This window comes from Panthera leo, chromosome F3, assembly GCF_018350215.1.
Source record: "Panthera leo isolate Ple1 chromosome F3, P.leo_Ple1_pat1.1, whole genome shotgun sequence".
Classification (NCBI taxonomy): domain Eukaryota; kingdom Metazoa; phylum Chordata; class Mammalia; order Carnivora; family Felidae; genus Panthera; species Panthera leo.
Window position 1 is genome coordinate 67,132,322 of NC_056696.1, and position 135,470 is coordinate 67,267,791.

At 59.1% G+C, this 135,470-nt stretch overlaps 6 protein-coding genes across 9 annotated transcripts in view; 3 read left to right on the forward strand and 3 right to left on the reverse strand.

The window, feature by feature from the left end:
* Nucleotides 1–13,274: 13,274 nt before the first annotated feature.
* Nucleotides 13,275–14,965, reverse strand: HAPLN2 (hyaluronan and proteoglycan link protein 2). Its single transcript, XM_042926033.1, has 5 exons — nt 14,878–14,965; nt 14,312–14,665; nt 14,065–14,181; nt 13,755–13,937; nt 13,275–13,555 (listed from the first exon to the last, which is right to left on the reverse strand). Exons 1-5 carry the CDS (start codon nt 14,963–14,965, stop codon nt 13,275–13,277), a joined length of 1,023 nt encoding a protein of 340 aa, XP_042781967.1.
* Nucleotides 14,966–30,016: 15,051 nt separating this feature from the next.
* Nucleotides 30,017–36,270, forward strand: GPATCH4 (G-patch domain containing 4). Of its 3 annotated transcripts, none has more exons than XM_042925535.1 (8): nt 30,017–30,093; nt 31,790–31,928; nt 32,387–32,460; nt 32,564–32,656; nt 32,739–32,825; nt 34,177–34,268; nt 34,523–34,573; nt 34,987–36,270. In XM_042925535.1, exons 2-8 carry the CDS (start codon nt 31,850–31,852, stop codon nt 35,726–35,728), a joined length of 1,218 nt encoding a protein of 405 aa, XP_042781469.1. In that variant the 5' UTR covers nt 30,017–30,093; nt 31,790–31,849; the 3' UTR covers nt 35,729–36,270. The 3 variants fall into 3 exon arrangements, with proteins under 3 accessions (XP_042781469.1, XP_042781470.1, XP_042781471.1); XM_042925536.1 differs by lacking the exon at nt 30,017–30,093 and adding an exon at nt 31,243–31,329; XM_042925537.1 differs by lacking the exon at nt 30,017–30,093 and adding an exon at nt 31,285–31,308.
* Nucleotides 36,271–36,305: 35 nt separating this feature from the next.
* Nucleotides 36,306–38,551, reverse strand: NAXE (NAD(P)HX epimerase). The gene is made up of 6 exons (XM_042925538.1): nt 38,349–38,551; nt 38,124–38,232; nt 37,917–38,027; nt 37,728–37,841; nt 36,979–37,126; nt 36,306–36,613 (listed from the first exon to the last, which is right to left on the reverse strand). The coding sequence occupies exons 1-6, from the start codon at nt 38,528–38,530 to the stop codon at nt 36,411–36,413; spliced, it is 867 nt and encodes a 288-aa protein (XP_042781472.1). The 5' UTR covers nt 38,531–38,551; the 3' UTR covers nt 36,306–36,410.
* A 3,448-nt stretch (nt 38,552–41,999) lies between these two features.
* Nucleotides 42,000–53,108, reverse strand: TTC24 (tetratricopeptide repeat domain 24). Its single transcript, XM_042925534.1, has 10 exons — nt 53,009–53,108; nt 47,596–48,314; nt 47,198–47,401; nt 46,467–46,595; nt 46,258–46,370; nt 45,840–45,938; nt 44,917–44,962; nt 44,644–44,817; nt 43,920–44,016; nt 42,000–43,336 (listed from the first exon to the last, which is right to left on the reverse strand). The coding sequence occupies exons 1-10, from the start codon at nt 53,023–53,025 to the stop codon at nt 43,255–43,257; spliced, it is 1,680 nt and encodes a 559-aa protein (XP_042781468.1). The 5' UTR covers nt 53,026–53,108; the 3' UTR covers nt 42,000–43,254.
* A 248-nt stretch (nt 53,109–53,356) lies between these two features.
* On the forward strand, nt 53,357–89,455 carry IQGAP3 (IQ motif containing GTPase activating protein 3). Of its 2 annotated transcripts, none has more exons than XM_042925568.1 (38): nt 53,357–53,433; nt 55,856–55,943; nt 60,833–60,989; nt 61,510–61,587; nt 62,875–62,951; nt 63,609–63,676; nt 63,765–63,878; nt 64,100–64,278; nt 64,910–64,988; nt 65,541–65,704; nt 66,125–66,212; nt 67,777–67,940; nt 69,327–69,484; nt 70,751–70,869; nt 70,948–71,111; nt 72,568–72,658; nt 73,447–73,614; nt 73,703–73,842; nt 73,941–74,111; nt 76,888–76,971; nt 77,130–77,201; nt 77,296–77,365; nt 78,594–78,802; nt 79,380–79,532; nt 79,789–79,952; nt 80,282–80,506; nt 81,303–81,443; nt 82,584–82,668; nt 83,013–83,245; nt 83,536–83,668; nt 83,785–83,887; nt 84,490–84,616; nt 85,518–85,605; nt 86,262–86,474; nt 87,092–87,258; nt 87,472–87,570; nt 87,903–88,011; nt 88,868–89,455. In XM_042925568.1, exons 1-38 carry the CDS (start codon nt 53,397–53,399, stop codon nt 88,991–88,993), a joined length of 4,905 nt encoding a protein of 1,634 aa, XP_042781502.1. In that variant the 5' UTR covers nt 53,357–53,396; the 3' UTR covers nt 88,994–89,455. The 2 variants fall into 2 exon arrangements, with proteins under 2 accessions (XP_042781502.1, XP_042781503.1); XM_042925569.1 differs by having other exon boundaries at nt 88,880–89,455.
* A 21,204-nt stretch (nt 89,456–110,659) lies between these two features.
* Nucleotides 110,660–135,470, forward strand: part of MEF2D (myocyte enhancer factor 2D) — a 31,216-nt gene continuing 6,405 nt past the window's right edge. The window contains exons 1-8 of the mRNA XM_042924658.1: nt 110,660–111,038; nt 126,819–127,010; nt 127,581–127,784; nt 128,923–129,060; nt 129,974–130,184; nt 130,364–130,420; nt 131,876–132,066; nt 133,539–133,668. Coding sequence (XP_042780592.1) covers nt 126,957–127,010; nt 127,581–127,784; nt 128,923–129,060; nt 129,974–130,184; nt 130,364–130,420; nt 131,876–132,066; nt 133,539–133,668 — 985 coding nt within the window. The 5' untranslated portion in view covers nt 110,660–111,038; nt 126,819–126,956. The remainder of the gene's footprint in view (nt 111,039–126,818; nt 127,011–127,580; nt 127,785–128,922; nt 129,061–129,973; nt 130,185–130,363; nt 130,421–131,875; nt 132,067–133,538; nt 133,669–135,470) is intronic.

The window sequence follows — 135,470 nt, forward strand, 5'->3', positions numbered from 1 at the left end:
GCAGGCGCTCGGGGGCTGGCCCGCGGCGGACCCCGGTGGGGGGTGGGGGCGGGGGGGGGGCGGCGGGGTCAGCGGGCCGGGGGCGCCGGAGCCTCGGGAGGCAAGGGCGGCGGGGCTGGGGGCGCGGACCCGCCGCCTCCCCTCCAGGGTCCGGGCGGCCCGGCGGCGCTCGCGCTCACCTACCGGCAGGCGGCCGAGGGCCGGGGCTAGGGTGCGGCACCGCCAAGTTTGCCGCCTCCTCCGGGCTCTCCTCCGGGCTCTCCTCCGGGTCCACGCTCGGTCCTGCGGCTGCAGCCGACTGCGGCGGGGACTGCGCGGGCGCGAGGAGAGGCCGGGCCCGCAGGGCGCTCGGGAGAGGGCGCCGGGCCGCCGGGCGCCGCACAAAACCCCCTTTCTTCCCCCCGCCCCCGTCCCGCCCCTCCCCTCCCCTCCCCGGGGCCGCCCCCGCCCCTTGGCGGGGGACGCGGGGGGCTCGGGCAGGTCACGCGACCCGCTGCTTCCTCTGCGTCCGTTCCCGGCGGCGGCAGCGAGAGCAAGGACGTGCGAAGTAGGACATGGTTCTGGGGAGGAGAGGCCGGGGACTTGGAGTCGGGGGGGGGGGGGGGGGGGAGGGGGAGGGGGGGAGGGCAGAGGGGCGGGGAGGGAGGGCTCGCGGAGCTGGAGCAGGATGTTGCAGCGGGAGGGATGGGCGTTAGACTGCCGGCGGGACTTCCCGCGGGCAAGGGGCGAGGAGGAGGGACTCAGACCTGCACAGTAAGGGAAAGGATGACGGGAGCGTAAAAGGGGGAGGGGCGCCCATTCGGAGGCAGGAAGAGGGTGCAAACGACCACGACCAAGGCCACCTCCCTGTCGGAAGCTCTGATTGGGTCCCGTCTACGGGGTGCTCCCACTGCCTGCGCGGAGGAGGGGCTGACTTTGCAGCTGGAGGGACGGAGGTTAGACAGCAGACTCGTGGGTTAAGCCGGGCAAGTCAGGGGCTCTCTAGACGGGCTGTGGGGGAGCGACAGCACGGTGCGTGGACATACAGGTCATGCCAACCAATGTGCGAACCCCCGGCGTTGCCGGGAGCCCACAGGGCCCCCTGAGCGGGGCTGTGGCTGATGAATGTGCAGCCTGGTGCCAGGAGGTGGGCCTCGAGTGCTGCCCAGCCAGCCGTGGGGGACTCCTCGGAATACCAATGATGCCCCCTCCCCGTCTCCAGGGCCTCCTCTTTCCTCTGCTTTCCCAGGCTCTCTCTGCTCCTCCCTCTCTCTTGCCCCCTCCCTCCCGGGACTAGAAGCAGAGCCCCTGGCACCGACCGTGGGCAGGACAGCCAGATGCCTGGATTCCTTCTCCTGGACACCGGTGGTGGCACCAGGGATAGCTTGTTGGGGGGGGGGAGGGGTTGATCCCCATCATCTCCAGCAGCACCCCCAAAATATCCCCAGTAACGTGGGGTGCTTGCAATGCGAATCAGCCTCAGGACAGGTGTCTGTCCTTCCATTAGACTGCACCCAAGTCCCTCCTTCCTGTGCTGGAATCTGGACTGCCCTCTGCTGATGCCCCAGCTGCCCCAGTCACCACCGCCTGGATTCTACGCCCAGTGCCGTAGACTTGGTTCCAAAGGGCTTTCGAGAAGCTCACAAAAAACTGCTCCCTGAATCCTTGAGGATCTAAAGGTAGAATCCGGGCCCCTCCCTGGACGCCCATCTACTGTAGAGACAGGACAGGAACACCTGGGGGTGGTGGGTGGGAGGGTCCTTTAGGAAGAGAAATGACCCAGGCAGGGATGTGGGTCTGGAGAGGACAGAATAGGTGCCTGACAGAGTCTGGGGAGGGAGAGACCTCCGTTTATTCATTTCATTAAATAAATGTTAACTGAATGTCCACTATGGACCACGTACCATTTTAGGACCAAGTCCTCCAGTGGAGAGGGGGGATCTGGCCTTGGGGCAGATCCGGGCAGCGCCAGGCAGCCCTAGGCTCCCTCTGCCCCCTCAGGCCTTGCAAGCCCGAGCCGAAAGATATCCCGCCTCCCCCAGGGCAGCCTCAGCACGGGGGCACGCATCCAGCCTGTCCCCACAAGTGCCTGCTCAGCTCCACATGGGGCTTGAGTCCAGCCGGGCGGGGCCAGGCAGCCAAGGGGCTGAAATTCAATCTCAGTGGTGGTTTGCCCGTAACTACAGCTCTTTGCCGCGGGGAAACCTGGCTGTGATGGAGGAAGAGAGAAAGTGACCTTTCTTGCCATCTCCCCTCATGACTAGAAGTGTGGACACACGTTTTGGTGTCTCCTGGGGGAGTCCAACCTTGACCGAGGCCAGCAGCCTCTGGGTCTGGACCAGGGCTGGTAGCAGACAGTCTGTTCCAAGAGGCAGAGCCCTGGTGGGAAACCAGACGCAGTGCGAGAACAGGCAGCCGCTGCTGAGCAGACTGACGAGGGCCAGGCCTCCGCAGGCGTGGGCACTGAGGTCAGACCCCTGGCTGGCCATCTGCGGCGGCCAGACCTCGGGATGGGCTTCGTTCCTCAAACCGTTTCCTGTTCTGAACGGGCCGCATCTATGGCACTCGGTAAAGACTACCGCCCCTGGCCACGGGTGAGCTCAGCAAAATCTAGTTCCTTTCCTTTGCTAGCCACACACGTGCATGCACACACACACACACACACACCCCGTAATCTGCACCGATCTACTGGCCAGGAGGTCGGCAGGCCACTCCCCTGTGGATGGGACGGAGGGCTCATCGTTATCTGAGAAAGGAGTCCTTCCTGAGGATTGCCCAGGGGAGGAGATGAAGGCCTCCCCACATTTCCAGCGCTGAAGATCTGCGCTGAAGTCTAACCAGCACCTGCTGATCAGGGGCTTTCTTTACTATCTTAACTAGCATCTTGTCCCTGGCCACACGATCCCCCCCACCCCCGGACTTCTGTCCCTTTCTGAGAAGAGGCAAGAACCAAGACCCCCTCGAGGTCTCCGAAAGGGACCCTCAGGGACTGGCTGAGAGCAGGAGGGTCGACAGAAGCAGGAGGAATTAAAGTGAGATTTCAGGGAGAACTTCCTGCCCCAGTAACAGAAGGAGAAGGTGTCAGAAGTCCTCGTACCTTCTGGACAAGGAAACACACCCAGAGGTGAAGCGACTGCCTCGGGTCACACAGCATGCGATTGGCTGACCATGGCCAAATGCAAGTCTTCTGACGGACGTCCAGGCCAGGGTTCTCGCCCGGGCCCCAGCTGTCTCTCAGGGGACAGAAATGGTGCAGGCAGAGAGACAGAAAGAGAGAGGGAGGGAGAGCGAGGGCAGCCCAGCTGGCCGGCCTCCCAGCCTCCTGGGCCCTGGGGACTTTTCCAGTCTCTCTGGATGAGAACAATCCATCTCCTGCCTCTCCCCCTCCCCCTCCCCTGACATCCCCTCCCCTCCCCCCCCCCAGGCCAATGCTGAAGCCGTGACCCAAGTTGAAGAAACAGAGCCCCCTCCCAGGTTCTTGCAGCCTGGTTCCCCCCAGTATTAGCCCCCAGCCTTCCTCAGTGGACTCCCGGCCACGGTGGCCCCTGCAGCCCCTTGGGCACCTGGCCCCACTTTCCCAGACTTGGAGGTGGGGCCCCGGCAGCTCAGTTCCTCCCCAGGCCCTGCAAGTCTTAGAGGCACCTGGGCCCTCTGCCGTGGGGACGCGGGACAGGGGCTGTGCACACGCACTCCGGACGCTGGCACAGCTGTGCTGGGAGAATGGGGGCTTTGATAACTTCTGAAAGGGGCCAGGAAGCACGGGACCCCAGCCCAGACGGGGGAGCGGCCAGCAGTGTTCTGATGGTTCCTGCAGCTGAGGGCCGGGGGGCGGGGTGCCAGGGCAGGCCGGGTGGCGAGGGGGCAGCAGTGGGACCTACAGGCTGAACAGCATCTTGGGAGAGCCCTTGAGCAGGAGCGGACAGATCTCCGCCTGGAGGGGAGCAAAGTCCTGTGTTCAGAGGGGACCACCAGACTGTTCCCCAAAGAGCAGCGGAAGGGACTGGAGAGTTGGACCCTGAGACCATCCAGAGCTCCTTCTAGAGAAAGGGGTCCCGTAGGGAGAGTCCTCGTAGCCCCTCTCCCTGCTCCTGCAGGCGAGAGATTGTTCACTTTTCTGTGGTGCTGGGGCAACGCTCGTGTCTGTGGGCCTCAGTTTCTTCACCTGTAAAATGGTAACAGCATCCTGTTTATGGTTTTGACATTGGTGCCACATAAACAATTTATACAATCAAAACATAAAAGCAGGGCACCTGGGTGGCGCAGTCAGTTAAGCATCTGACTCGTGATTTTGGCTCATGTCATGATCTCACGGTGTGTTGGGATCGAGCCCCGATCTGGGCTCTGTGCTGACAGCATGGAACCTGCTTGGGATTCTCTCTCCCTCTCTCTCTGTGTTTCCCCCCCCTCCCCGGCCCCACAGTCTGTCAAAATAAATAAACTTTAAAAACACATAAAATTAAATTTGAAATAATTAAATTAATTTTGGATTAAATTAAAAGGAACACAGGGATGCAATCCCTATAAATCTGAAACAAAGTGGGGACGCCTGGGTGACTCAGTTGGTTAAGCATCCGACTCTTGTCGGACCCAAGCTGGTTTGACTCAGGTTATGATCTCATGGCTCATGGGATCCAGTCCGGTGCTGATAGCGTGGAGCCTGCTTCGGATTCTCTCTCCTTCTTTCTGCCCCTCCCTGCCCCAAAACAAATAAATAAACTTAAAAAATAAAGAAAACAAAGTGAAACAAGTGTGCATAATTGTGCATAAAAGATGACATTGGAGGCAAAGCCACATGGGGGACTTTTCTTTCAAGTGATTATAAAACGCACCATTTTGACTATTCATCCCTCGGGACAAAAAGAACCACGAAGAAATCATAATGTTGGCATTGTTGTTTCAAAATGCATTATTTCTTTTAAGAAAGCAAATAAGTAATTATGGTAACGGTGTTCGGAACTAGGAGTTTCAGTGCGAGAAGAGGAAAGTCAAGCAAAACTGCCAATGTTTTCTGTGAATTGGAAATAACAGCATGAACTCGCGATTTGTACGGACAGCTCCCGTCTGCTGAAAAGGCTGAGCAACAGTGACCACCCAGTAACACTGCGTGGCCCCGGTGGCCAGATTGTGGTCTCTAAAGAGTACTCTCCACTCACAGGAACCAGGCCTCCTGGACGCATTCCAGTCAGGGACAGGATAGCTTGTCGTACTTGAGAATAAAGGAAGTTTTGAGACTCAGGCCAGGCTCATGTCAAAGGGACCCATGAGCCAATTTGTGAAGATTCCTGTTAGCCACGATGAAATGTCAGCTTTAAAATGAATATCGAGGGGCACCTGGGTGGCTCAGTCGGTTAAGCGTCTGACTTCGGCTCAGGTCACGATCTCGCGGTCCGTGAGTTCGAGCCCCGCGTCGGGCTCTGTGCTGACAGCTCGGAGCCTGGAGCCTGCTTTGGATTCTGTGTCTCCCTCTCTCTCTGCCCCTCCCCCGCTTGCACCTTGTCTCTCTCTCTCTCATAAATAAATAAACATTAAAACAATTTTTTTTTTTTTTAATTTTTAAGGGGCACGTGGGTGGATCAGTCAGTTGAGCGTCTGACTTCAGCTCAGGTCATGATCTCACAGTCTGTGAGTTCGAGCCCCGCGTCAGGCTCTGTGCTGACAGCTCAGAGCCTGGAGCTTGCTTTGGATTCTGTGTCTCCCTCTCTCTCTGCCCCTCCCCTGCTCATGCTCTGTCTCTCTCTCTCTCTCTCTCTCAAAAATGAATAAACATTTTTTTAAAAATCCATGGGCACCTGGGTGGCCTCGGTCGGTTGAGCGTCCGTCCGACTGTTGATTTTGGCTCAAGTCATGATCCCAGGGTCATGGGATTGAGCCCCACATTGGGCTCTGTGCTGAGCATGAAGCCTGCTTGGGATTCTCTCTCTCTCTGCCCCTCCCCTGCTTGTGTGCACCCTCTCTCACTCTAAAATAAAAAAAAATTAAACATGAAATAAACAAAATAAGATCCCTGGTCACCCCTGGGCATTGATGGGGCAGCAACTCACAGTTGTGAGAATTAATAGGGTCTAGTGGGTCCTGTCAGTGTCCACCTGTGTCCCCTTACTGGCCACCCTGACAAGACAAAGGCTGCTGATTGCCCGAGGACTTTTTCTGAGCGTGTGGGTACGTTTGGTCCAAGTCATGCGTGCGTGGGAGTTGGTGCCCTGGAAACAGGCCTCAGCCAGTGACAGAGAGAGAGTTGGTAGACTAGAACCCTGGTCCCCCTCAGGTGGGGACACCGTGAGGCAAGTCCCCCCGTCCCCCCTCACTCCCAGCAGCTTTGGGCTCCAGCTGTCCACAGTCATCACCTGCTCCTGTTTTTTGGGTCATTTACTCAATTTATGGGATTCCTTCCCTTCCCTGTCTCACTGTCCTATTAGATCTGGGAATTCAGGGCGCCCGGGTGGCTCAGTCGGTGAAGCGTCCGACCTCGGCTCAGGTCACGATCTCACAGTTCATTGGTTCAAGCTCCGCGTCCGGCTCTGTGCTGACAGCTCGGAGCCTGGAACCTGCTTCGGATCCTGTGTGTCCCTTGCCCGCTCGCACTTTGTCTCTTTTGCTCTCTCTCTCTCAAAAAGTAAATACAGCCAGCGTTGGTGGTATAGTGGTAAGCATAGCTGCCTTTCAAAAAGTAAATACACATGAAAAGAAAAAAAAAAGATCTGGGAATTCAGAGCCACCAAGTCGTGAGCACGCGTGGGTGAACGTTTGTGCTGGGGTGTGAGTGCATTCAGAGAGCACAAGCAAGCCCGCCTCCCACGTGCCCGGTCTGTGTCGTACCCGTGACTCTCTCTCAGCTCACCCAGAGCGTCGCGGGGCATCTCTGTGACCAGGCTTCAGAGGGGGAAGAAGTCCAGGCCTGCTTCCTGGATGGGTCGCTTTGATGCCCTGATGGGAGCTGATGGGGAGGAGGCTCCGCACGCTGGCCACGCTGGTTTGCAGGGGGGAGAGGTGGCTCAGGGGAGGGGCAGAGAGAGGGAGACACAGAATCCAAAGCAGGCTCCAGGCTCCTAGCTGTCAGCACAGAGCCCGATGTGGGGCTTGAACTCAGGAGCTGTGAGATCAGCACCTGATCCGAAGTCGAATACTTGACCGACTGAGCCCCCCAGGCGCCCCGGATTATGCACATCCTGGATACGGATTTGCCTCCCTGCCCAAGTGCCTTGGCCAGCACCTGTATCCAAGGACATAAAGGAAACGATTTATCCCTATGAGATCCCATAGTATCACCTCTAACCAGGGGGATCCACTTTATAGTGAAGGAAAAGTGACAAGGACACAAGAGCACGGCATCCGTTTGCCCCTCGGCGTACCAGCCAGGTGAGGTGGCAGGGGACGTCCGTGTGGCCTCTTTACAGCACGTCGAAGTACCAGCTCCGGGAAGACATCCTCTGGGATTGGGTCCCGGACGTCGACACGCAGTATCCGTTTTGAGCCAATGGCCATTCTATGGCGCCATATGCCAGACAGCTGGGAATCGTGGGAAACGAGAAGGAAGCAGGAACAATCCTGTCAGCATCAGCCCCGGTGGCCCAGCTCGGGGGTGGGGGGGGGGGGGGTCTGTGCTTCTGTTCCCGTACATTTAGGCCCTGAGGGATCAGAAGCCCTAGGTCCTAGGGTGGGAGGTGGGTCTGCCAGCAGCCTCTGGTCCCTTTGGGCAGCTCACTGCCAACTGACCAACGGGCCAAGAAGAGAATTCTAGTGCCAACGACATTTGCTCCTGACCGTCTTCTGTCCGGTGGTCATCGTGAGCAGGCAGTTGCCACAATGTTGGCCCGTCAGGGGCGTGGTGATGAAAGGCCCTGGGGGGTAAGAGTCTGGGTTCTCCTGTGAAAGCCCCACAGACCAACAGACAACCGTGGAGGAAGGCGAGGCGGGCTGCTGGGGACAGCCCCGGAGCCGACGCCAGCTGCGGCCTCCCCAAGAGATGCCCTGCTCACCCTCCTGCCGTGACTTTCCTTCCTAGAACTAGAAATTGCGCCCAGCCGCCGCCTTGAAGAGTCGGTGACAGGACAGAGCGAATATGGGGACACAGGGTGGACAGAGGCTGTGACCCCATCCTCCGCTGTCATCTCCACAGCCAGGAGGCTTCTCCATAGCCTCTGCGACTCTGCCCGAGGGCGTGTCTGTGCTCAGGGCTCCCAGAAGCGGCCATCGACTTTCAGACAGGAAGGTGACGAGTATGACCCTACTGTCTTTGCCCTGTTCTCCTTCACACCCTTCCCTGCCTCCCCCCCCACCTCCTCTCCAGTTCTCTACCTCTCAGCATGACCCTCCCCCCAATAAACTGCTCCTACTCAAAGCCTTGCCTCAACATCTGGCTTGGGGAAGCCCTCTGGTCTTAGTTCAGGCTGCTGTAACACGTCACCACAGGGGCACCTGGGTGGCCCAGTCGGTTGAGCATCCGACTCTTGATTTCAGCTCAGGTCATGATCCCAGGGTCGTGGGATCGAGTCCCGCCTCGGGCTCCGTGCTGAGTGTGGAGTCTGCTCAGGATTCTGTCTCTCTCTCCCTCTGCCCTTCTCCCCGGCTCGTGCTCTCTCTCTAAAATAAAAACATAAAATAAACCAATCACCACAGACTGGATGGTTTCAACAACAAACATTTTGCTCCTGTCAGCACTGGAGGCCGGCAGATCTGTGTCTGGTGAGGGTCCCTCACTTCCTCATTGTTTTGGCGGGGGGGGGGGGGGCAGGGGGGGCGGGGTGGTGCCAGGAGAGAAGCCAGCTGCCCCAGACCTCTCTGATAAGGGCACCAGGTTCATCCTGGGACTACCTCCTAAAGGCGCCGTGTCCAAAACCATCACCCTGGGGACTGGGCTTTAACACAGGACTCGGGGAGGGGGTGCAAACATTCACGCCGTAGCACCTGTCCCATTAATCCTACTTTCCCTGAGTGCTTCTAAGCCAGGGTAACAATAATCGACAAGGGAAACTTTTCTTTAGAGACTATTCACAGCTAATAATAAAGGAAGGAGAAATGACACAACTGGAGGGTCTGTTTGGGGCTCCTAACGATTGATAGGTCTAGACAATGGTCATCAGCAGCCATTAGATTAGAAGGCGATGGACCTAGAGGGCTGCATGGTGGCCACGAAAAGATATGTCCGCATCCTAACCCCTGAAGCCCCGAGAATGTTAACTTGTTTGGAAACGGGTCTGTGTGGATGTAACTCATTACATGAATTCATTCCCGAAATTCAGTTGACGGTTTTGAGATGAGATCACCCTGGATTAGCAGGTGGGGTAAATCCAGTGACAAGTGTCCTCGTGAGAGACAGATGAAGAGGAGACAGACACTTGAGAAGGATGAGGCAACGTGACCTCAGGGGCAGAGACTGGAGTCGTGCAGCCGGAGAAGCCAACGAGGGTCGCCTGCCACCAGGAGATGGAAGGAGCAAGAAAATTCTCCCAGAGTCTGCAGAAGGAGGATGTCACCCCCGGTGTGGACGTCTGGCCTCCAGAACCGTAGAACACATTCCTGGGGCGCCTGGGTGGCTCAGTCCGTTAAGCGTCCGACTCTTAATCTCGGCTCAGGTCACGATCTCACGGTGTGTGGGTTCGAGCCCCACATCGGGTTCTGCACTGGCGTTGTGGAACCCGCTTGGGATTCTGTCTCCCTCTTTCTCTGCCCCTCCCCTGCACATTCTCTCTTTCTCTCAAAATAAATATTAAAAAAGAAAGAATACATTTCTGTTGTCTTAAGCCACCACGTTTGTGGTAATTTGTTACAGAGGCCGTAGGCACCTAACACAGCAAGGAGCTTTATAATGAATGGACCAGGCTGAAATTACCAGAACTTCCTGATCAACCACGGCATCGGCAATCAGACACCGCGTGCCTCCTGATGGGATACACGGTACTACTTATGAAATATTCCTGGGAAAAAAAGAACGTATGTTTAAATATTTTTAAAGAATATTTTGTTTATTTGAGAGAGACAGAGACAGCACAAGGGGGGGAGGGGCAGAGAGAGAGAGAGAGAGAGATTGAGAGAGAGAGAACCCCAAGCAGGCTCTGCACCGTCAGTGCAGAACCCCACGCGGGGCCCAAACCCACGAAACCGTGAGATCGTGATCTGAATCGGAACCAAGAGTCATATGCTCAACTAACTGAGCCACCCAGGTGCCCCTAAAAATAAATGTATGTTTAATCAAACTTCTAAATATAATTAGAGGGGACAGAGGACCACGTGAATTGTCACTACAGGGGCACACTCAACTGAATCTAGAACATGGGAAACCTGACAGGGAAATAACCCAGTTTCTTTTAATATATATTTTTTTAATGCTTATTTATTTTTTTGACAGAGAGAGAGAGAGAGAGAGAGAGAGAGAGAGAGAGACAGAGCACGAGTGGGGGAGGGGCAGAGAGAGAGGGAGACACAGAATCCGAAGCAGGCTCCGGGCTCCGAGCTGTCGGCACAGAGCCTGACTCGGGGCTCGAACCCACAGACCACGAGATCATGACCTGAGCCAAAGTCGGACGCCCAACTGACTGAGCCACCCAGGCGTCCCAACCCAGTTTCTTTTAAACAAATAAACAAAATGGCATAGAAGAAATGAAGGAGGAAGAAATATCACCATCTAAAAGATATTTTTTTAAAAACTAACCAAGAAAAAGTAATCACATGCAATGTATAGACCTTACTTGGATCCTGGTTTGGGCAAGTCAACAATAAAATGATATTTTTTAGACATTCAGGGGAAATCAATCATGAAATCTGTATTAGAGAACATCAATTGGGGGGGTGGAGTGTGATAATGGCATTATGGTTATTTTTATTTTGTTTAATGTTTATTTATTTTTGAGAGAGAGAGAGACAGAGAGAGAGAGAGAGAGAGAGAGACAGAGCATGAGTGGGGGAGGGGCAGAGAGAGAGGGAGACACAGAATCCGAAGCAGTTTCCAGGCTCCAAGCTGTCAGCACAGAGCCTGACGCGGGCTCGAACTTATGAACTGTGAGATCCTGACCTGAGCTGAAGTCGGACGCTTAACTAACCGAGCCACCCCAGTGTCCTAAGTATGGTTCTTTTTCAAAGTCATCATACGTTAGAAATACATAGTGAACACGTACAGGTGATTTGCTTTGAAATACTCCAGCAGACATGAACACAAGTGAGGGAATTCATGGAACAGGAAAGAATTTAGGGATGGTCAAGCCAGATGATGAAGGGTTCCAATGTTCTATTTTGTGTGTCTGTTTGAAGTTCTCAAAAAAAAAAAAAAAAAAAAAAAGTAACAGCGGCACGGAGAGTAGTTGTAGAAATGAGCGGTCATGTGCATGCGTTTTCCGCGCGGGAAAGAACAAAGCGGTGCTGGGCCCAGCGTCTTGGCTTTCTGACTCCATGACAGGCCAGAACTTAGAAAAGCCAGAAGGGCCCTGGAGGAGTGGATGACTGCTAGCATGTTCCAGAATCTAGGCTGCCCTCCCGGGTGCCTGTGGTGAGGCTGCTGCCAGGTGCTGAACAATAAATTAGTTGCAATGTTACTTCTAGGCCCGAGTAGGGTTGCTCTCTCCTGCCCCCTTGTGGTTGAGCGAGGTCTGTAACTAGTTCTAGACAAACAGCTGTGAACAGAAAGGGACAGGTGTCTCTCTGGGCGGCGGTGGCTAATTGCAGAGACAAGACCCTCCAGAGCTCTTTTTATCTTCTCCTCCTGGTGTGGGGACTGGCGGCATTTGAGATAGCGGCGGCTCTAGCAGCCTGGGTCCCTGAATAAGAAAATGAGAAGGGCCCCCTTGTTTGACCACCATGCACAGGTAGCCTAAGGGAGAAATGATCTTGTCTTAAGTCCCTGATACTCGGAGGTCGTTTGTTACCGCAGCATAACCGAGCTCCTCCTGGTGAACACAGCACCATACAGCAACCAGTCCTACAGGCTACCTGGTAAGAACCTGAATAATTGCTGCGGTTGTTCTGTTACTGTTAGTATTCTTGTAATAACAACCGTCCATCATCACAGGTACCATTTACTGAGCACCTCTATGTGCCCCCAGGACGTGCCACCCATCGTCTCAATTACCGATCCCGGCAGGCCCTGGAGGCAGATCTTCCTGCCCCGTGACCAAGATCAGAAAAGCAAAGCTTAGGAACTGCCACAAACATTCCACTTGCTGTCTGAGAGTCATCGAAGATGCCGTTCATTTGATCATTCGTTGTCCTTTATATAAAACCCCATGAGATGACTTCCCTTTAACAATTACAGCCAAGAACCCTCACGGAAAGCAGTTTTACAACATATATATCAAGCACCATGAGAAAGTTCATACCCTTTGCTCCAGTGGTTAGTCACTAGCCCAAGCTTGTTGCGGTGCAGTTAGATTGCTTGAACAGTAAAATGAATAAACAAACCAATTAGTCAATTAATTAAAATAGTATACATATTAAAGAAAAACGAATTAATGAGAATTGAGCTTGTGTCTTGAGTTCCCGGTCTGTTTCCCGCAGCCGGATGTTAAGAATGCTCCCGGTCCAGCTCCCCGCTTCGCCTCGCGGCTGCCGGACACACAGTCCCCTCAAGGCTCAGCCCGGCAGGTGGCTGGTGGCCTTAGCTGGTGCTGGTGTTGGCCGCCTCCTCCCCGAGCACGGGTCAGCTTCCCGTCGGCGGAACAACGCTACGAGTTTCCTACACAGGGTAGGAGACTGGCAGGATACAAACACATTGTGAAATATGCGTAGGCTCATCTTTGCTCGTTCCGTGGTGCCCAGCGGGCAGGCCTGAGGGTTTGGAGCGCTCGGGCCGAGCTGAACCACAGTCTCCGGTGGGTGCGTGGCGCCCCCGCGTGGCGCCCGGCGCAACAGCACCCCGCGTTCTCCCGCGTCGTCCCCGGGTTCTGCCGCCCGCGGTGCTCGCAGTCCCCCTCGACCTCTGGGGCCCCCTCCTCGCGACCCCCGCCGTCCGGCAGGCTCGCTCCCAGCGGCGGGGGCCCCACCTCTGACCGTCTCCCCGGGAGCGTGGTCGGCTGGATGGGCCCAAGGCCACCCCGTGCCCACCCCCACCCCCGCCCCGCCTCGACACACAAAGTCCTCAAGTTACTTAACTGCTGTGTACAGAAGTGGGTTAATGCCCCGGGCGCTCGCCCTCCCCCAGCAGCGGCCGCGGGAGCGCGCGAACGGCCGCCGGTCCGGGTGCGAGCGTCCGGGGGGGGGGTGTCCCCCCTCTCGCAGGGCGCCGCCACCTCCCCTCCCCCACCCGGGCGGGACCCTGGGACCCCGGGACCCCGACCGTGGCAGGCTGCGGGACGGGGGCCGCGGCGGCCCTACTCCGAGTAGCAGTACGTCCCGAAGGCCGCCTGCTGCGCCCGCGGGAAGCCGAAGCTGCGCACGCCGGGGTCGGGGAGGCCCCCGCAGCGCGGCCGCGGCGAAGTGATGGGGAAGCGCACGCTGCCGTCCGCCAGCCAGCCGCCGTCGCACTGGTCCAGTCCCGAGAACTTCCAGGCGGCGTAGAGGTGCCCGACCTTGGCCACCGTGGCCCCGCGCCGCCGGCACGCCGCGTGCGCTTCAGACAGCGTCAGCCGCCCGGGCACGAAGAACACGTGGCCTGGGGAGCGGGGCGCGTCACCCCCCGCCGCGGCCGAAGCCTCCCCGGGACCGAGGCCGGGCAGCGGTGGGGGTGCCGAGGCAGGTGCGCGGGAGGCGGGGGCGGGAGCCTGGCCCGCGCAGTGACGCGGGGACCACGCGGGTCCAGGTCCCGCCCCCCGTCACTCCCCCCCCCCCCCCCCCGCCGCCCGCGCGCTCACCTGCAGTCACCGAAGTGAAGCAGAAGGCGTCGTAGCGGTCGCGCTTCCGGTCGCGGGGCCCGTAGCTGCGGATCCCGGGCCGCCCCGGGCCACCGCACGGGGCGCGCGCGGTGAGCACGGGGTAGCGCACGGAGCCCTCGAGCAGCCAGCCCGCGTTGCACCAGTCCAGGCCCTCGGTCCACGCTGGCGGGCAGGGGGAGACGGGGCGGGGGTCAGAGGGGTCCCGGCAGGAACCTGACCCGAGCTCGCCCCCCGCGGAGCCGGGTGACAGCCCCGACAGGCCCGGGCGGTGCCCAGGTCGGGCGCTCACCCTGGTACAGCTGGGCGTAGGTGGCCAGACGCCCGTCCTGCTCCTCGCACGCCTGTTTCGCCTCGTAGTAATTGAACTGGTACCGGCCCCGGCTGGGCTGGTACGGGAACACCACACCTGGGGGGGATGCCGACAGCCTGAGGAGGGCCGGCAGACGGGGGAGAGGGCTGGGGGACCCCGGGAGACCCGAGCTGGGGCGGCCAAAGCCCCACAGGAGAAGAGGGGGGCGGGAACCCAAGGGCCTCACCCTCCAGGCGCAGGGTCAGCGCCACGCTCTCGTCCTCGATGCCGTTGATGAGTTCACAGCGGTACCTGCCCTCGTCCTCCAGACGCACGTCCGCGATGACCAGGGAGGCGTCCAGCCGATGCCCCCTCCGCATCCTGGCGCGCCCCCCCAGGGGCCCGTAGCCCCGGGCGTGCAGGCCGTTGGTGATGAGGATCAGCGTTTCCCGGAGCTCCCCCGGTTCCACTTTGCTCCAGCGGACCTTGTAGCTGGGAGGCGGGGCGCCCAGGACGCAAGGCAGCGTGGCCGTGGCCCCACGACGAGAGTGAATGACCTCGTGGATGGGGGGCAGGAGGTAGTGGGGGCCGGGGTGGGGTGCTGAGCAGAGGGGGCCACAGTGGCAGGAACCCCCTGACCCCCACTGCAGGTGCCCAGACGCTGCTCCCCAGGCCACCCCCCCTCCCCTCCACTGCGCACTCAGCAAAGGCTCTCACTCCCTGAACACCTCCGACGGCTGCCCTATCCACTTTACCCACCCCTGGAGCCGCTCCCCCACCTTCCCCAGAGTCTGGGCGGGGCTGAGGTCTTACCTAGGTCCCCCAGCGCTTTGTGGAAGATGGCGAGGGCCCAGGGGAGAAGGAAGTGGCAGAATGTTGGGAGACTAAGCAGGCCTGGCATGATGGAGAGTCAGCCCAGCGCCGTCTGCGGGGCACAAAGCGGGGAGGCAGTGGGGTTGGAGATGAGCTCCCATCTATCAGGGATCCCTGAGGGGACTGTCCAGCTGGAAGGCGTGAGGGCAGAGAAGGGGGCTGTTGGGGGCAAAAGGTGATGGGGGGAAGGGGCAGTAACACACTCCCTTCCCCCAGGCCTGCTGGGCCGCCCCTCTCAGACCGCAGGGCCAGACTTGGCGCCGCCTCCCCTCCCCCTCCCATCCCAGGGGCCATCCCATCTGGGTCCCGAAACCCGGATTGCCTGGCCGGATTGCCGCCGGCCGCCGTCTCTCTCCTCTCCCAACGCTACCCGCCAGCGGAGCCAGAGTGACCAACGAAACCTTGTCACTCTCCTGCTTAAAGCAGTCGCTCCCTTTGCCCTAAGGATAAAGTTTGGTCTCCTAGCCAGGGCTTCCAAGGCCCTCTGGGATCGAGCCTCTCACCGTGCCTTCAATGTCGCCTCCCACCCGCTGTGCCTTCTGCACAGTCTTCCAGACACGTTGCACTTCTGGCTCCAAAAGTGTCCAGATTCACTCTCACCTGGTTCTCCCAGGCGTCACTGCGGGCCAAACCGCCTCTGGGAAAACCTTCCTCTTCCCCGGCCCGCGGCAGTGCACTGTGGCCTACCACACTGGCCTGGACACTTGTTCTTAGAAGGACTTTGATTAGCCACTGAATTAACAGTGTGAATTTTAATACATATGCGCGTGTAGGCCGTATCAGTGAGGTTTCTGGCAATTACAAAGTTATAAAAACTAATTCCAAACACAATTGTCTATTTCAATAGTTGATTTTCCCCTTCTTTTTAAAAAAAAATTATTTGACTTTAGTAAGTAGGCTCTACCCCCAACATGGGGCTAGCACTCACGACCCTGAGACCAAGCGTTAATGCTCGGCCAACTGAGCCAGCCAGGCGCCCCAGTTTTCCCCCTGCCTTATTCTAGCTGTTCTTTATCACCTTGACCATTTTTTAGAAGTTGGACTAAGGACCCCTTAGCCTAGCTTGACTCATTTTCTAAACCTGATTCCTCTAAGTGCTAACTGCGTGACTCTGAACGAGTTCTTCAACTTCTCTCGGCCTCAAAGTCCTCATCAGTAAAATGCGGGTAGTAATTCCCATCGACCTCACTGAAGTAACGTGCACAGTGCTCAAAATCGTGTCTGGTATGCAGTAAGCGCCATGTATGTGTTAGCTATTATCCGCAGCATCCAGCATCGCTTCTGGCACACAGTGGGTGCTAAATAAGTGTGTGTGTTTGTGAATGAGCCCACACGAAGGATTCTGGGAAGGAGAGCCGGCCGGGGAGGGAGAAGGAGGAGACAGAGCTGGAGTCGGAAGAGGTGGAGACGAGCCCCTCCTCCTCCCGCAAACGAAGGCGTGGGCCGCGGGAGAAACGGGGGGCCGGGCACGCAGGGCCTCGCGGTGGTTGGAGGGCAAGTGCGTGGGCCGGGGACGCGCCCAGGGCGGGAGGGCCGCGTGGGCCGAGGGCGGGTGGGAAGCCACGCCGACGCACCTGCGTGAGAGCGCGCCCGGCCCTCCCCTCGTACGTACGAATCCCCTTTGACGCATGCTCAGACAAAGGGCACAAATTCTAGGAGACTTGAGGGAGGTCGCACAGCTGGTAAGAGGAGGGTTTGCTGGGATTTGAACGTGGATTTGAGGTCAGGCTCAAGCCCACCGGTCTGTACTTCTGTCCTTGAAAGCAGGCGCACACATACCCTCTTCGTAGCCCTTACAGAGAACCAGAGAGCCGACAGCCCCAGTTGCCTACCTGTTAGAAGCCGCTCTCTTCTCAGGGACGGGAGCGACAGGGACTGGCGGCGGGTTCCGGTGAAGGCGCTGCCTGGGCCCCTGCGAGATCCAAGCACTTCAGGGCCCTGGGACTTGGGCGCCTGATCAGCGGGGTCCCTCCTCTTGCACCTTTGAGGAAAGGCTGCTGCCCTGAGCTCGCAGAAGCAGCCAAGGTGCCGAGAGCTTTGTTCCCCTCGCCACTCCACTAGGCCAGGCTAAGTGACCTGTGTCCAGCCCGTGACCCGGCACTGTATGCGCACTGCTCACTGTCCTGGGCCTGGGGAAGCTGCGGCGCTTGGGGCCAGGGGTGGGGACCCCCAAAGGGATGCAGTAAAGGAGGCACCCGGGAAGGATTACCTGGAAGAACGTGGAGGGGGTGGCGCCTCGTTTCTTCCTGATGCTCGAGGGCCGGAGAAGGAGCAGACTGCCTGATGGGTATGATGCTGGCCGCTGGGTGTGCGGAGGTGCTACAGGTGAGCTCGAGGACCTGTGGCCAAGCCCCCGCTGTCTCGGGTTTTCCCCCGAGGGCCTCCTCCAAGCAGCACCCTCCCCTCCCCCAACCAGTCCTCACCTCTGTCCTCCGGAGCCTGGGTGCGCATTGCCTGTGGGAGGAGGCTCTCGGGGTGGGACCCAGACTTCCAGGACCTCCAGCTGCTTCAAGAAACCTGACCCCTTCTGTCCAGCCCCCTGTCTGTCCGTCTGTCTGTTCTTTCCCGCTCCGTCCCCACCCCATCGGAAGCACAAGTTCCCATTGTCTCTGTCTTTCCCCCTATTGTTGAATAACAGGGGCCCTTTCTTTATCCTGTGGGCAAGGGCAACGAAATGTCAACAGCTGGGGATGTGGGATGCGGGACCGGCTGGCACACAGCACCGGAAAAAGGGCCGGGGTAGGGGCAGGCTCAGAACAGGACTGGACATCCCCAGGGAGAGGGGAGTGGGGGCGGGGAGAGCGGTTGGTGAGAAGGTTGAAAGGGGGGGGGGGTCCCCTCCACGCCAGGCTTCAAGCCTCGGGAGAGATGTGGTGTGAGGCCAGGGGTGGCGGGGCCCCGTGGAGGGCAGAACGCGTGGTGGGAATAGCACGGGGAGCGAAGGCAGGAGGGCTTTTTGCGCCCGGGAGGGCAACGGGAGTTTCCGAGAAGGACTTCGGAGAGCTCTCCAAAAGAGGGGTCGGTTTATTTGTCCCGCCTCCTCCTAGTGCCAGTGCTCCGGAGAAGGGAGGTCCTCGACCTCCCTGGGAGGACATACGCTTCTCCACAGCGCCCCCTAGAGTCTAAGCGGCTGGAGTTCACGCACCCAGTCCGGACCTTTCTGTCGAGGTACAATCTGCCTCCGACAAGCCGCAGAGACCTCCAGTGGACAGCTCACTGCACTCACCAGTATACACGCCACGGAACTAACCCCCGGATCAGCACATAGAACGTTTCAACGCCCGGGATAAGCCTGTTTCTTTTTTGTTTGCTGTCAGGGCAGAGGGAGGACTCTCTCCGGAAATAGCCATTTAGGAAGGTTCCAGCTTCCGGTCCCTCTTAGCCTTACTTTCTGTCTGTCCGGCAACCCCACATCAGTAGCTTTGGGTTATTGAGATCGTGCGCTTTTTGGAACCGGAGGGGACCTCAGGACGCCCAGCTTCTTCAGTCCTTCTTCACCAAGAGGACCTGGTGAGAGAGGGCCTTGCCCAAGCCCGCACGGAAGGCAGCTGTGGAGCCTGGGACTTGCTGTTCCCGCCAATCCCTCTTCGGAGCCTCAGTCGGATTCTCCGAGTCTGCGGGCTGCGGGCTTTTCCGCTGGGGCCGCGTCTCCTAACAGGGAGCCCACGCCACCTGCTCCCTTCAGGGCTTTGGAGGACAGTCTCCACCGTCCTGCATCACCATCCCCGTCCCGAGCCCTTCCCTCCTCCTCCCAGAGGAAAAGGACAAACGGCCCCTGTCTCGGGCCGAGGACACCCGGATCCCATCCCGCGCATCTGGCTGGCCAACACCCAACTCAGACAAACAGCCCCCTGCAGCGGCTCGGAGGGGGACACGGCGGCTCTGCCACCGCCCGGGCCCCCCGGCCTGCCCTCCCGCCTCCCCAGATCGCTTCTGAACCGTGGTTTGGAAGTCTCAGGTGTGTGGACCCACGAGAGGCTGAGTTTGGCAGGCAGGAAGGCCTGGAAACAGTTGATGGAGGCGGAAAGAGCCCTTTGAGGACGGAGCTGGGGAAGGGACGGCCCAGGAAGAAATGTGCGGTGAGCCAGACTGCACTCCCTTTGCCCGAGGTCCTCTCACCCCCGGTCCTCAGTCTGCCAGACACTCAGCGGACCGGGAGGGTTGGCTGCTGGGCTCGCTCTTCTGGGTGGAGGTCTTTGCCACCTGCTGCTGCAGACTCAGCAAGGTGACGGGAACGAGCCCGCACAAGCCCTGACTTCTCTTCCTCGAGCGCCCAGACCTGGCGTCAGGCAGCCGGCCGACCGGCTTCTTGATCCCTGCTGCGCACAAGCAGGTCCCGTTGGACTGTGGCATGAGGGATGAGGACAGTTGGCAAGGCAGGCCTTTAGGCGGTTGCAGGGAGAGGCTGTGGGTGACTGGCAGGACCCCCTCTCCTTCCAGCGAGGTTCACACACAGCCGCCTCCCTCCTCCACCCTGCGAGCCCCAGGCCACGCTTCTCTCTGGCCCAGGCGGAGCCTCCTGGGGGGCTGGATCCCTGCATCCCCGTGGGAGGACGTAGGGGGGAGGCTGGGGACGCGTCAGTCTTCAGGAAAAGGCGCTTTTTCCACTCAGGACCACTGCCGCCCACTCTCTATACTTCCGTCTGTCTGCGGAGCGTGAGGACGTCACCTCTGTGCCTCAGAGGCCCCACGGAGCCTGGGCAGGAGACTGTTCCTCATCTCGGTGGCCCGGCCCCACCTGGACGTCCTGGACGGAGCTCAGTCTCTTGAGCCCTTTTAAAGCTTGGGGCTCCTGAGAAGTGGGCGTCCCGGTGCCCACTTCAGTAGGACCGGGACCTCGAAACTGGGACTGACCGTGTCCAGGGGGACGACTTGGCTGGCCGCGTGGCCAGCTCCTGCCTGGCTCGGCAAAGTCTCAAGGGAATGGAATGGGGGTGTCACCTGCTGCTCACCCAACCTGGCCAGTGTTCCGGTCCATCAACCCTGTCTATTCTGAGGGCCTGCTGGGGGGCAGGGGGAGCTCCTCCTGTGCGGGAACCTTCTCACGGCACCAGAGGGCTGTCAGAGGAGAGCGGACAGAGCCTTAGAAGGCATGGCTGTCCCTGGCCTTTCCCTGAGGGACGAAAGGCAGCAGTGCTCAACTCAGCATTCTGCTCAATTCGGCCCCTCACCTGGATTCCGCTCCTGGCCACGGATGTACCCACCAGCTAGACAGACACCTGCCCTGTGTGTGCAGGACAGAGCTCCAGGGTCCGAACGTTACAGCCGCGGGGCATGGTTGAGCCTGCCTCTGAGCCGGCCTTGGGTACCGGTCGTGATTCTGCTGCAGGCTGTGTGTCCCCGGGGCACAGCCTCTTCACTGGGCCTGTGTCCTCACCTGAACAACGGGACTGCGATCCATTTAAACTATTTTCTGGGGGCGCCCGGGGGGCTCAGTCGGTTCAGCGTCTGACTCGATTTCGGCTCAGGTCACGATCTCGTGGTTTGTGGGATCGAGCCCCGTGTCGGGCTTCAAGCTCACAGCGTGGAACCTGCTTGGGATTCTCTCCCTTCCTCTCTCTCTGCTCCTCCCCAGCTCTCTCTCTCTCTGTGTGTCTTTCTCTCAAAACGAATAAACAAACGTTAAAAATAAAATGACAATTTTCTGAAGGGCCTCGGTGTGCAGAGAACGCTAACGGATGGAAGTTCCCAGTCTGGGGGTGATGTTTGGTGAAGGTGAGGGTAAGGTCAAATGGCAGGAAGCACAGAGAACAGTAAGAGACAAACATCTAGAAGCTATTTTCATGGTGGCAAAGATTTGACAATTATATTTTACTTTTAATTTTTACATTTAGTTTTTATTTTTTGAGAGACATAGAGAGACAGAGCACAAGTTGGGGAGGGGCAGAGAGGGAGGGAGACACAGACTCCAAAGCAGGCTCCAGGCTCCAGGCTCCGAGCTGTCAGCAGAGCCCGACACGGAGCTTGAACTCACAAACCATGAGGCCGTGACCTGAGCCGAAGTCGGACGCTTAACTGGCTGAGCCACCCAGGTGCCCCCTACAATTATATTTTACTTTTTAATAGTCATGTCACCTGTCATTCTGTTTGTTAATAGTCTGTTCGCCGTTGTGTTCAAGGGGGGCATTTATTTATTTATTATGTTTATTTGTTTATTTTTGAGAGGGGGAGGGGCAGAGAGAGGGAGAATCCCAAGCAGGCTCCACGCTGTCATCACAGAGCCCGACACAGGGCTCGATCCCACGAACCGTGAGATCATGACCCGAGCCGACATCAAGAGTCAAACGCTCAGCCGACTGAGCCACCCAGGCGCCCCACGAGTGGACCATTGAAACTGTATTTCTGTTCAACTACCTCCTGCAAGTACCTTGAGACCCCGACTCCCAATTCATCAGCCGTTCTCATGGGGCGGGGCCTGGGGCTCTCCCACACCCCTGCTTGTGCTCTCCGCCCAGCTGGTCGAGGCTAGGTCCCACCGCACTGTGTGCAGACCCCCACTCCCAGGCTCCCGTGGATCAAACTGAAACCCAGAAGGACGTACCCATCTACCATTCTCAGACCAGAATTTTGATAATTTGCAGAGTGAGCCCCATCCCAGAGCTCCCATCCTTTCCCACGGGAGAGATACTGTCACAGCATCATTCCCGTCTCGTGGACACAAAAACCAGTGTCCAGAGAAGGTTAGTAACTTGTTCAAGGTCATCTAGCCACTAGGTAACCCAGGTAGCTTATGTCCAAAGCTAGAGGAGTTCCTCCCTTCTGTGACAGAATAATTCCTCCAAACTTGGAAAAGGTAAACGGACAAGTGCTTGTTCCGGGTGGTTTTTTGGTATCACTCTGGAGCATCGTCAAAAGCTTGCTTGACAGCCACCGGACTCGCCTGGAGAATGTACCTTCGTTGTTAGTCTACTTGATAAATAGTCCACAACCAGACATTTACAGTTCCGTCCTATTGGTGGTTAACCCGCAGAAGCGGATAAAGTAATCGGCTGTTGTTGCCCAATACAGAAGTTAACCATAAAAGTGTTTCAGTTTGGTTGCCTTAGAAAGTCGACCAGTCTCATGTGTAAATTAGTAATCTTACTTTGAGATTCCTTTTTTGCCTTGTTCCCTCATTCATGAGTTAAATCAATGTTTGTTTTTAAAGTTATTTTTAAGTTTATTTGAGAGAGAGAGAGAGAGAGAGCAGGGAAGGGGCAGAGAGGGAGAGAGAGAATCCCAAGCAGGCTCCATGCTGCCAGCATAGAGCCCAATGCAGGGCTTGAACTCACAAACAGTGAGATCAAGACCTGAGCCAAAACCAAGAGTTGGACCCTCAAGCGACTGAGCCACCCCGGTGCCCCTGCATGTTCTTGCTTTCTTTTTCTTTTTTTCTTTTTGAGAGAGACGGAGTGTGAGTGGGGGAGGGGCAGAGAGAGGGAGACAGAATCAGAAGCGTAAGCAGGCTGTCTCCAGGCTCTGAGCCCTCAGCACAGAGCCCGACGGGGAGCTCGAACCCACCAACCGTGAGATCATGACCTGAGCAGAAGTCCGATGCTTAACCTGCTGAGCCACCCAGGTGCCCTGCATGTTCTTTTTAAATCTACTTGAGATCATATCCTAGGAGCTGTTCCCTGCCTTGCTCTTTTCGCCTAATAGTGTATGGCATGTGTCCCCTCAGCATGGGACATAAAGCTTCCTCTGGTTCTGGGTCTGAATGGTGTCCCAGTGGGTGACTGCAGCATATTTACCCTGACGCCCCCTGGTGGACATTCACGGTGCCACAGGTTGGGACAACTAGTTAGACATCGTGAGGGAAAAAATATAGATGTATATGAGCCACAACCCTCTCCATAAACGAAATCAATTCCAGGAATCTTAGAGAATTAAATGTAACAGTGAAGCCAAAATGAATCCCAGACTAATCAATTTTTCCATTGGAAGGCAACTTTTATTGCTTTTTAAAAACACGATCACGCGATGATACACTTAATTGTATACAACTTAACATCAAAACATTAAAAATGAAAATCTCCCTCAATCCCACCACATAGAGTAAATTGAACATTTTCTTGTTTGTCCTTCCCAACTTCCAGGACCGGGATCACGTGGGTTGAGTCGGGAGTCTGGGCTGCGGTGCTGGCGTGCAGGGCGCCCGAGGGCCAGCAGGGGGCGCGCGCAGGTGTCCGCTCGCCCTTGGGACGACCCTCGCTCTCTCGCGAGCCCGGGGCGCAGGGGGCGGAGTCCCGATTTCTCAAAGTCTGGTTCCGAGGTGGGGAGTTGGGGGTGGGGGCTTGCGGGGTCTCCCACGCCATCCGTTGCAGGACCGGTCCCACTGCTTTTCCACTGAGGTCTCTGGAAGGACTGCACTTTAAAAATAGAAAAAAGGGCAGCTCTCCCTGCCCAGGGTCCTCCCTGTGCTTTAATAAAATCACCTTTTGCACCTAAAAATAAATAAAACAAATAGAAAACAAGCAACCCAAATGTGGATGCATCCGCTCCCCTGAACACTGTGCTTCTCCAGGGTGACTCTAGAGGTGGCCCAGAGCTGCGGAGGACAGAGGCCCCCTTGGCGCCTGCCCCCTCCCGCCCTCCGGGCTCACCCCACCCCAAGGCCAGCATTTCTGCTTTCGGGGTTCAGGCCCCTTCAGGGGGGACATGAGGCCAGGAATAGGTCCACAGAAGCACTTGGGGAGACAGCGATTGGAGTTCAGGCCTTGACCCCGAAGGGACAGGAGGATGGTACCAAGCGCAGGTGGCAGTGGCGTTTCTGGGACACACCTGTCTCCCCCTGAGACCACGGTCCTCTCTCTTCATCCCCGTTTTGTGTGCCCTCTGGCCTTCCGCTGACTTGCCTGCAAATAGGGACAACTACATCCAACGCGGGGTCACGGTGGGGATCAAATATGATAATGTTTGGGAAAATGGCATTTTAAACTGTAAACCACCATTATAAAAACCATTAGTTTTCAATAACAAAGCACTGTACGAAGAGGGTTGTAATGTGTTTATTATCGCGAACTGGGTCAATGAGGTAGAAAAACGAGAGACTGCCTAGGCGAGGGATTAGGAAGTCATCTCGGTCTAAGGAAAACCGAGACCTGGGCGCCTTCTTTTCCACCCGGAAACAAAAGTAAACACAGGCTGTTCTGTAAACATGCCAGTTCTTGTGATACAGGCTTTTCAAAGCCCCGCATTGTACTTGCGACCGCAAGCTGTTTTGTCTAAGCTCGCTCTCAGGTTTTGTTTCATTTATTTATTTACTTACTCATTTTTGAGAGAGAGCAAGAACGCAAGCAGGGAGGGGCAGAAAGAGGAGGAGGAGAGAATCCCAAGCAGGTTCTGCAAACGAACCCTGAGATCATGACCTGAGCCGAAACCAAGAGTTGGACGCTTAGCCTGCTGAGCCACCCAGACACCCCAGTTTCAGGTTTTATCTGCAGGGGAAAAAAAGGGGGGGGGGGGGCGACAAGAGCTGGGGAAGAGAAGTGACTCAGGCGTTCATGAGCCCTCGGGCTTTGTTGGGGGGGGTGGGGCTTTAAACGCAGTACAGAAAATTAACCCAATACCTTGAGGATTTCACTCGAGTCCAGAAACACAGAAAGGAATTCGAGTCGGTAATCCCAGGGTCACGCTCACTTCCTCTATGTTTCTCTTCTCTGTGCCAAATCCCTCAGCACTGACTCTGGGCTGTACCCATTTGCTGCTTTAAAGTTATTTTCCAAGGGGCACCTGGGTGGCTCAGTCAGTTAGGCGTCCGACTTCAGCTCAGGTCATGATCTCATAGTCTGTGAGTTTGAGCCCCGCGTTGGGCTCTGTGCTGTCAGTTCAGAGCCTGGAACCTGCTTCGGATTCTGTGTCTCCCTCTCTCTCTGCCCCTCCCGCACTCACGCTCTGTCTCTATCAAAAAATGAATAAACATTAAACAAAATTTTTTAAGTTATGTTCTGATAAAATAATAAATGCTAACTCCAGAAAATTTGAAATTCGGGGAAAAGGTACAAAGAGGAGGAAACTCTTACCCATAATCCCTTCACCTAGGAACGGCTGCTTATAACATGTTCGTGTTCTTCCTTTGTTCTAGTGTGCCTGTGCATTTTTTAAAGGTATAATTCACATGCTGTAAAATGCAATTCAGTTGTTTTTAGGATATTCACGAGTTTAGCTGCCGCCACTATGTAATTCCAGAACAATTCACCAATCTAAAAAGAAGCCCTGTACCCAGATCAGTCACTCTTCATTGCCCTCTCCCAAACTGACTTGTGTCTACAGATTTGCCTGTTCTGGACATTGTGTGTAGACGGAACCACACAGGATGGGGCCTTTGTCTCCGGTTTCTTTCGCCTGGCACATTGCCAAGGTTTCTCCACATTGTGGGGAGCACCGGCCCTTCACTCCTTTTGATGGTCAAGTAATATTGCACTGCGTGGGTCTATCATGTTTCATTTATCCATCCAGCAGTTGATAGATGTTTGGGCTGTTTTCACTTCTTGAATATTATAAATGATGCCTCTATTAACATTCACATACGAGTTTCCATACAGACATAGGCTTTCAGTTCTCTTTGGGCGCACACCCAGGATGTGGGACGGTCGTGTCCTATGGTAATTCTATGTTTAACTTTCTCAGGAACTTTCAAACTGTTTTCCAAGGCAGCTGCCCCATTTTACATTCCCACCAGCAATTACACGAGGGCTCCAATTTTTCCACATCCTCTCCATGTTGTTATCCTTAAAAAAAAAAAAAAAAAAAATTAGTTATCTTAGTAGGTGTGAAATGGTATCCCTTATGATTTTCATTTGCATTTCCCTGATGACTAATAAAGTTGGGCATCTTTTCATGAGCTTATTTGCCACGCGTATATCTTCTTTGGAGAAATGTGCATTCAGATCCTCTGTCCACTGTAAAATTCTGTTGTCTTTTTATTGTTGAGTTGTAAGAATTCTTTATATATTCTGGATATTAGAACCTCAACCGATACATGATTTGCAAATATTTTCTCCCATTCTGTGGATTGTCTCTTGAATTTCCCGATAATGTCCTTTGGACCACAAAAGTTTTAATTTTAAGAGATTTAGAGAGGGGTGCCTGGGTGGCTTAGTTGGCTAAGCGTCTGACTTTGGCTTAGGTCACGATCTCACCGTTTGTGAGTTCAAGCCTGGCGTTGGGCTCTCTGCTGTCAGCACAGAGCCTGCTTTGGATCCTCTGTACTCCCCTTCTCTGCTTTTCCCAGGCTTGTGCCCTCTCTGTCTCTCTCAAAATAAATAAATAAATAAAACATTTTTAATTAAAAAAAAAAAGAGCCTTAGAGATTTAGCTCCTACATTGAGTTCTCTGATCCATTTGGAGTTAGTTTTTGCATGATATGAGGGAAGGGTCCAAATTCTTTTTTTTTCTTTTTTTTTTTTTGCATCTGGCTATCCATTGTTTCATCACCATTGTTGAAAAGACTATTCTCTCCCCGTTGAATCCTGGCATTCTTGTTGCCAAAAAATTGTCCATAAATTTATGGGTTTATTCCCGGACTCTGGATTCTATTCCATTGACCTGTACATCTATCCTATACCAGAACAACACTCTTGATTGCTGTAGCTTTGTAGTAAATTTTGAAATAGAAAAGCATTAGTCCTTCAACTTTGTTCCTTCTCGAGAATGTTTTGGCTATTCTGGGCTCCTTGGATTTCCATATGAATGTTTGGATCAGCTTGTCAATTCATGCCAAAAAGCTGACCGGGATTTTGATAGAGACTGTGTTGAATCTGCAGATTCATTGTGTTGAATTTGGAGAGGATTGTGACATTAAGTCTTCCCATTCATGAACATGGGCATCTTTCCATTTATTTAGATCTTCCTTATTTTCTTTCAGTAACATTTTGTTTTCAGGTACAAGTCTTGTACTTCTTTTGCTATATTACTTTAATGCTTAACTGTCTTATTCCTTCTGATGCCGTTACTTATGGATGTTTAACAAGGATGAGCCCTTACCTATGGATGCCTAACAAGAATGAGCCCTTCTGTTAAGTTCCTCAAGATCCACATATGAGTGAAAACCTATGTGGATCTTGAGAAACGTAACAGAAGACCATGGGGGAGGGGAAGGGGGAAAAAAGTTACAGAGAGGGAGGGAGGCAAACCATAAGAGACTCTTGGATACTAAGACCAAACTGAGGGTTGACGGGGGGTGGGGGAGAGGGGAAAGTGGGTGATGGGCATTGAAGAGGGCACCTGTTGGGATGAGCACTGGGTGTTGTATGGAAACCAATTTGACAATAAATTATGTTAAAAACAACAACAACAAGAATGAGCCCTTACCTATGGATGTTTAACAAGGATGAGCCCTTACTATGGGCGCCATCTTGTATCTGCTCTTTTCACTTCAATTACATCATAGACATTTCCCCCAAGTTATTAAGAATCCTTCTTCAACATCATATTTTAAGGCTGCATGTTAGCCCACCGTGTGGTCACACTAACTTATTTGGCCATTCTGTTGTGGGCTATTTAGGTTCTTTACAATTTTTCCATTTTTAGATATTACTGTAATAAGTATTTCTATGTGCCGTGCTATGTCTGCAAGCCAGATTACCTCCTTCAAAGTACTCGCGTATTCTTGTTCTAACAGCCTTTGTTTCTACTCTTGTGAGGAGGCGTGAGACTCCACGTCACTTGGAACTCCTTGAGGCCCACTTCCCTTGCAGTCCCACACCGTCCCCAGGGCCAGGCCTGCACCTTCAAGGGAGGCTCCTTCAGAAAGCTTCGCCCCGGGGGCCCCCGAACACGGGCAGGTGCAGCCATCTTACTCCCCACCCCCACCAAAGTACTGTGTCCTAACCTCACCAGAGCTCTTGTTCCTGTGATATAAATGCTTGGCAACTTGTATCTCAGCAAGACTGTGAGGGCCAACAAGACAGGGCTGGACACTTTTATACCTCCAGCCCTTGGTCTCTAGAAAGCCCTTAATGGGGGCACCTGGGTAGCTCATCAGTTGAGGGTCCGACTTGCTTTTGGCTCAGGTCATGATCTCACAGTTAGTGAGTTTGAGCCCCGCATCGTGTTCTGTGCTGACAGCATGGAGCCTGCTTGGGATTCTCTCCCTCTCTCTCTCTCTCTCTCTCTCTCTCTGTCTCTTTCTGCCCCTCCCATGCTTTCTCTCTCTCAAAATAAATAAACTAAAAAATATGTTTAAAAGTATTAAAAAAAAAAAAAAGAAGACCCTTAATAAATGTTTATTGAATAAATGAGTCAGGCAGAACACAGAGCTCAAGGCCTTAGACCAGAATAGGGGCCCTGGGTCAGGGAATTAGGGCCACTCGGTTTTTAGAGTGACCCACAGAGTATTGTGGGCTGGGAAGGGCCCCTGCGGTTCCCTCATTCCGGAGTTTTCAAACCTCTTTTATGACCACAATATGATGTAAGACATTGGATAGGGAGAGGAGAGAGAAGAAATGGAGAGGGAGGTGGTGGAAGCTGAAGCCCGGTCTGGGGATTCCCTCAGTGGTCCCCGAGAGACCACAAAAGAACCAAGTCTGTAAAGGTGATTTAGCTAGTCCAACATTCTAATTTTCCAGACAGGGAAAGGGTGCTCTTGAGCAGAAGTGGCTTGTTCGAGGTCCCACAGTTAGTGGCAGAGAAAAGGACTCAGAAGTGACTCCCATTCATAGAAGATTCCAAAACTGAATCCAGTGTCTGAGGAGCATCTTCGTAGCAATCACGAAGAATTTCACTAGGCAAGCATCTAGAATTCCACTAACCGAGCGCCATTGTTTAAACTAGTGTTCCCATGTAGCATGTTTAAAAATGTTTATTTTTGAGAGAGGAGGAGACAGAGCGCTAACGGGGAAGGGGCAGAGAGAAGGAGACACAGACTCGGAAGCAGGCTCCAGGCTCCGAGCTGTCAGCACAGAGCCGGATGCGGGGCTCCAACCCACCAACCCTGAGATCATGACCTGAGCCGAAGTCAGAGGCGTAACTGACTGAGCCACCCAGGCGCCCCTCCATGTAGCATGTTTAAAAAAAAAAATAAAAAAAATGTGTATTTATTTTTGAGAGAGAGAGGGAGAGGCAGAGAGAGGGGGAGACAGAGAATCCCAAGCAAGCTCTGCCCTGTCAGTGCAGAGCCCAACGTGGGGCTCGAACTCACTAACCGTGACATCATGATCTGAGCTGAAACCAAGAGTCCAACGTTTAACTGACTGAGCCACCCAGGCGCCCCCCCCCCCACCTCCGCACCACATTTAGCATATTTTAAAAGTAAAGTTAATTTTACGGAGAAAATGTGATGAAGAGGAGTGTGACAAAGTGAGCAATTTTGACAAACCTTACCGCCGGTTTTTTCTTTTCGTTTCTGGAGCAGGTGCACCCTTAACTTCCCGTAAATACTGATATAGGGAGGCCGATGGGCGGATTTTTTCAGGTTTTAGTTCTGCGGGGGGCTTGGCGGGGCCCGGGCACAGTGGGTGTGGCTGGGGGCATGTGCAACGTCTCCTGCTAACTTGTTAGCCAAGTGCAGCGAACTGCACAGTTTGCTCAGTGGAGCCACCTTGCAAGTGCAAAGTCCCCAGCTTGGCGCGCATTCCGGGACCCCCGGGGCCCGGCGTCTCGCTCCGGGCCCCACCCCCACCAGCCCCACTCACGGCGTCAACGACCCCGGCCAGGCCAGAGGCTCCCGAGTCAGGGCATCACCAGTACCAAAGAGGCAGGTCCCGGCACAGCGTTTGATGAGCCTACTCAAACCTCCAAACGCCTGTTCCCGCAAGCTGAGCACTGGTCCCGCCGAAACCACTCCCGACGGGCCCCCTCCCGACCCCTGCGCGCTTCCCGGAGACTCCTTCCCCACGTCTGTGGCGGGACTAGCTCAGCGTCGCAGCCAAAGCTGTTCTCGGCGTTCCCGGGGCCAGTTAGGACAAGTCCCTCGGCCGCTCCGGGGCTGTAGGCTGGCGGCGAGTAGAACACCCCCGAACCTCCGGAAACGGGCGCGCGAGTTTCCATGGCAACCATACCCGCCAGGGCGCCTCCGCAACACCCACCAGGCCCCAAGGACCCGGGCTTCCGGGGCCCGAGATGGTCTCTATGGTTTCGGCAGCCTAGAGGGGCCGAGCCCCCCGGCACTTCCGGGAAGATGGCGGCGCCCTGGTCGGAGGAGGCACGTGTTCCTGCGGAGAGGGCCCCGCGGTGACGGTAAGGGGCTACCGCCCTCCGCGACGGTGGCATTCGGAGCCCGGGCTCGGGAGCAAAGGCTAGAGCAGGAGAGTAGCTTTGCCCGGCGGGACCGCGGCGGGAGGGCTGGGATTTAAACCTCACGAGGAAGGAGGCTAGGGAGAGGGTAGCGGCCCTTTGGAACTGCTGTCAGGAGACTGGCCTAGGCCACTTTCCCAAAAAACTCAGGTTGACAGGAGAGGAGATAGTTCGTGAAGGCGCGCTCGCAGACTTCTCAGAGCCTGCGGCGCGCAGCCTGGGATCTGGTTGCTTCTGTCCACGGTTATCCATGGGCAGCGGGCTAAAGCAGCCCCCACCTGTGCCATACCGGCTGGACGCATTCTCACTCCGGGCGCTGCGTTAAGTGCACTGGGGTTGGAGAACAAAGTCCGACTCCGATTTCCAGGGCGAATGGTTTCTGCCACGAGGGAGAGGCTGCGGTAAACCTTTCGTCGGGAAGCACAGAGAGCCGTAAGAGACCGAGAGGGTATTAACACCAGTTCTGGGATGTCTGAGATCCCGGATCCACGACTTGCCAGCTCTCTGATTTGGGCGGGTAGCTAAACTCCTCAGTGCCATTTCTTCGTTTGCAAATGATGGCAACACTTGCTAGTAGGATTGTTGGGAGGAGGAAATAGGATAATCTGTGTAAAGCAATTAGCAGCATGCTGGCATCGAGTAAATGTGTTAGTGTTAGATGTTTTTATTATTGAAATTTGGGGGCTGATACATCAGCGATAACTTCTGGGAGGAGGCAGAGTTTTGAGGTAGCCTTAAAGGCCCCAGTGTTTTTTTACCATTCTTAAAAATTCAAGAAGCAACAGAGAGCCATTTCTTCATTCAGCGCTTTTTTGTTGGGATTCTCGGAGTATCAGGTTTTCAGGTAATCGTCCTTTAATCGTCCTTCAGGGTAAGAACGTGAACAGAAATGGAAGTCATTCTGGGTTTGTTTTCATACCTAACCAGACTGGTCATCATTGTTTTTTTGTTGTTGTTTTTTTTTAATGTTTATTTTATTTTTTGAGAGACAGAGAGCGAGCGGGGGAGGGGCAGAGAGAGTGGGAGATCTAGAATCTGAAGCAGGCTCCAGGTTCCGAGCTGTCGGCACAGAGCGGGCCTCGAGCCCGTGAACTGCGAGATCATGACCCAAGCTGAAGCCGGACGCTCAACCAACTGAGCCATCCAGGCGTCCCTTTGTTGAGTATTCTTATAGCTCAGGTTAAAAGCCTCTCAGCTTTGTTTTTACATGGTAATAAACGGCGGGGGATGTTGTCGGGCAGTGGTGAAGAGCAGGGAGTCTGCAGACAAGATGTCTGGTGGCCGTCTACACTTCAGCTCTGTAACCTGGAGCAAGTTGTCTAACCTCCTTAGGCCTTAATCTCCTCATTTCTAAAGTAGGGAGAGTAATACCTTTCTGAATGCAGAGTACTCTTCCCGGGCTGGGAAGATTGAGTGAACTCATCATGTGGCGAGCTCTCGGTACATTTCGGTATTATTATTGACACTAGGATTTGACTTTTCGACTTGCTGACCTCTCTGTGGTCAGACAGGGAGCTAGCTCCCCAAAGACTGGGCCTCCTTTGTCTGTCTCTGCCCCAGGTTTGGAAAATAATTTTTATGAGAGCAGCCGGGATGGATTTGATGGGTGATTTGGGCACTTTCCCCTTTTCTCTTGAAGGGATGAGAATGATGCCGTCTACTCTGCTGAGGGCCTGAGCTTAGTGACCCTCCCGTCACCATGAGTGTCACGCCAGAGATCAAGAGCCGTGGGATGAAGTTTGCCGAGGAGCAGCTGCTGAAGCATGGATGGACCCAAGGTCATCCCCGTGGCGCCCCTTCCACATCCTCCCAACTTTCTGGCCACTTTCTGCCCAGGGGAGCGGCGGCGTCCTGGGCTACCCATTTGTAACCCGTGCAGCTGGAGGAGGAAAAGCTAGTTTAAAGGGAAATTTACAGGTGAAAATTCCCAGCTTTTCCAGAAAATGGAAGAGTGGAAGAAATTTTACAGTGGGTCCGTGAGAAAGAAGTGGTTGGGAGGACTGGGAGAGGGGGGAAGGGGCACAACCTCTGTCCTGGAGGAAGCATGAAGGAAAAGACAGCTTGAGCTCAGACAAAGGCAGGGACACTGTGTGCAGAAATGCCAGGAACAGCGGGACTGGAGGGCATCCGCCCGGGACAGAGTGTACCCAGCGCTCCGTGTGGGAGGGCAGAGTGGCCCTCCCAGTGGGGGCTCAGGGCAGGCGGCAGAATAAACGGGTCGCTCCCCGTCCTGCAGGCAAAGGTCTGGGCCGGAAGGAGAATGGCATCACCCAGGCCCTCAGGGTGACGCTGAAGCAGGACACTCATGGGGTAAGACTGGGCAGGCTGAGGGAGGGCAGTGTGGATGGGAGAGGGGGACTCTGGGGACAGGGCGGGGACAGGTCCTCAGGGTTCACACTTCTTCCTCTGGCAGGTGGGACATGACCCTGCCAAGGAGTTCACGGACCACTGGTGGAATGAGCTCTTCAACAAGACTGCAGCCGGCTTGGTTGTGGAGACTGGGCAGGTAGGAGTGCTGACAGATGGCCATTGGACCGTGGGGGCCTGGGACACGCCTGTGCCACCCATTGACTGACACCTTCCCCCAGGATGGAGTCCGGATAAGGCATCTTTCTAAGGAGACTACCCGTCGTAATCGTCCCAAGCCCAACTTGCTGTATCAGAAGTTTGTAAAGGTACCAGGGGGTGGGTGTGAGAGGGTCCATCCTTTTTCCCCCGTCCCTGGCCTCCCCCGGGGCCTGAACAGTTGCTTTGCATGCCTTACCTGTTCTGGGGACCACCCTAACGTCGCATTCTGTGACCAACCTTGCCATTGCTTGTCTAGACTGCCTGGCCCTCGGCCAGGACTGAGGTCTGCAGGTCCCGTGGATCCTACCATCTGCCGAGGGGCGGCGATAGAGGGTGGGGGGACAGAGATGCTGCCAGAGCAGGGTGAGAGGGGATGTCCAGTGCGAAGGACTCCAAATCCAGAGGGGACCTGAGAGAGGATCTGACCCATCCTCTGTATTGTGCAGTTGTGGCCCAGAGTGGGGACAGTGGCTTGTAGACAGGACTAGAACCCAGGTCTGCAGACTCCTGCTTTCCAGCATACTGATAGAAGGGAGCATCTGTTATGTGCTGTGGGCTCTGTGTCATGTAGCAGCCCTTTCCCCTGGTCCTCATCACTGTGGCCATTGTCCTTTCTGCTGGGTTTTGTCTCAGCCTTACACGCAGACTCCTCACCCCGTTAGTTCAGTGCCACAGAGCGTCCAGAGTGCTCTCTGTAACAGAGTTCACTGGGGCTCTGGCTCGTCCCTGACCTAGGACGACAGTCCTGATGTGTCACACTGGCTCGTGTGTCCCTGCAGCCTGGTCCTGTACTCACCCTTGTTGAGACCTCTGCACTGTTAGGCGGATAGAATCAGTTCTCAGGAATGTTCCATCTTCTTTCACCTTCAGGGCTTTGCACGCGCTCCTCCTGCTGCCTTTCCCCCTCTGCCTGCCAACTTTTGTTTGTCTTCCGGAGCTCACCAAGGTCCTGAAGCTTCCCTAAACCCTGAAGTCAGCTTGGGTACCCCTCCTCTGGCACAGGCAGCGCTTTCACCACGATGGCCTGTGTTCTGCCATCCTCCCTTCGCCCCACACGTAGATTTCACGTGGGCTGGATCGCTCGATCCTGTTCCACTGTGTACCCCAACCCTTGGCCCGTGGTAGGTTTTCAGTCTGGTTAAATAAAGCCCTGTGTGTAGGTGTGGGGGAGGGGTGAGAAGCACCCTCTTTACAGTCAGCACCATGAGGACCTGCTGGTCCGGAGCACTCCCTCCTCCCTTGTGCCCACTGCCCCCCAAACCCCACAGCTGCAGCCCACCCCCTGCCCGAGTTGGAAGTACGCAGCTCGGCACACCTCCCTGGGGGTCTCAGGGAGCCGTATCGGGGACTGGCAGGTTTGTGCCTATGGCTACCAATTCCTGGGGGGTTCCAGGAGGGGAGAGGGATTGGCAGTGGTGTTGAGCGGGCTCTGTCCACCCCCATGATCACTCCTTCTAGACGGCCACGCTGACGTCAGGTGGTGAACAGCCAGACAAAGACGTGGAGAGCCACAGTGATGATGACAGCCAGGGGTCCAAGCCTCCAAAGATGTGAGACCTCATTTCAGTGGTGGGGGGGGGTTGCGGGAGGAGAGACCTTTGAACCTCCAGAGAAGGCACCAAGTCTCGTGCCTGACTGGGCTGCTTCGGGTGGAGCCGCGTTGTACTGATCTTTGCATCGCCGGCACCTAGAAAGTGCCAGGTCCCGAACAGGAAGTCAGTGTTGAAGGAATGCCTTAGAGGGCAGGAGAGGGCAGGCCTCTCCACGAGCTCTGTGTGTAATTCTTGATCCCCCCACCCCACAGTCTGACCGATGAGATGCTGCTCCAAGCCTGTGAGGGGCGAACAGCACACAAGTGAGTAGCGTTCGGCTCCCCGGGCTCCCTGCCTTCCTCCCTGTCGCAAGCCCACCCTAGAGGATGGTCTGCGCCACCCTGTACTCTTCCCACCCCAGGGGGAAGGGTTCCAGCTGCCCGCAGGCAGCTCCGCGGCACCTGGGGGGCTCAGTCACTTAAGTGTCCAGCTCTTCATCGTGGCTCAGGTCACGATCTCACGGTTCATGAGATCGAGTCTCACGTCGGGCTCTGTGCCAACAGTGTGGAACCTCATTCTCTCTCTGTCCTTCCCCTGCTCACGTGCGCCTCCTCTCAAAACAATAAACGTTGGAAAGAGACAGAGGCAGGTCCTCCCCTGCCAGTTCTGCACACAATCTCGGGACTAGGCCTGCTCCCCCATACCTCACTCCGACCCGGGCCTCCATGTGTTCCAGGGCTGCTCGTCTTGGGATCACGATGAAGGCTAAGCTCGCTCGGTTGGAGGCCCAAGAACAGGCCTTCCTGGCTCATCTCAAAGGCCAGGACCCCGGGACCTCTCAACTACAGTCTGAGAGCAAGCCCCGCAAAAAGAAGAAAAAGAAAAGAAAGCAGGAAGGGGAGGAAGAGGCTACGGCAACTGATGGGGATGCAGAAGAGGAGTGCCCAGAGGACCCAGGCCAGAGCACCAGGAGAAGCCAGAAGAAGAAAGGGCAACGGCGAGAAAAGGCGGTTGCGGATGAGACAGGGGGCACAGCTGTCGGAGGCGGGGACGGGGAGGCCACAGGAACGAGTGAGCTGGGAGAGTGGAAGAACGGGGAGCAAACGGATGAGCCCTTCGGGAAAAGGAAGAAGCGGCGGCACCGAGCAGAGAAGGTGGGGGTGTCGGGTGGAACAGGAGGCATTGGGCCGGAGCAGGCGGAGAGCGGGGCACACGCGGAGCCGGGCAGCAGACGCGAGCAGAGGCGGCGGCAGCAAGACTTGGGCGCAGAAGCCACGGCCCGGGCTGCCGAAGACAATGGGGCCCAGGAGGCAGCGAGCAGAAGGCACGGTGACGGTGACGGTGACAGGAAAAGCAGGAGAAGGAAGAAGAAAAGGCAGCGGCCCCAGGAGGAGGAGGATGTGGGGGAGGGGGAGGGGGGCAGAGCTGGAGTCAGCCCCGATGGGAGAACAAGGAAGGAGAAACAGAAGAAAGACTGAAGGGCAGGTCAAGGTGGGGCTCTACAGATTCCTTTTCAGGACTTGAAGTCTGAGACCCCCAGTGGACAAGGGCTCCTGCGCCCTCCCCGTGAGGAGTCCCTCCCAAGGAGGAAGCCGAGTGCCGGAGCGCCAGCTGCTCACAGGACGGTGTGGGCACAGCGCTGGGGACTGTGGGGACAGGAAGGCAGAGGCCCTCTGGAGGGGCACCCTTGCTGAAGGCAGATGCAGGTGTGGGCAGAATGGACTCCAGCCCATAGCCTGCCAGTGTCAGCACTAGAAAAAATGGTTAGCTTGGGCTCCAGGCCGGGTGGAAGTCCTGACTGGCCTCTCCACGCCCCGCCTGCTAACATCCTAAATACAAATTCGTTTCCTGGGATGCCTCTGAAGGGATTTCTTCTGTTCACCTCCGTCTTGCTACCCTGTTAGTGGACGGAGAAAGCTCAGAGAACCTCACTTGGGTTTTTTTTCAGCATCTGAAAGTCCATTTTCATTGCCCTCAAATGCCACGGCCACCTCCCTTGCCTGCTCTGTTCTCCCAGAAAGGTGGCGCCATGTCTCATTCAGTTTGCTGTCCAGCTCCTGCCACCCAGTAACTTTTATTGCCAGAACAGCTCCCAGGACCCCATGGCGGTAGGAGGGGGGCGCTAAGTCTTTATTGGGAAGGACGCCCGCCCGTCTTCCCTCACTGCAGACGGTAGACACACTCCGTGTCAGGGTAGGGCGGCAAGTTCAGCTGGTACTTCTTTTCCAGAGCAGGAGGCACGAAACGACCTCCCAGGTAGTGATAGCGACCGGTGAAGTGGCTCGCAGACTTTTTGGGTGCAGTCAGGGAGATGAGCAAGTCTGGCTGGATCCCTCCAGAATTTCCCTTCTCCACATCCCATCCTGAAAAGAGGGTGTATTCAGGGAGAGAGAAGAGAGCAGGTGTCCATTCTTCCATACCTTGTTCTGCCCCTGTCCTGAACGAGCGGGGGCCCCGTGTCTCTGCCTGGGGAACCCGCATCCTTGGAGCTCCATGGCCATGGCCATGGCCTCCTAGGCTTTGGTCTCTTGGGTCCAGCACACAAAAGGTGCTCCCAGCCTGCCCCCTGGCCCTTTTGTGGAATCCCAAAAGCTGTGTTCTGCCCCTTTACACTCAGCTTGTTTAGAGCTTGGTCTGAGCCTTGGAAGAATGAGGACTCCTGGGTACCTATCTTAAGACAGGGCAGGACCCAGGCCCCCATCCCACCCAAGCTCCTCGGACCCGGCACCTGAGGGAATGTCGATACTCGCAATGGGCACGGTGAGCCCGCTCAGGACGCTCAGGATGCTCCGGAATGGCTCCCGGACGTCCCCTTTGAAGCTGAAGCCAAAGATAGCATCCACTACCAGCTCGTACAGTTCGTCGATCAGCATGGGCTGTGGTGGAGCAGGGAGAGGAGAGGGTGTGGGAGCCCCTGACCGGACAGGGCTGTCCCCGGCACACACCACTCGGGCACACGGGTCATTTTATCTCCCTCAGAGACTTCAGTGCAAACTGGTCAGTGATTTAGACCAAGCGGAGTCCACACGTGGTTTCTGTTCTGAGTGCCTGTCTGCCTGCCTGCCATTGGGGCGGGTACAGGGTGAGGCCACCTGCAGCTAGAGGCAGGACAGACCCCTTGCTTTCTCTGCAACACCTCAGTCTCTTCACCTGTGAAATGCGTTAAGAAACTTAAAAAGCAAAGTTCTTATTTCCCATCCTTAGGTCCATGTCCCTGCAGAAAGGGCTTAGGATGAGGCAGTCACATCAGCCCCTTCTCAGGGGGTTACTGCCTGCCGAGCAGGCCCTGACCTCAGAAGTCAGAGGGAAAGGTGTGGCCATGGATGTGAGAGGCGGCCTCGGGCACTGCTGGAGCGGGGGCAGGCTCTTCACACTGTTCCTGGTCAAACGGTACACTTAGGCACCTGTGCGAGGCACTTCCCCACCTGTCCGGAGTCTGTCCTCCAGAGAGATGGGCGGGGGAGCTCAGCCACCTACCTCCGGGGGCATTTCACCAAGGAAGGGGATGTCCATTTTCTGGCACTGGGTCACCAGTGCACCGAAGAGTGGCTTGTTAGGCCTTTTGGGGTAATAGATGGTTGGCTGGTAGCCCTAGGGGGAAGGAGAGGGGTCATTCAAGGCCAGACCTCGGAGCCCCCCGCCGCCCAGCCCTTCCCCGATACTCACAAAGAGCTTGAGGTGCCGGGCACAGACCAGGCCGTCTCCTCCGTTATTCCCGGGCCCGCAGATGACCAGGACCGTGGGGGGGCTCCGGGACATAGACTTGGGGGGATAGGCCTGGAGGCGGAGTCAGGGGGCGTCACAGGGGCCCTGGGCGGCCCCAGGCCGCCCCGGCCCCACCCCCACCCCCCGGGCTTGACCGGCGCCACCGACCTTGGCTATGGCTGTGGCACAGCTCAGCCCCGCCAGCTCCATCAGCTGGTCCACGCTGAACTGGTACTCGTTGAACAGCTCCTCGTCCACGGCCTGGGCCTCCTCCTGGCTGCGGACACCCACCGCCTGAGTCCCGCCCCAGGGCGCTCGGAGCGCGGGCGCGCTGCCGCCCCAGTCCCGGCCCCCGCCCCCGCCCCGGAGCGAGCCCGCCCGAGCCTCGCCTACCTCAAGTACTTCACCGCCGGGCTCGCCATGAGCGCCGGGTCCCCGCGGCCGCCCGACTGCGGCCGCCGCGTCCCCCACCAGGCTGGCCTCGCGCGGCAGACCCCGGCCGGGCCCCGGACGCGCTGCAGGTACGAACCGGCGGCCAGCAGACCAAACCCCAGCAGCGCCCGCAGGGCCCTCATGGAGTTCGCGGCGCGCGCCCCTCCCCCCCTCGTCCGGCGCAGGCGCGGCCCTCGTCCCGCCCCCCTGGAGGCGGGGCCTCGGCTCGTCCCGCCCCCTCGCGAGGGCGCGGCCGCCTGGCCTCGCGTTCCCTGGGGGCGGAGCGCCTCGCTCGCAGCGGCGTGGGCGGTGGCTGGTCGCCTTGCGGGTCCTGCCCAGAGGGCGGCCCGGACACGTACCAGCTGCGAGTGCATGTGGCACCCCTGGTGTCAGTGCCCTGCGAGTACGCGCTCCACGGGCGCCAGCGCTTGCAGAGCCGGCCACCGCGCCCGCGACGCGGCGCTCGGTAAATCGGGCTAATGTCACTTACACAGCAAGCGGTTCCCAACGCGGGATGGACTGCTCAGGCTGGAAGAGCAGTACTCGAGAGACAAGTGATGGGGGGAAACGAAAGTTTCCTTTATTCAGGGAGAGAATGCACTAACACCCCAAAGGCCATCTTCCCCATCCGGCCAAGCTGAGGGTTTAAAAAAAAAATTTTTTTTTAAATCTTTTATTTTTGAGAGAGAGACAGAGTGAGAGCAGGGGAGGAACAGAGAGAGAGGGAGACGCAGAATCCGGAGCAGGCTCCAGGCTCCAAGCTGTGAGCACAGAGCCCAACACGGGGCTCGAACCCACAAACCATGAGATCATGACCTGAGCTGAGGTCGGAGGCTTAACCGACTGAGCCACCCAGGCGCCCTCAAGCCAGAGGGTTTTAAACGGGAGGGCGGTGCCAGAAACGTGGGGGCTTGTGCAAGGGAAGCTGGTGCCTGGGCCCTTAGTCGTTTGTGGTCATGATCTTGGGCAGGCCTTACCTCCCGGAGAGCCTGATCCCTCATTCCTCAAGGCCAGTGGTCTAATCCCTAGGAAAGTAGGTGTTCTGCTACAGACCAAGGGACTTAGGTCAAGCAAGCAAGGAGCCCCTAAACTTGAAGTAAGTTAACCCTTAAGAGTGGTTGCAGTGCTGTTCACAGTATAATTTAAGACCCCTCCCCCAAATACATTAGCTGCCCCTACCTCTGCTTACCAGGATAGCATGCTTCATTTCTCTAATCATACATAATACTTGTTCCCTGTCATCAACATAATAGCTATGGAAATACAAAGTTATAAACCTTAAATAGGTTGAGAGTGTCATGGTTAAAAATGTAGTTGAAACCATAGGCTCCAGATTCCAAAAACATATCAAGAAACACCTGGAGGGGAAGACTGCAATTTTTACCCAAGAGGTTTTAAGAACGCAAATACAAAAATACAAAAATAAAAACTAAAAAGAGGGGTGCCAGGGTGGCTGAGTCAGTTAAGCATATGCCTTCGGCTCAGATTGTGATCTCAAATTTGGTGAGTTTGCCGCTGTCCTCTTCAGATCCTCTGTTCCCCTCTCTCTCTGCACCCCCCCTCAAAAATAATAAATAAAATAACTAAATAAATAGAATGCAAACACACACTCTCACATACTTAAGCGGCGGAGTGTGGGGGGGGGAAGTCTTGGGAATAACACACCAGTTACCACTAAGACACTACGATAAAGTAATTAACCAGGTGAAGGTCCTGTTTTTATGTTATTTTTCTGTGCCATGAATTGTATCCTGGCTAGTTCACTGAGAAAGGCAAGAACTCCCCCTGCTTTTAATTACTCTCCTGCTATTCTCCTTTTGAATTATAAAAGATTTATCGTCTCCTGTAAGATGTACCTTTGTCCCCCAGCCATGCTTGTTTTACATGTTTGTTGTATGAAATAGAATTTATCAGACTGCATTTGTGGTGGAAAATTGTTTTTGTTAGACTGTGTTTGTGGCTGGAAATTGTACATCTAAATTGTAATGTCCCTTACAATTGGATAATCTTATCCAAGACCTCATTCATTTTATACCATCACCAGTATGTATAAGTCCTTCCCCTTTTTGTTAGGATCTCTTTTTTTGTTTTTAAGTAATCTCTACACCCAACATGGGGCTCGAGCTCATGACCCCGAGATCAAGAGTCACACGCTCCACCAACTGAGCCAGCCAGGTGCCCCCTGAAGATTTATTTCTAAAACACAATATGAAGCGTGCTTTTTTGACAGATAACATTTGAATACTTACATGTGCCACACGCTAACATGAATCAGCTCATTTTACCCTTGCAGCAACCCTGTTATCGTTCCCATTTTACAGAAGAGCAAACTGAGGCTTCAAGGTGTTGAACCACATGCCCGATGACACAGCGGTAGCTGTTGGTGGAGGGGGAGCTAGGGTCCAAACAGCCTGAATGACAATGAAAGGGTTGTCATTGCTGTCTTCATTCTGATGAGATGTTAAGTACAGGACAGTGACACAAGCATATCTCACCACATGTCCCCAGGAAGTGGAGCCGAAGACCTACTCCATCCTATTTCTGCTTCCAGGCTTCTAGAGTTTTCTTTGAGAAATGCCTTCAAAACCAATTTATTAAAGGCTCATGGATCGAGCACTCCTGAGTTCCGGATGCTTACACATTTCACCCTGTCGATCCTACGATGCATTTTTATCCTCGTGTTATAGATGAGGACGTTGACTAGCACAGAGAGAAGTCATTTGCCTAAGATAATACAGCTATTCAGTAGTAGAGTCAGTGACGGTTGACACGGGGTTGGCCTGACCCCGTGGTATACTCCCGTGTGGCAGCTGCCGCTGCTTGTCCCTCAAGATCCACTCTCCTTTCTTCCTTCGGCAACAGAACCCCGGAGTTTTATGTGGCCACACGGCTGCCCGGCTTCACACTACATTTTCCAGTCTCCCTTGCAGCAGCCGGGCACGTACACGTGACTAAACTCTGACCAATGAGGTCCGAGCAGAAATGACTTGAAACTGCCAGATGGCACCTTCTAAAAAACGCGGGTTTTCCTCCACTTCCTTTTTCCTTCTCACCGGCAGGAATGAAGGTGCTATGCCGCAGGTGGGGCAGCCAGGTTAGGACATGGCATGGGAATGCTGTGTTGGGGACGGCAGCGCGTCCTGCCTGACTCCCTGAGCTCCAGGAAGCCACCGCCTCCATGGGGACTGCTCACGTGAGACAGGAGTAAAGTTCTCTCTGTTTAAAGGCACAGTTACGGGGCTCCTGGGTGGCTCGGTCGGTTAAGCGTCCTGCTCTCGATTTCAGCTCAGGTCACAATCTCACCGTTCGTGGGTCGAGCCCCGTGGCTGGCCTTGCAGAGCCTGCTTGGGATTCTCTCTCTCTCTCTCTCTCTCTCTCTCTCTCTTCTCTCTCCCCCCCATCTCTCTCTGCCCCTCCCTCTCTCTCCAAATAAATAAACTTTAAAGAAAATAAATAAATAAATAAATAAATAAATGGTAGATTACATTGGACTCTGTTACAGCTGGTGAACCTGCATCCAAATCAAGACACCCCCAACACCTGACGAGGCAATAAGAAAGGTGAGCGGCCGTGTCCCCAGTGTCCTCAGCCGCTCGTGGCATGCCGGGCATATGGTAGGCCCTCGGCAGAGATTTTAATGAATCCTCAAAATCTCACGGTGAGGAGTTCCCGGTGTAGTGGAAACCCTCTTCTCGGACACGACCTGGAATGGGTTCTTTTATTTCAACTTAAAACAAAAAAAAATACATTCATCTGCCATCTGTCAAAGTGCGGCCAGGGTCTCTTCTTGGAGAACAGGCCGCGACTGACTTCTTCATCCTTCGCGCATAAATGGACCACCTGCGATTTCCAGTTTGCTCACGGGGGGGCGAACAGCGAGTGGCGTGGTTGAAGCAATCTAAGAGCAAAATTCATCTAGACTTTTATTATTTTGCAGCCAAACGTGATAATTGTCTTGGTCCCATCTAATTCAATAGTAGTTTTTGAATTGAGTCACCTTAATCAAGACTTCTAAGGATTCGACTTAGTTTTCATAGAAACGGTGCTTGTTTTCACACTTGGTTCACCAGTTTGCATGATATTTAATTAAATGACAAATTGCAATAACACATACGCCAGCGTAAGCACATTTGGTACCGACACGGTCAGCTCTTGGTAAGCACCAGCATGACCGGGGCGGGGGTGGAGGCGCGGAACTGCCCCGCGTTCTAGAAGGTGTTGACGGCCTGGGTTTGAGTCCCGGCTTCCCCACTGCCTAGTGGTGTAGCCTGAGAGCACAAACTCATTAACCCTGGTGCTGTCTTCTCCGCATCTGGGAAAGGGGGTCATCCACTGTGAGGACTGCAGGAGGAAGCACCGTGTGGTTTGTGCCCTGTGTGACCGCCGTGTGACCGCTCATCGCGGCTGTCCCACAGGCCTGCGGGGCTGCCTCCCAAACCCCCGACGGTACAGCAGTGCGTTCAGAGGTGTCCTCTCTCGGGCTATATCCCCGTTTCCCATTCGAGAAAATAGACGTCTGGAGACGTCAGTGACTGCAAAGCCTCTTGGCCAACATGTCACAGCTTTTGGAACTGGCAAGGGCCTCAGCAATCATGAGGTTTGGATCCAGAAGGAAATTCACTGTCCATGTTCCTCTTTCCTTTAGCTCCCTGAGCCCCAAACTTCCAGCAAAGAGCAAACTGAACATCTCAGTGCCGAGACCGCCAAGCCCTTGTTCAATGCGCACAACGGCCCATCTGTCGTTGGTGGCACATCACGTGTCCATGCAGCGCTGAACCCCCGGGAAGAGGCTTGGTCCCAGAAACCCGGAACGTTTGAGTGTTGCGGAGGAAGCACAGAGGCCGCGTTCCGGGCCAGCAGAGTGGAGTCACATGATCGTACAGAACCCAGACTTGGCGAGTCTCCTCTGAGGGTTCCTGCTTGGGGTTTCCCTGGGCCATCCGGGCGACCTGCGGGAGTCAGGGAGGGCTTGCCAGGGGCAGCGGCCGGGGACAGAGCAGAGGGCAGCCTTCACCTTGGCCACTGGGCCCCAGGGCAGGAGGGGGCAAGCTGGAGCTGCACGCCCCCCCATTCAGTGGGACTCTCCCTCTCTGGGAGGCCTACGGTCAGGCTGTGCAGGAGACAGGGGACCCCCAGGGCTCCAGAGTTGGGTGAGTGTTGTTAAGAGTGTTCGAGGGCTTACAGAGAACAAACTGAGGGTGGACGGGGTGGGGTGGGGGAGAGGGGAAAGCGGGTGATGGGCATGGAGGAGGGCACCTGTTGGGATGAGTGTTGTATGGGTGTTGTATGTAGGTGATGAACCATGGGAATCTACCCCCAAAACCAAGACTGTATGTTAGCCAATTCGACAGTAAATTATATTTAAAAAAACAAAAAAAAGATTGCTCGAGGGCAGACAGAGAGGGTCCAAGCACTATGCCCCCAAGTACTGGGCCGTATCTCCCCCACCCCCCTTAAAACCATCCAAAGCCACATCCTCTCCTACTCCTTTCATCCGTTCCCCAGGCCTCTTCCCCTCCCCCGGGGACCCACCTATTGACTTGGGGGCCACTGGGGACCAGAATGCCAGGATGCTCCATTCGGAGGGGGCCTTGGCCTCCAAGCGGGAGATGGGCCCCGGATCCTGGACCTGGATGGAGAGGGACGGGCACACTCATCACAGGCCTCTCTGCGCCAAGAACCACATGGTGCAAAGAGAAAACTTTGGGAGAAGAACAAGGAGGGTGCGTGTCGGGGTGCGTTCACCGGGCGCTGGCACGGGGCGCACGAAAGACTACCCTCCGTACGGGGCAGGCGCTTGGCAAAGCTGGGCCGCCCACCGCCCACTGCTGCCCGGAGGACGGCACACTGAACGGAAGACAGGGAGTTCAAGTGTGAATAGCAAGTAGCAAACAGCTCTGGCCCCAGAGGTCGAAGTCTTTGGGGGACGAGGCTGGTACACGGTGAGCAAGGGCAAGAAAATCACTCGGTCTCCGTACCTGGCACGTGGTAGGCTTTCAATAAAACTTGGTGTTCTAAGATGCAAAGTTCTAGAAGTTAGGAAAGCCACGGAAGCGGCCAGGAAGAGGTGACTGAGAAAGGGGTCAGGGAGACTGGGCCAGGGCCTTGAGAGGTGAGCAGGAAGGGGAGGGGGCTGGTCAGGCGTCAGCGGCAGACCCAGGGGGAGGCGGGGCATCCAGGAAACCAACGTGGGGGAGAGAGTGCTCCCGTGTCCAGGTAGGAGATGCACAGCTAGGGACAGCCTGCTGCCACTCACACTCCAGCCTCTGCGCCCAAGACGCCGGGGGGACATCCGGTGGGGCCTGGTCCTCTCTCTCCTCCTGGCCCTCCTCCAATTCCTCTTCCTCCCACCCACCCGAAGACCTGGAGGGGTGGGGAACAGGAGGCAGAGCAGCACCAGGGACACGTCCCCCACCCCTCCCCGGGGTGCCTGCGTGGCCGCGGCCCCAACCCCACCAGCGTCCGCACCCCCGTGGAGCCCCGGAGCCCCGGCCCCACCCCACTCACCTGTGCCTCACTTCCACTCTGCCCCTTCCCGGCCCTCCTGGAGCCTGGGGCCTCCCTGGAGCCCAAGTCTGGGGATGGCGGGGAGTAAAGGGAACCCGCTGTGACATAGCTGCGAGCGTATGTTCCCTCCACACGCAGCGGCCCCACACAGAGTGGTGCTAGACGCTAACTGGGATGGGCCACGCCTCTGAGAGCGGAAATTCGCGACGAGGTCCGTGCTAGTAACGCTCAAGTTAGAACTCGGGCTCACGGACGATCAGACATGGCCAGAGCCTGGCCTCCACCTCATCCTGCCTGGGGCCTCCAGGGGCAAAGTCACAGGAAGTCGGTGGCTGCCTTCAGACGGACCCCAGCTCTTCCCCAGTCCAGTCCTCTGCCCAGACCAGGCTAATTTAGTTTCACTTGCAAATTATAAATACAGTGTCCTAGTCTTTAAGAGAAGACATGAATCCCATTAAATAAATATAATAAATAGTCGAGTATAATTTTAATTCCTGGGTGGGAGGTTCCCCGAGGTTATCTGGAGGGGTGAGAGGCAGGGAGGCCGAGAGAGGGTCGGGGGAGCCAGAGAGCCAGGGGGTGGTGGAGACGCAGGGAGAGCCGCCCCGACTGGGAACCGCAGCACCGCCCCCACCGTGTGGCCTGTTGGAGAACTGCAGCCCGGGACTTGGTTTCCAGCTCCTCTGGGTAGGGCTCAGCCTCCGGGCTAGTGACCACCCGGGCAAAGGCCTGGCACTGCCCAGCGCTGGGAGACGGGCCACCCCCCCCCCCCGCCCACCTCCCTACCAGCAGGTGTCCTCGGAAAAGCGACACGTGTCCACTCTTCGGGCTCTGGGGCAGGTGAACACACACGAGCAGCCCGGGGCAGCAGCCCTGCTTTGCCACCACCCCCTTCTCTGGGCCACCTGTCCCCACCCCCACTCCTTGTCTCAGGTGTCACCTCACCAGGGCGTGCGTGGGGACGAGCCCGGCCCGGGCCAGGTGGGTCCTCATGGCGTCCGCCAGCTTGGCCACCAGCCGGTCCCGCACAGAGTCTGGCTCCTTCTGGAGGGAGGGTGGATAACGGGGGTGGTGGGGGTCCTCTGGGTATCGGGAGGAAAGAGACAGGAGGCGGAGGAGGGAAGAGGGCTTCGTCTTCCTTCTCTTCTACCGCAGCCCCGGGCCTTTGCCAGGATCCTGTCACCGCCTGTGCACAGTTGTGGACAGACGAACCCCTCGTGCCAGCAGTGTCCTGGGGCCCAGCACACTGTGCCCAGTGTGTCTGTCTGGTGGGTGACGAGTGGTGGGGGAGACAAGGCGAAGGCAGGAGTGTCAGCAGAGGAGGGGAGCAGGGAGAGTTAGATTCTGGGGCACGGGGTCTCACCTGACTCCGAGCCAGCGCCTCCTTATAGTACGTCAAGGCCTGGTCGTGCTGCCCCAGTCTGGCTGCGGCAGCCCCCAGCCCCTCGCAGGCCTGCCATTGGCCCTTCGTGTCCCCTGGGGAGAGAGCCCGGGGGTCCTCTGGCGGCTCCCCACGCGACGGACCCTCCCCACCAGCCCCGGGGACCCTCCGCCCGTCCCCCTGCCACTCACCAGTGTCCCGGGCCGCCTGCAGGGCGTGTAGGTAGTTGTCTCTGGCTGCCCTGTGGTCCCCCAGCTGGCTCAGTACAAATGCCAGGCTGCCAAAGCTCCGGCCCTGCTCCCGCCGCTGCCCCCCAGAGCCTGACGACAGAGCCACCCCGTCGTAAGCGGGGGGCCTTGGCCTCTGAGGCGTATCCCCTGGCGGCCAAGGCCGGGCCCCCGGGAGTCCCGGCGCTCAGCCCCAGCGCGCCTCCAGCTGCACCGCGGAGGCCTCTCCTCAGGCCTGCTTTTCGGCCTGAACGCACCCCACCCCCCACCCCCGCTGGCCACCTTGAGCTGGGCAACGACCCGGCGACCTGACCCTGCGAAGCGGCAAAGTTCCCTTCCTGCACGTGCAGCAACCGAAGCTCGGAGAGCGACAGGGACTCACTTGCACACAACCACTTAACCAGAGAGGCACTGGCTTCCACATCAGGCTCCTCTCCCGCCCGGGGCTCTGCCCTCTGCCCCCCTCCCCCGCCATGTCCCCCCAGCCCCAGGCCTCGTCTCCGGGCCCTCAACCCACCGTCCTGTCTGGCCATCCCATCTCCTGCTCCCCCAACCCTCACCTCCTGGCTCTGGACTTCCTGGCCCCATAACCAGTCCCAAAGGTCCGTCCACGCTCCAGCCTCGGGCCCCGGCTGGAGCCCCCCCCCCCCCTTAGTCCTTCGGTCCCAACGCAGCCCCCAGCCCCTGGTGCCCACCATGCAGGTCAGCAGCCTTCTGGTGACACTCCCGGGCTTGCCGGTAGTTGCCGAGGGCACTGTGGGCCGTCCCGAGGTTCCTCAGCACCGTGGCCTCCTCTCCCGGCCCGCGACACAGGGGCAGGGCCCGCAGGAAGGCCTCCGCTGCAAGCGGAAACAGCTGGAGCTGGCAGTAGCTCAGGCCTAGGTCGTTATAGAGATGCCCTGGAGGGCGTGGCCAGGGTCACGGGCAGCCAGGTCAGCTGCAGCTGTCCTGGTGCGGCCCCTGTCCCCCTCTCCTGGGGTCCTCCGGCCCTTTCCCCAGCCCTCGGAAAAGCCTCCGCTTGCACCCCACGTCTCAGAGCATCGCCTGGTCTGATCTCCCCAGACCCCACTTCTCCTCTGCCCGCAGGCCTCACCCAGCAGTCTGTGCTCAGGGCTCCTCTCAGCAAGCCTCCGGCTCTCCTCCAGCACCCGCGTCACCGCGCCCACCCCATGCCGCCCGCTCTTCAGCATACACCCCGCCGCAGCCCCCAAGGCCAAGGCCGCAGCCTGGGGCTGCCCTGCTTGGGCGTAGGCCCGGCTTGCCTCCTGCAGACAGTGGGCTGCCAGCTCAGGCTGTCCCAGAGCCTGGTAGCAGGCTCCCATTTTTGCCTGGACTTGCCCGTGGTCGCCTAGTGGCTGGTAGTGACCCAGGGCCCTGTGGTACCAGGCCAAAGCTTGAGGCAGGTCGCCCAGGGCGTGGTAGGCCAAAGCCACATTGAAACACTGGTCGCCATGACGCCTGCCCTGCGCCTTCTCCTCAGGTCGGGCTCTCAGGAGCAGCTCGAGGCCCCGGGCTGGGTCCCCGGTCTCCACGTAGGCAGCCCCCAGGTTGAAGGCACAGGCCCGGAGAACAGGGGTGTCGCGAGTTTGCGGGGCCTCCGAGGCCAGGACGAAGGCCCTCTGGAAGCTGGTCAGGGCTTCGTGGTTCCGGCCAGCCAGGAGCGCCCCGTGGCCAGCCCTGGTGAGGGCGTGGACGCTGGTCTCTTGCTGTGGCCGCTTTCCCCTCTGTTTCTGCTTGGAGGTTGAGGGTTCAGGCTCAGACTCAGGCTCTCGGGGGGTATCCTCAGGGTTGGAGGAAGACATCGTGCTGACACTGGGGAGCAGGGGGGTCAATATGTCACCCTGGGCTTCCTTCAAAGCAGGCTCCCTCTCGGGTGATTCAGCTCTAACCCCGCCCCCGGGGCCGTAAGGACTTCTCGCTGCCACCACCGCACTCCGCTTCCCCACCCCTCCTGGGCGCCACATCAGCCCTTACTCCAACGTCCCAACTCGTTCTCTGTCCTCCTTCAGGACCCAGTTCAAGTAACAGAAAGCCTCCTCCCTCAGCCATGTGGGTCCTTCCGGACCCCACGGCACCTTGTGCCCGTGTCTTTTCCAGCGTTTATCACACCGGGTGAAAGTTGCTGACTTTCTTGTCTACCTCTCCTACCAGATTCGGAATGACGTTAGGGTCTGGCACGTAGTAGGTCCTAAATAAACGTCCATCGAATGAGATGGAGGTGGCTGGAGGCGATGTTTAATGCATTAATGCGTGTGTACCCGCTGCCACTGGGCTGTGCGCTTAGAAACGGCTTGATGGGATAAAAAGGTATGTGTACCTTACCACAACACAAAAAACATTCACTGAACGAGCAAACGAAAGGGCAGCTGAACGGAGCACACGCAGGGCCTCCCCTCCATCATGTTTTCTTCCACCATCACTGTTCCCCACGGACACCCTCGCACTCACAATCTAGGGGCTCCTAGGTGTGGGTCGGGTCAGCTCAACAGATGCTACACCCCGGGAGCCATACAGGGCGCCGGGGACGTGGAGCTGAGAGGGCTATTGAATCGGCAAGGAGTCAGCTTTCAGGACGGAGGGTGCCGGCCGGCCATTCAAGCCCACGCCCCACTTTGGGGCCTCTTGTTCCACAACTGGCTGGTTCTGGGCCCCCAGCCCCCTGCTCCAGTCATCACATGTGCTTCCCTGTTAGGATCTCTCTCCTAGAAAGGCAAAGCCTTTTCCTGAACTCTCTTCCCAGGGTGGTAAAGACTGGGGCCTGCACGCTCAGCGCCCTCTCCCCCCCATTTCTTTCCTTGTTTCCCCTCTTTCTTGGAAGAGGCAGGCAGAGATGTCTCTCTTTTCAAAGAAATTCCCCCTGCAACTAAGAACACCTAGGAATCCTGCCTTCAAGGCCCTCATCCCTGGGACATTCCGCGCTAACCCCACCAGGTCTCGGGGCCCCAGCCACAGGATACCTTACCTCCCTCGATCCTCTCTGCGGCCGGCTTTCTGGAATGGTCCCTCTGGCTTGGGTTACCTCCCCAAGCCCTTAGCTCAAAGCCCCGGGGTTACCAGACAACCAGGCACCGCCCTCCACTCCTAGGGAATTTTTTGATGGACAGTTCAGACGACCTATCCCAGTGCTGGATCACTGATGGCACTTGGGCAGTTACCTGGATCCCATCCCCCTTCCTGCCCCACCACTGCCCACCTCTGCACACACCCCTCAAGCCCCTCACTTTAAGCAAGGAGCCAAAGCATGATGGGCCTGTGCCTGGTTACAACCTCAGAGATCATCTGTGCCAAACTCTCATTCCGCAGAGGAGGGGACCAGGCTCAGAAAGCAGGTAGGACGTGCCTGAGGTCACAGAACCATGCAGCTGGGGTTAGAGCCCAGGTTTTCTGATTCTGGGCTGATTAGCCCAGGGTCCCTTCCACTGCACTGGGATTGCAAGCTTTAATGAGGCCTGGGCTGTCCTAGAAGTGAGCCCTTTCACACACACACACACACACACACACACACACACACACACACTGTGCTCCTGTGTGGGTACATTCCACATTTGGGAACGAGGGGAAAGGTGATGGTCAGGAAAGGCCTGGAGATCAGAAGAGTCTTTCTGCCCCCGCTCTGATCTGCAACATCCATGTTCTGCTTAATGAGAGGACAGCAGGCCTGTGACAGCGGCCCCTACTGTGCTAACTCGCTGAGGGTGGCTGGCATTAGAAGGCAAGTGTCCTCATTTACCTGGGGCAGAAGACTTTTTATTTGTATTTTATATATTTTTTTAAATTTTTAATGCTTATTTATTTTTGAGAGAGAAAGAGCATGAGCAGGGAAGGGGCAGAGGGAGGGAGACACAGAATCCGAAGCAGGCTCCAGGCTCTGAGCTGTCAGCACAGAGCCCGACGGGGGGCTCGAACTCACGGACCGTGAGATCGTGACCTGAGCCGAAGTCGGACGCTTAACCGACTGAGCCACCCAGGCGCCCCCAGAAGCCTCTTTTAAAGTAGAGAGGCCTTCGCCAGAAACCAAGTTACCAGGAAGTAGTCGGGCTCCCCCGAAACGGCTGGACAGTGTTTGCTGAACGCCTGCGGTGTGCAGACACAGCGCCTCGTGCCACAGACGGGGCCCGTGCCCGCAGGCTTTCCCAGCTGCCTGCAGCTCCCACCCGTGGGCCGGCCTCCAGGACGCTCCCACAGCCCGGCCAGGGCCTGCCAGGCAGCTCCTCTGTGCCCAGTCAGCAGCCTTCCCTCAAGGGGAGAGGTTTTAGGGAGGTACGGGGACTCAAACTACTCTCACCGAGGTTCCAACGACCTCTCAATGACCCAGCGATCATTTCCGAATCATTTTCTTGTTTGATCCCCCACTTTATCCGACATCCCCTTGCAACTCCGTCTCCTCACTAGGGCTTCCAGGACGCGTGTCCTGGCTCTTTCTCTTCTTCGGACAGTTCCTTCTCTGTCTCCTTTGCTGGGCCCTCTGTCCACCCCTTAAATGCTAACGGTCCCCAGTGCTCTGCCCTCTGCCCTTTTCTTACCTTACGCACACTTCCACGAACACTGCATCCACGCCTCTGATTTTCACACCACTGATAAGCCAATAATTTCTTTTATTGTTTATTTATTTATTTTGAGAGAGAGAGAGAGAGAGAGAGAGAGAGAGAGTGAGTGAGCACCAGCTGGGGAGGGGCAGAGAGAGAGGAGAGAGAGAATCCCAGGCAGACTTTGCAATGTCAGCGCAAAGCCCCATGCAGGGCTTGATCTCATCACTATGAGATCATGACCTGAGGGGAAATCAAGACTCAGAAGCTTAAGCTTAACCGACTGAGCCACCCAGGCGTGCCCCCGCCCCCCGCCAATAATTTCTGCATGCACATCTCCAGACTTACTTCGTCCAAGCAAAATTCCTGTTTCCTCCCATCTACTGACCCCATGTTCCACCACCAACCCAGTCCGTGAGCTGGAAACGCGGGGGGCATCCGTGACCCCTCTCCTCCGCTCTGGGTCATACGGTTCTACCTCTGAAACCTCTCCCCAGCGCGCCCTCCTCCGCTGTTTCATAGCCACGGCCGTGGAGGCGGCTTAGCGCACAGCGGTGGAGAAGTCAAGCTTGGGGCTGCACTCGTGTCTTGGTGCCACCAGTTTTTAGCTGTGTGACATTTCTAAGCCTCGGTTCCCTCGTCCCTCTTGTGAAGATTCAACAAGATAATGCTAAATACAGTACCAGTAGGCAAGAACACCGGATGCGTGTCATTCTTGTGTGTTGGTCCCTAACCCTGGTATGCGAGAAATACCTCTCTGCTCAGCCCCTGTTTCAAGCCCCTGTTGCACTGGGATGGTGGAGACAATATGAGTCGGGATCTCTGTCCCCTCCTTTCTCCCAGGATGCAGGGAGTAGGGGACGCTAAGACTCGAGAGGGAAGGCCCGTTGGGTCCTCAGCCACTTACTTACTATCCACCGACACCTCCTTTCATCTCACGGACCTGGTCCTGACGGGGCCAGGGGCCCTCGTCCCAAAGCAGAAGTGAGGGTAACCCACCCGGGTACTTCCTTTCTGGCTCAGCTGGGGAGTTTCTGCACAACCTCATTATGCAACTGCTCCTGGTCAGGGTCCTGTGCTGCCCGGAAAGCAGGGAGTGCGACCTCCATCCCCAGGAGCCTAGATTCTCTGTGCTTTCCTGCTGGTGGGGAGCAAAGGGGATCCCTTCTGATCTCAGGGAGCACCCCCTGTCTTCAAACCCCACATCTCCCAGTTTTGTCTCCGCCCTGAGTCTCTTCTGTCCCTCTGAAGGTTTGGATGTTTCCTGTTTCCTACCCCTTCAAATCCCTCCCCTGAGGCTACGATCCTAGGCTGCCTCCTTGCTTGAATGAGGCATGGGAGTGGGGGGGGGGGGGCAAAAGGAGAAACACCAGATGGGGAAGCCTGCTAGTTAATATAGTAAAAAAATAAAATAAAATTCAGGACAGGTGTCAGAATTATTTTCACGAGTTCAGACTTGACTATCTCCCACCTGTGCTACTGCCTTGCAGTCTCCACTGGCCTCTGCCCCGAGCCTCCCCGGCTCCACGCCCTGCTGCAGAAGGAGTCTTTATAAACTCGGAATCTGGCGCTGCCCTGGGTCCGAGGTGTTCCTCGGCTCGTGACCGCCCCCCAGAGCACCTCCAGGCACGTCAGCGCCCGCCGTGCCCCTCCAGGCTCTCTTCCCGCGTCTCCCCGACCGAGCGTCGTTCTCCGATAAAACCGAACCGCTTCTTATTTCCTGAACTCACCTCCGGGCTCTTGCACATGCTGTTTCCACGGACTGAAATTCCTCTTTCAGCCTGATGAATTCTTGTTCCCTTTCCAACCCAGATCAGCTGCCGCCTCCACTAGGAAGTCTTCCTGACCTTCCCTGCCCTTAGCTTCGCGGCAGCAGTGACCTCGTCCCTCTGCGTATCACTGACCTCTAATTTATTTGACTTTAGGTCTGTCACCGATTCCAGAACAGCGGCTTTTAAGGCATTAATCATGTTGATTTACCTCTGCATCCGCACCATCCAGTTCAGTACAAGCTGGCCCGCAAGTTGGCGGGAACCAAGAATGCTACAGGAAGCGGAGCGGGGTCCGTGGGGACACCGGGGAGAAATGACGGCGGCAAGGGCAGAGGCTACCTTAGCAGCGGAGGAGCCCTAGAGGAACAAGGCGCCCACGGCCGGGCGGAGAAGGGAGGGCAGCTCCCCCCGCCCTGCCCCCACCCGCGGCGGCCTCCGCCTCCGCACCTGGCGGCGCTCCTGCGCCTGCGCGCGCGCGGCCTGGAACTACAAATCCCAGCGCCCCCCGCGGCCTGGCCGGAAGTGCGCTCCGGCCGCGGCGTCGGTGAGGGCGGTGGCCGGGCGGCGGGAGATTCAAACCTGGAAAGAGGAGGAACATGGAGCGGCGGAGAGCGGGCGCGGGCCCGGCGCCGTGTGAGTGCGGAGGGGACCGAGGAGGGCGGCGGGCCTGCGCTGCGCGGGGAGGGAGCCCCCAGTCGCGTCTCCGGCGGGCCGCAGTGGCACCGGGAGCGGCGAAACGCCGGACCCCGCCGCGCTTCCAAGCTTACCGACCTTTCTGCCGCATCCCCACGTTCCGGGGCCCTGGGGCTGAGCGGGTGTAGGTGGCCTGGGTGGCCGCGTAGAAAGGCAGCAGTTACGGATGGCAGGCTTGCACGCCCAGCGCTACGCGGGGAAGGGGGGGCGGGACGCCCAGAGACCTCGGCTTTTGATGCCGCTTTGAGATCAGGCCTCTCAAAGGTTAGGGTCAGAATTACCCAGGAGGCTTGTTTCGAATCCGCATTCCGCAGCCCTCTCCCAGAGCTTCAGCTCCAGCAGGTCTGGACTGGGGCCCTTCCCTGCGTTTGTAGCAAGCCCGCTGCGCTGCTTCCCGCACCCCACGTAATCAGGCAGGTAGTCCGTGGGCCGCGCTTGCAAATACACTGCTTGAGAAAGAGACCGGCGTCAGGAGGTTTGGTGGCAGAAAGGTTTCTGTTTGACCTTCCGAATGAAAGGCGAAATCTCCTTCTTCCGCCTCTTCCCCTTCCTTGCCGTTAGCGTTTAAAAAACAAAGTCCCCGTTCTCCGTTCTGTTGAAGGGAAGCTAGTTTCAGACCTTGGAAGGGCAGGAAGACTGTTTTTAAGACCCATGAGTGTACAAAACCCCGCCCATCTCACACAGCCCTCAGCTCGGGGCTCTGAGGTGATGTCATTCGCTTACTGGTTGATTTTCCGTGCTTAGCAGCCAACACTTGTTCCTTGTACACTCCCTGGAGGGAACCGATGGATTTCCTATGATTGGCTGGGCCTTTCGGATCTGAACGTGGAGGTTTTGTGCGTGCGTGCGTGCGTGCGTGTGTGTGTTTTAACTTGCTCAACTGTCGATTCCAATAAGCCCTGTCCCTCCTCCAAATCAAGTTGCAGGATATGCACGATAAGGAAATGAGGTAAAGAGTAGGATTGGCATGAAGTGTTGAGTCAAAGACAGACTGATCCAGCTCTGTCTCTTTTCAGGCCCTCTGTGTTTATTTCTTGTGTGTGTGTGCGTGCAACTTTGTCTCACCGCGTCTGGTTTTGTATTGTCTTCCCTAAGGAGACTCCAGAGGTGGGGGACAGGAGGAGGGGGGCTGTGGGAGGGCACAATACGTGTGCTCTCTCACTTAAGGGACCCCAATTCTCAAGTTTGGGATCAGAGTATTGTCTACATTTTATTGAGCTTGGAGATTATTCTCCTCCTCAAGTGACCTATGCCAAAAAGGAGAGTAGAGATAGCTTTGTGATCTTTTAAGACTCTCTCTCTTTCCACTTAATCCTAAGTGATTGCCCTTTTCCACATGATTCCCTTTGTTGAACTACCTCCCCCCTCTGCCCCTTTCTGCCTGTTTGTTCTTAAAATTTTTTTTTAATGTTTATTTTTTGAGAGAGAGAGAGAGAGAGCAGGGGAGGGGCAGAGAGAGAGGGAGACACAGAATCCGAAGCAGGCTCCAGGCTCCCAGCTGTCAGCACGGAGCCTGATGTGGGGCTTGAACTCATGAAGCATGAGATCATGAGCTGAGTCGAAGTTGGACACTTAACCGACTGAGCCATCCAGGTGCCCCTGTTTCTTTGTGTTCTTTTTTCAGTTTATTTATTTATTTTGAGAGAGAGAGCATGTGAGCATGCATGTATATGAGCAGGGGAGGGGTAGGAGAGAGGAAGAGAGAGAATCCCAAGCAGGCTCCTCACTATCAGCCTGGAGGGCCTCGATCTCACAAACAGTGAGATCATGACCTGAGCCGAAATCAAGAGTGGGACTCTTAACCTACTGAGCCACCCAGGCACCCTGAGAATCTGTTTCTTGAGAGTGAGGGTCTGCTAGCCCAGGGCCTGACGTGCAGAAGGTAGGGCGTGAATGAGTGGCTGTGGGATGGTGAGTCCCGTTGGTCCTGTTAGCCTAAGTCTCTGGGAGGGTCCTTGGGGAGGATGACACGGGCCCAGGTCTTAGAGAACTCAGAGGCTATTAGGGATAGAATAAGGAGCTAAGTTCCCAGCCACGGAGGGGTCTGGACATCCGTGTGGGGAGACCTCGAGGGAAGGGCTTGAAATGGAGGGGAAGGAGGGGTCAGGAGCCGGCTGGAGAGGAACAGGAGGGAACACCTCTGACACAGGGGAGCCCCCTGTTGCAGGTGCTGACCAGAGCGGCTTTACGGGGTGGGGGCTGGAGACGGGAGCCAGGGCTGTCGGGAAGAGGGGCACCGACGTGTGAGGTTCTCCAGGTCACTGGGCAGAGTTGCCTAAGAAAGTCTGTTAAGAAGCAGCTTCAGTGCTATGGCCCTTTGTCCTATACTCCCCGCCTTGACCTTATCCCCCTGACTCCTCAGATGAACGCCTCACAGCCGAGGAAATGGACGAGCAGAGGCGGCAGAACGTGGCCTATCAGTACCTGTGCCGGCTGGAGGAAGCCAAGCGGTAAGCGGAGGGGCTGCCTCCTTCTGGAGCCCCATCCCCTCCCTGCCCGCCCCAGGCACCTGCCCCCTAGCCAATGCAAAAGGAGTCCATTCTGTGGGAGAGGGAGAGTTGACATAGCACCTCTCTCTCTCTCTCTCTCTCTCTCTCTCTCTTTTTTTTAAGTTTATTTTTTTTATTTAGAGAGAGAGCAGGTTAGCGGGGGAGGAACAGAGAGAGAGGATCTCAAGCAGGCTACTCACTGACAGTTCGCAGCCCGACACAGGGATTGAATTCACAAACCCGTGAGATCACGACCTGAGCCAAGATCAAGAGTCAGATGCTTCATGGACGAGCCCCCCAGGCACCCCATCTTTTTTTTTTTCTTCTTCTTGTTTTAAGACTTTATCTTGCTAGAGCAGTTTCAGGCTCAAAGTTAAGAGGAGGATAGAGATTTCCCATATGCCCCCTGCTCCCACACATACACAGCCTCCTCCACTATCGGCATCTCCAAGAGTGGTACGTTTGTTGCACGTGATGAACTCACCTTGACACATGATCCCCCAAAGCCCGCAGCTTACCTCGGAGTTCACTCTTGGTATCGCACACCCTGTGAAGTGCGTCACAAACGTAGAATGACGTTATCCGTCAGTGTGGTGTGTTGGAGTAAGTTCACTGCCCTAAACATCCTCTGTGCTTTGCCTCTGTGTCCCCGCATCCCGCCCCCTGGCAACCACTTATCTTTTTTACGGTCTCCATTGTTTCTCCATAGTTGGAACCATAAGGTACATGGCCTTTGCAGACTAGCTTCTTTCACTTAGTGATGTGCGTTTGAGATTCCTCCGTGTCTTTTCAGGGCTTGACTGCTCATTCCTTTTTTTTTTTTAAATGTTTTTATTTATTTTTGACACAGAGAGAGACAGAGCACGAGCAGGGGAGGGGCAGAGAAAGAGGGAGACACAGAATCCGAAGCAGGCTCCAGGCTCTGAGCTGTCAGCACAGAGCCCGACGTGGGGCTTGAACTCACGGACCATGAGATCATGACCTGAGCTGAAGTCAGACGCTTAACCGACTGAGCCACCCAGGCGCCCCTTTAAGTTTATTTTTGAGAGCAAGAGAGACACAGAGAAAGCGTGATCAGGGGAAAGGCAGAGAGGGATCACCTACTGAAGGACTTCTTGGTTGGTTCCAAGCTATGCCATTTACCATCAAAGCTGCTATAAACATCTGCCTGCAGGGTTTTTATCTATCTATCCATCCATCCATCCATCCATCCATCCATCCCTCTATAGAGAGCACAAGCAGGGGAGGGGCAGAGGAAGATAGAGAATCTTAAGCAGGCTCCATGCTCAGCACGGAGCCCAATGCAGGGTTTGACCCCAGGACCCCTGGGATCATGACCTGAGCCAAGATTGAGAGTTGGATGCTCAACCAACTGAGCCACCTAGGCACCCCTGCATGCAGGTTGTTCTGTGGTCACATGTTTCAACTCCTGTGGGCAATTACCCAGGGTGAGGGAGCTGGGTTGCATGGTAGGAAAATTCTGGGTTTGTAAGAAAGCACCAAGCCGTGTTCCAAGGCGGCTGCACCATTTTGCTTTCCCAGCAGCAGTGAGCAAGGGCTCCTGGTGCTGCACCTCCTTGCGGCACCGGGTATAGACGGTGTGCAGACTGTGGTCATTCCAACAGGTGCAGTGGTATCTCACTGCTTCTATTTCATTTTTTCCCGGATGACATACGGTGTGGGGCAACTCTCCTGTGCTTTTTTCCCATCTGTGTGTCTTTGGTGAGGTGTTCGTTAATGGGTATCTGTGGCCCATATTTTAATCAGCTGTTCTTTTATTGTTGAGTTTTAAGAGTCCTTCCTTCCTTCCTTTCATTCATTCATTCATTCTTTTTTTTTAATTTTTTTTTTTTTCAACGTTTTTTATTTATTTTTGGGACAGAGAGAGACAGAGCATGAACGGGGGAGGGGCAGAGAGAGAGGGAGACACAGAATCGGAAACAGGCTCCAGGCTCCGAGCCATCAGCCCAGAGCCTGACGCGGGGCTCGAACTCACAGACCGCGAGATCGTGACCTGGCTGAAGTCGGACGCTTAACCGACTGCGCCACCCAGGCGCCCCAATTCATTCATTCTTAAAAATTTTTTTTTTTTTAATGTTTTATTTATTTTTGAGACAGAGAGGGACAGAGCATGAATGGGGGAGGGTCAGAACGAGAGGGAGACACAGAATCCGAAGCAGGCTCCAGGCTCTGAGCTGTCAGCACACAGCCCGATGCGGGGCTCGAACTCACGGACCGCGAGATCGTGACCTGAGCCGAAGTCGGATGCCCAACCGACTGAGCCACCCAGGCGCCCCTCAATTCATTCATTCTTAATAAGCTCCACATCCAACACAGGGCTCAAACTCACAACCCTGAGATCAAGAGCCCCATGTTCTACCGACTGAGCCAGCCAGGCGTCCCGTTCTTTGTGTATTTCGGATACTGGTCTTTTATCAGATGTGTGTTTTGCAAATATTTTCTCCCAGAGTGTGTCTCGTCTTATTCTCTTGACATTGTCTTTTCTGGAGCAGAAGTTTTTCATTTTAATTAAGTCCAGCTGGCCAATTTTTTTTTTCGACGACTGTGCCTTTGGCATTATATTTAAAAAGTCATTGCCAGGGGTGCCTGGCTGGCTCAGTCGGTGGAGCATGCGACCTTTGATCTCGGGGTCGTGAGTTTGAGCCCCACGTCGGGTACGAAGATTACTTAAAAAAAAAAAAAAGTTATCGCCACACCCAAGGTCACCTAGGTTTCCCCCGTGTTATCTTCGAGGGGTTTTATAGTTCTGCATTTTACATTTAAGCTGATGATCCCTTTTGAGTTGATTTTTGTGAAGGGTGTGAAGTCAGCCTCTGGATGGATTTCTTTTGCGTGTGGACGTCCCGCTGTTCCAGTGCCATTTGTTGAGGAGATGACCTCTGCTCCATTGGATCGCCTTTGCTCCTCTGTCAAAGATCGGCTGGCTGTGTTTACGTGGGTCTGTTTCTGGGCTCTGCATCCTGTCCCATTGTTCTGTCTGTTCTTTCACACTGCCTTGATTCCTGTGGCTAAGTTGGGTCTCGTCAGTCTTCCAACTCTGTTCTTTTGCAATGTCGTGTTGGCTCTCCTGGTCCTTCAGGCTCCGCATACAGGCTTTAGGATCAGGGTCTTGCTATCCGCAGCGTAACTTGCTGGCAGTTCGTTCGGGATGGCTCCGAGCGTGTGGATCCAGCTGGGAAGAGCTGGCGTCCTTACAGTGCAGGGCGTGGGGCGTCTTCCACGTAGTTTGGTTTTCCGTTGATTTTGTTCATCAGGGTTTCGTAGTTTTCCTCAGAGATCTTGTACGTATTTTGTTAGACTTAGACCTAAGTATTTCATTTTGGGGGTGCGAGTGGGAACCGTGTGTGTTTTTCAAATCCCACTGTTCGCTGCAGTATATGGGACAGTGGTTGACTTCGGCGTATTAAGCCCGCGTCCCGCAGCTTTGCTGCGCTCCTTACTGGGTCCCGGAGGCTTTGTGTCGCCTTCTTTCCGATTTTCCACGGAGACGGTCACACTGCGGACAAAGACAACACCCCGTCCTCTTATCCCCCTACACACGTCCTTGCCTATCTCTGAAGCGTGTGGACATCTGCTTACATACTAACCACGATGCCATTATAATAGCCAAAGAAGTCATCCATCGATCCTGGGAAGGTCCATACCCAGGCCATTTTCAAATTTTCCTGATGGTCTGAAAAAAATAGCCTATTTTTCAGCTGGCTTATTCAAATAAGGATCTGAAAACGCTCACATATTGTATCCGACGTTGGTGTCTCTTACATCTTCTTTAATCCAGGATGACCCACCTCCCCTCTTCAGTTCTTTACGTCACGGACTTGGTGAAGAAACCGGCTCATGTGCCCCGTAGCTCATCTCCCCTCCTGGATTTGTCTGTTTTCTTCCTTGCTTCAGCCAGCTTGTTCCTCTGTACCCGTGTTTCCTGTAAATGGATGTGGGCTCTAAGGCAGCAGAAAATGCTTCATTCTGTCCTTTTGATCAATAGCGTATTTTTAATCTTCTCCAGGAAAACAGATAGCATGAGTGGACAGGAAAGCAGGCGTCTGTGGCAGGGAAGGCACGGAGTGCAGCGCAGTGTGACTGGCTCGCTCTGGAAACAGACACTTTCCTGTAGACGTCGTACAGGGAGAAGCCTGGAAAGCCCATCTGAAGAACGCTTACGCTCTCCCTTGTGCCCGTCGCGCGACCATCAGTGATAATGATGCTTTACGTTTCTGTCCCCAGCACGTTCGCTCTCGTTAGCTCACTTGCTGCCGAGGCAGAGACAGTACAGGTCGCGTTCTCTTCATTTTGCAAGTTGTACGAGTGAGGCTCCGAAGGCGAAGTGGGGGATGGTGTGGAAAGCAGGACTTCTGACTCGGAGGGCTGTGGCCTTCCTGGCCCTGTGTGCTGCTCCCCTCCCACCAAGCCTGGGGGTTCCCCACTACCCTCATCGTCCTCCAAGCTGGGCTATGAGCTGTGTAGGTCACTGGGGCGGACAGAACCCTTCAGTACCTGGGTTCCCAGAAAACATGCAGAATGACAGATGCGAGCAGGTTCGGTGTGGCCAGCAGGCCTGCGTGACCGGACCGAGTGGGAGGTTCTGGCCCGTTTGAACCACACCGGGGATGCGCGGATTCAGGATCTGACCGGGAGGAGTTTCAGGGGTGCAGGGGGCTGAGGACTGGCCATCCCAGTGTCCGGGGCGGCTTGGGGTGAGGTGGGAGCACCCAGACAGTGGGCAGAGAGGGGAGCTGGTGGAGGGGCGGGAACGGGAGGCAGGAGCTGGGGGAGGGGCGGGAGCTGGGCCAGGGTGGGTGGCAGGCACAGTCCGGCTCTGGTGCTTTCAGCTGGATGGAGGCCTGCCTGAAGGAGGAGCTTCCTCCCCCCGTGGAGCTGGAGGAGAGCCTCCGGAACGGGGTGCTGCTGGCCAAGCTGGGCCACTGTTTTGCACCCGCCGTGGTCCCCTTGAAGAAGATCTATGATGCGGAGCAGCTGCGGTACCAGGTGGGGCGGGAGGCCTCTCCCTTCTACCTGCTTCCTCTTAGCTTGCCCTTCTCCTTAGCAACAAGGGACTCTTGCTACGTGGGCCCTGGGCTGCCCCTGCTATGAGGCTTCTGAGCAAACGGGTCTACCCAAGTCTACGCTCAGAGGCCTGGGGGCTTTGCCGCCGTGAAGCTACTTCCTGGACGCGCTGCCCCTTCGCCACGCTCTGGCCGGCACAGCCCTGTCTCCTTCCCGCCTCACCTCTGGACTCCCCTTTACTAGGAAGCCTTACTAGGTTGTCGATCTCCCATCTGCCGTCCTTCCCAAATGTCCTGCTGGGTCATCCATTCCTGGTGACTTCCGTCTGTGACTCTCTCCTGGAGGGTCAGGGGACGGAGTATGGGAAATCTGCAGGGCAGGGTCCGCTGGCTCCCCACCCCCCACCCCGCCCTTCAGATCTCCAAGCCGCGGTCTGGGCTGTGCCCATGGGGAGCTCTGAGAACTGTAGAAATAGATTCTCTTCTCTTTCCTTCCCTTTCAGGCAACTGGCTTGCATTTCCGCCACACAGACAACATCAACTTCTGGCTGTCGGCCATAGCCCACATCGGCCTGCCTTCGGTAACGCTGGGCCTCGAGACTGGGGAGCATCTTTACTCTCCACCGGCCCCCCACCCCCACCACGCACGCTTTGTCTCCCCGGATCCTTCAGCCCTCGTCAAAATGTGTCTCCTTAGCTAACTTAACCTGAGGGTTTAAATTGCCTGCAGGTGTCTGTCTTTGAACCACGTTGCTTGGTCTCTGCCTCTACTTCCTGTGGGTGAGGGAAGTGGAGGGAGGTGAAGGCCCCCTGACCTAAGCTGCACTGTCCCCATTAGTGAGCGAGGCCCCCGTGCAACGCAGTGGATGCATATTTAGCCAGCCTTCCACCAGAATTTCGTGGCGTGATGTGGGCTTGCTACGGGCCATATCCCTTGGTGGTGGACTTGGAGGCCCGGGCCCGGGTCCCCTGTTGGCCATACATGGCACGTCCCCTTGCCCTTTGGATCTCAGCGTGTTACTTGACTGTAAAATGGGGATGGTGATCCCTGCCCTGTGTACCCCGTGAGGCTGTCAGGAGGACCGGATGATGTGCGTGAGTTCCCTTTATGAATCCTAAGGAACTGTACCAGTTAAGGCATGATAGGACTCTGCAGGGTTCTTCCTACAGGCAACTGTGCAACAAGGAAGCAGCAGTAAGGGGACTTTGGTGGGAGGCAGGAGTAATAGGGGCCAGCTGTCCTCAGTGAGGCTGGAACGCTGTCAAGTCTCTAGATTGGGTCCTTCCTGTGAATCTGAAGTAACCAAGAGGTTTTGAGCTTTGACCTCATGGGAGTCGCCAGGCGGAATGGGACGCCGTGTCTTGGAGGGAGGACTCGGTTCTTCGAGGGGACCCCACTGATCAGAGGCCTGTGGCCCAGAGACAGGGATGAACGCCCTGTGCCCTCGGTGGTCCTGGACAGCGTGTGCCTCTTTGGGCCTTCCGAGGGAGCACGGCCGGCCCCCCAGCATGCCGCCTGCCTGGCGAGAGTCCACAGGGGCACAGGCTCGCTGTGTCTACGGGATGCATAGGGGGCCTCTTTCTCCTGGAGGACACGGCCTGCATCCTCTAACCGCAACAGTCTTGCCTGTGTCCCGTGAATCTGGCGATGTGCGTCTGCGCCTGGGCCTCGGCTCACTTTCTTTAACACTTGGTGTGTGTGGCCACAGTGCTGGCTGTCAGAGGTTGGGGAGGCTGACTTCGAAGCCCCAGGCAACAAAGGAGTATCTCCCCGGGTCAGAGAGGAAGACCCATTCCTCAGCCCCTCTCTCCATAGCTGGTGCTGCTTCACGTTTCCAGCGGCAGTAACCAGCTGCTTTCCCCTCCAGACCTTCTTCCCGGAGACCACAGACATCTACGACAAGAAGAACATGCCCCGGGTGGTCTACTGCATCCATGCCCTCAGGTGAGAGGCCCCAGACTTCCGTCCTCCGGGTGGATACGGGAAACATGGCAGCAGGAAGGAAGGCAGGCACTTCTCAGGAGCGTGAGACTTCAGAGTTTTGCCGTCGTGCGTAGATTTATGCGCACGTTTGTGTGTGACCTGCAGGGGTGAAGGAAAAGGGCAGGAGCGAAGGGTCTTCCGTTTGTGCCTGGGGCCCAAAGCAATCAAAACGAGCCCTCAAGAGCGTCCCATGCGGCTCACCTAGCGGGAACGTTCAGGCTGTTTGGTTCTTCTCAGAACCGGCCATCAGCATCCAGCTGGCTAGAGCTTAAAGTGGCCGACCAGTTCCCGCGTCTGCCGCGTCGTCTCGTCCGGACTTCATTTCCCACGTCCTTTCAAGCCCGCCCGGCTCTGCGGGTCTCTGCTTGCCTTACCCTCTGTGTCCACCTGGTAACCGCAGTGTGCCCTTCTCTGTGAAGTCCCGATGCCCCCTGGCCTCTCGAGCATCGTACTTACCTTCTGTAGCGCTTGCCTCGGCCTGACTTCCAGTAACATCGCTCCCCGTGGACTGGGGGGACTTGGGAGCAGGTGTGGTGGGCTCCCTGTCCAGGTCCCTGTGGCATCTCCTGCAGACCGTGTCAAAATAAATAGGCCCCAACGCCTTCCATTCTTTTCCAGTCTCTTCCTCTTCCGGCTGGGACTGGCCCCTCAGATACACGATCTCTACGGGAAAGTGAAATTCTCAGGTGAGCCCAGCTCCTTCCCCAGCCGCTCGTGCGGGCAGGGTCTTGGGGGCTCTGGCCCTGAGGAAAGGCACCTGTGGTGTCATTGCAGCCGAGGAACTTAGCAACATGGCCTCTGAACTGGCCAAATACGGCCTCCAGCTGCCGGCCTTCAGCAAGATCGGGGGCATTCTGGCCAATGAGCTGTCGGTGGATGAAGCCGCAGGTAGGGGTGTGGCTCTGCCCTGCTGGGGGGTGGGCTCCGTGTGAAAGGGCAGACTCCAAGCCTCCAGTGCATTCTGGTGACCTGTCATCTGTGAGGTGACCTGGTTTGCCTGGCCCTCTGGATGGAAAAAGGGAATGGTGTCAGGGTGGCCTGTGGCTGGTCGCGCTGCGGCGGTCTGGGGTTTGTTCCGGCCTCTGACCTTGTCTCCACGCCCCTCCCAGTCCACGCGGCGGTCCTCGCCATCAATGAGGCGGTGGAGCGAGGGGTGGTCGAGGACACCCTGGCTGCCTTGCGGAATCCCAGCGCTCTGCTGGAGAATCTTCGAGAGCCTCTGGCAGCCATCTACCAGGAGCTGCTGGCCCAGGCCAAGGCAGAGAAGACTGCCAGCGCCCAGACCCGAGTAAGGAGGAGCCTTTGCTGTGCAGGCGTGGAGAGTGGGGTGGCCCAGAAGGCCTCTGGCGGACAGGACTCCGGCACATCCTGTCTCCACGGCCCAGAGTTGCCGAGAGAAACGCTTGTTGGTTGTTGTAGAGAAGCGGAGGAGGCACCCAGGGATGAGGATTCAGGAGAGAAGGCGGGAGACGGGTTCTGGGGACTCGATCTTCTGGCCGGGCTGAGGTGGGGACGTAGAACTGGCCGAGACTGGACAGGAGATTTGACTTAACCGTGTCCATGCCGAGGGCGTGAACCCAGGGGTTCTCCAGATTCCTTCTTCTTCTTTTTTTTTTTAATGTTTATATATTTTTGAGAGACAGAGTGCAAGCAGGGGAGGGACAGAGAGAGAGGGAGACACCGAATCCGAAGCAGGCTCCAGGCTCTGAGCTGTCAGCACAGAGCCCGACACGGGGCTCGAACTCATGAACTGTGAGATCATGACCTGAGCCCTCCAGGCAGCCCCAGATTCCTCCTGACCAGGCTGACCTTTGGCCTGGGAAGGCGCCCAGGGGAGGGAAGAATTGGAGACAGGGAGGGGGGAGCAGGAGAGGACTGAGCTGGTTTCCCGGGTCTCCCTTTCGGCATGGTCTTTGCAGGATGGTGGAGAAAGCTGGGACATATATGACTGCTACCTGACGCAGGCTGAAATCCAGGGGCACATCAACCATGTCAACGGTAAGAGACCTGGGCCAGGAGGGCTTCGGGGTGCTCCCAGGGCAAGCCCCCGCATCGGGAGGTTCAGGGATAGCTCTCAAGCCAGAGGCCCTGTAGCCTCACTTGGGCCAACCCTGGTCTCAGGGAAAGACCAAAGTCAAACAGCAGGGTGTGTGCTGCTTTTCGGCTCTCGCTGTCCAGAGAAGTGACCCTGTCCGGGGGGTTTCTGTTTGAATGGAGATCCATGGACAGGGCAGAGGCAAAGGACAGGCCTTGCAGCTCTTGCTGCTAGAAGGGCACCTGGCCCGGGGTCCTGGGAGAAGGAGCTGTGAGGAATGGATGGGGTGGGGCGGACACGAGGGCAGGAGGGGCTGTTTGGAGACCCAGGATGGAGTGGGCAGCTGCCTGTTGGGGTCAGGATGTCCTCCCGGTCTGGGGTGGGGAAGAGGGGAGGCTGCCAAGATCAAGGTTTAGGGCGGGGGGGTCATGCTGGGCAGGAAGAACAGGGCAGGTCTGGGGTGGTACCGGCTGGGCTTCTGCACATCATTCATTGGGGGGTCTTGGTCTTTGCAGTCCACGGGGCTCTAGAAGTTGTTGATGATGCCCTGGAGAGACAGAGCCCTGGGGCCTTGCTGGAGGCCCTTCATGACCCTGCCCTGGCCCTGCGAGGAGTGAGGAGAGACTTTGCTGACTGGTACCTGGAACAGCTGAGCTCAGACAGAGAACAGAAGGCACAGGTCAGCTGATTACCTGCTCCCTGCTCTGTCTGTCTGCTGTGGGATGGGGACCGCCTCTTCCTTAGGCATCCCCTCCGTCCCCTCCTTGTATTCAGTAAGTGCTGACTATGTGTGTAAATGGTTACATCACCCCAAAGCCTAATGGCCCAGACTGACCAAGGGGTCCCCGGGGGCAGCCGGCGAGCAGTGACGTGCTCCCCCATGGCTGAATGGGGACCTCAGCGACAAGAGATCTCGTCCTCATTGCCATTGGCTTTCTCCATGACACTCTCTTCGTGCTGCCTGTGTTGTTAGTTCAGTGCCTGCTGCGTAAGAAAGAGCCAGACTTAGAGGCAGGGAGGTGGGGGTGGGTGGGCCTGGGAGCCCGTGAGGGCAGCTCCCGTGAGAGCTCTCTCCTACGTCACCTCTTCCCCTCCCCAGGAGTTGGGCCTGGTGGATCTTCTGGAAAAGGAGGAGGTCCAAGCTGGTGTGGCTGCAGCCAACGTGAAGGGTTATCAGGAGCAAGCCAGTAAGTCACTTCCAGGCCGAGGCCTGGCCCCGGGCCCATCACTGCGGCATCTAACCCTCGGCTGGCTTCTGTGTAGGGGTGTGTAGGGCGATGCAAACTGCTGCCCACGTTTCCAGCGGGACCTCTCCCCTCCCTGGTGTGCCCGGGCCCAGGCTGCCTGCGTGCACACTACAGACGGGTTCCTTAAGGCCTTAGGGGTAACGACAGTCACATCAGGCCGGCTCCTGGGGCAGACAGTTTTCTTCAGGGCACTTGCCCTGTATCTGGACGGTTTCAACCTGCTTGAGTCCTTGCCTCTCGACTGTAGTGAGAAACTCATGATCAGCTCACTTTCCCTTAAAAACATTATCTACAGGGACACCTAGGTGACTCAGTCGGTTAAGTATCCAGCTCCTGATCTCAGCTCAGGTCTTGATCTTGGGGTCGTGAGTTCAAGCCCCCCACTGGGCCCCACGCTGGGCGTGAAGCCAACTGAAAAACAAAACATCATATACAAACACAATTTTTTATTAGAGGAGTGTGGCCTGGTGATCGTGTCCCTCCCGGGAGGTCAGCGTGTGGCAGGAGTGAAGTGAAGCAGAGTTGGGGGGGGGGGGGTGCCACAGCCTGTGGCCACCAGCCCCGTTTCAGCCGTGTAACTCCGTCCTGACCTGCCGTTAGAAGTCGCGTACGGGTGTGAGACGCTCACCTCTGTGTCGCGTGTCTTCGGGGCTTCCTGGCTTCTTCCCTGACTCGGCCTGGACTTCGGTCCCATATGCTCCGTGAGGCAGATGAGGCCTCCGGTGCCCCCTCCTCTTGTCACACGCCCATTCCGCCCGGCCGGACAGCCTGTCCTTCCCTCGCTCTCCCGCTGCCAGCCCTTCGGTCGTCCGGGCTGCTTTCCTTGTGCACTTTCACCCGGGGAAAGCGGGTGGTGGCATCCGTCAGCGCCGCCTCTGCCCCTTCCGTCCCCCGTCTCCCACCAGGACCCCTCCTTCCCCGGCTGCCAGAGCTCTGGGGGCGGGAGGCAGCGCTGGCATGGAGTGGCCGGCGTCTTTGGACCCTTTCTTCTCCCCAGGGGATGCATCCTGACACCAGGGCCCGCATCTGCTCGGCACTTCCCAAGCCCCGGGGTTTGAAATCGGAAACCCCCCTGGGGCCCCGTGGCCCCTCCAAGCTCGCTCCTGCCCCTTGTGGCCCAAGCGGCTCCACTTACCCCTCTGTGCTGTCGGCGAGATGTGGCCCCTAGAGCCCTTGACTGACCTCTTCTTAGCCGTGCCCCGTAGCCTCCTGCCAGTCCTGCGTCCACCGCCCCTGCACCTCCCCCCGCCAAGGCGGCCGCTCTGCCACCGGCCAAGCTGCTCCATCTCTGGGCCTGACGCACTGCTTCTTTCAGTGCCCCGCGAAGTGACTCAGCACCCCTCCCTCACAAACACTTAGAAGCTCATTCTGGACCTAGCAGAAGGCAGAACGGTTTTGAAGAGGCGTTTCCCCCTCGGATACCCCAGCAGAAGCCAGTTAGCCAGGAGACTAGGACGGGCCCTGGACGCCCGGCCCGTACAGCCCTCTCCCTCCTCCCCTGCAGTGCTCCAGGCCGTGTGCAGGATCAACGGAGCCATCCGGAGGGGAGTGGCGGCTGACACGGTGGCGGGGCTGATGTGCCCAGAAGCCCGGCTGCCTCCAGTGTGCCCCCGCGCCCCAGCTGTGTACCAGCAGGAGCTGGCAGTGCTCCAGCAGCAGCAGGGAGGGGTGAGCCCCAGAAATGAGGGTCCTGCCCCCGCGTCCTAAGCAGTGGGGGGGGGGGGGGCCCGGGGTGGTCCGTGCAGAGCACCCTCGGAGGGATCCTGAGCTCTCATAGTAGCTAGCACTCTTGAGCGGACGCTGCTCTACGCGGTCATTGATCCTTGCTAGAACCCTGGCGGGTGAGGAAGATTTCCATGTAGAGGTGAGGGAACTGAGGCGCAGAGGTGGATACGGTCCCTGACGGCCGTGGCCGGCAGTGCTGAGAGGGCATGCTAAGCCGGCTGCGTGGAAGTCTGTGCCCGTCACCTCTCTGTGTGCCCCCTCACCCCTGTCCAGACGGCTCCCGAGACGTGGAGGTGACAGAGCCCCCCTGCAGGGAAGTCCCAGTCCCTGCAGGAGGTGGAACACACCTGAGGGTCCAGATAGTCACAGGGAGGGAGAAACGGATGGTGTCAGTGGCAGAGGACTTCAGACGAGGAAATGGAGGGAGCAGAGCTGGGGGTAAGTCCGGGAAGGCTTCCTGGAAGAGAGGAGCCCCGTGGACAATCATACCCACAGAGGGAAGTTTAGAGCATGACCCCAGTCATGGCCTTCAGGAAGGGCACGGTCTCCATACCGGTGACTGCAGTACGAGGCGGAGAAGACGAGCCCTAGGAGGTGACGCACGGTGACCCGGGCCACGGACGGCAGAGCGGGAGTCAGCTTCTGGCTCTGCTGTGTCCTCACTGTGCGACCTTGGGCGTTAGTTCCTTGTCTGCCCCTCGGTTCATGTGTGAAACGGGAACAAGAACATAATTCCCTACAGGATTGTTGTGAGGGCTACACGCGTCACCGCGCGCGCTTAGAAGTGGGCCCGGTATGTGAGCTCCGCTGCTGTGACCCTTATCTGCGGTACTCCTTCTGTACGGGACAGGGAGGTGCTCTAGAAGGAGGGAACAGTACGCGCAGGTGTTTGGAAGGGAGGAGAAAGCTGGGCCGGGAAGTGGGGCGTGTGGTGCCGTGTGGAGGGGCCCTGTGTCCCCCTCTCTGTCTCCCGGGGCCTTGCGCCCTCCCTGGCGTGTGCCAGGAATCAGAAAGGAGTCGGTGCGGCTCTCTGGTTGAGCGTGGGCTCTGGAACCAGGCGGCTAGCTTCAACTTGTGCGGTGTGCTCATCTGCAAAGTGGGGACATTAATGGTACCTCCCTCGCTGGTTTGTTACGAGAACAGAGTGAGTGTGTGGGGGGCATTTACCCCCTGAGCACACGGTGAGCACACTCAGTGTTGGGCACAGTGAATTAGCCAATGAGTTGGGGCTTGGGATAGAGACTGGGATGTGGGAGGGCCTTGGGGGCAGGATAGCAGTGGCCCCAAGCCCTTGACCCGCCCCACGGAATCGGTGCTCCCCTGTTGTAGGAGCTCGGCCACGAGGAGCTCTTTGTGGCCGTGGAGATGCTGTCGGCCGTGGTCCTGATTGACCAGGCCCTGGAGGCCAGGGATGTCGGCGGCTTCTGGAGCAGTCTGGTGAACCCCGCCACGGGCCTGGCCGAGGTGCAAGGAGAGAACGCTCAGCGGTGAGAAGGTTTAGCAGGTGTGAGCGGGAGGGGGCGGAGCCAGGACTCCACCCTCTGCTTGGGACCCAGCCTTCTGCGCGGTTCCCTGCTCCTGGGCCCAGGCCCCTCTCTGGGGCTGTTCGCAGCCCCTGGCCCATGACTCGTCCTGGGAGTGGGGCTCAAGCACCCCCCCTTCCTCCATTCCTTGTGCTTTCGTAGAGGTTTGAGTCCCGCCCCGTGCCAGATACTATCCTGGGTGGTGGGAAATGGCAGTGAACAAAGCCAAGTTCTGGCTCTCATCCAATTCACGTGCTCGTAGAGGGGACAGGCAAAGCCAACGTGCCGGATGACTGGCAGGGAGGAAGAGCCATGGCAGAACCAGAAGGGGCCGAGGGGGTAAAGGCTGGGGACAGGCGGGAGGTTAGGGAAGGCCCCGTCAGTAAGGGGGCGTTGAGAGGGACCTCGGGGCATCTGTGGTTGCGGGGCGCTGCGTGGGGCACAGGCCCAGAGCAGGACATTGCTTGGTGTGCGCAGGGAGTGCCAGGAAGCCGGCGTGGCCAGGCAGAGAGGGCAGAGTGGTGGCTGTGAAGCAGTGGGGGCCACGCCATAGCTTGGGAAGGGAGCCACAGGAGGGTTTCGGTGAGGAGGGGGCGATGTGACCTTTTGCCAGGCTCTCGGTGGCTGCTGCACTGGGGATGGCTCCAGGGTTGATCAGGACGGGCAGGCAGCCTCCAGGCCAGGCGCGAGGAAGTCATGGCCGAGGGCAGTGGGCGTGGGTGGTGGCGGAGGGGAGTCTGGTCCTGGGTCCGTTCCCCAAGTGGACCTGACGGGACTTGGTTGCGTGTGGATGTGGCTGTGAGGGGGAGAGCGTGGTCACCTGTGGCTCCAAGATTTCCTCCCTTAGAGATTGGAGTGTGTGTTGACAGGAGTGGGAAGGACTGGGGCACACAGGCCAAACGGAGGTGCAGAGCTCAGGCGTGAGCGGCAGGCGTGGGATCACATCCGGCATCCGTGGAAGGAGCGAGGAGGCCGCTGGCGTTCACGCACGGGTGGCGGGTTGGGGAGACCTTAAGGTTTCGGCGTCCCGAGCCGTGGGGTCGGGGAACGAGTCCGGAGACCGAGCGGTGGGAGGCTGGGGCACGCAGGGCTTGGGCCGGGCGGGGAGCCAGCACAGGGGCCTCGGAAGAACAGTGGACAAGGGAGAAGAGAAGGAGGAGAGCGCGGCGAGCCCCCTGACTTCCCGCTGGCGGGGCCCCCGCTGCCCGCCCTCTCTCCCTCTGCTGCCAGTTACTTTGATGCGCTGGTGGCGCTGCGGCGGGGGCGTGCGCCAGACGGCGTCTTGAGCTGGAATGACCTGCAGGCCACCGTGAACCAGGTCAACGCTCAGGTGCAGGAAGAAACCGATCGTGAGTGGAGTCCAGGGCGGGCGGAGGCAGCCCATCCCTTACCCGGTCCCTCTGCCCACCGACGTGTGTCTTGCCCAGAGGTGCTGGCGGTCAGCCTCATCAACGAGGCTCTGGACCAGGGCAGCCCCGAGAAGACCCTGTCGGCCCTCCTGCTCCCCTCGGCTGGCCTGGACGACGTCCACCTGCCTGTGGCCCCTCGGTACCATTTCCTCCTTGTGGCGGCCAAAAGGCGGAAGGCCCAGGTGAGGTCTGCGTCGGTCGCTGGAGCAGAAAGAGCGTCCGCCGTGGGCAGGGCTGTCCCAGGATGCACCTGGGGCCAGCCCAGTCTGATGAGAGTCCGCTCTGGGGGTGGAGGGCAGGAGGGGCCGTGGGGGGAGGTGGCCCCCGGCCAGGGCGCTGGACCGAGCTCCGGATGCCAGCATGCAGAGGGTGGTGGGGGCTTGTGCGTGGGTAGAGCCCAAGCCTGGGGGCCAGAGAACGGGGCCGCACTTCCTGCTCTGACACTCGGCGACGTTGTGACCTCCAGCAAATCCCGTGTCTCTGAGCTCTGCCAACGCGTCCGTAACGTACTGCACGCGCTGGTTCTACGTGCCTTCTGGAATGGGGGAAATCACACGATCGGAGAGCGTGGTGGGGTCCTAAGCCTGTAGCGCCCTGAGCCCACGGTGGCGCAGGGGGTTGAGGGCTAGACCTGCTGGGCCAGACGCCTCAGTGTGCATCCTGGTGGGCTGACCCTGCCCACGTCCTGCTGTTTCCTCACCTGCACACACGACATGACAGTCGACGTGTCTCGCGGTCAGGGGTTCGGTGACATGGCGTGCTGGTAAAGCTGCCTGGGTTCTTCCTGGGCCGAGCATCGTTTGTGGGCTTTACAAAAGCCGGTTCCAAAGAAAGTGCTTTAGAGCGCTGCCTGGAGCACAGCGGCCCGTCACGTTTTGTTTAGAAAGTTTGTCCCGTGGGGCGTCTGGGTGGCTCAGTCGGTTAAGCATCCGACTTCGCCTCAGGTCATGATCCCACAGTTCGTGGGTTCGAGCCCCGCATCGGGCTCTGTGCTGACAGCTCAGAACCTGGAGCCTGCTTCGGATTCTGTGTCCACCCCACCCCCCCCCGCCCCTCCCCCGCTCACGCTCCGTCTCTCTCTCAAAAATAAACACATTAAAAAATTAAAAAAAAAAAAAAAAAGAAAGTTCCTCCTGTCTGTGAGGAGGGTTGGCAGGGAGCGGAGTCTGGGGTTGGGGCTGGGTGAAGGGGGGTGGGGCAGCGGGGAACCAGCCTGACCCTGTGGCCTGCACAGACTCTCTCAGCCTGTGGTCACACGTAGCCTGCCACGCCTGGTGGCGTAGAAGGTTCGGAGCAGGGATGGGAAGGACAGAGGGGAGGCCAGGGTCAGGATCGGCCCGAGAAGGTGCGCGATGAGGCACAGGGGCGCAGGAGCAGGGCAGGTGCAGGGAGACTTTGGTCCGGGCTCTCCTGGGACGTGGCTGAGGCACAAGGGCAGGGAGGTGAGCTGCCCGGAGGGCGGAGGCTCTGGGGGTGCTGTGGCCAAGCTGAGAACAGGCCCGGACCGAGCCTTCTGAGCCTGGCAGCAGCCCACCGGAGCAGGTGACAAGGCCATGCCTGCACGCGGGTCCTCGCACAGCTGAGCTTGGGGCCTGCCTGGCCCGGCTCTCGTCTCTCCCACATCTCTTGACATCCCAGGCAACGGGGGACCCCGGAGCGGTGCTGTGGCTGGAAGAGATCCGCCGGGAGGTGGTTCGAGCCAACCAGGACACGAACGCCGCACAGCAGAGTACGTGGGCCTGGGGGCCCTGCAGGAGTCTGGTGGCCGGGGTGGGGTGGGGGCTGGGGGAGGGAAAGAGGTGTGGCTCCCCACCCAGGGAGATGGGCCAGAACCACAGCAGGACCTTGCTGCTTGGACTAGAGGGTGGGCTTCCAGCAGCCGGGCTGGCAAGTCTCAGGGTTGAGAGCCCACAGCCCACCCGTGCCTCCGTCCATGCCTTCCAGTGGGTACTTGACCCCAAAGCCTGAGCGTGTGAAATTGGATGGTGGCCGAAGGTCCGTCCCATACCGCCCGCTCTGGCTGGGGGGTGTTCAGGCGTGGGCGGCGGGGGTCAGTACACAGAGACACTTGCGTTGCAGAGCGCGTGCTGGTGGTGTCGGTCCGTACTGTCTGGAGTCCCTCTGTCTGTCTGTCTGTCTGTCTGCGTGACGGAAGGCAGGTGCTGCACTTCTCGGACTTTATTCTCTCCCTAAGAAACTGTCCTGAGCTTCTCTGCCCGTATCCTGCCCTTGAGCTTCTGTACGAGAGAGATTGGAGCTGTCTTCTTACCCCGCCCCAGCCAGCCCCATGCTGCCTCCCTCCAGGAAGCCTTCCTTGACTGCTACCTTTTCCTCCAGGCACAGCTGCATGCTCTGTTTTCATCTGTGTCTGCATCCATGCTGGGAGGTTCCCTGTCCCCTCCTTTAGATGGGCCTTTTGTGTCCTGTGAATCCCACCCCCGTAGGCAGGACAGGGCGCTTGGGAGGGACTTGGGGGAGGACTAAGGACCAACCCCTGCCTCCTGATGCCCCTGTCAGTGGCTCTCGGTGTGGCCGCCATCAACCAGGCCATCAAGGAGGGCAAGGCGGCCCAGACAGAGCGGGTGTTAAGGAACCCCTCCGTGGCCCTCCGAGGGGTGGTTCCCAACTGCGCCGACAGCTACCAGCGAGTCCTGGAAGGAGCCATGGCAAAGAAGCGGCGCCCAGGTAATGGCCCCAGCCCCTCCCTCCGCCTGTCCCAGCCGCCCGCCGCCTCCTCCTCGGAGCCTCGCGTCCTTACCTGGCTTCTGCTCAGGGGACGCGGCTCTCTGGGTCCAACACGACATGAAGGATGGCTCCGCCTACTACTTGCACCTGCAGACCTTCCGGGGAACTTGGGAGCCGCCCACCGGCTGCCGCCTGAACACGTCCCACCTGACTCGGGAGGAGATCCAGGTCGGCAGAGCCCCTGTGCAGGAGGGGCCGGGGAGGGCCTTCCCTGTAGCTGAGGCTCCGCCTGCCAGGGTACCACAGGCTCTCTCCTGCCTCCACAGTCCGCCATCACCAAGGTCACGGCTGCCCGTGACCGCCAACAGCTCTGGAAGGCCAACGTCGGCTTAGTCATCCAGCTCCAGGCCCGCATGCGCGGCTTCCTGGTTCGGCAGAAGTTCGCTGAGCGCTCCCGCTTTCTGAGGACCTGGCTGCCGGCGGTCATCAAGATCCAGGTGGCGGGCACTGGCCTTGGAAGTCCAGGGCCTGGGGTCTGGGCTTTGGGGTTTCCTTCCTGCCTGCTCTCTGCTGAGTGGGAGGGGGATGATCTTCCGGCCCCCGAGCGGTGGGGTTTGAGAGGAACATGTGTTCCAGAGCCTGGGTTTGGGTCCCGTCTCCGCCACTTAGTCACCACGTGACCCCGCCAGGCACGTACTCTGGACCAGCTTCCCCGTCTGCAGAATGGAAACGTGAATGTCGTAGCAGGGCTGTCGTGAGGGCTAAGCGAGGTGACATCCAACGGGCATCTGAACAGTGCCAGTCACTGTCATCACCGTCACTGTCCCCAGGGCATGAGCTGCTTTGTTGCCTCCCCGTGGGGAAGAGGGAGTGAGGTTTAGTGAGCCATTGGGGTTCGGACGTGAGGGGGGCGTCCCGGGTCGGGGGTAAACAGGAAAGGGTGGACCAGCCCCAAGGGGAACTTTTGTCTCCAGCCAGCCCTTTCTGCTTGTATCCTTCCGACCTGCAGATGGTCCCACGAGTAACTGGGGGCAGGGGCAACTCGGAAGGTGGGCCTCGGGCCCGACCACCTTACGAGCCAGAAAAGATGGGAGTCGAGCACACAGAGACTCCCCAGGTAGATGTGACCTGCAGGTGTCACGGGCACGTGTGCACCGTGAAGATACTTTACGTAACGAACGTGTGCACACCCGGTATCTGCAAGGATGCCCGCTGGCCCGGGGCAAGGGCAGGAGACGGACGGGAGACACACAGAGGAGCGACCACATCTCCCCTGGCAGGGCCAGGAACACAGCTGACATTAGATGCTGTGCTGATAGGGACGCAGAGCAACCCAGAAGAGTCCCCCGGGGCAGGGGGGGGCGAGTGGTCCCTGAGTATGCGCTAGCCCGTGTGGGGGGTGGTAACGGAGGGCTTGGGCTTTAGAGTTAGAGGCTGGAGTTCGCCTCCTGGTCCTGCCATTTCTGGGTCGTACGAGGACCTTGGGCGCCTTCCCTAAGCCCTCTCCGGCACCGTCCCCTCATTCACGACGATGGTCCTGACCTCACGTGCGGATTGTGAGGGTTGAGCAGGACAGTTTCACGTAGCGCTGAGCTGGTGAGCACTCCACTGGTGGTGGCCGTGATACCAGGTTACCTGGCAGGGCGCTGGTCCCAGAAGTCAATGCAGAACCTTAGCAGTTAGCACCGAGTGGTCTGATCGCAGGGATTCCCCCCGCCTGAGCCTGGACTGGAATTTGACCCCAAAACTACAGAGCTGAGAAGCCACGGCAGCAGTGGCAGAGGGGATGGGGTCAGGGCGCATTTGCCACCAGCCCTGGAGCTGTGCGGGTTCCGGCCTAGGTCCTGGGAGGCGGGGGAAGGGAGAGGTGGCCCAGAGCCTCTCGGGCCACCTGTCCTCCAGCCGTAGAGAAGTAGTAAGGGTCAGCAATGGTGTTGGTGGGGCGTACGGAGACCTCCCTGTCTCCCGAAGGCTCTGAGCCTGGCTGAGAGCCAGTCCCTGTCCTGTCTTTCGACCAATCCAGACTGGGGGGGGGGGGGGGGCTCTTTAGGAAGGAGCTGTGTGTGGGTGGGTGGAGGAAGAGAGGAGAGGGGTCCCCTCTGCTTTTCACCGCAGCAGGTATCCAGAGGGACAGTCTGTACCTGCAGAAGGAGAGGATGTAGCACCTGGAAAAGGCCTGGGCTGGGGGCTTCCTGGGCCCGCAGGCTCCAGGGTGGACGGCTGCCGTCCTGGGGCCGCCCTGCCTCTTTTACACCCCGTCCCAACAGGGTGACACGGTCAGCCTCAGGAGGGAGCCCGGCCCGGAGGACTGGCTCTGGGGAGGGCTGGGAGGGCAGTTGGTCGAGAAGGGATACTCCAAACGCACCAGCCCCAGTGTCAGCGACGGGGTGTCGCCCAGGGCCTGAGTGCCCAGGGCGTGCTCCACGTAGGCCCTAAAAGACACGAAGGGTTTTGGGGGCAGGTGGGGCTGGGGGTCGGGATCGGGGGCGTAAACGAAGCGTCGGGCAGAAAGTCAGCAGGCACGTTGAGAGGAAAGTGAATCGTCTGGTGTGGCTGCAATCACGGAGGAAGGAGCCGGTGGGGGGACGTGTGTGTGTCAGATGGTCGAGAACTTCTGGAAATTTGGGGCCGAGAGAGACACAGTCCGAGAAGTACGTTAGGAAACTAATCTACACAGGCTTGGCACGAAAGGGGAGAGGCCCCTGAGAGGGAAGGGGGCCGTGAGGTTTGGTTTTAGAGACCGAAGAGGGCCGGGTGCCCTGAATCGCTGTGCTCTGTGCAGGGGAGGCTGGCACAGGGCTGGGCGCGAGCGGGGTGGGGTCGTTGGAACAGGAGTGTGACTAGGGGAGCGTGGGCGGCCCGCGGCCCCCACGGCTGTGCCTGTGTCTCTGTGCGCCTCCCCAGACTGGGCGTGGGGGATGGCGGAGCACGTGCGTGTGTTTGGGGGGACACGGCGCATGCTCTGGTGACGGGGTGTAGACTGTATGACTACTGTCTTTTAAGCTCGTTGCCTTACAGTAGAGTCCCTGCGAGGAGGTGTTGGTTGGCCTGGGTGCGTGCGTGTGCATACGCGTGTGCCGGGACCAGGGAGGGCGGCAGGTGTCTGGTCTCCCCGTGTGGATGGAAGTTCTCTGACACCAGGGCTGGCTTTCCCTCCCCCCCCTCCCCTCCCCCTCCCCCTCCCCTTGCCTGCCTCCCTCCTGCTTCCCTGGAGGGCCTCTCAGGCTAGCGGGGACCAGCCGGGCTCTTCTCCTTTCCCATCCTGACGCCCAGGCTCACTGGCGGGGTTACAGGCAGCGGAAGACCTACCTGGGACGGCTGCAGTATTTAAAAGCAAACTCGGACGCCGTAATCAAGGTAGCTGTCACGGTTTGGGTGGGTTCCTGTCTCTTGAAGGGCCCTCTGAGAACAATTGTTTAGTCCTCTTGCCTCGTGGCCTCTGGGGACAGCTGGACTGGCCCCGGGCCGGAGGGTGGCCCCCGAGCCTGGAGCTCTGACGCAGTGCGCATCCTCAGATCCAGGCCTGGGTCCGGATGTGGGCAGCTCGGAGGCGGTACCGGAGGCGTCTGGGATACTTCCAGAAGAATGTGAGTGTCCTCCTGCTGTCCCCGTGCCCGGCCTTCATGCATGAGACCAGGGCAGGGGCGGCCAGCAGCCCTTTCACACCTGTGTTCACTGCAGGTTAACTCCATTGTGAAGATCCAGGCGTTTTTCCGAGCCCGGAAAGCCCGGGATGACTACAGAATGTTAGGTACGCGGCTTGGTCTCCTCTCTGTCGTGAGTACACGGCCTGCCCTCCCCTGTCCGCGCGAGCCCATGGCCCCCGAGAGTCAGCAAGGCAGAGGGTCACGCCCCCCCCCCAAGCTTGCAGCCTGGGCTCTGGAGACGTCGTTGGCCCTTCTTGAGCCCCTGCCCTCGTCGACAGCTGATGTCCCCGACCTTGAGCATATGGCTCAGGACCCGGGGTGCGTGTGGGAGTGAAGACATGTGCTCTGCCTTTGGGGATCCCCCAGTCTGGTGGTAGAGACAGGAAATCCCCCAGGCTCAGACAGGTCCAGATGTCCCTCCTGGGGCCACACAGCAGGGAGAGAGTAGGAGACGTCTGTGCAGAACGTCCGATAGGGGTTGTAGCAGAAGCTCCTGCCCGCCAGGTAACATGGCCCGGTCCCCTGGAGGACTCCCTCGAGCATGTTCTTTCTGTACCAGGCCTCCACTATCTCCCCGTAGCTACCAGCAAAGTAATCAAGGGAAAGGGCTTCTCCCCACACTCTTGCGTGACCCGTGGCTCCCCCAGCTCTGGCCTCTGGGCCGTGCATGAAGCCTTCTGCAGTGTCAGGACTGAGTGCCAGCACCTAGGGGTGCTCTGTCATCCTGCCCCTTGTCCCCTCAGCGGGGCACGCACCTAAAGCCTCAAAGGGGTCCTTCTGGGCCGTTCTTGGCTCCTGTCCTGAAAGTCCAGAAGCCCAGCCTTGGATGCCCTGCTCTTTGTGAAGTAGACCCAGGGTCCATTTCCAAGTTTCCTCCAGTCCTTGGGTTCTGGAACAGGTGGGCCCCTTTCCCTTCCAGGCCTGAGGCAGCATTCCTGGGCATCAGGTGGCCTGCACTGCCCTGGGACGTCCCTCTTACCCCACTCTGCCCGTCCTGCCCGCAGGGGTGCCGCCTGCCCGTCTCTGACTCTGGGCACTCAGCCGGTCAGAAGAACAAATTGGAGTAGGGGGTTCGTGGAGGCAGCTAGGGCTCTGACTTGGGGGCGGGAGAGGTCCCTGGCCTGGGCCCAGGGGCGAGGAGAGCAAGGGAAGGACGGTTCTTCCGTCATAGCCGCCCATAAGAGACAAGCAGCTCGGGAACAGGACGGGGCCTGGAGGCGGCCTGCTGGCCCCAAGCAGGCTGGCGACCAGGAGGTGGTAAGAGGCAGGGAGCTGCTGAGGAAGCCCCCGCGAGGGCCCGGCTCGTCCTGACGCCTCTTCCCTTCCCTCCAGTGCACGTGCCCCATCCCCCTCTCAGCGTGGTGTGCAGATTTGCCCACCTCTTGAATCAAAGCCAGGAGGACTTCCTGGCCGAGGCAGAGCTGCTGAAGCTTCAGGAAGAGGTGGTCAGGAAGATCCGGTCCAACCAGCAGCTGCAGCAGGACCTCAACCTCATGGACATCAAGATCGGCCTGCTGGTGAAGAACCAGATCACCCTGCAGGTGAGGGGCCGGGCCGTCCACCGCCAGACCCAGCTGCTTCCAGGGAGGTGGCTACCCGAGTACGTGTTACGTGTCGGATTTCGTCAGCTGGCTCAGGTCCTCGCTCCCGCGGCGCTTCGGGGGGCAGGTGACGGTGGAATTAGAATGCCTGCTTCTGCCGCTCCCCAGTGAGGGGGCCGCCAGCCGCCTCTTTAATCTCTGAGTCTGTTTCCTCCTCGGAGGCGGGAATAATCAGAGCGCCCACCTCACCAGGCCCGTGTAGACAGACAGGAAATTTCCTCAAACCGCAAATTACGAGGCCGCGCCGTGTGGGTAGAAGCGGCAGTGGTGGCCCCAGCCCGGGCGCGCGCCGTGAGAAATGAGCAGAATCCCACGGACGCGACGCCCGGGCTGCTAGCCGGCCCTCCCTGGGGGAGGGACGCACCCTGTGGAAGCAGAGGTGCCAGACGGAGTGGCGGGGCGGGGGGGGGGGGGGCGCGCACCCTAGAACCGTGTGCGGGGGCGCCTGGAACCGCAGAAAGGCCCGGTTCCTCGAGGCCTGATTCTGACCCTGCGCCGTGCCCCCCGGCACCTGCAGGAGGTGATCTCCCACTGCAAGAAGCTGACCAATAAGAACAAAGAACAGCTGTCGGGTATGATGGTTCTGGACCAGCAGAAGGGCCTGAAGTCGCTGAGCAAAGAGAAAAGGCAGAAACTAGAGGCTTACCAGCACCTCCTGTACCTGCTCCAGGTGAGCAGGAGCCTTTGGGACGAGAGGACCCCACCGTCCCCTAAGGGCCTGGGGCCTGGAGGCCTCTCTGTGCCTGTAACCCTAATGCCTTGACCCCGGAGACTGCCCCCCACTGCTGCTTGTCTGGAAGGTTCCTTGCGCCTCCCAGGCAGCGGGCCGGCGCCGCCTCCTCTCCGGGCCCCATCGGGAGAGCCTCTAATGCACCGCCGGCCCTCGAGGCACATCACACGCTTCCTGTTTCCCCCGTTGCTTGCAGACTCAGCCTCTCTACCTGGCCAAGCTGATCCTTCGCATGCCACAGAACAGAACCACCAAGTTCATGGAGTCCGTGATTTTCAGCCTGTACAACTATGCTTCCAACCGCCGCGAGGCCTACCTCCTGCTCCAGCTCTTCAAGACAGCGCTCCGGGAGGAGATCAGGTAGGCTTTCCGCGCCCAGACGAGCGGGAAGGGAACGGGCTGAGAGACGCCACCGTCGGCCCCTTCACAAGGGGGCGGTTTGTTGAGGTTTGAGGGCACAAATGGAATCACGAGACCTCTTCTCAGCCTCACGTGGAGCGTCTGTAAGAGCCTCCGGGGACAGTACGGAGGGAGGGTGTGGGCGGGCAAGTTAGCGCACAGGCTGTCGGGACAGGCCTTGAGAGGGGCCATAGCAGAGCAGGCTGTGAAGGGCCGCAGTCTCGGAGAGGAGCAGCTCTTTGTCCTACACAGAGACAGGAGACCAGCTCCCGTGACCTCTCGAACTACAGGTCAAAGGTGGAGCAGCCCCAGGACATGGTGACAGGCAACCCCGCGGTCGTGGGGCTCGTGGTGAGGTTCTACCGCAATGGGCGGGGCCAGAGCGCCCTGCGCGAGATCCTGGGCAGAGTCGTCCAGGACGTGCTGGAGGACAAGACGCTGAGTGTCCACATCGACCCCATTCACCTCTACAAGAGCTGGATCAACCAGAGCGAGGCCCAGACCGGCCAGCGCAGGTGAGGGGCGGTGCAGGTGAGCAGCAGCAGAGGGAGATCTCCTTTGACCAGCTCCGAAGGTGGCATAGAAATGAGCTGCTGATTTATGCGGATACGACCCCGGCCCTGCGGGATGAAATAAAGTAGCTTTTAGCGCCCCCTCTGGTGGTTAACGTGGAACTGATGTCAATGACGCGGACCTGGGTGTAGAAGGAACACAGGTGAACGTGCAAACGTGTTTAATTGGCGGGTCGGTGCTTGCTTGAGAGTGGCCCGTCCGACCTGCCGGGAGTCGGGATACGGACGCCTCCTTGATGGGGGATAGCTGAGCACCCAGATTTGCAGGCGGATAGACAAGTGAGGTGGCAGGAGAGCTGGGTCGGCCTTGTAGACTGGGGGTGCTACTCGGGGGCACGGTCCTTGGGAAGGGGGCCGCCGAGGAGCCGCCCGCGCTGGCGGCCTCTCCGGTGGCACACGGGCCTGCGTGTTGGGGCTGCAAGGCCGAGGCCGTCTTCCCGATCGCCCCAACCGCCAAAGACTAGCTGAGGGATGACCCTGCCTCCAGCCCCGCTGAGGAGTCCGCGCAGACCGTGGTCGTCCGCTCGTCCCTCCGCGTCCACCCCGTGGGCCCTCAGCTTCTCCTCCTTCGCCTTCCACCCACCTCGCTCCCTTTCCTCTGAGTCCTTTCTCTTATTCCGGCCTGGTCCCCTCCAGCACGCGGGGCTGCCCTTAGATGGAGGGTTCAAAGGGTGGAACTCGGGAGGGGAGGCCGTGGGGGAGGGGCTCTGGCCGATACCTTGTCTCTCTCTGCCCACAGCCACCTCCCCTATGACGTCACTCCGGAGCAGGCCTTGAGCCACCCCGAGGTCCAGAGACGGCTGGACATCTCCCTCCGCAGCCTCCTCGCCGTGACGGACAAGTTCCTTGCAGCCATCATCTCCTCTGTGGACCAGATTCCGTAAGCGCATCAGCCGCGCCCCAGCCCGGGCACGGGACCTCAAGAGGGCCAGGCCAGGCGAGCTGTAAACCTCTGTGTCCAGCGCTCTAGGAGGCGGGAATAGGTTAAATCAGTAGGTGGCACATCTGTGGTAGGAACAGTGACGATAACAGAATCTAACACATTTGAACACTGTTCTGTCATCGTACGTTACTTCCACGACATAGTTTCACTTGATCCTCACAAAATCCCTGAGCTAGAGGGAGGGCACGAATGGCCATCTCCATCTTCCAGACCAGGGAAGGAGTCGGCGAGGGGGAGGGGGTGGTGTAAGCCCCCATCTGTCGTTCTCCTCGGGCCCCGCCTCCAATCCAGCCCCTCCCGGGTGCTCGGTGATGACAGACAAGGTTGGCCTTCCCAGAGCCTCCCAGGCTGTCCTGGGACAGGGTTCTGGCTGGGAGTGCCCCACACCCCAGGTCCACGCTGAAGGTGCTTCTGTGGGGGGAGGCAAAGTGAATATCGGGACCTGGGCTGCTCCCCAGGGGAGACTGGAGCAAAGAAGAGGGTCTCGGGCCAGGCTGAAGGCCACATGCAAACTTAGTGGGCGGCTGGGCACTGACACTAGGGCAGGGGAGGGGGCGGCAGGACCCTGGTCCTTGGGCACTGACACTAAGGCAGGGGAGGGGGCGGCAGGGCCCTGGTCCTTGGGCACTGACACTGAGGCAGGGGAGGGGGCGGCAGGGCCCTGGTCCTTGGGCACTGACACTGAGGCAGGGGAGGGGGCGGCAGGGCCCTGGTCCTTGGGCACTGACACTGAGGCAGGGGAGGGGGCGGCAGGGCCCTGGTCCTTGGGCACTGATACTGAGGCAGGGGAGGGGGCGGCAGGACCCTGGTCCTTGGGCACTGACACTGAGGCAGGGGAGGGGGCGGCAGGGCCCTGGTCCTTGGGCACTGACACTGAGGCAGGGGAGGGGGCGGCAGGGTCCTGGTCCTTGGGCACTGACACTAGGGCAGGGGAGGGGGTGGCAGGGCCCTGGTCCTGGGCACTGACACTAGGGCAGGGGAGGGGGCAGCAGGGAGCGGGCCGTGAGTAGCAGGGGTCACTGCCTGGAGCTCCGGCAGAGACGGGCGGACCGCGGCTCATGCACACTTTGTCCGCAGGTACGGGATGCGGTACGTTGCTAAGGTCCTGAAGACAACCCTGGCGGAGAAGTTCCCCGACGCCCCAGAGAACGAGGTCTACAAGGCGAGTGTCCCCTCCCCAGACTCGCGAGCTCCCTTTTGCCCTGCTGGTGAACCCCCGACTGAGACAAATGGAGAGAAGACCCGACGCTGTAAAAATCAAGTGGGGAAATCTCCACGCTGGCTCACCAGCAGGGCCTCTGCCGGCGGGCGGAAAGGCGCATGGTCGTGAGCTAAGAGGCCGGACAGCCCCGCACGGGCCCAGGGGATCTGGGTTCCGGTCCCAGCCCCTGCCCAGCTTTCGCCGCGTGACCTCGAGCGGGTCGCCAGCCTGGGAGCTGGGGGGCGGGGCAGGGGCTGCCAGGGCGGACCCCCGGACGCTTCTGGGACGGTTTCCTCTGCCCTCAGGTGGTAGGGAACCTCCTGTACTACCGCTTCCTGAACCCGGCCATCGTGGCCCCTGACGCCTTCGACATCGTGGCCGTGGCGGCGGGCGGTGCCCTGGCCGCCCCCCAGCGCCACGCGCTCGGGGCCGTGGCCCAAGTCCTGCAGCAGGCCGCTGCCGGCAAGGCCTTCCGCGGGGAGAGCCGACACCTGCGGGTCTTGAACGACTACCTGGAGGAGACGCACCTCAAGTTCAGGTCTCCGTCCCGGCACCCTGTCCCTCCTGTCCCCTTCTCCTGCTCTCGTCCTCTGCCGTGCCCCCCCTCCCCCCTCTGGGCCATGGGGGAAGCGCGGCACGGCCGGGGCGCGGCGGTCAGGGAGCCGGAGCGTGGGTTGTTGGAAGCATCGCCCGGCGGAGGCAAAGGAGGGCCGTCCAGGGCAGTGGGCTTGAGGGGACTCCGGGAGGGGGGCCGGGCGGCCCCGCGGGGGCGCACGGAACAGGTGGGGGTGCCGCCCGCCCTCTCCCACACCCTTCCTCTGGAGACAGGAGGTTCGTCTGCCGAGCCTGCCAGGTGCCGGAGCCGGAAGAGCGCTTTGCGATGGACGAGTACTCGGACATGGTGGCTGTGGCCAAACCCGTGGTGTACATCACCGTGGGGGAGCTGGTCAACACGCACAGGGTGAGGGGCGCGGCCGGGGGTCGCAGCGGGGCGGGCGGGGGGGGGGGGGGCGGCGTGGGCGGCCCTCGGAGGAAGGTCTGGCTTGATCTGTAGCTGCTCTCTCCTCCCACCTGCAGCTGTTGCTGGAGCACCAGGACTCGGTCGCCCCCGATCACTGCGACCCCCTGCACGAGCTCCTGGAGGACCTGGGGGAGCTGCCCACCATCCCTGACCTCATCGGTGCGCGTCCTTGGCGAGGGGGCCCGGCAGCGGGGGGCGGGGGGGGCCTGCAGGGAGGGAGGGACGGACAGACTGAATGGCGGGCCGGCAGGCTCTCTCCGGAGTTACATAGTCAGGGACGCGTGCCGGAAAGCCAGTCCGCACAGCACCTCTCCTTTCCCTCTGGTCCAAGATGGACACAGGGACCTGGACTGATAGGAAGAAAGGGGACAGACAGTAGAGGGACCCAGTGCCAGCGTGCGAACGGCCAATCGAATCGTGGGAGAGCGGTGTGGATGAATACGGGTCCGTTTGGAGTCTCCAAGGGTTTCTCTGACAGGGCCTTGAGTCCATGGAGTGACAGGATGTGGCCCTGCAGGGGTGGAAGTTCAGGGTGGGGGTGGTGACACATCGAAAGCTGGGAGCCCCAACGCCTGGGCAGAGGGCGTCGGTCAGAGGTTCATCCGCAGGAACCGGGAGGCTGAGCTCTATGGACGAGAGCCGTCCTGTGGGTGCTGCCCCCGGTGGACCCGCCTCTCCTGGCATAGAGGTGCCCGGAGCGGGCACGTAGCACGGCTGTCTGCACGTGGGGCACGCTCGTCTCATCCCTCCCCCCACTTCAGGGGAGGGCGTGGCCGCGGACAGGAGCCTGGACCCGAGCAAGCTGGAGGTGTCCCTGACGCTCGCCAACAAGTTTGAAGGGCTGGAGACGGACCCCGGCGATGCCAGTGCCCGGAGCCTGCTTCTGAGGTGGGTGAAGGTGGCCCCAGCCCCGGCCCCTGCTCGGATGGGGGGCGAGGCCATTCCACTGTCTTCCTGGGCTCCTGTCCTTCGGGCGGGTCCCCCCGAGGCTCACCGGCACTGCCCTCGCCGGGCCTCCGCTGTCCACCTCGGCCTCTGTTCTGTGCCGAGCTGAGGCCGAGGGAGAGCGGGGGTGTTGGTAACACCTGACGTTTGTGTGTTTCTGCGCTGTTACCGTTTGACCCGAGGGACAACCGTGAGGTCGGGGATGGTCTCCCTGCTTTAGTGTAGAGACCCGGGGTGGGTGTCCTGCTGAGAGAGAAGGTCAGGAGCTTTCCGCCCCCGATCCTGTGAAAGCGAGGGGGGCGCCCCGCAGGGCTGGCTGGCCATCTGGGCAGAAGAGAAGCCAAGTCGCTGCCTCGGTCCCGCGCTGGCAGGGCGGCCCCTCCCCACCCACTTGCCCAGTGAACCAGTGAGCTGGGCCCTTGGCCTTGTCTTGCCATCGCACTTCTAGCAGGGCGGGGCCAGGCGTGAGCACACAGCCAGAGCCACCAAGAGGAAGGTGGCCGTCAGGCACCCTGAGAGCTCAGAGAAGGGACACCTGAGCTGGGGAAGGTCTCCCACAGGAGGAGGCACATCCTTTAGCTCGTGGACTCAGGACGACAGTTTGTGGGAGGGCATTGTTGGCAGGGGGCCGGGGGTGAGGGCAGAGGTGAGGCGGCCCGGTGTGTGTGCACACAGGGGGTTCTGTACTCAGGCCCTGCATCTCACCCCGGGGTCTCCCTCCTTGTTTGTTCTCCTGACCTCCCGAGGTCCCTGGCAGCCATGACGTGGGGCAGGGTGCACCCACCCTCAGCTCCTGGCCAGCCCCGGGCCCAGACCCTTCCCTGTCCCTCCCCTCCTCCTGCAGCACCAAGCAGATGCTGGTGGACATCATGCAGTTCCAGCCTGGGGACTCCCTCGAGGAGATGCTGTCCCTCCCGGCGTCTAGAGAGCAGGTGAGTGGCCGGGTAGCTCCGAGTCTGGTCTGTTCATCCCCCCCTCCTGGCACCGCCCATTTCCTCCCCTAGACCCACCCAGGCTCCACAAGCAGACAGATGTGCCCCCCAGGAATGAGAACAGCACCCCCGTCCCGGCTCCCCTTGCAGCGAGAGTGAGCTCTGCAGGGACCCCAAAGCCCCTGATGTCCGTGCTGTGGGGAGGGCGGCTCAGGGGCATCGCGCAGCTACCCCAATGGGCGCTGGAGGGCAGGCATCCTGCAGGGAGAGAGGCCGCCTGAGGCCTGGAGGCAGAGAAGGTACTGGGTGGAGGTCCAGTTGGGCCCCCGGCAGCAAAGACTAAGCCGAGGGCCTTGCAGAGAAGGTGAGGATGGCCCGTAGGGGCAGGTCCCAAAGCACAGGATGGAGGAGAGGGGCGCCCCAGATACCCTGGAGACATCGCGGTGTTGGGAGGTGTGTGTCCAGAACCCCTTCCGCTGCGGCTTCCGCCCCGGTCTCCTTGGGCCACTGCCCCACTGTGGGGACCCCCGAGGCCCTCGCCCGTCTCTGACCTCCCCACCGCACCCACCACTGCCCCAGATGAGCCGGGGTCCGCCCCGGCCTGGGGGCGGAGTGGCGCGGGGCCGGCGGATCCCTGCAGCTCTTTTGTCCCTCAGGAAGCAGCCCACGAGCGGCTGATGAGCTGGCGCCGGGCCCGTGAGAGCCAGACCCCGGAGCCTCTGCGACGGCACCGCTCGCTGACCGCGCACTCCCTCCTGCCGCTGGCGGACAAGCGTCGGCGCGTCCTGCGCAACCTGCGCCGGCTGGAGGGCCTGGGGCTGGTCAGCGCCAGCGACGGCTACCAGGGGCTGGTGGACGAACTGGCCAAGGTAGCGACCCGGGGCGCCTCGGGACATGCCCCCCCCCACCGGCACGTGTCCTCCCAGATCCTCACCAGCCGGGGGAGGCCAAGGCACGGCCAGAGGGTCCGTTTTGAATTTTTTTTTTTTTTTTTTTTCAACGTTTATTTTATTTTTGGGACAGAGAGAGACAGAGCATGAACGGGGGAGGGACAGAGAGAGAGGGAGACACAGAATCGGAAACAGGCTCCAGGCTCCGAGCCATCAGCCCAGAGCCTGACGCGGGGCTCGAACTCACGGACCGTGAGATCGTGACCTGGCTGAAGTCGGACGCTTAACCGACTGCGCCACCCGGGCGCCCCCAGAGGGTCCGTTTTGAAGGCGAGGTCTGAACGTTACTCAGGGCGCTCTTGTACTGAAAGACCAGGAGCCTTGAAACCGTGACTCCTCGGTGGGGGCGAGGCCCCGGCCCTGAGGGTTTGGGCTGGAATCCTCGAGACCCTCCTCCTCGTCGGAAAAGCAGCTGGGAAACCTCCCTTTCCTGCTTTTCCCGGAGACCCTCACAGGGAGTTGTTGTGGGCCCGGCCCGGCCCCGAGGCGCTCCCGTCGCAGGGGGCAACTCCCCCTCCCTTGTCCCCCAACCCCAGGACATCCGCAACCAGCGCCGTTGCCGGCAGAGGCGGAAGGCAGAGCTGGTGAGGCTGGGGGCCACGCTCCGCGGCCTGGACAGTAAGGCCACCTTCTTCGAGGAGCAGGGCGACTACTACAGCCAGTACATCCGGGCCTGCCTGGACCAGCTGGCCCCCCGCCCCAAGTGGGTGCCCCCTCCCGCTCCCCGTGACCTCTCACCTCTGCCCACGTGACCCCTGAAAGGGAGGTCGCCCGGGACGGCAGGGTCCCTTTCCGATTCTGGCCTTCGGTCCCCTCACAGAACCTCGGGGTCCGAGTCGGCCGCCACAGGGAGAACTGGGGTCTTTGGTGTTGAAGACCCGGCTCCATGAACTCCCTGGGCCCTTTTTTAAACCAGGAGCTCCGGGAAAGGGAAGAAGCCGTCGCTCCGTTACACTGCTGCCCAGCTCCTGGACAAGGGGGTCCTGCTGGAGATCGAGGGCCTTCCCACCTCTCAGTACGTGTCTTCGGAGGGCACAGTGTCAGACCCCCACCGGGCCCCAGCGTGGCCCCGCCTTGGAGGGGCTGCGGGGTGATGGGGAGACGGGACACCTCCAGACAGAAAGCCGAGGGCAGCGCACGTGGTCCGGCACAGCCCCGGACACACCCAAGGGGGAGGGCACCGGGGCCCCGTCCTGGAGGAGGGGAAGGCCGTAAGGGCCAGGCACGCCGAAGACAGAGGCAGCCGGGGCCCCGCGAGCGCTGACGGGAAGTCTGGGCTCCGGAGGAGGGGGGCCGGGGCCCTGGAAGGAGGCACTGAGTCCGCGTTTTGAATCCTGTCCCTGAAAGCTTCAGAAATGTGATCTTTGACATCAGCCCTGGAGACGAGGCAGGGAAGTTCGAAGTCAACGCCCGGTTCCTGGGTGTGGACGTGGAGTGGTTCCAGCTTCACTACCAGGTGAGAGGCCCCCCAGGGGCCCCAAGCCGCCGGCCTGGCTCGGGTGCCCGCCTGAGGACAGTGGGCCCGCCTCGCTCCTCTCAGCCGCGGGGGACGTCAGCTCCCCACCCCGCCCGTCAGCACCGTCCGTTCCTGAACAGAAGGGTGAGGGTCTTGCAGCCCGAGCGCCTCTGTCCCCAGGCCCTGGCCCAGACCCCACCGCCAAGCACAGAGCGTGCAGCTGGCGGGCACTGTCAGAGCGGATGAGTCCTGATGTCCCAGCACGTGTCTGGGACCTCGCACACGCCGCCCTGCGGCCCTCTGCACAGCCCTGAAGCGTGACCCCTGTTCTCCGGGCTCTGAGGCTGACACAAGACGCAGCCTGAGACACAGGCCAGTGTTCAGGACAGCTGTGATTTTGTTTGTTTAGGTTTATTTATTTTGAGAGAGAGAGCACGAGCTGTAGAGGGGCAGAGGTCGGGGGGGGGGGGGGGGGCGGATCCCAAGCAGCCTCCGCGCTGTCAGCACAGAGCCCAACGTGGGGCTTGAACTCACAAGCCGTGAGATCATGACCTGTGCCGAAGTCGGACGCTCAACCGACTGAGCCACCCAGGCGCCCCAGGAAGCAGTGACTTTAAACCCACGTCTTTTTGTTCTGCCCTTTGGCCTTTTGAATGAGAGAAGGGGTTTGAAGCCCTGACTCTGCTCGAATTGACATTTGGTCAAGTCCCTGTGCCTCTCTTGGCCTTGATGTCCTCATCTGTGAACTGGGGTTTTGACGGCCAGTGCCCCTGGGTGGGCGAGGGAGGCTCGGGGGCATGAGCGTTGTGTAGACTGGCCGGGCCACCACCAGGAGCCCTCGCGCACCCCACCCCTGCCCTCTCCCCAGGACCTCCTGCAGCTCCAGTACGAAGGTGTAGCTGTTATGAAGCTCTTCAACAAGGCCAAGGTCAACGTCAACCTTCTCATCTTCCTCCTCAACAAGAAACTGCTGCGGAAGTGACGGAGGCAGGGGCCGCTCCGCGAGCCCCTCTTCCCTGCCAGGTTGCGGGGTCTCAACACTAACACTAGCTCACAGCCCTGCGGACGCCCAGGGCTCAGGGCTGGGCCGAGCTCCGGGAGCATCACCACCACCACCCCCCCGCCCCCGCCCCCGCCCCGGCTGGAGCAGCTGGCCCACCGGGCCACACGAAGGCTCCCTGGCGACAGTGAGCCTTGCCCAGAGGCTGGCCGTGTGGCCGATAAGCCCCAGAGCCCCTCGGTGTCCCTGCCGGACCGCAGCGCGGGGACCTGGGCCCTGCACCCTGGCCCACCGAGGCCCTTGCTCTTTGCCCGCTGCTGCCCTCCCGCGGTCACCCCGATATTTGCAAGCACTGCCCCCGCCGCCTCTGCCTCCCTGCTTCCTGCAGGCCCCAAAGCCAGGCTCCCGCTCCCTCCTCCCTCTTCGGCAGCAGCGGGTGAAAACCACCCCCCCCCCCCCCCCCCGTTACCTCAAGTCCCGCTCCGAGGATATTTATTCTCCCCCCCCCCCCCCCCGGCACTGGGGGTCACCGTGTGGCCCTCCCCCTGGGTGTACCCCTTCATCTCTTTGAGCTCAGAGAAGGCGTTGCCATCTCCCATGTCCCAACAGTCTGCCCGCCCCTCCCGCCGTGTGCGCAGGACGCCTTAGGGGGGGGGCAGGAAGGTCCCCGTTCGTGTTTCAGACTCGTCCTGTCCCCTTCCTACGGCACGAAGAGCGTCTTTCTGTTCGCTCACCCTTCCGGGCAGTCCCAGTCCCTGCATTCTTGTCCCTGACACTGTCTCTCCCCCACGTCCACCCAACTTCCTGTCCGTCTGCCCCTGATGTCACTTGAATAAAAGCAGCCGTCACCCGCACATGTGCAGTTCACCCCGGCTTCATTTCCTGCAGAGCAGGTCTCCGGCTTCTGAGACAGCTCTTGCCCGGGAGAGGAGAGCCGGGGGGGGGGGGGGGGGGTCCTTGCTGCAGCCCCCGAAGCGCCCGCCTGGCCGAGCTCGTAAAAGCTTAATTAGACGAGGGTTGGTTCCTCTCCCGCCTGCCCCGGGGCACGGGCACGGGGACGGGGAAGGAGTGCTTAGGTTTTGGTGCTGTTTTTATCGCAGCTCTGGAGGCTAAAGCCAAGAGGAGGAGGGACCAGGCCCAGTTGCGCCCCACCCGCTCCGCACACACTTCCAGCAGCTTCTCCTCGTGTGCTCTGGCCACAGCTGCTTAGGTGTGTTGCGGCCTCTGTGCTCTGAGCAAAACCCCCTTTCCGCGACAAGAGCCCCCCTCCTTTCCTCCCTGCTGTCCGGGAACAGGGACAAAGCCTGGGGACGAGGGAACGGTACAGAGGCACCCGCCCTGACATCCCGCCCAGAAGCCCCCGCTGGGCACCCCCGGTTTGCCTGGCGGGTCTGTCTTCCGCTCCGTCACTCAGGATCTGTCTCGCTGTCACATCGTCTCCTTCCCATAACATGTCACAGCAGAGACTTACGGTACTGCCTCACTCTGAGTGACAGTGACACACACAGTGGATTCGGGTTCCCACACACCATCAGCCGTCGCTGAAAAGCTCACACTCGCCCGACGGCTCCAGCACCGGGTACCACCGTGATGCTCCCCGGCAGCCGCGTGGGCTCAGCCACGTGGAGCACGCGCTGGCTCGTCACCGTGGCTACTGTCACTAGGGCCTGTGTGGCTGGGCTCTTTGCAGGCACTTCTCACGGCAACTCCGCAGAGGGGAGCGCCCCACCCCCGCCCTCTGCAGGGCAGGTGACAGAACCGAGGCGGGCGAGGCTCGGAGTTCTGGGTCACAGCCGGCAAGGGGCAGAGCAGGGCTCTAAACTCGGGCCCACCCCCTCCGGGCTCACCTTCCCCCACCTCGTGTCTTATCTGAGAGAAACATTTCCACTTCCTTCAGCCCACCCTCTCGTGCCGCCCTCTTTCGAGCCCACTGCTCAACCCTCCCGGTGGCCCCTGACACGCCCCGGTTCATCACTGTCTTCCTGTCAATGGCCAATGTGACACAGAGGCACGTAGGTCCTATGGGGGAGGGCACTCTCTTCAGGGACAATTTGACAACATCAGAAATGGGGAAAGAGAGGTCTTTCTACCAAATGTTGTTGGGGCAGCTGAATATCCACGTACAAAAGAATGAGGCCGGACCCCTACCTCATACCGTATACCAACATTGAAACAGATCATAAACCAAAACTAACAGCTAAAACTATAGCATTCTTAGAAGGAAACGTAAATTTGCATGACGTTGATCGGGCGATGGTTTCTGAAGACACCAGAACCACCAGCACCAGCGGCAAGAATTAGATACACTGGAGCCTCGGCAAAGTCAAAAACTTGTGCTGTAAAGGACACCTTCGGGAAAATGCAGACAGGGGCACCTGGGTGGCTCAGTTGGTTGAGATCGGTTCAGGTCATGATCTCACGGTTCGTGGCATGGAACCCCGCGTTGCGCTCTGTGCGGACAGCACTGAGCCCGCTTGGGATTCTCTCTCTACCCCTCCCCTGCTTATGCTTTCTCTTGCTCTCAAAATAAATTATCTTAGGGGTGCCTGGGTGACTCATTCGGTTAAGCATCAGACTCCGGCTCAGGTGATGATCATGCAGTTTGTGAGTTCGAGCCCTGTGTTGGGGCCCTACGCTGACAGCTCGGAGCCTGGAGCCTGCTTCGGATTCCGTGTCTCCCTCTCTCTCTGCCCCTCCCCCACTCACACTGTGTCTCTCAAAAAAACATAAACGCTAAAAAATAGTAAAATACACTTTAAAAAAGTTGAAAAAAATGAAAGGACAACCCACAGAAAGGGAGAGATGTTTGCAAATCATTTGTCTTTTTTTTTTAATGCGTATTTTTGATAGAGAGAAGCACCGGTGGGGGAGGGGCAGAGAGAAGGGGAGACACAGAATCTGAAGCAGGCTCCAGGCTCTGTGCTGACAGCAGAGAACCTGACACGGGGCTCCAACCCACAAACCACGATATCACGACCTGAGCCAAAGTCAGACGCTTCACCGGCAGCCACCCAGGCACCCCACAGATTGTGTTATCTTGTAAAGGACTTATTTCAAAAATAAAAAGACAACCCAATTACATGGGCAATTTTGGTGGCCATTTCTCTAAAAAAGATACACAATTAGTTAATAAGCACATGAAAAGATGCTCAGCATCGTTAGTATTAGCATAATGCAAATGGATTTTTTTAAATCTTTTATTATTTATCCTCGAGAGAAAGACAGTGTGTGAGCTGAGCGGGGAAGGAGCAGAGAGAGACACACAGAACGCGAAGCGGGCTCCAGGCTCCAAGCCGTCAGCACAGAGCCCGACGCGGGGCTCGAACCCACGGACCACGAGATCATGACCTGAGCCCAAGAGGGACACTCCACCGACTGAGCCACCCAGGCGCCCCCGCAAATGAAATCTTAATGAGATGCCACTTCATCCCCAACTAGGATGGCTGAAGTAACAGCTAACAACAAGGGTTGCTGAGGATGGGGAGAAACTGATTGCTATAGGGCCCGGGTGGTTGGAAAACGGTGGAGCCACTTTGGAAAACAATTTGGCGTTTCCTCGAAATGTCAAGCATACGAGCCAGCAACTCGCCCTCCTGAGCACGTACCCGAGAGAACTGGAAGCCGACGTGTCCGGGAAAGTCTGGGCACAAATGCTCACCAGCTGATGAGCGGATGAAGAGAGAGTGATATATACGAAGGGAGTACCGTTTGGCCGTCGAAGGGGATGAAGTCACGACACACGCTACCGCACAGAGGGCACTTGAGAACACACAAGGTGAAAGACACGAAAGGTTGCGTATGTCTGACTCCATTTGTATGAGGGTCCAGGACAGGCCAATCCACAGGAACAGAAAGTCGATCAGTGCGCCAGGGTCTGGCGAAAAGGGAGAACAGAGCGAGTGCTGGTGGGTGTGGGGTTTCTTTTAGGGGTGGTGAAAATGCTCCGTAATTAAGTAGTAAGGCTGAAATTCCTTTTTCTTTTTTTTTTTTTTTTTACATTTATTCATTTTTGAAAGACAGAGAGAGAGCATGAGCAGGGGAGGGGCAGAGAGAGGGAGACACAGAATCCGAAGCAGGATCCAGGCTCTGAGCTGTCAGCACAGAGCCTGACACAGGGCTCGAACTCACGAACCGTGAGATCGTGACCTGAGCCAAAGTCGGACGCTCAACTGACTGAGCCACCCAGACGCCCCTAAAGGCTGCAATTCTGACCATGGTGAAACCACTCGATTTCATATCTTCAAAGGGTACATTTTATGGTATGTGAGTTATATTTCAATAACGCTGTACTTTTTTTTTTTAATGTTTACTTATTTTTGAGAGAGAGAGAGAGAGAGAGCAGGAGTAGGGGAGGGGCAGAGAGAGAAGGAGACAGAGAATCCAAAGCAGGCTCTGAGCTGACAGCGCAAAGCCTGATGTGGGGCTCGAACCCCTCTACCGTGAGCCGGCCTGAGCTAACGTCACTGAACCAATGGAGGCACCCAGGCGCCCCCAAGCGGTTACTTTTTAAGGCTGAAATTGCACACGCCCAGCAGGGGATGCTTCCTGTGAAGGCACCTGGATGGGGCAAGGATTGTGCGTGGGGGCAGAGCAGCCCCACGATGGGACATGGCACGGCCAACGGCGACGATGAGCACACACGAGCGGACTGGTGTGAAAAGCGGCCCGCCGTGTGTGCTGTTCCGGACGATGCCCGGGGACTCGGCGGCGGCCGCCTTCGGGGACTAGAATGGGGGGGGGGGGGTGTGTGTGTCTGTGCCGCTACTTTGATGAGCTTCCGTCACTCTCAGGAAGGGGAGAGCCAGCACACGCTGAGGACGAGCGCCCCTCGTTCCAGAGCGGCAGCTCCCCGCGGGCCCCACAAGCCGTTCCTTCTTGGCCCCCAGCCGCACGCAGAACCTGAGACGGAGCGCTCGGAAACTGACAGCCAGCTGGCAGGGGCCTAACCCCCGAATCTACAGAGAGAAGATGGAGCTTGTATTTCACAGGACTTCTTCGCTGCATTTTTCTAGTAACTAGCGTTTGTGGTATTTCACAAAAATGTCGGCCCGGCGGCGCCGGGCTGGCTCAGCCGGTGGAGGGGCGGCTCTTGGTCTCGGGGTTGTGAGTCTGAGCCCCACGTGGGTGTGGAGCCTGCTTAAATAAGAAAAATAAAAATAAATCAAAAAGTTAAAAAAAAAAATATATGGGCGCCCGAGGGGCTCAGTCGGTGGGGCCTCCGACTTCAGATCTAGAGGCTCAGGTCAGGATCTCACGGTTCCTGAGGTCGAGCCCCGCGTCGGGCTCTGTGCGGACAGCTCGGAGCCTGGAGAGCCTGCTTCGGATTCTGTGTCTCCCTCTCTCTCTGCCCCTCCCCTGCTCACGCTCTGTGTCTCTCTGTCTCGAAAAGAAATAAACATTTAAAAATAAATAAATAAAATGATTGTCGCTTTTTCCCAATTACATATTCACTGTAGAAAGTTTGGGAAATATTTACAAAGCAAAAAAGGGGCCATAACAATTCATGACACTGTCACAAAATGATAACCACTCGTAACATTTTGATGTCTTTTCTCCCAATCGTATTTGCAGTTAGAACCACGCCATGCATCTCATTTTATAACCTGCTTTTTCTATTTACATTGTAAACAGCCTCCCATATATTTTTTTTTAATGTTTATTTTTGAGACAGAGAGAGAGACAGAGCGCAAGCAGGGGAGGGCAGAGAGAGAGGGAGGCACAGAATCCGAAACAGGCTTCAGGCTCCGAGCTGTCTGCACAGAGCCTGACGCGGGGCTCGAACCCACGAACCGAGAGATCATGACCTGAGCCGAAGTCGGGCACTTAACCCACGGAGCCAGCCAGGTGCCCCCGCGCCTCCCACATTAACTGAGACAAACCAGGGGTGCCCGGCTGGTTCACTAGGTGGCGCGTGTGACTCTGGATCTCAGGGTCGTGCGTTCAAGCCCCACACTGGGTGCAGAGATTACTTAAAAAGAAACAACTATCTAGATGCTTTCTGTTCTGGCAGACGAACGCTGTGTTACAAACCCTTTGCCTGTCGGCGTCAGTCTCTCTGGGTCTCCTCCTTCGGGGAGCTGATCCCCCTCCCTCCACGCAGCCGTGGGGCTAACAGTCAGCGGAACTGCCTCCCACCAGGACGTTGGGCTCAGGACTCCAGAGCAGACACTCAGACTTCCTTCCCCTCGGCCGTGGGAACTTGAATTCTGAACTCTGAGGGCGGCACCCAGGAAGCGAAGCCGGATGGGGCTGAGTCACCCGCTGGCAGCACCCTGCAGAGACGGCCACCAGCTTCTGGCACCGGGGTCTCCGGCGGGGGGCGGGGGGCCAGACCGTCCCCTCTCCCGGGTCAAGTCGCTCCGCTCCAGACAAGCCTGGAAGCCTGTCGTCACCTCTTGCTTGACGTTCCTCTCTTGCTGCTAACCAAGACTGCTTTCCTGATTCGTCCTGGCACCTAGATCCGCGTGCCCGTGCGTATCTCCTTGGACTGTTTCTGCTTCGCAGGGTGTGCGCTTTATAAAGGATCTTCTTACCTGCGGCCAAGCGTCCAGAAAACCTGCACCAACTCATGGAAAGAGGGCACAGGAGGTGAGAGGAAGGGGTGCGCGCCGCGGTCAGCTGTCCAGAGTCCGGAAAGGAGCCCAGCCTGACTCCCGCGAATCGACAGAACCCGCCCTCGCCGGGTCTTGTGAAACCCGTCCACTGCCTTTCCGCCAGGGAGGCATAAGAGGACTCCTTTCTCTGCGGGGGACACACACGTCTAAGAAGGGCGGCTTGCCAGATGCACTGTGGGACCCTGGACTGGATCCTGGGACGGAAAAAAGGGCCATTAACGGGAACACCGGTGACACTGAGCACTGGAGTTGAGTTGGTCAATACTGGTTTCTTCGTGTGGACAGACGGACCGCAGGAACGCGGGCGCTAACCTCGGGGAGACCGGGGAGCGCTGTCCGGGAACTCTCTGTCCTGCTTTTGCAACCTTTCTGTAAATGTGACGCTGCGCCCAAATTGAAAGTTGACTTAAAACGACAGTTTGCACCGATTTGTAGTCCCGCCGAAAGGGCACAGAAGTGCTAGTCTTACCGCAGCCTTGCCAGCGGCAAGTATTTTTAAGAAATTCAGTCCTTCAACAAATATTTAGTAAGTGCCTGAGACGGCGAGGCCACGTAGCACGCTACACTGCCACGCGCTCCGTGGCCTCGCGATCTCAGGCACTTGGGACGCACAGTAAACAAAGCCAACCTGAATCAGTGTCCTCACGGGGCGGACGGTGGTGGGGGGGGGGGGGCAGATACTCCGGTATGTCCAAAGCAGTAAGTGCTTAGGAAAACGGAAAGAGCAGAACAAGGGACATCCCGGGTGACGCACGGGAATGGGGGGGGGGGGGGGGCTGCAATTTTAAATAGCATGATCAGGAGGGGCTTCCCCGCGGAAAAGACATCTCAGCACTGACAAGGAGGGAGAGGTAAGCCGTGGGGACGCCTGGAGGAAAGGTGGTGACACAGACCACGTGTGGCCTTGCAGGTGCCAAACAGGTTGGGGCAGAGGCCCCCCCTCCCCCCGCCTACTCTGCTTCGTCTCCCAGCCTGGTGCAGTTAGGCGGGGCCGTGCCACCGGCCCGGCCACGGAAACGGGAGTGGAAACGCAGCAAGTTACCTTCGGGCTCAGGAATAAAAGTCCCGCTTGTGATTCTCTAGCCTTCCTTTCCCTGGTGTGGGATCTGTGCTCCAGGGGGAGCAGCGACGACAGCCCTGGAGCCTCCATCAGCCTGGGACCCGCCGTGTGACCCGTGTCCTGAGCCCAGTCACCGGCCGGTAGCACCCTACAGAGACAGCCACTGTCTGGCACTGAGACTTTTTTTTCTTTTCGTTTGTGTATTAATTAATCAACTAATTAATTAATAGTAATCTCTGTGCCCAGTAATCTCTGGCTCAAACCCACGACCCTGAGATTAAGAGTCGCACACTCCCGGGGCGCTCAGCAGGTTAAGCATCCGACTTCGGCTCCGGTCATGATCTCACGGTCTGTGAGTTCAAGCCCGGCGTCGGGCTGTGTGTGGACAGCTCGGAGCCCGGAGCCCGCTTCGGATTCTGTGTCTCCCTCTCTCTCTGCCCCTCCCCTGATCACATGGTCTCTCTCTCTCTCAAAAATATAACAAAAACATTAAAAAAAAAAAAAAAAAAGAGTCGCACAGTCCCCTGCCTGGGTCAGCCGGGTGCCCCCGGGCACTGAGGCTCTTGCTCTGGGATTCGGGCGCCTCTCACTGGAGCACAGCTTAGCTCATGGCCTGACACAGAAGGCCCAGCTTTTACTGCATTAACTGAGTCCACTGTTCGTTTGAAAAACACAAGCATCACTGTTTACCTTTAATTTCCTTGATAATTACTGAACGTAAGAGACTGTATTTTCTGTCTTTAAAAAAAAAAAATTTTTTTTTTAATGTTTATTTATTTCTGAGACAGAGAGAGACAGAGCATGAGTCGGGGAGGGGCAGAGAGAGAGGGAGACACAGAATCCGAAGCAGGCTCCGGGCTCTGAGCCATCAGCCCAGAGCCCGACGCGGGGCTCGAACTCATGGACCGTGAGATCATGACCTGAGCCGAAGTCGGACGCTCAACCGACTGAGCCACCCGGGCGCTCCAACGGACTGTATCTTCTAAGGTGGACAGGACAGAATCCCCGTGCCCGTGCTCTTGCTGTGACAGCAGCACGGCTGCCACTGAGAGGCGACATCGGTGCTCCCTCCCCTCGAATCTATATTCACCCTGAGAGCGAGGTTGTTGACTTCTATGGCAACGTCGTAAGAAATGTGGTGACTTCCGTCTGGTCCTGGGGGACATCCTCTTTTGGAAGCCTCCGGTCACGCGGTGAAGAAGCCGAGGTCTCGTGCAGAAGCGTCAGTGTCCAGGGACGTTGGCGGTGGACGCCCCAGCTGGCAACTGAGCGTGAGCGGAAGCCTCTGGGGGCCCTCCAGCCACCAGAGCGGCCCTGGGAGAGAGCCGCCCGGCTGAGCTCGGTCAGGCCCAGAACCATAATCATACCCATCACGCTGTTATTGTTGTTCTGAGCCACTACGTTTTAAGGCGGTTCGTTACATAGCAATACACGATCGCCAAGGGTGAAGAGGAACATCGTCACTCCTTTTATCTCATATGTACGGACACACGTTTAAAGATTTTTTAAAGTAGTCTGTGCCCCCGGCGTGGGGCTCGAACTCACAACCGGAGATCGAGAGTCGCTCTCTCCACCGCCAGCCAGGCGCCCCGATTTTTATCTAATACGTTGAAGTCTTTTTACATCCTGACGCCATCTCCTCGACAGGACCCGCTTTTCTCTTTCCACGTAAACGTGGGGAGCGGGACCCGGCCACGGAGGGACCTAGAGAGATGTCCCTCAAAGCTAACTCAGACCTGCTAACAAGATGTCCCGGGTACGGCCGCAGCAAGCAATAAATGTTAAAGGACTGAATCACACTGTTCTCGGGGGCAGGGGTAGAAACGGCGGATGTTAGTCAAAGGGCACAACCTTCCGGTCAGGAGAGGAGCCAGTGCTGAGCGTGTAACTCACAGCGTGGTGACTACAGTTAGCGACACGTGATAGTTGCTGAGAACAGGTCCTAAATGTCCTCCCCACGCACACCCGTGGGCACACGATGGTGGTGGAGTGTTAACTAACCTTCTGTGGTGATCCTTTCTCAATAGGAATTCGCATCGAATTGCTACATTGCACACCTGAAATTGATATAATGTATTATATGTCAATGATATCTCAATAACGCTGAAAAATAATAATAACTCTGTCCGCATTTCTGCATCTTACTTAAAATGTAACCAACCTGGGGCTCCGGGGTGGCTCAGTCGGTTAAGTGTCCCACTTCAGCTCAGGTCACGATCTCGCAGTCAGTGAGTTCAAATCCCGCCTCGGGCTCTGCACTGACGGCTCGGAGCCTGGAGCTTGCTTCGGATTCTGTGTCTCCCTCTCTCTCTGCCCCTCCCCTGCTCACGCTCTGTCTCTCTGTCTCCCCAAAATAAATAAACATTTAAAAAATTAAAATAAAATATAATAAATAATAAACAAAACAAAACAAAATAAAATATAACCAACCTGAGGCTACTGGCCGGCTCGGTCGGAAGAGCCTCCAGCCCTTGATCTCGGTGTCGTGAGTTTGAGCCCCACATCGGGTGCAGAGATTACTAACAAAAATAAACTTAAAAAAATAAATAAAATATAACCAACCTAATGAAATGCGTTCATGAAATTCAGATGCCTGGTGCCACAGTCTCCAGAAACACCAATCTATCAAACCTGTTATGATGAAGGGCTTACAGCCAACTTTTACCTGGTGTCTCTCCCTTTTTTCTTCCCTTTCCATTCAACAAAATAACGTACATATCATCTCAAAGTAAAAAACTCGAGTAATGCATACGAAGGTAGACAGAAGACACCAGCACCCCACCCCCTCCACAGGTAAGCCTTGCTGATATTTTCGTACAGACCCTCTGGGGCCTTTTTTCTATATATTTGCATCCACGTGTGCAAACATACTGTGGCAGAGTGCGGTTTCCAGAAACGGGCAGGCCACTTCCTATCCCACCGCTCTTCCAAAACCTTGCCCTGTCCACCGGTGGAGGCTCTGTCCCCACCCGGGAGGGGCCCGTGACCGCCTCACTACCGTGGCCCAGAAGTGACACTAGGTCACTCCCAAGGCCAGGTCCTAAGAAGCAGGACCGACCCCCCCCCCCCCCCGCCGTGGCTCTCTGTGCTCAGACACGTCAATTCTGGAGCCCTGAGCCCCCCCTGGAAGGATTCTGAAGGCCCCGTGCTGGAAAGACCACAAGGACGGGCTAGACTGAGAAATCAGCAGAGCTTTTCTGGAGCCCGCCCGTCTCAGTGTTCCCAGCCCGAGTCCAGACACGTGAGGCCAAGAGGACGCCTTCACCCGCAACCCGGTCAGAACACGAGCCGCTGAGTGAAAACCACCCAGCTGAACCCAATCGATCCCGGAAACCGTAAGTCACTGTAACGACAGTTGCCATTCAGCGGGTCCGGCTCGGCTCCTCGCCCCGTGCGGCCGTGCGGCCTTCCTTCCGCGGCAGAGACATTCCACAACGCAGCACGGCGGGGAAGGGGGGTTGCTTTGGTCTGGGGAGGGGGCTTCAAAGGAAGGCCTACTTGGGGGCCCGCTGTGCCAAACGAACGAAGGAAGCCGCTGGGCCCTGCGTGGAGCTCCGGGAGGGCCCTTGACGAGCCCCGAGCCTTCGAGGCCACCCTTAAAGACCCCTGCCCTGTGCACAGAGTCCAAGCCCCGGGCACAGCAGTGATGCTCCGTCTTTCCTCCTTCCCTGCGAGTCCACTACCCTATAACGGTACATCTGCTTCAGGCGCACGACGGAAGGACCGGGTGTCTGCACGTGCCGTGGCATGACCACCGCGACTGCCCAGCGAACGCCCGTTACCGCACAGTCGCTAACTGTTCTTCTTGTGGCGAGAAGTGTTTCTCAGTCTCAGACACACGCTCCACTCACCTGTGCACTCGTGAGATGCGAGCAGCGACTGGCGGGTGAGCAGAGGGCTTTGTTTCCGGGTGGTTCCCGCACCTGCCAGCTGGCGTCCACAGGCCTGAGCGGTCGGCCTGTCGGTCCGGGGGCTGGAGAAGCCCGGCCCGCTCTGATTTCTTCTCTGACCTTCCCAACCTGTGGCTCAGGCCTGCAGCTGCGAGGGTCTGGCTTCCCCCGTTTCCCTGGAGCCTCCTCTCCCCTCCAGTCTTAGCACGTCTTTCTCCAAAACGCCTCCCAGACCAGGCGAGGCCGCCTGTGGGTTCGGGGCACAGCGGCTGATCCCCATGTTGCACACAGGAAGTCACGGATGACTGGGCTGGGGAGTCTATTGTCATCCTTTCTAGAACTTCCATTCTCTTGTCTCCACTTTATTTATTTATTTATTTATTTATTTATTTATTTATTTATTTATTTATTTTAAATGATTTGCCCAAAGTCATATGGGCTTTCTTTCTTTTTTTTTTTTTTAAGTTTATTTATTTTTGAGACAGAGAGAGACAGAGCATGAACGGGGGAGGGCAGAGAGAGAGGGAGACACAGAATCAGAAGCAGGCTCCAGGCTCTGAGCCATCAACCCAGAGCCCGATGCGGGGCTCGAACTCACGGACCGCGAGATCGTGACCTGAGCTGAAGTCGGATGCCTAACCGACTGAGCCACCCAGGCACCCCTCTTGTCTCCACTTTAAATATCTGTCTTGGGGGCGCCTGGGTGGCCCAATTGGTTAAGCATCCGACTTCAGCTCAGGTCATGATCTTGTGGTGCATGAGTTCGAGCCCCACGTCAGGCTCTCTGCTGACAGTGTGGAGCCTGCTTGGGATTCTCTCTCTCCCTCTCTCTCTGCCCCTCCCCTGCTCTCTCACTCTCTCTCAAAATAAATAAACTTAAAAAAAATCTGTCTTAAAGGTGAGAAACAGGAATGGACATTGTGTCCCCTCTGTCACCTGTGGTCATTACTCACCCTTCCAGCAGAGGACAGCTTTCGGGCCCTTTCTTGATAACTCTTGCTTCATACGTCACTTCCCTGCTGCCCCCGCCACGAGAGGGGGAGACATCTCAGAGACCTTCCACAAACCTCTGCGAGGCTCCCCCAAAATACTGTTGTCACTCGGCCACCAGGTTTGCGTGGGCCTTTCAATGTGCCCTTGGTCACCCGCGATCTCCTCCTGCAGGGAAAGGAAGGAGAGGAGAATTATTGCAAGGCACCACACATAGCCCTATCTAATCTCTGCAGTTTTCCAGGAGTGTCACCTTCACGCTGAGGAAAGTGAAGCTCAGAGAGGGTCAGTGGCGTGCCTAAGGCCACACAGCTAGAAACGGCCGAACTGGAACTCAATCTCCGGTCTGCCCGACCCAGCCTTCTGCACTGGCTTTCTCTAAACCTGAGCGATTCCGATGTCCCCGTGTGACCACGCAGGATTTCTGAGTGCCCGCCGCTTCTTTATTAGTTGATGGGGGTACTGCCTAACTGTGCTCTGAGGTCTCCCCTCCCTCTGGGGTCCTGGGCCCCTCCAGTGTCCCTGTGACCACGTAGTCAGGGCAACAGGGAAAGCGTTTTCTCCCTTGATCATTTACGGGGCAACAGACAGGCCTGGCTTGGAATCCCAGAGCCATTTCCTGCTGTGTGACCATGAACATGGCTCCTCAACCTCTCTGAGCTTCTGTTTGGTCATCTGTACAAGGGGGATGAGGATTCAGACATCCGTGGGCTTGTGGTGCCATGCTGAGAACATACGCCTCATGCCTTCCGGGGTGCCCCCGTGAGGCGGGCATGAAAACAAAATGAGCCTGTACCCTTTTATTCCTAGGTTTTTCTCTTTCTCGTGGGTCAGCAACCAGGAGGCCCCTGTGTGTTCCCAGCAACACGGCCCTCGGGGGTCAGTCCGGAGCACGTGCAATGGCGGGGTGGAGGGGGTCTCGCGACTTGGCAGCACTTATGCAGAGGGGGCGAAGCACAGGCGGTCCCCCGCGGGGTTTGGGGACCATCCCGGGAGAGACCGCAGGTGCGGGGGGAGAGTCCACCGGGCCCACCTCTCGCCGCTTCCCCAGGACCCCGGCACAGGTGCACAGCGAATGCTCGCCCCATGAAGGTGCGCTTTCTGGATGGGAGCTGGGGAGCCACCAGCCACGCGCGGGGGCGGTCGTGTGTCCACACTGCGGATGGCCTGAGCGGCTTCCTTAGCCTGGCAGGGATGCAGGTGTGTGGGCCACAGGGCTCCCTTCGGTGGTTACCTCTGTCAGTCTCCAGCCCGCCCCCAAATATGCTGAAAATGATAGATTAGAAACGATGAAATACGGTGGACCACACGGGCCTTGAGGGCACTTGGACCTCAGGCGGCCTCTCCTGTGCAGCCTGTCTCACCCAAGCTGCCCCCCTCCGGCCGCAGCGTCTCCACAGGGCCGCTACCTTCAACGGACAGGCAAGCCCTCCCCCCTCCCCTAACCAGCGAGAGAGGCTTACACTGGCTTTCGGCCCCTACCCCCAGCCCGGGCCCCGCCTGCCCTCAGAGAGAGTCCCACGGGGGCCGTGTGCAGCGGCAGCCCCCCGGAGAGGGGCCACACGCGCACACATTCATTAACACACTTACTGGGTGACAAGGGCGTCCCTCCTCTGCCGCTGTCAGGAGGACGATGGCAGAGGGAGCCTTGAGCTTTGTCCACCCACCCAGGCCTTCCGCGGTCTCCCCACCTCCCTGGCGCCCGCGATCCTTGCGGGGGGGCCCCCTCCCATGCCCTCCAGGTACACAGCCTCTGGTTGCTTAGCAACGGCCAGCCTCTTCCCCTACCTCAGCACCTTCCCCTGCAGCTCCAGTAGAGCCGAGGCAGGGGTGGGGGCAGGTTGGACTTCACAGGAACCGCTGCCAGGGAATGTGTGGGAACAAGCCCCCAGACAGGCCGAGGCTAAAGCCCAGGGCCCTCTTTAACACTTGGGTCCCACATGGTCTCTTGGAAAGTCCTGCCGGGCTCCGCCGCCCCCGCCCCCAGCTTCTGGCAGGCTGCCGCCTCCCCTCCCACACTGGACCTCCCGCCGCCCCCCCCCCCAACTTGTGTCCTGGGTCTCCGGGTCTGTCCCTGTGGTCCCTTCCTCTCTTGGGGCTCAAAGCCCTAGTCCTCTTGTCCATCTTGTAAGTCTGCCTCCAACTGCATCTGTCCCAAGGGCAGGCCCGGCCTCTCCTTCGGCCCCTCCTGCTCAGACCGAGCCCAAGCGAGGCCCAGTCCTAACACCCCCCCCCACTACGCTCCCCAAGTTGCCATAGCAACTGTGGCCACACCCTTTGTTATCACCTCTCTAGGAAAGGCCTAAGGGGGGAGGGGGGATCCCAGAACAGACCCCCAGGGGTACCCTGCTTTCCGCACCTCCCACCGCCACCTGCCACCTGGGCTTCAGTTTCAATGGAAACTGACATTGAACTTCTGGGCGACCAGAAGAGGATTAGGCCCAGAAGAACAAAGTCCCTGCGGCTTTCCCTCTGTCCCTTCAGCTACAATATCAGAGTCCCCAAGAGAAGCCCCTGAAGAAGCTCAGCACCTGTGACAGGAACCTGCCCCACCCAGAAAAGCGTCCCCCAGCCCCCCCACCGACAGAGTGCCCTCCAAGGGCCCACTGTCCACCTGACTTGACCTCTTTACCTGCACTTCCTGCCACCCCACCCCCTCAGTCCTGGATGCTTGGGTCTGATAATAGGATCTGTGGGATAAGAACCGGGGCTAGGAAGCCGTGAGCGCACGCTTCCAGAGTGCGGGCTGGAGCCCGGCTCCCCGGCAGGACGGGCTGCCACAGAGCCGGAGATGCAGGGAGGGAGGCCTGGCCTCTGCCTTCTAGCAGAGGAAGCAGGCAAACAGCAGATGGAACTTTCAGGCAGGAGACCGGACCAAGTGACCTCACCCAAACCATGTGGCCCTGTTGGTAATGCAGCCTGGCGAGCCTCCCAGCCCTCCTGGGTCCCCAAGTAGGAGAGCTTTTTATAGTTCACTCCCCAACTTGGGTTTGAATAATTAAACAAGATGGACAGAAATAGCAGCTGGACAGCCAAGTTGGGTTATTTTGGGGTTTTCTGGAACACAGAATGCTCCTGGACAGCACCCTACCCCGGCAGAGGGTGGAGCCGGCACCCAGGCAGCGGGGAGAGTCCTGTGGGGACCCATCCGTGCCCCTCGCGGTTCCTGAGCTGACAGGGTTGCTCTCTCCCAGAGGAGGGTCACCCCACTTCCTCCTGGTCTTCAGGGAAGGAGAGGGCTCTCAGAGCTCCTCCCCTGGCAAGAAGTTCCTTCTGTTGTCTGAACGCCCTTCTACTTCAGAGATGGTGACAGATATTGAAAATCAGATCGATAAGCAGCTACGAGCCAGGCCGAACCAGGATGAGGTGGCTCTTGCTCCTGTGGCCAGCGAGCTGGAATCAGGTGGTAGGAGGCCTTGTGCCCCCCTCACCCCCCACTATAACGGCAGGGAAGCTGTAGAAGGAATGAAGGTTGGGGGTGGGGGATGGGAGGCAGAGCCGGGCACAGGACAGACAGGGCTCCGGAGAAGGAGAGGCCAAAGATGGACCCGTGTCTGGGCTAAGAGACTCTGAAGGGGCAAGAAACTCCCCTCGTCCAGCTCCATTTAGTGTCCTCTGCCCCTGGCAGCCCAGCCTGGGGGTCCCGGGTCAGGGTTCTAAGCAGCAGAGCTGGGGTGGGGAGGCCCCCTCAACTCTCCACTGCAGACCCATCATTTCTGGTTTGTTTGCATAATACTTTTGGTTCAACCACAGTGATGAGGGCCTCACCCCAACCTCTGCCACAGAGCTGAAAAGCTGGGGCACAGAGGGGGGGCATTTGTAATGTTTTCTCCCTTTGGGTAACAGCTTCAGGGGTGGGTTTGGAGGTCAGATTTCAGGAAATACTGAAATCACTCATTCACTCATGTTTATTCACTCAGCAAACATTTTTAAATCACCAACCCTAAACCCTGCATGGTGTGGGTTCTGGGAATAAATTAGTGGGCACGGTCCTCACTCTCAATAAGCACACAGTTTAGTGGGGGAGGGAAGCATCCTAAAACGCACTCCCCACCATCACTGAGCGGCTTACAATGAAACAGATACCATGCAAGAGGGGCGGCCTCCTTCAATCCCGCTGACAAGTATGTGGTCCAAGCAGCGTTAGCCCCATTTCACACTTAGCAGAGGTAAGATGAACACACTTGTTCCAAAGTCCCTCAGCTAGTAAACAGTATAAAGGGGATTCGAACCCCCGTGCCTACATCACTCCAAGATCTGAGCGCTTCAGCACTGCCTCGTGGTCGCTAATGCAAGGAAGGAAGACGCAGGTTCGTTGAATGCTGTGGGCGGTCCGTCCTTAGCAGCTGGGACGCGCTAGCCCGCCGGTGGGGCATTCAGGGAGAGCCTCCTGAAGGAGGCGACTTTGCACTGGATCCCATTGGTTCTACAAATACCGAATACCTGCCTACCAGGAGCTTTGCTCTCCGTGCTGGAGATGCCGGGGAGAACGAGTTCCTTGCGTTGCGGACATGCGGGGCAGGGATGAAGGAAGGACTGACATTATAACTGGGCGAGTCTTAAGTGCCAGCCTCCTCTACCCTCAGAGCTGTTCTCCTCCAGCGCTGCTCTCCCGGGCGCAAACCCCAACCTTCTGGGGAGTCTAGAGGAAACGCCTGGCCCTCCTACTCTGGGAAGGAGCACAACTCCTACCTGTCCTTCCTAACGTCTATCCTGCATGTCCTCTCGCTCCAATAGATTTCCCCACCTCTCATTTCATGCCTCCTTTCCAAGGCCAAACTCACAGCTGCGACCCTGCCGTCCGAAGGCGGCTGGCCCTTTAAGGCCACCTTCTTCCCCCCACGTGCCGTCTGGTTGGGCTGGCGACGCTGACGCACGCGTGACGTCAATGGCAGCTGGCGGAGTCTGGGCACGAGGAGCGAAGTTGGGATGGGGGCGGGGGGCGAGAGCGAGAAGGCAGTTCATTTGCATTTAAAGGGGCCACTCCCGAATTGGTGAGCAGGGCTTTAAAGAAATGTGTATCTGGCAAACTTTCTGTCCTGGGCTACGAGGCAAGAAAAAGGCGTGGTACCGCTGAAGTCGAAGGTGACTTGAGTTTGCCATGTCAATTATGTCCTTCCGCAGAAAGGGAGAAATAGTCCGTCGGTGCCCGGGCTAGAAGCACGTGACTTGGAGGGGGCGGGCTGGGGGGGGAGGGAAGGAGGGAGGAGCTGGGGAGGCGAATGTCAGGCTTCGTTTCAGCTGCCCCCACCCCCACATCCTGCCCACCCTCTTGCAGCTGCCACCACATCCTGCCCAGCCCGGGGCAGGGAACTCTTGTAGGGGGGGCACGGACCGAGGACCCGGCTTTGGCACCCCTTTCCTGCCCCCTTCAGATCCAGGGTGGGGCCTCTGCCCTTTGCCCCGGGCCTGGCCCCAGACAGGGCACCCTGGCACTGAGCTTGGGGCACAGTTTTGCCAGCACAGCCTGGGACAACTCTCTGCTTAACTCCTCCCCCCCCCTCCCGCCCCCCTTTCTGGCCTAGAGCTGGACTTGTCTGGGCCCCAGATCAGAGCCCCATCCCTGGGCCAGCACAGAGTAATCAATGGACAAATAGAGGAGATATCCATTAAAGTTTTTGTAATCTTAACTGAGATACACGGCTACGTACACAGATATGCACAGATTCATGTAACAGACATTGGCTGAACGCGTTCCACTCCAGGCCCTGCAAAACCAAAGCTTATTTAACTGCTGCCCTCAAGATCAGGACCTGGTGCAGAAGAGTAAATTGGAAACCAAAAATGTCAGTCCAGCCCGATGTGTACTGGCGAGGTAGCCACGTGGCTTACAGAGCACTCTACACAAGCAGATGATACACAGGCCCTGGCGGAGAATGTGCGCACAGGAGGGCCCCCAGGCCCCCGCTGATGGCCCCTGCCCCCACAAACAAGGTGGAAGGTGTGGGGAGAGATTGAAAAATGGGGAGGAAGAATGATCAGCCCAGTAGAAGGGATGAAATGGAGGGAGGTGGGGGGCGGGGATCCTCCAAATGGCAGTGAGGAAGGAGAAAGGGGTCAAACCAAGCAGCCAGAAGAAGGCTGGAACAGCAGCAGTGGCTTCCTAGTGTTCTGGAACAACAGGCAAGAAGGGAAGCAGCCCTTGGGGGTGAGGAAGACCTTTCCCAATTCCGATGGCGATGGCGGTGTGAATAAAGGGTGTCCCTTTGTTGTAGAAACTGCGAGGGCCACGCTGTACAGAGGAGTCACACACTTTATAGGCCTTTGGTGGGCACTTGTCTGCCTCCTCGGGGGTTTTATAGCAACTTTGGGCTGTAAGATGACTTTTCTCTACAAAAGATGGGTTGGGAGCCAGAGGGGGAGAAGGAAGAATGAAAACCCAGGCCCCTGAGGCTGCCAGGGTATTCTTCCCCCTAAAGGATCCTGGGATGGGTAGTGCAGGGGCTAGAAGGCAAAGATGCGGTGAGTCAGTTTCAGGAAGTCTTTATTATAATCTAACTCCCAGCAACATTTCTCCCTAGATCCTTTCTTAGTCTTTCTCGGAAATGAAGACCTTGTATTTGTTACTGTTCTTTTCCATGAATTTCTCCCAATAAATATATGTAAATTCTACCCCGCTTGTAACGTCAGTCTCTGCGACTCTCTCCTACTCTGTTCTCTAGCGAATTATCACTCAGCATCGCAGGGTTCGGGACACTCCATCTCCGTCACTGAACTGTTCCCTCGCTCCTTTCTCTCTCCAGCTCCTGGCCCTTTAACACCCTCCCAGGTGACTCACCTTCCTTCCTCATTCCTTTGTTAAGGACCCAACATTCCAAGGCAGGAGGACTAGCCAGCCAATCACAGCCCTGGCAAGCCGGCCTCCGGCTTGAGATTGGCTGGAGCTGTGGTTGGCGGGAGGCTCACCGCGCAGATCTATCAGAGGTTGGGGAGGGGGTTTCTGGGAATCAGCGGTCAGGGAGAATTTGTTCTGGGGGCTGCTTATGTTCTTGGAGAAAATCCTTAAAGTAGAGCTGGGGCCATAGGGGTCTCTGGCTTGGAGAGACTCCAAACTGGAGGCAGGCTGAGAACCCATCTCTCGGTCTCCTGGGGGCTTGGCTGCCCCGTGCCCACTTTGGTTTTTAACTACGATCTTGGGACCCAAAGGTCTGAAGGCTGAGTTCCCAGGCCTGTTCCTAAGAAGTCTTTTCCAGCAGCCCTGGATCTCTCCAGTCTCAACATTCTGCTTTCCCGACGTCGGAAACAGCCGGAAAATAAACACCCTGATGACTAAACGGTTTCTCCAGCGAGAGCCTGGGGAAGCACTAAAAATAGAGGCCACAAGTGAGGGGAGGTTCCCCACTTGAGGGGGGAGGCACTTTCCCATCTTGCTACTGCCACAGCCCCAGCCCTGGCACGAGGCTCTGCTCCTCTCACGGTCCTCTGGGACGGGACAGATGGGCTCCCCTAGCCTCCCCTGAGTGAGGTCTTTGGGGCAAGCTAGCCCTGCCTCGCAGGGAAGACTGACATCTTCTGGTGCTGGGGCCCCATCTCCCAGATCTGATGGAGAACTGAGAAGCTACATTTGGGGACAAAGCAGGACACTGTTTAAATCAGGTTTCCCGAAGGAGGGGCCAGGTGGAAGGGTTGGAAACTGAGGCCAAGGAAATAGGAGCCTGCTGGCTTCCTGTTTTAGGACATTTTTAGGACATACAAGATAAACCTCCAACCTATTGGCAAAGCAGTTCCACTGATCTTGCCTCCTTTGAGGCGCGTATGGGATAATGGGCCTAAAGTTGTCTTGGGAGTCCAACCCTTAAGTTATTATAATGTAGCGTGAGGCACTGTTCTAAGCAGTCTGCTTGCATACGCTCACTTAATCTCCACACCAAACGTGGGAGTTAGGCACTGTTATCACCATCTCCATTTTAGCCATGAGGATCACGAGGCTCAGGGAGGTTAACCATGTACCCGTGTTCACAGGTAACATACATAGGGGAAGGTAACGCAGGGTAAGGTGAGGACTTAGTCTCTTCACCCAGAACTTAACCCAACACTTCACGCAGAATCTCGTCTTTGTTCAGTAAATCAGACCCAGCCAGATAGAAATCAGGGTGTGTGAAGAACTGAGCGCCCCTCTGTTCTGCAAGGTTCTTAGAGATCGAAGCCGGATTCCATCATTTCCTAAGGCTGCAGGTAGAAAGCAGCAGGATCTGGAGGTAATAGGTTTGCTGGAGAAGAAGTCTGCCCGGGTCAGTGGGGTAGGCAGGCATGGCACCCACACTCCTGTTGTAGGGCACGTGAAGATTCACCACGCCCTGGGGCAACTAGGGATTTTTTTATTTTATTTTATTTTTTTTTTAAGAGCTACTACTGCTTCTTTAATAAGATGCTTTCGGGCGTTTCCTGTGCTGGGGGAAATTAAGGTCCCGCCCCTTTAAATTGCCCCCCTCGGCTGTAAGTGCTCTGGGACCGCAGGCACTGGGGATTAGGTCACCCAAGAACTATGAGCTGTCGCTTTAAATTGCTGGGCGTCTGCCGAACCGGGCCCGGGGAGGGAGGCGCCCGTCACAGGTAGAGGGGCGGGCGAGCTCCCCAGGTAACCCCCGGCAGAGAACGTGCTCCTCTGCGCGCGGCTTCGGCGCACACTTAGTGGGGGAGCCGGAATCTTGTCGCCATTTGGCGTCCACCCTGAATTTGTCTACTTAGACCGCCACCTCCAACTCTCCCGGGGCTTGGGGGCCGAGGGGGGCCGCTCGTGTGCGCGGCGGCTGCCGCGCCTGCGGGGAGGACCGCGGCAAGCGCACGGGGGCAGCAGCGCCGAGGGGCGCCCCGCGCCGGCCGGCCCTCAGCGATCGGCTAGCCTCGCCTCCCCGCGCCGCCAGCCCGGCCCCCTCCCCATCCCTCCCTTCGCCTCGCCTCGCCTCGCCTCGCCTCGCCACCCCTCCCCTCCCCTCGCGGCCGGCGGAGGGATCCGCCGCTCCCGGCGCCGCAGCCTAGCCTGGAGGGCGGTGGGTGGGGCGCCCGGCCCGCCCGGCCGGCCACGGGAGGCGCGAGGCGGGGCCGCGGCCAGATCCGCCCCCTCCGGCCCCGCCCCGCCGCCGCGGGCTCCTCCCATTGGCCCCCCTGCCTGCCCGTCAGCCCCGGGCCCCACCCCTCAAGCTAGGCTGAGCTGTGCCTACGTCGGCCTCGACTCCCGGGGGCTGGAGGAGTTACCTTTGGAGCCCGAAAGGAGGAAGGAAGCAAAATATCAACAACGCCGAGGCGGCTCGGGCGCTCGGCCCCGGTTCCCCCTGCCCGCCGCGCGCCTGTCCGCCCCCGCGCCCCCGGCGGGGGCCCAGGCCCCCCGGCGCCGCCCAGGGCCCGCGCGGACGCCGGCCTCATTTGTTATTCCCCCCGCCCGGAGCTGCGGCTGCCCGGTGTTGAAGATCCCCCGGACCGGGGGCGAGGGCCACCCGTCCCAGCCGTGACACCCCCTTCCCCCAGCGGGGCCGGTGAGTAGGGGAAAATAATGCGCCTGCCGCTTTAAGAGGCCCCCTCCCCCACCCCGTCCTGGGTTTGGGGTGGAGGGTGGTCGGGACCGTCCCCCTGAGGGGTGGGATGGGGTGGCCCCCGGGTGGGAGGAACTCGCGGAGCTGGCTGTTTCCGGGCGGCGCCGGTGGGAGACTACGTGGGGGGCTGCTTGTTTGTGTGGGGGACGCGGCCGGGGGACAAGTGCAGGGGGCTCATTCCCCTGCGCGTCGGGGTCGGGGTGGGGACCCGCGCTTGGGGACGCGCCCGGCTGCGGGTGTCCGGGGTTACGACGGCCTCCGAGTGGTCTGCCGAAGGGGCGCCATCCTCAGAGGGGGTCTCCGGTGACAGCCGGGAGCGACTGACATTTTAACAGGCGGCCCTCCCTCCCTCTCCCTCCTCGCGCCGCCTGTTCACTCCTCCTTGGCCCGAAATGGTGCAGAAGGGGGCCTGGGAGGGCGGCGGGAGGGTGGGGGCGGGGGGAGCCGCAGCTGTTTGGGAAGCGGGGGAGGGAGGGGGGACGTCGTTCAGATGACACCGGGGTGGTGGGTTGGGGTGTGTGAGTGTGTGTGTGTCCGGGGCCCGGGTTTGCCGGGTGCCTGTGGAGTTGGGACGCGGGGCCGCCGCGGGCGTGGGCACGCTCGACCCTTCCCGGGGACCTCCTGCCCCCGTTCCGAGACCCCTGATCTGGTTCGGCAGCAGCCCCAGTCGGAGAAACCCTGGCCAGAAGTTTGCAGCTGTTCAACATCTGGGCACGAGTTCTCCAGTCCCTCTCTCCACCAATGGCAGGCTGGACTGGTCTGGGAGTGGGGGTCGACGGAGAGTTTGGGGGGCTTCCGGGGAGGGAGGGCCAAAGGAGACTGGGATGCATCTTGTGTCTCGCGCCCACGCCAGCCCCCTCCTGTCAGGTTGGGGTCTTAGGGGGATGAGCAGAAGGCTCCTTCTTCGTGATTCCAGCCGACCTCTCAGCAGCCTCCGGAGGTCTGTCCCTGTGCGGGGAGGGTCCCGGTTGGGGGCACACTTTGCACCACGACTGGGTTACCTCGGGTTTGTCCTTCCGAGTGGGAGGCTCTCTGTACCTCCTCCTAAACGGTGCATTGTTGGTGGGTTGGGGGAGGGTACAGTGGGTGGATCCTGTGTCCCCCTTCCCTGTGCCCAGTCCCCTTTGTGAGGGTTCCCAGTTGGCCTGGTTTCTTTGGTTTGGGGGGTGGCCCTCCCCCCCTCCCTTAGCCCCTCCGCGGGTCTCCTAGGCAATTCGGGGGCCAGCCTGGACTATGGGAAGTTTGCCGTCTGGGGCGGTGACCTTGGGCTGCTCTGGCCTCAAAGTAGGAGGGGAGCCCAGGCCAGCTGGAGATTGGGTGTATTGAAGTTAGGGAGCTGTCCGCCTCCCACTTGTCCTCAAACCCCGGACAGGGAGGTCCTGGTAGCCAAGGAGAGCATTGAAAAGGCACATGTCAGTGTTCACAGCTGTCCAGCCCGCCTGTGGCCGCTGGGTCACACCCGCCCCAGGACTTAGCCTGGCTGTCCCAGCTCCCACGGCCTGCCTGGGAATGAATTTCCTTCCTGTGGTTTCCCAGTGTGTTGGGCAGGAGGTGGGGGCGGGGTGGGATCAGCGTGAGGGTGGCTGAGGACCCGTTTATGTGGGGTGACTGGGGGGACACTAGAGCTGATGTGTGGCTCTTTCCCACTTTGTCCTAGCACAGGCGTTTGGACCCTTAGGTGTCAGTGGTCATATTCTCTTTGTTGTCTCTCCCCCACCCCCCACCTACTCTGTATGTGCTTGTGTGTGTGTGTATTCGTGTGTATAGATTTGTAAGGGAGGGGTCTCTGGTTTCCCTGGAAAAAGAAGAGTTTTCACTCACACTCCTCTGAGACCAGAGAGGTTGAGCCTTTTGCCTGAGATCACACAGCAAGTCTGTGTCAGAGCTTCAGTCTCACTGCGCTGTTTCAGGCATGGCTTCGTAGTAGGGAGAGGCCATAAGAAGGAAGCCACAATTCTTGCTCTTGGAACCCTGGTCCAAGGGAAGAAGTGGGACCCGGTCAGAGAGCATCATAACCCTTGTGTTGGGGGATGGGCGTGAGAGGTTCCTCCGGGGCTTCTGTGCCCTGGACCCATTGGCTGGAGCAGAGTGGTGGGGGATTTAGAAGGGTGGCTGTTACTGCCCATTGCCCACCCCACTCTGTCCCTTCTGCTTCGGGGCTGGAGGGGCCTGGGCTTCCCAGCTCTGCCCTGGCTCCTGGCTCTTCTCACAGGCTGGGAGATATGATAGTCTTTCTGGCTGCTGTTATATAATCTTTCTCCAGCAGGTTTTTTTTTTTTTTTTTTTTTAATCTTCCCTGGTCTTTCCTGGGAGGTGTGTGCTGGGGGGGGGGGGTGCGTGGAGGATACACTTAGGTGGGGTCTAGAGTATCAGAGCAAGGAGGCGGGGTGGGGGGAGGCCCACTGGCCCCTTAGGGGTCCCGGGGAGAGGAAGCCTGAGGTTAGACCCTCACTGATTGTGACCTAACCCTTCCCACTGTTCCTCCTCTGAGCCTGCCCTGGGAAGGTGTCTCTGAGCATCCTGAGCCCTCGTGCCCCCAGAGAGGCCTGGTCCTCCGCTCATCTTGCTGACCTTCTCCTGGCCACCTGGGCCTGCACTTGTGCCCACCTTCATCAGCCTTCCCGAGGCTGGCACTGCGTCCGGAATCTCGGCGCTCACGCTGGCCTGGCGTGGGTGGGCCCCGTGCGGGACACCTTGCCAGCCCCTTCTCTGCCTGTGTGGGAGCAAGAGGAGGCAGGGACAGACGGGTGGGGCCGGCATTTCCCTACTTGCCTTTGGAGCCAAGGCCCCCGTTTCTCTGCCCTTCTAGTGCGGGCGGCCGTGGCCTTACCAGAGAAGGGGAGCTGATGGGGGGTGGGTCGTGGAGGCCCGACCTCCGGGGCACGGGTCGTAGCTGGCGTCCGTTCAGTTTCCGTGGCGGACGTGAGGATCGGACGTGGGCCTGGAGTCGCCGTCGAGGGCCAGATCCTGGGTCTTGTGGTACGGTGGTGGTGGTGGGTTCTCCCCATCCCTGGGGACCACGGCTGGGACTCTCCGGGCTCTCTGAGGCCACCTGGTCTGAGGCAATTGTCTCCCTTTTTACAGGGAGGAGGAGGAGGAGGAGGTGGCGAGCCGGCAGAGCCTCAGCATCACTGTAATTGCTGGTGGCTTTTATGAGCCAGTCATGGGGCCGGAGTCCGGCCAACCGACCGTCCTTCTGTCCCAGTTTGGTGGCTTACTCATGGCGGGAGGGGGAGGTGTGAGGCGCTAGCCGCTGTGCGCGGGACGCAGGACACCTGGCCGTGCTGTGGCTGATGCTGCCCGGCCTGTCCACCCCGGCAGCATGCGGGGAGGGACCCGTGGGCGGAGCTGGCTCAGGGCACAGAGGTGGCTCTAGCCTGGCCTGGGAGAGACGGGGATCTCCAAGCACTTGCTTCTCGGGCGGTTCTAGGCGGCTCTGCTGGAAGGCCTCGCACGGCGGCCTTGTGAGGACGGGGTATTCATTTTCTCTCCTGCTCCCCTGCCTGAAGCCGAGGAGAGTTTGTCCTGGAGTCTTTCGGCCCCTTCCCCCCGGCAGGGGTGCTGGGGAAGGAGGGTCCCCTACAGACTGCTGTGCCCAGACGCACCTGGCACGTCCCCAGAGTTCAGTGGTGCACACGCATGAAGGTGTGCAAGTACACACGCGCGCACACGAGCGTGTGGACACCCACGGAGCCGCTGCCGGTCCGAGGGGGGCGGGGGAGGGCAGCAAATGGAAAGATGATTAAAGGCTCGGAGGCCCAGGACGGGTGGGGGACGAGGGGCGAGAACGTGCAAGAGGGAGGGCTGACCGGAGCAGGAGGCACGGAGGTTAGACCACAGCTGGGCAGCCCCCCTGGCTGACCTCTGTCACCACCCCTGCAGCATCCCCACGTGCCCCTCCCCGAGGCCCTGGCTCGCACCGCCTCTGCCCCTCATGCTGACCTGTGCCCTGGGGTAAGTCAGCCCTCCAGGGATCCAGGAGTGTCACTAGCCTTGGGATCAGAGCACCCGGGAGTCCTGCTCTGGCTGTGGTCCCTGTCACCCTCCCCACTCACTCTGATGAGCAGGGTGGCGTCTGAGTCCTCAGGCATCGTGGGGGTAGATCCTCAGCCTGGCTGGTCCCCAAGCCCCTTTGCGTCTGATTTTTCCTTTTCCTGAGGCTGTGGCCGCAACCCCCCCCCGCCCCCCCCCCCCCCATTCCTGGGAGCCTAGCTATGCTTCTGGCTGGTCCTGGTTGGCGTGGAGACCTGAGGACGTGTTCACGGACTCTGCGCGGGACCCCAACAGCCTTTGCAGGGATGGGAAGTGCCTGCTGTCTGGGCTGTCTCCCTCTGCTGCAGGCTGTGAAGGGAGGGACTTGTCCAGAGCTTGGCCTGTTGCTGGCCACACCCAGGCGGGACCATATTTACTCATTTAAAGTCAGCCTCCCGGGAGGCTCCGGGCTCTAGGCCTGGTCACTGACCTTGGCTTGGTGCCCCTGGCCGGGTGCTCCGGCCACTCCCCTAGGAGTTGGGCAGACCAGGGAAGCATATAGAAAAGGAGGCGTTCTTGTCCTCTGGTCAAGGGAACTTCACCGTCGGCAGTACCCCTTTGCTCTACTTTCCAGTATACTTTGGAGACCTAAAACTGAAAGTTTTGAGATCCCTGGGGACTGGAGGAAGGAAACTTCCATTTGTCGTGTCCCTGTGTGCCAAGCTCTGTGCTGGGCATGGTGACACGGAGACTTGCGTTTGTCTGCACGACTTCTTCCCAGTTGGGGAGCTGAGTTGGAGGTTGAAGCCACTTGCTTCGGGGCTCGTCTGCTCCACCCCTGTCTCCACATCACTCGATCCAGCTGGAGTAGGGAGACCTCACAGGCCCCTCTTCCCAGTTGGCAAGTGTCAGGGGTCTTGTCTGAGGCGAAGGGAAGGGTCCTGCCCTGCAGCCGGGGCCATGTAGCCGGGGACCCGGGGAGGCCTGGGAGGAGGAAGAGGACGAGTGGAAGGACTCCCTGGCAGAGGTCAGAGGTGCGTTTGGTGGCACACTGAGGGACATGTTGCTTCGGTTCCCTGAGGAGGTGTTGTCCCCCGATGGAGTGCCACGGGAGGAGGGCCCCAGGCAAGGAGTGTGAGGGCAGGCCCCAGTGACCCCCTGCTTGTGCCCCCTCGAGCTGGGCACAGCGAGACACCAGTGCGGGAAGGCGGGCCGGGCCAGAGCTCTGGCTTGTGGGAAGGCGGGAGGCCTGGCTGGTGGGGCCTGTGCCCTGGGAGGGGTTGCTAGAACCCCCAGGGGGAGGGAGGTGCGGTGGGCCCACCTCTGTCGCTCCGCTGCACCGCTGACCTGCTGACCGGGGGGCCTGTCCCTGCCCGGCTCTGAGTTGACTTCCGCGGGGAGACGCGAGGCGGTCCGGAGAGCGGGGGCTTAGACGGTGTGCCTCTTTTCTTCTGGACCCCAGTTGCAGCCTGGCCTGGACCTGCCGGCCCTGGGCGGCCGCCCTGAAGACAGGGTGGGGGCAGGCGGTGTCCTGGCAGGGGCTTGGTTGTGTGGGAGGTACTGAGGGGGCCCTGCGGGGGCCTCCGGGCCTAGGGCTCAGTCTGACTCTGGGATGGGCTGGGGACACTGAGCGGAGCCCTGCCTCCCCAGCCAGCTGCCTCCCTGCCTCGGAACCGGCCCCTCCACCTCCACCTCGCCGTGAGTCCGAGCAGATCCCTCTGGCCGCATGCTCCCTCAGTCCTCAGGATTGCCCCCCGCCCCGCCCCCTCCCAGCAGATACTTGGGGTTCGGGTTTGGGAGAATACGGCGTAAGAGAGCTCATCCCCAACCTCAAGAGGAAACAGTCGGTGGGGGTCGGGGGGGAGAAGAGGGGTCTGTCTCCTTTCTGGAGACTTCCTGGTCCAGGCTGCAGACAATCAAGTAACCTGGAGGCCTAGAGAATGGAGCTGATGACCTCAAACCTCGAGTTTTCTCCTTTAAAGCGTGTCTGTGTTCTGCGTTTGGTGAAGGGTCACGGTTGGGGTGGACCAGGAGGAAGGGCTGATTTTGAACAGGGTGGGGGGGACTTTGGCCTCCCCCCTCACATCTCTTCTTGACCTTTGAGCCCCTTTCCTCCAGCCAGCACAGTTGCGCCCCCCCACCCCGCCTTTGCTGACTCCCCGGTGCACCCCCCCATGGCAGGCCTGTGGGGCCCGGACTGACTGGGTGGAGACAGGTGTCCTGGCCCAGCTGTTCCCTCTTGTTTCTCCCACCTGTCAGCCCGGGGTGGGGGAAGGGGTGAGGGGCTGGCCGGCAGGGGAGGGTAGGAACCCCTCTGCCCCCTGGGTGGGGGTGGGTCCCAGTGGTAAAGTGTGGCAGAAGGGTTGAGAGTGGACAACTGGCCGGACTTCCCCCCGCTCAGAGGAAGGATTGCACCAGATCACAGGCAGAGAAAGCTGGTCGACAGCCAGGGGTCCCGGCCGGCGAGCAGAGGGTCTTTGCCCAGAACCTTCACGCGAGGGCGGGATGCGGGGTAGCAGGAGGGGTGCGACTTGAATGTGGGGTCAAGTGTTTGCATAGCTGTGTGGAGGTACCCCCCTCCACCCGCCGGGCCCCCTCCATCTGGCTGGGCATCTTAGCCCCACCTGGCACCTTTCCTGAAAGCAGCAAGCTAATCCTGTAAGAGCTGCCTGGCTGGCCGCCTCAGCAGGCCCACGCAGCCGCACTGCCCGCCCTCCCCTGCCAGGGGCTTAGAGGACTGTCCTTCCAGTCCGGAGGAGACCCAGCCGCCGCCCTGAGCGGCCCCTTTAAATCCCCTGTGGCTCCCTGAGGTCATGATGTCTCTAGGAGGATTTGCCTTCTCTGATTGGATTGGCCTCTTTCGGCCCGGTGTGTACTGTGACTGTGGGTGGACGGTCACATTCTGACCCCCCACCTCGCCCGTCATCAGCATGGGTCCCACCCGGTGTGAGGGAGGGCCCAGGCCTCGGGCCTTCTCTTCCTCTCTTCTGGCCCCCGGGTTCTGGCAGTCAGGGCCCAGACCCCCTCCGTCTTCTTCAGCCGGGCCCCTGCCCTGTGGTTGGGAAGGAAAGATCTAACCGCTTTAAACAAGGGACCAGGCGCCGCCCTGGAAGAGACTGCCCTTCCGAGACCGTCCACCGCTCGCTTTCCTCCATTGTTTCCTTTTTAGCCTGCTCTCCCTTTGGTCGGGGGCCTCCAGTCCATAGTTACCCCATGCCCTCATTTCCACGGGAAGTCCCTCCCCTGGTCTAACCATCAGCCCACCCGTTTGCTATGGCAGGCGGCCCAGACACGGCACCGGTGGCGTTATGCTCACCCAACGGCTCCCAAGCTGACCCGCCCCCAAGGCCCCAGCTGCCACTTTCACTTCTGTCTCCTGAGACCCCAGAGGGAAGTTGGGTGGGGAGGTGGAAGGTGACACACTAACCGTCCCAACCGCTTCATCTGGCCAGGGGCCCTTGTCCACCACTCTCCTCTAGGCGACTGGAGCGGCTTTAGGTTCCAGTGGAAGGATCGGCCACTGTGGGAGGGAAGGAGGTTAGATAGCAGGAAGGACTGGCCCAGGATAGGAGGCCACTGCTGGGCTTCCCGTGTTTCAGAGGGCAGGGCTGGAAGCGTCGACACTGTAACTGGACAGGCAGAGGTCAGCTTGTCCGACCTCCTCAGGGCAGGCAGGGGACCGGTGGCCCTGGGGTGCCCATCGGTTGGAGTGGTGTACTAGGTCCCCATGCTCTCCTGTACGTTTACCCACTGCCCGTGCTTGGCTGGATGACTTTTTTTTTTAAGCTTATTTATTTTGAGCGAGTGAGCAGGAGAGAGAGAGAGAGAGAGAGAGAGAGAACACAGGTGGGGAAGGGCAGAGAGAGGGAGGGAGAGAGAGAGAGTCCCAAGCAGGCTCAGTGCTGTCCGTGCAGAGCACAGTGTGGGGCTCAAACCCATGAACTGTAAGACCATGACCCGAGCCAAAGCCAGACGTTTAACCGACTGAGCCACCCAGGTGCCCCTGGGTGACTTCTAACAAAGCAAACTTGAGCCCCAGAGACTATTTTGAGGCCAAAACTTCAGCCCTGGGAAGTCCTCTCGGTAGCTTTGCATCTGTCTTGCCTGCTGCGCTGGGCCGCCCCCTCTCGTTTGGAGTGTTGGAAATGGATTTTAGAAATAAGGACAGGGGCGGAAGTAAAGGACAGCCCGCCGCATCCTTCTGCTGCCCCAGCCTTGGGGCCTTGGTGCTCAGCCGTGGGGCAGGGCTTTTCTCCTGGGGAGCCCCGGGCAGCCGTGCGGCGGGCACGCTTCACTGCCCGAGTCTCTCCTGCTGCAGCCCTCACTCTTCACTACACCTGCTCCCTTGTCCTCACCTGGACAGGCACCTGGGCACAAGTGGGGGGCCCTGTTGCCTGAGAACTTAGACAGGACCACCAGGATTATTGATCAATCCAGGAGTGCCTTCTGGAGGAGAAAGATGGCACTGGAGGTCTGAGGTACCAGGAACGCCATCCGAAGTGCCTAGGGATGCTGGGGGCGGGGGGGGGCGGGGGGGCAGTTCCTGGAATGGGAAGTTGAGCCCAGATGGAATAAGGTCAGAGACACTATGCAAATCCTCATGCAAATGAGTGGTAGTGAGTCATTCCTGATCAGTCCGCCCGGTAGAGTGTGAAGCAAGGCTCAGGCTCGGGTTCCAGAACTGACCCCACTTATGACCATGACCGTGACCTTGGGCCAGTCATTACTTAGTAATCAGCAGTAGGACCCCAAGCCCTGGGTCCGATAGGCATTCCAGGTGTGCTTGGGCAGTGCGGTAGCTGACTCTCGGCTGCCAGGGCCCTGGTGTCCCCTCCTGGCGTGCCCTCCTCGTACCCGCCCTGGCTGACCCTGGGCCTCCATCGACCCTCGCCATCTGTTGTGAGGATGACTGTTCAGAAAACACCTTCCCCCTTTATCAGCCCCATCCCTACTCTCTTCTGGCCTCTACGCTGTCCTTCCCTCTAAGCTGGAGGACAGTGGACCCAACCGGGCCATCTCTTCTGTTACCTCCCCATGGAATAAGCCACTCCGACCTCCCTTTTGGGCCTCTCCAAAGGGCACGGGAACCAAATGTCCTGGCTGGAAGGGCACTCAGGTGCCTAGTCCCTGCCACCCACCCATTGTACTGGCCAGCGGTGTAAAGCCTGGAGGGGGCGGTGACTTCTTCAAGGTCACGCTGCGATTTAGGGTCAGAGCAGGGACTAGAACCCAGGCATCCAGAATCCCTGTGTCCAGAGACCCCACGCCTCCCTGGGCTGTTGATTGCCCAACCGCACCCACCCCTGTTCTGCTAAGATTCAGTCTCCTGTGACCCCCAACTTCTTCCTGAGATCAGACTGGGTGGCTCCAGAAACTGGTGAGGAACTGGGTCCTCGGAGCCAGCCCAGAGGCCTCCGGGGAAGGCCAGAGCTGCGGTGGGCGGTGCTGGAGCCTGGGGGGTGGGCTGGCCGCTGCCTGTGTGGGAGCTGGACACCGACAGCTGCCGCAGGAAGGATGGGAGCTAGACTACAGGAAGGACAGGCTGGGGGGAGCAGCGGAGGAGGCTCGGGAGACGGACCCTCACTGGAGAGGCATCTCCTGGGCAGAGAACAGGATGACCCCATCCCGGGAGATTTGCCCAGAGGGAAAGCCTGGGGTGGGGCGCGGGAGAGGTGTCCAGCGCAAGCCGCGGGGAGGGCGCCCGGGGAGCGGCCACTCCGGTCGGTGCTCCTCTGGCGAGTCCATTCCTGTCCCTTTGGCCCGAGCTGCAGAGCCTGCCTCCACTTGCCCTCCTGGGGCGCCTAGGACCCGAGACCACCCGTGCCCGGGGTCCAGCTTTCCCGGACCGCTGCTCCCCCTCCCCCCAGCCTGCCAGCCCGCCCCCAGGTCCCTGTCGGTGAGTTAAAATTAGCTCAGTGCCCAGGCTAAAAATAGCCCCTGCCCAACCCTGAGGCTGCCGGGCTGGGGGAGGGGAGATCCCGAGGGAGGGGAAGATGGTGGGAACCCGGGGTTTGGGAATCGAGCCTGCCAAACAGAACTTTGAGGGGAGGAGGCTAGGGACTGGACGGGCATCGCCTGTGCCTTTGAAAGCAGACGCTGGAGCCCTGGGTTGGACGAAGAGGCTGCCCTGGCTGGGGGAGGGGCGGGACCGGAGAGGGACACCAGAGAGGAGCAGGGGAGCGGTAGGGGAGCCGGCTGGGGGCGTGAGAACTGGGCACTGCCCCCCGCTGCTGGCAACTTTGGAGTTTGCGGAGGAGGGCTCCCTGTGTGTCCCCCAGGGGCCCCGAGCCCCTGCACCCTCTCGCTGTTTGGGGCCGTCACTGGGCTCACCTGCCCACCGTACCTTCCAGAGGGCACTTCCACATGTCCCTGCTTGGGGGGAAGAGGGCTGCAGGGCCAAGAGGGTGGCCAGGAGGGCTGTAAGCTCCAGGTTGGGGTGGGAACAGAGATGGCACCCAGGGGGACCCACAGGGCTCCTGGGCCTCGTGTTCACCTCTGCCCGCCGTGGAGGCCTGCCCGCCCTCAGGAGCCCAGATGCCCCATCCCAGCGGGGTCTGGGCCCAGTCCAGGCCCCTAGGGCCTGCTTGCCTCGCCCTGCCCTTGCCCTGGGTGGGACCTGCCCTTCCCTGGCCTGTCTCTTGGCTGGACTGCAAGTATTCGGAGGGCAGGCCTGGCGGCCCATCCCCTCGTGCCCACGCACCCAGCGCAGCTCCGGGGCGCTGTTGAGCCTGCTTCTGTTGTCTGCCCGCTTCTCTGAGTCTGGGCTCCAGCCTCGCCCTCCGTCCTCTGGCCCTCTGGCCTGTCGCTGCCTCCTGCCTCTGCCCCACACTTGGCCTTCCTCTTGGCCTCTCTGCCTCTTTTTTCGCATCTGTGTGTCTGTCCCCTTCTCCCACCCCCCTCTGTGTCTGCCTCACCCACGCCTCCTCCCTCGTTAGTGAGCAGGCTGCTTGAGGCCGCCTGACTGTGGGGGTGACAGGTGGATTGGATTGTCACCCCCTCCCCCAGCGCCTGCTGCTTATTTCATGCCCTGCAGCCCAGCCACGGGGAAGGGGCGGGAGGAGGGATGACAGCTGTCTCCAGCGCCTCCTGCCTTCCCTTCCAGTCCACAGCCTGCAGCCTGGAGCAGCCTGGGAGGAAGGGTTGGAGGGCCTGCCTAATGAGAGCTGCCTTCCTTGCCGTGCGAAGCCCAGTGCTCTGTGATGGGAGGCCGCTCGCTCAGCCTCTCTGGGCCTCTGCTCCGTTTTGACCTGCACCGGTACGGCAGCTCTGGAGGCAGATAGGGGCCAAGGGCAGGCAGATGTGGGCGGGAGGCTATGGGGGACGCGAGGAGGCAGGAGAGGGGCTGGAGGCTGTCTGCTGGAAGGTACTTCTGGGCTCCCCAGGAAGGCCAGCCCTGCCACAGCTGCCCTGACCACTCCCCGCAACTCTCCCCACTGGCCCCAGGCCACCCTCACACAGGAACTGAGATAGCATCATTCTGAAACCCGAGAATGGTTTGAACATTGCTCAGGTACCAAGAGGTGTTAAATTGGGGGAGGCAGGGGCCTGTTTTTTCTCCCTTGCCCCTTCCAGACTGAGACCCCCTTTGGGGTGCGTTTTGCATATTGTTCGCACCTCGTTTGCATGTAGATACAACCCTCTGGCTTCCCATTGGGTCTGGATCCCGGCTTGGGCCTGGACACATGTCTGTCTGTGGGGTCCTTCTGGATTTCCTACCATCTCTGGTTCCCTTAGCCCCTCCTTCTTGTCTGGGGTGTTGTCAGATGAGCTCCTGCCCTGCGTCCCTCTCTGTTCTCCATTTGCTAAGGCTTCTCTGCAGCCACCCTTCCCCAAAGAAGGTGGGTCTGTGCCTGTCTCCCCAGGGATCAGCCCAGCTGCCATCCTCCCCCTCTGCTCTTTCCATCCTCGCTCCCCACCCCCAGGAGGCCCACCCTGCCCAGCTCGGTCCTGCCAGCACTGCCTCGAGTGGGAGAAGCAGAAGCAGCAGCGGCCGGAGCCTTCCAAGGGCTGCTTTTGGTGACCCAGATGCTGCCAGCCTGAGGAGTCCTAGCTGTGGCCTGAGGTCAGGCGGGCCCTGGGGCCGCTGGAGCCCGAAAGCCATCCTGGCCAACCCCTTGTCTCCTTGGCGTCTTGCTAAGCCCCCTCAAGCTCTGGGCTCCAGGAGAAACAGCCAAAAGCCAGGTGTGGGAGGGCTTCGTAGAGGAGGAGGCCAGAGAGGAGAAGAGGAATGGGGGCAGGCCGGGCCAGGGAGAAAAGGTACACATCTGGAGAACAGATGCCCAGGCCTCTGGCTCCTGGCAGTTGGTGAGGTAATCAGGCAGAGGGCTCATTAAGGAGGTCCAGGTGTTCATTAGGCTCTTCCTAATTGAGTAGGAGGGAAGCAGGACAGGATGGGTCTCCGTACCTCGGGAAGGGTCTGTATAGGGTCCTTTGTGCCCACCCGGGCCCCAGCGCCCTTCTTCCAAAGTGTGTGCCCAGTTCCTCTCCTCGCCCCAGGGCTTTCAGACTGCGGCAGCATAGAAGGGATAGAAAGGATGGAAGGGGAGAGACATTATTACAGACAGCCTGCTCTGTAGGAGGGCTCCTGGTTAGATAGGAGGAAGGACTGCCGATTCAGGGGCATCTCGTGCTCTGGCAGGTGTTGTTGGCACAGAGGTAGGGGCGGCAGTGGGCACGGGGCCCTGGGGACATGGGCGGTTGGTTATAGAGGTGCTTGGGGTCCCTTGGCAGAGACCGGGGATGGATGGAGCCTGGTGTGTTCATCCCTGACTCCCCTGTGCCGGAGGACGCTCAGGGGGTCTCTGGCTTCCCTGTCTTCTCAGCCCTGATCCCTCTCACATCCCAGCTCCCCCAGCATGAAGCGGGGGTGGGGGGGTGGTGTAGGAGATCAGCCAGGGAGCTGGTTGCCAGGCGACAGTTGCCTAAGCAACCCCATCCATGTGCTCAGGGCTGCTTCTTAGAAGACTTTAGAGTCTCACCCTCTGCACCAGCCGGAGGGCCGGGAGAGTTGAGGCCTGGAGAGGCCGGCGTGGTTGGAGGGTAGATGGTATCCAAATGGACGAGTTCGGGGCGGTTGGGGGAAGAGGGGTTCCGCCCCCACGGAGGACAGAGGGAAAGGAGCTGGTCCCGCAATAGGACTGACCGAAGTTAGACCATGAGGAGCACTTCTCACAGGGTCCCGGCAGTGACACAGTCTGCCCTTTCAGCAGACGTTTCCTGAGCTGCTCCTTCCAGGGGTGGAGTAGTGGAAAGGGCAGATGTGGGTCCTGCCCTCACGAAGCCCCAGCAACTTGGGAGCCAGGCATGAAACGGAAGCTCAGACTTGGAACTAACGGACGGTCGTGACGAGCGCTAGAAGGGAAGGAACAGGGCGCCCCGAGGACCACGGGAACAAGGTCAGGCTGCAGGGGGTCGTGAGAGCAAACACAGGGTTCTCTCTCCACTTGGAGGAGGAGGCAGAATTGGCCATAAGCTGATAGAGGCCACGTCTCCGCGAGAACCTGCTTACGCACAAAAGGTGGTGAGAGGGAGATGGGAACAGGGGTGTTGGAGGGAAGGTGGGTGCTCTGAGCCACAGAAGTGTAGCAGTGACAGCATTAACCAGTCTAGACTGGGGTTTTCATGGCCAGGCCCCAGAATCCAGTTGAAAAAGCCGTCGTCTTCGCCCCCTTGTCCTCCGCGTTCCCTCCCCACCCTCTTGCCAAGCCCAGATCACCGGCTCCGGAAGACACAGCCTCGGGGTCGCACGGGGAAGCAGCCTAGCTGTAACCCTTGGGCAGGGGCCTTTGAGGTGGGGCTTTGGCTGAGATGGGCGTCAGAGGCAAAGAATGGGGTGTCTGTTGGGCCCCCTGGGCCGTGTGGGTGTTGTCCAAGGGGGGCAAGAAGGGGGGCAGTAGGAGGCCCAGGGCCCGTGGAGCACCTTGAGGGCAAGGAAGAGAGGAAGAGGTTCTGGGATCCATCTCTGGGGCGAGAGAGGGGTACAGGACCCCTCTAGCTGTTTCCTGAAGGTCTCAGGACAGAGCAGAAACTGTCTTTGAGGCTGGGCTGGAGAAGGATGGGAAGAGGTATCCCTGGCTCCTCCCAAGTCCTCCGATCCCCTCCTTCCCTGCCCTCCGTGGCCGAGACGCCGGCAGGGGTGAACTTTGGTTTCTGCTCTGGCACCTTGGGGGCCACGGTTGAGAGGGGCTGGAAAGGCTCCAGGAAAACTCAGCAGCCGTTGGAAATGGGGGTTGGGGAGGGGGTTCCTAACTACAGGCATGTCCATCACCTGTGCCCAGGCCGGGGGGAATTGAGAACCCACCTCCCTGGACTCTGCAGTGGGGTCTCTGCCTGGGGCTCTATGGGGGGGAATCTCTGGAGGGGAGGCCTGGATTCCTAGGACCTAATCAGAGTGGCCTCAGGACGCACGGGCCTCGTGCTCACTGCCCGCTTGCTCGGTGTCCTGGAAGGCTCCGCCCCCAGTTCTCCTGGAATCACAGAGCTGAAGGGGTCCAGGGGTCGTCAACTGCCTCCACCCCACCCAGGGCCCTTCCAGGCCCCAAGGGCTCACCCAGCCTGTTAGGGCACCAGCCTCTCCCACACCTGAGAGCACGTAGCTTTTCTGGGTCAGGCTGGGTTTCCATCCCCGCGCCCCCTCCCGTTCTGGAAGGGCTCCGTGTCCCGTCCTCCGTCCTGGCTGTGGAACTGGGGCTCCTCGCCCGTGGGCCATGACTGGTTTATGGGTGTGTGAGATGGGGCGCCCTCTTCCCGGTGCCTGCCCCGGCCTCCCCCATGCACACCCGCGGCTGTGAACCTGGGTTCTAGACGTGGCCCGCTCCTCCAGAGCGGGACTCGGCACACTGTGACCTCTGGGCCCTATTTGACCCGTGCCTGTTGTTATAAATCTGGTTTTGCTGGAGCTCAGCCACGCTTACTTGTTTATGTGTCGTCTGCTGCTGCTTTCCCGCCACAATGGCGGTCAAGAAGTTACAACAGAGCCATGTGGCCTGTGAGGCCTAAAGTAGTTGTTATCTGTCCCTTTACAGAAAAAGTTTGCAGACCTCTGCTCTAATCGGGGGGCGGTGGTCACGTATTGACTCATTTTAAGCAGCAGAGCCCTTTCTTCTAACGAAACCGTAGGCCGAGGCCCACCGAGTAGTGCCGATGGGTGTGGAGCAACCCCTGGCGGAGGGGAGACAGCCCTCCCAGCCGCCCCAGCCCCGTCGGGGACTCCAGGCTCCGGGGTTCCGTGAGGCTGGTGCGAGGACCAGCGCTCTAGCCCAGCTCTGCTGTGCTCCGGACCGGGGGCCCCAGGGCCCTGCCATCTTGGCAGGTGCACCGTGGTAGCCGCTCACGGCCTCAGCAGGTGCCCTCTGCCCACCGGGCTCCAGGACTGCAAGTGCCGTTCTCGGCCAGAGGGGCAGCCGGCGAACCCCGATGTCTCTGTTCTGGGCAGGGTCCGGGGAGAGGAAGGGGTGCGGGGCGTCCTCCAAGACCCAGAGCCCTGGACACCGGCTCTGTGTGATCTCGAACCGGAGCGTGGCAGGGCTGGTGTGGACAGAGCCTGGACCGGAGCCTGGGCCCTGGGTGCGAGTTCCAGCTGGTGCCTGGCCGCGGCCTGCCGTCGTCCCCTCAGGACATCACCATTTCCTCATTCTGAGGATGGGGCTGGGCGCTGCCCAGCCTCCCCCGGGGGTGCTGTGAGCCTGGCCTGCGCGCCTGTGTGCTGGCACTCGCCGGGCTGACAGCCGTCTCCTGGCCCTCCTCTCCCAGGAGGCTGTGCAGAAGGTGTCCTGCAGACCATGAACTGAGCCCTGGTCCCAGGCCGTTCATGAGCACAGTGTAAGGCGTGCCGAGACCCGCCACCCAGCGATCCCCTCCCCTCCCTAGCACTGAGGATCCCCGGAGAAGATGGGGAGGAAAAAGATTCAGATCCAGCGAATCACTGATGAGCGGAACCGACAGGTGAGGAGGTCTTGGAGCCACGTAGAGTGGGATGAGGAGGGCAGGGAGCTGGCCTCTGCCTCCACTCCTTCCCGCCAGTCCAAGAGGGCTTCCTGGAGGAGGGGGCCTCTGGAGGCCATCATGGAAGGGGAAGGACTGAGTTAGGAGGAGAGGAGCCCCCACCTCCCGCAGCTCTTGGAACCCCGTGTCTCAGAACTCTGAGGCTCCTCTGTTGCTGCAAGCACGTGGACCTGTGCCCCCCGCTGCCCACCCAGGAGCCATACCCACGCCTCAGGCCATCCCTGGACACACCCTCTCTTCCCCCAGAGGAATTCTTCCCCTCTTCCTACTCCAGGGGAGGAGCTGGGAAGCCCTTCTCTTCTCCTTCCCTGACCTCCTTGTAGCCCCCAGCACAGAGGTGTGGCGTTCTGTGCGTCCACACCCTCTCCCTTCAGCGAGTCAGCTCTAGGCTCCGTCTCGGCCCTGTGTGGGCAGAGAGAGGCGCTGGCCTGTTTCTTCCCCGGGGCCAGGGGCTCCCGGGCGGGCTTTGACTGAGCCAGACCTGGCCACCCCCCTCCCCGCCACCTGCAGGTGACGTTCACCAAGCGCAAGTTCGGGCTGATGAAGAAGGCGTACGAGCTGAGCGTGCTCTGTGACTGCGAGATCGCGCTCATCATCTTCAACCACTCCAACAAGCTGTTCCAGTATGCCAGCACCGACATGGACAAGGTGCTGCTCAAGTACACCGAGTACAACGAGCCGCACGAGAGCCGCACCAACGCCGACATCATCGAGGTGGGCCCGCCTGTCCCGCCCCTGGCAGCCCCTCGCCCGTGGGCACGCCGTAGGGACCCACATCCTCTCTCGCGCTCGCTCGAGCCCAGGCCGGGGGAGGCGGGCGGGACCGGGAGGTCGAGGTCGAGGGCGGGTGGGGGTCGCCCGCCCGGCCTCTCCGAGTTCATGCTCGGCCGAGTTCATGCTCGGCCGGCTCGGCTCGCCTGACGTCTCTGCTCTGGCTTCTCTCGGGCTCGCTCGCTCGCTCGCTCTCTCCTGCTCCGTCTTTTGGGCTACTCCTGCTTCCCACTCTTCTGCCTTTGTCTCCTTCCTTGTTTCTGTCTCCCCTGCTCCGCCGCAGCCCCTTTGTGGGTCCCTGTGGCGCAATTTTCCGTTTCACAAAGAGCCAGTGTTGCGAGCCGGCCAAGGACACGGGCTTTGGGATCCAGCTGTGGCCCTGACTGGCCACACGGCCTTGGCTGGGTCAGCCTCCCAGGGCCTCGGAGCCTGCCCCGCTCAGGTGCCCTCCCAGGGCACAGAACTGCCAGTGAAGAGGTGCCCGGAAGCCACGGGCTTGCCTTCCCCGAGAGGGACTTTAATTCCGAGACGGGGAGGAAATTGCCTTAGTTTTCTGTTCGAGAAAACAGGTTTGGTCTAGGATGGAACATTTACACTCGCTATTGACTTTAAAGACAAACCACATCTGTGAAGATGTTCTGACAGGAAGGCGGCAGCCCTGGGGTCTACTCCAGGCCTACCGGGCGTGCCCCGACCTCGTGTGGGCATGTGCGGGGAGCCCCCGGCCTCTGGGCAAGGACAGCACACGGGGCGTCGCGTCGTAGGGGCTCAAGAGACGCTGCTGTCCCCTTGGCCTTTCTCCCCCTCCTTCCTCTCCCTCCGTCTCCCTCTCTGCTTCTCTCCCAGAGCCCAGGGGCCACGCGGGGCACCACCAGCCCTGGCTGCCGTCCCCCCCCCCCCCCCCCGTGGCACTTCCTTAGGGCCCCTCCCCACCTGCCACCCTGGAGGGAGGGGTCTGTGCCAAGTGCATGCCGAATTCTGGGGTAGGGCCCCCCCCCAGCACGCGTTCACCCCCCCCCCCACCCCGGGGTGGGGTTGGCCGCCCCCCCTCCCCCCAGCTGACACAGTGGTGCGCTTGCAGACCCTGAGGAAGAAGGGCTTCAACGGCTGTGACAGCCCGGAGCCCGACGGGGAGGACTCGCTGGAGCAGAGCCCCCTGCTGGAGGACAAGTACCGACGCGCCAGCGAGGAGCTGGACGGGCTCTTCCGGCGCTACGGGGTGAGCCCCACTCACTGTCTCCCTGTCGGCCCCTCCGGCCCCCCCCCAGGCGCTGCACAAGAAACACAGGGAATGTGAGAGCCCTGAGGTGGACGAGGTGTTTGCCCTGACCCCCCAGACGGAGGAGAAGTATAAAAAGATAGACGAGGAGTTTGATAAAATGATGCAGAGTTATAGACTGGCCGTGAGTAGTCGCGTGGAGGAACGCCTGCCCGTGCTGCATGGTGTGGCTTCGCGCCGGCCCTCGGCTGCCCCCGACGGACGCCCGCCCTGCGCCGTGGGGGGCGTCGGTCGCCCCCGAGCAGCCGCCGACCTTGCTTGTGAAAACCCCGTGACCCTGGCCGAGACGCGCGTCGTGTCGGACGCAGCACAAGCGGGAGAGGCCTGGAGCGTCCCTCTCCCCGGCGAGGCGTGTGTAGATGACGTGAGGGCTTCAGCCGACAGGAAGTAGGGACCGCGCTCCTTGTCCACGGCGCCGGAGGGCAGGGACCCTGTCGGGCCTGCGCCGACACCCCCTCCAAGCAGGGAGGGCGGCGAGCGGGGTGCCGGGAGACGACAAGGGACGTGGTGGCCTGGCCGGTGGTTGCGGGCCCTTCCCGGCTGTGCGGGTGCGTTCGGGGCTGTACTCAGGGCCTCTAACCTGCTCCCTGTGTGTCCCGCCTGGCTGAGGACTAACCACCTCCTCGGGGGGCCTCGGGGCATCCCTGGGCCTGTCTGTGGTGAGCGCAACTCCACCCCACGGCACCCCGCCCGCGTACTTCCCCCGAGAGGGCCCAGGGCAGAGAGGTCGAGCTGCTGGCCCTCGGACACACAGCCCAGAGACAAGAGGAAGCCTTGCCTGCCCCCCTCAGGCAGAGTGGGTCCGGGGCGAGGGGTCACCTGGCCTGACCCTGCCTCTCCGTTTTGTGTCTAGTCAGCCGTGCCGGCCCCCAACTTTGCTATGCCCGTCACGGTGCCCGTGTCCAACCAGAGCTCACTGCAGTTCAGCAATCCCAGCGGCTCTTTGGTCACCCCCTCCCTGGTGACATCATCCCTCACGGACCCCCGGCTCCTGTCCCCCCAGCAGCCAGCGCTGCAGAGGAACAGCGTGTCTCCGGGCCTGCCCCAGCGGCCGGCCAGCGCAGGTGAGGTGGGACCGAGCCGTGCCGGGGACCTCAGGATTCCGTCTCTAGCACTGGGTATTTCCCTGCACCCAGTGCAGCATTCTGCCGTTTGTGTGGCTCCTCCCGCTTGCGGGGTCCCTCGGGACACACCGTGGAAGGGGGCGTCCTGCCGACTCATCACGGTTCTGCTTGTCCCCCAGGGGCCATGCTGGGGGGAGACCTCACCAGTGCTAACGGAGCCTGCCCCAGCCCTGTCGGTGAGTGCAGCTGCCTGCCTGCTCGCGGCCTCGCGGGCCCGGGGACCAAGAGGGACCCCCGTGAGATGAGAGGAAGATGCCGGGGCCTGAGTTGGGTGGGTCTCTTTTGTCCGTAGCAGTGACTGGTGTGGACGATCATCAGAGACGCAGGCCCGGGGCGTTCTGGGCAAGTTTCTAGTTGGATGAGAATATCCAAGTCCTTTCAGTTGAGTGGCGGCACCTGGGTGGGATCTGTAGCGTACGGTGTTGGCGATGGACTCCCACCCAGACCCCCGGCAGCCGACAGCCTCTCCCGCCCTGTGCTGTTGTCCGACTGGTGACTGTGACTTCGAATGTCACCATTGACGTCACCCTGACATTCTTGCCATTCCCAGAGTGATCCGGGAATTGGGATGAAGGCAGCCCCACACTTCCTGGGGAACAGTGTGCTCTCAGGGGACAGAGCAAGGTGACACGCCTGACTGTGGTCATCGCCACTTCTCTGGGCCTTAGAATCCCCCAGCTTAGCCCCAGGCACCACAGAAACACCTTGGTGGCAGTGATTGTGTGTTGGGGTCAGAGGCGGGGATGGCGACTTCCTTTTCCTCTCGAGGAGAGGGCCAGAGAAGCGCCCGCAGACTCCCGGGCACCCCTGGTGGTCCTTGCAGGTGCCCAGGCCCAGCGTGTGGGGTGCGGGTGCGAGCCCTGGCTTGGCCTCCGCCCGGCCGTGCTGCCCCGGGCCAGTCCTCACACCTCTGGCAACCAGGCCTCGAGTCTGGTCTTTCGTGAATAGGGGTGATGGGCCACGTCCGGTCTGCCTCGCACGGCGGGCGTGAGGATTAAATGAGATCGTGTGCACGTGAAAGTCCCGTGCGGTGTTGAGCGTGGGGCAGACGTAAGAGGTAGTTATTATGCCTGTTGTTGCCAGTGTAATTATGGTGGTGGCCGTGTCGTCCGTTCCCCATTACCAGTGACGCCACCGCCGCCAGCGATGGCTCGTGTGCCCCAGAGCCGCGGGCGTGTTGTCGTGCACCCACCCAAATCAAGGCACCCGTCTCCTGGCCAGAGGCGCTGTCTTGCGTCAGTTGGCCTCGGGGGCCGGGATCCTCACCGAGGGCAGCTCCGGGCTGCCCACCCCTTCTCCAGCTGGGGCCACCGTGAGCCAGTCGGGGCAGGTGGGGGGATTGGCAGGACTTCCCGTCTGAGACCAAGAGGAGGAAAGGTGGGAAGGGCTGGCGCAGGGCGTGTCCGCTCCTTCCTACCGGCCTTAGGGCTCCCGACCCCGCGAGCTCCATCGCACATCACTTAGAGGCAGAGGAATGAGCCCGGCGATGCCGGAGTCAGGGCGGTTTTAGGGGAAAACCGAGAGCTCGGCACCCACCGGCAGCCTGAGCGTGGAGTCCTGGTGCGGGGGGAGTTAGCGGGGCTGAGGGCTGGGTCCGCGTCTCTCCTTTTACCCCCATCTCTTTCTCTCAGGGAATGGCTACGTCAGTGCCCGGGCTTCCCCCGGCCTCCTCCCTGTGGCCAATGGCAACAGTCTAAACAAGGGCATCCCTGCCAAGTCTCCGCCCCCGCCCGCCCACAGCGCCCAGCTTGGAGCCCCCAGCCGCAAGCCCGACCTGAGGGTCATCACTTCCCAGGGAGGAAAGGGCTTGATGCATCACCTGGTGAGTGGGTGTCTGCACCGAGGGGTAGGGGCTGGGGAAGGGGGAAGAGCCTGAGGCTAGCCAGCAGGTGGGACCTCCGGAGAGAGACTGTAGAGGCGGGACTTCTCCTGAGCTTTCTCTCTCGAGGGCCCTTCGAGAGGTTGGAATGTGGAAGTGCCACCCACAAGGGCAGTAAGGGACAGGAGGTGGGAGAGAAGGAAGGGAGGGATTTGACATCCCTGTGGAAGCATGAGGACTGGATTGTGAAGGTTTCGTACCTGGTGGTCGTTGGGATATAGCATTTTCCGGAGTCCGAGGCTGGAGAGCCGTCCCGCTCCTGTGTGAAGAGGTAGATGGGGTGGCCGTGGGGACAGGGGTCTGGGGGGTGTGCAGAGGTCAGAGACTGAACCAGCCCCTTGGTTTTATTTCCGCTGCCAGACTGAGGACCATTTAGATCTGGTAAGTTGAGGCTGTGAGGTGTGTGCTGTGGCTTTGAACTCCGGGTCCACCCGTGGCTCGTGCCCCAGCATGGAGTGTGCGTGTGCCCCCTGCCTCCCGCCTGCGTGTGTCGTGTGTGTTGTTTGTTTACTCGGTTGTTTGCCAGGAGCTGTGCTCAGTGCCAAGCGGGGTATAGAGGTGAATGGGGCAGGGGGCAGGGTTAGACATGCATGTGTTTGTACCTGTGTGGACGTGGACGTCTTTATGTGATGCGTTCACACAGACACCCCTTAACCCTGTGTGTGTGTGTGTGTGTGTGTGTGTGTGTGCGCGCGCGCGCGCGCGAGCGCGCACGCGCAAGGGGGTGGGCCGGCCTCTGGCCTTGGAGGGCCCGTCTGGATGTGCCCCAGGACGCCTGCATTGGCGGGGCTGGACCATACTTGCCCTCTGACTCAGTCCCACTGAGCACTCTTGGAACCCAGGACAGGGACCTCCTTGGGAGGGGTGCCAGCCAGACCGTGGCAGCACTTTCCCAGAGGCAGCTGCGGCCCAGGGCCAGGCCGGGGGTGTCCTTGGTAACTCCCTGCCTCCTCTCGGCCTCCTCGAGCTCAGGCCCGCTCGCAGCCCGCCTCACCTGCGCTCCCAGGCGCTCGCAGCCGCGCACGCGCGCTCACGCTTCCCTCCCGGCCCCGAGCCAGGAGCGGGGCGGGGGCTCCTCCCTCCCTAGCTCCCTGATGGGAGGCCAGAGAGGCTGGAAAAGGCAGGCGGGCTTTGGCGGCCAACACGGCGGCAGTTTCGGCCCCAGCGTGGAGCTGGAATAAACAAGTGACTCAGCGGCAGATGGAGCTGACAGCCCCACACGCGTGTGTGCTCACACGCAGGCACACGCCACGCCTGGCAGATGCGGGCGCGCCTTCCTCCCTGCACGCGTGCATGCGCCCCTCGCTGGGCCCCAGCGTCCCCGTGACGGCGTCGGCGTGCGTGTCCGCGCCGAGGCGTCCCCGCCAGGCGGGCCCGCCCCCCGCAACCCGTTGACACCCGCTTCTCTCCCGCAGAACAACGCCCAGCGCCTTGGGGCCTCCCAATCGACCCACTCGCTCACCACCCCGGTGGTTTCCGTGGCAACACCGAGTTTACTCAGCCAGGGCCTCCCTTTCTCCTCCATGCCCACTGCCTACAACACAGGTGAGTGGCTGCGCGTGCCCTTGGCCTTGGGGCACTGTTCCCCGGAGGGGGGAGGGGGGTGGGGAGGGGGAAGGGGGGGTGCTCCAGCCCCAGCGGGGAGACCCCACCTGGCTGCCGGTGCCAGACTCAGCAAATAGAAAGAGAGAGGATGCCCCCTGAAATTTGAATTTCAGATGAAACCGCGAGTAATCTTGCAGTATAAATACGTGTCAAAGACTTTTTTCTGCTACAGTATGTCCCAAAGACGTACTCGTATTAAAAAAACTATTCATTGTTTTGTCTGAAATTCAAATTTGCTAACTGGGGATTCCTCGTTTTAGTACAGGACCTAATGGAAGAGGAGTTCCTGTCCTTGAGGAACCTCCTTGTCTGAGGAGGGGCCAGGCCAGCGGCAGGGGTGGGGGTGGGGGGCTGAGCACATGACTCAGGCTGCCCTTGGGGGGGCAGGGCAGGCTTCCTGGAGAAGGGACAGGTGGAGGAGGCCAGAGAGAGGGAGGCCCGTCAGGAGGGTTTGCCCAGCCTCTCGGGAAGGCCAGCTGGGGGCTTCGGGCAGGGGGAGGAGGGAGGAGACGGCCTCTCACCCAGGAGGTGGCTCTGCTGTGGGGGGTGATGGGGAGGGGAGAGGAGGGCCCTGACAAAGGGAAGGTCAGAGAGGGGTGTGAAGGTGGAGAGCCGCTTGGGGGGCACAGGAGAGGCCTCTGGGTAGAAGAAATCAGGCCACCCAGTGTCCAGGCTGTGCTGGGTCCCCGGGGCTGTCCTGGCCTGTGTCACCCACTGTCCCCTCCCAGCAACAGCCTGTGACACTCAGCCATCCTGGCCTGCACTCTGTTGTTGCATCAGGAAGGACTTCTCTGTGGGGACGTTCCTTGTCACCTCCTTTCAGAGCACTTGTTTCCCCGCGAAGAGACCTCTGCAGCCCCCACCCCCCACTGCCGGTTCCCTCGCTCGGGAACAGCTTGCGTGAGGGCTGTTTTGTGATCAGATCAAACTAGACCAAAAGACCCCTACGCTTCTCCAGCCACCCCACACCCTGGTTCCAGAATCACACCATGACGCCTGTACAAATACAGAATCGAGGTGTCCGGCTGGCTCCGTTGGTAGAACGTACAACTCTCAATCTCAGGGTTGTGAGTTCGAGCCCCACATTGGGTGTAGAGATTGCTCAAAAATTAAAAAAAAAAAAAACCAAATACAAGATCCTATCTCTTCCCCCTGGGCAAAAATCTAGAACCCAGCAGCGTCCATAGGGATGCCCCTTGGGGCAGGTAAGAGACCTGGGGAAGCACCTCATGTTGAGGGGCCAGACCCTGACGTGTGTCTGTGTCCAGATCTTATCACCCAGGTGTCTAATGAGTCCCCTGTCCCTGTGTGTGTTCCTGTACGTGGACCCACTGCCCGGTTACGCTGTCCTGGGGCAGCCTCAGGCGGCCGTCCTCCTGGGCCCCGGTCTCCTCATCTGGAAGAGTCGTGGGCCCGCAAGGGGTCTCTCAGGCTCCCTGGGGGCTGGCAGGGCGTTTGGCGGAGGGCAGTGCAGGCCACTCTCCAGGAGCTGTTGTCCGGGGGGCTCCTGAAACACGTGGTGGTGCCTTCCTGCCGCCTTCTGTGGCCCTTGCAGGTCTCCTCAAGCAGGAGGGGAGCTTAGTGGGTGTCCATGAACCAGAGACAGGCGCCCAGCAGGGCCAGACTTTAGACTCCGTTTGTCAGTCTGGTGTGAGGGCAGATTGTGACCCTGAGCCTGGCCCTGCGGCCCCGCCGGGAAGTGTGGGCTTCCTCACGTTGTCCCAGAAACCAGGGGCCCCGGC

Excerpts from the sequence above, each read along its gene's own strand:
- HAPLN2 (XM_042926033.1), bottom strand. The coding sequence starts at position 14,965 with ATGCCAGGCCTGCTTAGTCTCCCAACATTCTGCCACTTCCTTCTCCCC. Across the intron at positions 14,666-14,877 it reads CAAAGCGCTGGGGGACCTAG|CACCCCACCCCGGCCCCCAC; the intron begins GTAAGACCTCAG and ends CCCTCTGCTCAG. Across the intron at positions 13,938-14,064 it reads CTACGCCCAGCTGTACCAGG|CGTGGACCGAGGGCCTGGAC; the intron begins GTGAGCGCCCGA and ends CCTGCCCGCCAG.
- GPATCH4 (XM_042925535.1), top strand. The coding sequence starts at position 31,850 with ATGAGTGTCACGCCAGAGATCAAGAGCCGTGGGATGAAGTTTGCCGAG. Across the intron at positions 31,929-32,386 it reads GAAGCATGGATGGACCCAAG|GCAAAGGTCTGGGCCGGAAG; the intron begins GTCATCCCCGTG and ends CCCGTCCTGCAG. Across the intron at positions 32,461-32,563 it reads TGAAGCAGGACACTCATGGG|GTGGGACATGACCCTGCCAA; the intron begins GTAAGACTGGGC and ends TTCCTCTGGCAG.
- NAXE (XM_042925538.1), bottom strand. The coding sequence starts at position 38,530 with ATGAGGGCCCTGCGGGCGCTGCTGGGGTTTGGTCTGCTGGCCGCCGGT. Across the intron at positions 37,842-37,916 it reads CCCGGCACCTCAAGCTCTTT|GGCTACCAGCCAACCATCTA; the intron begins GTGAGTATCGGG and ends CCTTCCCCCTAG. Across the intron at positions 36,614-36,978 it reads GAGTATCGACATTCCCTCAG|GATGGGATGTGGAGAAGGGA; the intron begins GTGCCGGGTCCG and ends CCCTCTTTTCAG.
- TTC24 (XM_042925534.1), bottom strand. Across the intron at positions 46,596-47,197 it reads GAAGGCTGCTGACCTGCATG|GCTCTGGGGGGCAGCGGCGG; the intron begins GTGGGCACCAGG and ends CTCTGTCGTCAG. Across the intron at positions 44,963-45,839 it reads TCGTCCCCACGCACGCCCTG|ACTTGGGCTCCAGGGAGGCC; the intron begins GTGAGGTGACAC and ends CGCCATCCCCAG.
- IQGAP3 (XM_042925568.1), top strand. The coding sequence starts at position 53,397 with ATGGAGCGGCGGAGAGCGGGCGCGGGCCCGGCGCCGT. Across the intron at positions 82,669-83,012 it reads CAGAGAACGAGGTCTACAAG|GTGGTAGGGAACCTCCTGTA; the intron begins GCGAGTGTCCCC and ends CTCTGCCCTCAG. Across the intron at positions 83,669-83,784 it reads AGCTGGTCAACACGCACAGG|CTGTTGCTGGAGCACCAGGA; the intron begins GTGAGGGGCGCG and ends TCCCACCTGCAG.